Source organism: Callospermophilus lateralis, chromosome 13, assembly GCF_048772815.1.
Source record: "Callospermophilus lateralis isolate mCalLat2 chromosome 13, mCalLat2.hap1, whole genome shotgun sequence".
Classification (NCBI taxonomy): domain Eukaryota; kingdom Metazoa; phylum Chordata; class Mammalia; order Rodentia; family Sciuridae; genus Callospermophilus; species Callospermophilus lateralis.
The window spans coordinates 61,691,254-61,835,432 of record NC_135317.1 but is presented as its reverse complement, the minus strand read 5'-3'; the positions used below and the strand labels follow the sequence as shown (position 1 = coordinate 61,835,432).

Here is a 144,179-nt window from a genome sequence, read left to right as displayed (position 1 = left end):
GTGCCAGCACTACTGGTGGTGACTTTTTAAGTTAATAAATAATAATTGTACGTATTTATATGGTAAAATGTGATACTTTGATACATGCTTACAATGTGAGATGATTAAATCGGGCTATTTACTGAATCCATCCCATCACATCACATTGTTTTTGTGATGAAGACATTTAAAACCCACTCTAGGCGATTCTGAAATATATCTGCATTACTATTTATAATAGTTTCCATTCTGTGCAACAGATCACGAAAGCTCATTCTCCTTAACTGAAACTTGGTTCCCCTCGATCAATATTTCCACTTCCTTGCCTCCCCTGCCACAGTCAGCCTCTGGTAATGACCATTCCACTCCAAATGTCAACTTTTTTAGATTCCATCTGTAAGTGAGATTCTGCAGTATTTTCTTTCTGTGCCTGAGCTTAGGATAATATCCTCCACGTTCATCCAGGTTAATGCAAATGACAGGGTGCCTTGTCTAACCCTGACACTCTTTCAAATTTCCCATCCTGCCTTCTGTCCACCACTGACTCAGACATTCCTTTCCCCGCTGCCTAGAATGTTCTTTCCTTGATTATCCTTCCATAAAGGCAGCCCTACAAGCCCTCCCACCTCATTACCTGTTCCCTGCCTTCATAGTACTTATCCCCATACAAGATGTCCCAGGAAGGAAGGAAATTCCTGAGTATTGTTGATCACTGTCCCCCAGATATCGGCATAAGTGTTTGGCAAATGTTTGCCGAAAGAGTAAATGAATCCTGAGGTGATTTCCAACTTGTGGGCACTGACCCAGTTTCTCTTGAAAAATTGAAAGATTTGGCAACATTGAGCCATTCTCATTCCCATGGAGTCATAACCGCACAGAGGTTCAAAGGAGGAGCTCACTTGTTTATAAGGTAATTAAGATACAGCAGTGTATCGCTCAATGATGGGGATACATTCTGCCCACGTGTGGTCAGTAGACAGTTTTGTTGTTGTGCAATCCTTGTAGTGTGTACTTACACAAACTTAGATGATAGAGCCTACCGCACACCTAAGCTCTGTGGTATAACCTATTGCTCCTACACTACCCGCCTATACAGCATGCTACTCTATGAAATACTGTAGGGGATTCTAACACAGTGATAAGTACTTTTGTATCTGAACATAGAAAAGGTACAGTAAAAGTACTGGGTGACAGGAATTTTTCATCTCCCTTGTCATCTTATAGGATTGCCATTGCCTATGTCCTCCTTCAATGACCAAAACATCTTTACATAATACCCGACGACAGGTTGGTTTAATTCAGGATCCACCCACCCAACTTTGGTCATTTTCAGGCTATCATTTGTTTGCTACCTTTATGTGTTTGTCTGGTTCATCTCCACCCCAACCACACCACCCCAGGGGCAATGCCCAGCACAGGTGTCTTGACAAGTGAGCCTCCTGGTGTCAGCCAGCCCTAAGAGAAAACAAATGAAGTAAAGATAGATGAAAATCAAACCAACAGATATCTAGCAGTATCATGTTAGTGCTGCAGGATGCTTTGGTTGAACAAAAAATGGTGAAAACTGCCTCCAAGCCAAGACTCCTTCAAATATGTTTCTTGTGATCCTTGCCATCACCTTGCCTTGTGGCCATCACCCAAGGGTCAAAAAGGAATAGAAGTGGCAGGAAAGAATGCAGAGTGCAGGTGCCCCTGAAATGCAAGACGTGAGGTCTCTCGTGACTTTTCTCACGTGCATTCTCAGCAGGACATGCTCAGAACCTAGGCCCAAAATCCTGTCTAATTGAGACAGTCATGGTGCATATATCATGGGACATAACCAACCTAGCACAAGTTGAATGTGTTAAACTCTTTCAGCAATTTCCTTTGTCACCTCTTTTTTCAGCTCATGAATTCTTCTCCAGACTGCATTTTGAGGAATGTTGTTCATGTCACTCTACCTCCCTCTCTGTGACCCTTTCTTCTGTCCCTGGAGAAATGAGGGCTTTTGCCACTGAACCTCGAGTCTGTTTGCCTTTGCCTTCAGATTAACATTCTTCTCATTGGCAGTGGCTCTCAATCTGGCTGACTTGGATTGAATTTCCCATCTCTGGACACCCCGGACAACCCAGCTAGGTCCTCTTGGCCTCTCCCCAGCTCAGGCAGTGTATTCTGCTTCCCCATCTCTCTGATTCCACATTTCCCCCTTTGTAATAAATCCCAAATGCCTCCTTCTTATTCCTATGAGGCCTCCATCCCTCCCTACCCTCCGCCTCCCTCTGACACTCACTCCAGCAGCAACATTCCACTCATATTAAAAGGATTCTTTTTCATATTCCAGGGCTTCATTAATAGGGCTTCAGTATCTCCTAAACCTGACTAATCAAACCAGTGATTTCTATGGAGATTCTTTCTTTCATCGTATTCATTTTTTGTTTTTCCTTAATTAATTTTTTGGGGGGAAAAGGCTGCTGTAAGTGTAAGGACGCTTGGTGGACCTCAGTTATCCATATGATTCCTCCACCCCCGATCTCGAGAACTCCAGGGTGGTCTTTGCTCATTAGCGATCCTATGGTCCAGGATAGGATTGCTATCCTCCAGAGTACCTCCTGGCTGACCTTTGCCACTCCTAATCTCACTTGCACCTGTGAGAACTAGAACTAATCAACTGGATTTCTGTCCCTTCATTTGATCATTTCCATGCATCTGTTTTCTGTTTGCGGGTAGTTAGTGAGTTATTGGTTGTTGAGTGAAAGAGTTTTGTTTTCATTCACAGTATTTCAGAAAATTGCTGGAAAGTTAAACTCTGTTCTTCTCCAGGGTTCTTTCTCTTCTGTTTCCTCTGAGCATGACCAAAAAAATACAAAGTGGTGGCTAAGAAAACAAGGTCCAGTGGCTGAATGGTGAGGGGAGCTATTTCAGAATCATACCCCTGCTAATCTCCTTCCCTCTGCTAAGCCAAACCGGGGGGGGGGGGGGGGGGGGGGGGGGGGGACACTTCTGCCCATCACACCCCTTCCTCAGCTCCATTCCCCCAGCAGTTGGATGCCTCCTTGACGTTCCTGAGCATGTCCTTCGTCTTGTGATCTTGACTAGAAATTTAAAGTCCCTTTCTTTTAATGCTGCCACCACAGTCTTCCCCTCTCAGTCACAGAGATATACACAGAGAGCACAGATTTCAGACATAGGCACACATGCTGGCGCACACACCCGGCAGAAATTTATTGCTCTCTAAATGTTGCCACTCTTACAGATTTATTCTTTGAAAAGTAAAATTTTCCCTCCTGGGATAAACCTGGAGGGGGTTAATGGGGAAAGAAAGCCCTGCATATTCAAGCAGCCCACCCAGACCCCAGGAATCTGGCAAAGGAGGAAGGGAATAATGGAAGGAGGAGCAAACATAAATCTCAAAAAGATCAGAGGACTGCAAATACCAACAGTCTCTGAAGGGACCTGAGGCTTTAGAACCACTGCAAAGATTCCGGTGCACCAGAAGATTTATAACAGCATCTGGTCCATCTGCAGGTAGATTAGACGAGGAAAGAAACCTTCCATTCCCAGAAGCAGAAAATCCAGAGCAGTGAATCTCAAGGTGAGGACAAAAGCTTAGTAAATTACCTGGGGAACTTGTATAAACTAGGCATGCCCATGCCTGAGATTCTAAAAGGCATATCAGAGTCCCTTGGGTCAGCTTGCATAGCTTAAAAGCTCCCAGTGATTCCATTAAGTCACCACCACAGAGTCTTCCTGATGCAGATTTTAATTCCCCAACCTGGCTGATACTCACAAGTTCATGAAGGATGGAAGCTGGCTCGGAAAAGTGTCCTATCAGGTTTATAGGCAACTCCAGCTCCCTGGGTAAGGAAACCTTGAGGAAGGAGAGCCCAACGATCTCTGTAGACATCTGGGAAAGAGTCAGGGCAATATTTTAGCATGTGCTGAAGAGTTCTAAATCTTCTTGCTGCTTATAATGGTAGCCTCTAAGTCAAAAAAGTAACCGCCATCTTGGATAGCATTGCTGAAGAGTGTGGTATGTGACCCAAAAAAATCCCTGTCTCAAGCTCTACCTCTAGGAAAGCTTGAAAGTGCTGCTTTCTTAGATTCCACAATCCAAGGAGTCCAAAAGGTGTGAGTTTGCAAGAAGATAAAAAGATGGAATGGGAAATGGATGATAGGGAAAGGAAGGGGAGAAAAGTGCTTGCCCTACAGAGATGTAACCCCCAAACTCCCTGAGAGCTGTGTGAATGAATGAGCCACCACCGTAGGCCTTGAACTTAAGGGATGATTTGTGGTTACAATACAAATTTAATTTCAGGTAACATTTCTATTTAGTATTCAAAGACATTTCCAACTCAGGGGCCAAAAAAGAGGCAAATAAAGGAAGAAACACAAATCAAAGAGAATCAATCCTTGTGAATACCAAAAAGAAACAGTCTCTCTTTCCCTTTCTTCCACTCACACATGGATCAACAAAATTTGCTACTAAGTCAGACTCCATGAACATGGTTGTCTATGGTCTGAATGCGGAAGGGGCCTTGGGTGGATGTGAGGGAATGGGGCCTGGATGTGAGGACATCCCTCTCCATCTTCTTCACTGACAGACCCACTGTCCCAGTTGCTGGAAGTACGTGATAAAAAAGCCTTCGACTGCTAACCTTTAGGGACAGCTTCCACTGCAGAGGGCCACCTCACCCTAGCAGTCATCCACATGGCCCATATCCACAGACTGACCCACACAGGGGCAAAAATGCCTGATCATCTCAGCACAACTCGGGACAACCCTGGTAGTCCCCACCTTCTGGTATTCACGTTCTTCTCCTTGAGTATGTGTTGGAGCTAGGGACTTGTTTCTCATAAATAGAATATGGCCAAAGTGATGGGATGTCATTTCCATAAGTAACTCACCAAAGACAGACCTCCCTCTTGCCCACTATCTGTCATCTGCTCCCTCTGTTGTGAGAGGCTCTATGGAGAGACCCATGACCATTTGAAAATTGTTTTATTTACTGTTTTCTTCACTGCTCCTAACATTACATGAATTATGGTACTCATTTGTTAATTTTTTTAGTTTTATCTATATTTTTCTTTTTTTATTAATTGCTCAAAACATTACAATGATCTTGATATTTGATTCAAATGGGGTATGAATTCTTATTTTTCCCATGTGTACAGATTGCAGGATCCTATTGTTTATACAGTCACGTATATTTTTCATTATATATAAGCTACTTGAGGGTAAGGATTTTGCCTGTCCGTTGTAAGGCATCCAGCACCTAGTAAAACCCCCCACATTGTAAGTGCTTAATGAGGTGAATGAGTGAGTCAAGGAATGAGTGAATGAATGAGTGCACCAGTTCAGTGTCGTTCTCCAGACCCTTATATCCTCTTCCATTTTGCCAGCACAGAAGATCTACAGGAGTGGGGAGAAGGATTCCCCCAGGTAGTAAGTGTTTGGCCTGCAGGAAGGCAGGAGATGTTTAAATGCAAGGCATTTCTATCATATTTTCCTCACAACAAAGCTATGAAGTTATACTACTATGACCCCCCCTTCACAGAGGAGCAAATTGAAGAACACAAACAGATAGTCATTGAGTCAGAATTTGAACTCAGATCTGACTTCAAAGCTTGGGTTCTTTTCACTGCCCTCCCCTACAGGGATGGCTATTATAGAGACATCCCACTCCTACCTGGAACCCTTTGGGGCACAAAGTTGGTACTCAATAGGTATTTGTTGAATAAAACCTGTGCCAGGTACTCAGACTATATAAAACTATCATAATGCTTAGGGAATAGTGGGGCCCCCATCACATGGAACACAGCAGAAATGATGATCATAAAAAGAATTTATTGAGGGCTTGGGCTATGGAAGAGCGCTCACCTAGCACGTGTGAGGCCCTGGGTTTGATCCTCAGAACCACATAAAAATAAACAAATAAAACAAAGATATATTTTTAAAAAAGAATTTATTGAACATTTGCTATGTGTAGGATGCTCTTCTAAACACTACATGAATTCATGTATTTAATCCTTCCAACAAACTTGTTATCTTTATTCTACAGATGAAGAAACAGAAGCCCAGAGAGACTAAGTAACTTATTAAAGATCCCAAAGCTAGTGAGTGGCAGAACCCAAGCAGTCTGGCTTCAGAGCCTCTGCACCAACTAGTGCACACTGTGCCAACATTATATGATAGACAAAAAATATAATAGAATATATGTATACCTGAATGCTAAAAATCCCTAATGGCATTGAAATGCATTAACTGAAAGAGTTGTGAATGACCCTGTTCAAAGTATGGTACCATCAAAGACATTCTAAATCCAAGCCTCACATGTCCCCAGTGAGAGCATCTACAAGCCCTTGTCAGCCCAGGCACCGACAGGCCCTTGTCATGCCTAAGGATATGACTCTGCCCTTATCTGATCCACCTGTTCCTCTAGCTTTATATTGAGACTTTACCACCCAAGAAACTGGCAAGTAAGACCACATGCCTCCTTGACCCTATCCACAGCCTCACCAACAGAGATCATGTCTACCCAGAGCCAGCATACTGTGAAGATGACTACATACAGTCATATGCCACATAATGACATTTTGGTCAATAGCAATACCACCTTGTGATGTTGTAACCAGCTTAGTTTGTGTAAGTACATTCTGATGTTCACACTATCACTAAATCAGCTAACAATGCATTTCTCAAAACATACCCCTGCTATTAAGTGACACCTGGCTATATTGATATTCTGATGAAGCCAGGCCAGGGCAGCTTAACCTCAAGGAGCAGAGATCATCTCTCTAGGCAGAAAGGTTCTGGAGAATACTTTCACTTTAGCAGCATCTGCCTAGAGCTCCATATGGAAGGATACAAGCTCTGTTCATTAGTGTAGGAATTTGGCCTGGGCCTGAAGAGGCATGCCCCTTCAAAAGGGCCTTCTTTTTTGTTTGTTTGTTTGTGGGGTTTCTTTGTGGGAGGTGGGAGGTGCCAGGGATTGAACACAGGGGCACTTGATCACTGAGCCACATTCCCAGCCCTATTTTTGTATTTTATTTAGAGACAGGATCTCACCAAGTTGCTTAGTACCTGGCTTTTGCTCAGGCCGGCTTTGAACTTGTGATCCTCCTGCCTCAGTCTCCCGAGCCACTGGGATTACAAGCGTGCACCCCTGTGCCTGGCAGAAAAACCTTCTTAAATTACTTTTCTGTATAAGTGAAGATCTGATCGTGAACTTCTTCACACATCTCCAAGCTTTAAGTATGAAGGGGAGCCATTTTCAAAGGAAATGAGCTTTGAGAATTAACTCCAGAGTGATGATTTAAAGCTTCCAGAAAAGGAGAGGGAAGCAAAACACATTAAGCAGATTTTGGTCACACATTTCACCCCTCAACCAGCAGTCAGATCAGTCAAATAAATAGAATATCCACTCAAGAGTCACCTGCAAAAGGGTTGGGGATATAACTCAGTTGGTAGAGTGCTTGCCTTGTATGCATGAGGCCCTGGGTTCAATCCCCAGCACCACAAAAAAAAAAAAGACCTGTAAGAAAAGAGTGGTAACCAGATATTTACTTATGAACTAGGGAAAGAGGAAATCATAAGGCCTTTTGTCCTTTATTCAGGTAAGGAGACAGGGGTTATCTAGATTGATTTTGTGAAAATCAGCTTAAAAAGGAGAATGTTCACTGATGCTCCCCATCCCCCATGAAACGACTTTAATTCTGGCTGCAGGAGAGTGTTCAGGGGCATTGTGGAATAAAACGAACACCTCCAAAGAGCCATCAGGGAGCCAGCGCTGCATACAGAGCACAGGAGCAGCGTGACCAGCATATGATATCTCTGCAACGGACATTCATCCAGTGCACTAAGATAACAACCTTGCTTTTCACAGTTTCTTTGTTTCCATAATCTCTAAAAATCAAATCCAATTCAAATGTGAGGTATTGAAGGAGAGAGCTCTTTAATGAGCATGGAAAATGAGTGGCAAAGCTCAATCTTTTTTTTTTTCCTAAAAGCATAAAAGAGAAGTACATAATTAGAAGGATGCATAATTGAAGGTTAATTGAGGAGATAGGAGGACTTTCAATGTGGTATGTCACTTGGGGAGTTCTATGACAGTGAAGGTCCAATGAGAAAGAGGCCTATGACTAGAAAAAATTATTTCCATCAGCAACACGGAGGAAAAAGGACTAAAGCCACTGTCTGCTTCCGAGACATGGTTTATGGAAGGCTTTGTCACAGGCTGGCTGTGTGAAAGCCAGAACTCTATATCTGCCTAATGAGATGGGTAATATCATCTTCCTCATCTTTTATCCTGAGGAAGTTAGAATTCATACAGGTTTTCCGTACTTCCCAAGCTGACTCAGCCAGAACCCACATCTTCTGACTCCCTACTCTGTTCTCTGCACTGTCACTCAGAAAAGTAGAGCGTGGTCTTTACAGATCTTTCCCCACCTCACAGAGAAGGTGCCCACTGGGTAGGCCAGAGGGAGGCAAAGCCAAAGAGGTGCCTTGCTTAGAGTCTGCACTCTTTCCTCCCCACAGCACATCCAAGGTGTGGAGGGAATTTCAATTTCAATACACACAGTGAACCCATCACACACACACATATACACACACACACAGTACACCCACATATACACACACACATACACACACATACACACACACACACACACACACACACACACATACAGTACACAGAGATGAGGAAATTGTTCCCAGTCCTGGCTGACATCTTGTCCTGTGGTTTTCTGATCTCTCCCTTCAAAATTCACAGCCCCAGCAGATGGAACCAAAGTTATACACACACACACACACACACACACACACAAACATGCATGCATGCGTGCACACACACACACACACACACACACACACACACAGACTCCCTAGCTCTCACCCAAACTGCCTTCCAATCCCCCTGGTGAGTTCTCTCAATGGCCCAGCTTCCATACCTATATCACAAATGAATTGAAGCAGAGGAGGTGCCACTCACTTTCTCCACCATCAACCACTGAGAACCAGGCCTTCATAGTGCAGAGACAACATATGCCACAGTGGCTCAGCACAGAATTTAGGGTCAGACTGTGTTGGATTCATATCTCAGCTCTGCCTTTCTTCAGGCAATTGCAACTGCTTCAAAAAGCACATTCACACAGTCACCTCCAGGGAAAATATTCACAGATAACACCCAATGAATGACACCCCCCAGGGTTGTAGCATGCCATGGCCCCACGCCAGTAACCAGACTAATCAGCAGTGAACTAGTAGTGTTACTTGAGAAAAAGCTGATCTCCACTTTCTTTTATTTATGAAGTGTTTACATTAATGTCTACAGCTCTAACTTACTCTAAGGACTAAATTAGATAATATATGTAAAGTGCTCAGCACAGAACCTGGCACACTGGAAACATAATTTCTAACAATTATTATCTTTCAAGTCTCCAAATATGGGGTAATGTCTACACAGGACTGTTAGAGGTATCTGCTCCATGAAAGGAGGTCTACAACCCAGAATTTCCCCCATTCCTATCTGTAAACCTTACTTGATTTTCCAGACAACCTGAAATCTAGGTAACCTAAGTTCTTCATAGAAAGGGGTGAATTTGAGGGGAAATAAAGACAGAGAAGTTTTGGTTAGAATGATATAGAGCAAAGAGCCCATGTCCCCACACCATACCACCCTTAACCCATCCTTGTGGGCTTAGACATGTATCACCTCATTCTTAGAATAATGGGACATCAGACCCTCACTTATACTAACCAGGGCAAGGGATTTGTGTATGGAATTAGCAAAAATAAAATTTGGATATAAAGAAAAGTAATCCTTTATACTTTTGTTATGCTGTGCACATGGTACAGTTTGTCATATGTTTGCACACTAGTCCTTGTCAACTGGGGTTCCAGGAGAGAGTTGGGCCTAACTCTCGAAGTGAGACATCTTCATACACATGTGCATACACATTACACATAATTAACTCTCTTTCATGCATAGTGCTATCTATGTACTATCACTAAGAGAAATGAAAAACCAATCACTCCTTTTCTATGCTCTGTGGCTCAGATGAGGAGCCCAGGGGGTACATAGGCAGACTCATTACTTCTAGTTTAAAAATGAGAAAACACTGAGTATAGAGAAGCAAATTAACCAGGATGACAAGACAAGAGCAAACATGGAACTTGGTCTGTAGACTCCAACACAGGTACTCTCTTGTCACAAACAGGTGAGTCTAAAAAGTGGCTACTTCTAACACCTGAATCCTTAATCACACTAGCAGGATCATCTCCTCAGAGACTTTTAAAGAAGAAGGAATTTAAAGTTTATCTGCTGCAATACTTTCATTTTACAGATGAGAAAACTCATTTTATCAGGTACCATTATAATGTCCACTTCTGTCTAATGAGGTTGTTTCCACATCCCAGTTAATAGTCCATATTAATATAACTTTGCTAATGTAGACTCAATGGATTGTGCTCAATTTAAAAGGTGCAGAGGAAACAGATGAGTTCACAAATCCTGTCCCTTTAGAGTCATATTTTAGTCCTATGCCCTGACTGGCCACAAACTTAGGAGCTGAGGAAAGTCACTTTGTTCTGAAGTTTTATATAATGAAATTAGATTAGAGAATTTTTGTTCCATTAAGTTCTCTTCCAACTCTAAAATCCCTTATCTGAGAAAGTACTTTGAGAGGTCAGGTACTTCAGCCACTGTCCACCTCTCTTAGAACTATTGTTTGCTAAAACCAGTTCTAGTCCCAATTCATCCTTCTGCGTGTCTATCATTCTGAAGATGACTTTAGTGAAGACACATATTTAACTTCTAATTAGTGTCTAAGAAAATTTACCTCGAAACAGTGAGATCAGACCTTTGGACAGGAAGATGAGTTTCCCTTTCTCCAGACTTAGCCTAGAAAGACTTCAAAAGCTTTGGACTGAAAGTGTAGTATCTACATTCCCATGTCCACACTTTGCATGATCATGACCCTCTTCTTAGACTCCCAAGATTTACTGTTCTAACCTAAGATAGCCCTCACTTCTGAGCCTCCCTGTTCCACAGAAAAGATGCTGGATGCAAGGCATTCCCAGGTGCTCAGTCTATGGGGCTGAAGTCTTTCCAATGGCTGAAATCCTCTACAAGAGAAAAAAATTCATTGTCCAAAAGGGGAAATCAAAAGCAAGAATTAAAAGGCAAGATATGAAATCAAGCAGATATAAGAAGAGCTAAGAAGATGACTGCAGTAATAGGTTGGGCAAGACAAAAAATCATGGATTTTTACAAATGCAAAACTTCATCATAACTGAGGATCTTTGATCATTTTTATTTAAGGAAATACAAAATAATTTTTAAAACAACCACAGAACAAACCATTTTTTCATATGTGACTCTCTAAATGGTAAAATGATAACAGAATAAAAGATGAAGTACTTTTACAGGTACTTCATCCACACCTGCACATGGGCATGCTTAGTCACAAGGTCATTCTCAGGAATTTAGACTCTAATCTTTTCATTCCTTTCACAACACAATTTTTCTATACATTTTCATATATCTAGATCAAGTTCATTTAAGAGAGCTTGAAATGCAAAGATAATCTGTAATAACTAATTATAATTTCTGAATTTTTAACTACTTATGATGCCTCATAGGGATTTTTTCACCTAGGTTATCTTTTCTTATTTAAAGTATAGTAGTTTTCATTATGCAAATGTATTGGTAATAAGCATATTTATCCTATTAATGATAAGGCATTTTTAATCAGAGGTTCACTCACAAATGCTTAGGTGCTATGGAAACTTATTCCTACACTATTTCTTTTAACACTTCTTTGGATCCCAGTGTCTGCCACTCAGGATCAAATGAGTAAGACTTTAGTACCTACTCATTTTCAGCCTTCCTCTAGCAGGAAAAGGATGTAGTGCAAGAAGTTCACGGGGAATCTGGTTTTAATTGGAAACTAAATGTACGTAATCTTATTAGCCTTTTGACATTTCCTAAAAATAAGAAATGGACTCATTTTAAGATGGGGCCTCTGAAACTTTGGAGGTCAACGTCATTACTGTCAGAGCAGATAAGGGACAGAGAGGCACCAGGTTCAAAACTCTAAAGGTAATCTGCTCTTGTCCTTGACCACTAGACAGCCTCCTTTCAAAGGCAAATAGTCACCCAGGCTGACCTCTGAGTTCATCCAGGAACTACTTTCAAGTCATGGAGGACTACTTCCACCTGGGTTTTACATAGCAAAACCGAGTCCCAGCACAAACAAGAATAAATCCAGTGCTGACGAGAGGGAGGAAAAAGGGAAATCAAATTCCACATTTGGGGTACTTGAATATTCACACCATGTGGAATCCACACCTGCACGTGGGCATGCTTAGTCACAAGGTCATGCTCAGAAATCTGGGCATGACCAGCTGATTATAGTCATGAGTTCAAAAGGCAGGATCTTGATCTTCAGAAGATGCTCAACAGAGCACAAGGACATCTACCCACGGGCCTCATCAGCAACTAGTGGAAATGAGGGACAGGAAACACTCCAATGGCCCAACTCACATCAAACAAAATGATTGCACCTCTTTCAGAGCTTTTAGAGAAGAAGTATGAGAACCTTTAAATTAAATCATGTGCCCATTCCCCCCATTGGGAAGCTGTAGCGGAAGCTCTGTGCTGAAATATTGATGCTGCTTTCAGGTTCTGCAAGGAAGAATTCTGTGATCAGTTACCAAAGTCTGCCATTGACATGAAGTGGAAATAGAGTGGTGCCATTTGTATGTGAATTATGTATTAAAATAACTACTAAAATTAAAATATTATCTCTATTAGATGATTTCTGAAAGGTATTTGAGAACTTGCATATACCTTTTACTTTTTCAGTTAACATCTAAATATTTTCATATCTTGAAAGGGTCACAGAGGGTGTGACTTATGGTATATTGCAAATTTCAATATTCTAAAATAAATGCATTTCTCTTTTAAATATAGACAATGGAATTTAAGTAACATAATCTTGAACACCATTATCCATTGTTTAAAAATACATATGCAATTTTGATAATAGAAAATGTACATCACTCTTTTTTCTTCTTGATTTTAATTTCATTCCATTTGTCTACCAGATTTTATCCTAATATAATGTTTTCTTCACATAAAAGTTTCTTACTGATCACCCACTTAACTGTCTGCAATAAAATACACATTATTGAAATTATTTTAAAATATTTGGTAACTATAAGACAAAGTATTTAAATTTTTATAGATTAAATTGAATTATAATTATTAACTTATAATTTATCAAAATAACATGACTATATCAAATTTTTTGAAATAATTATTAATTATAAATGTGACCTTAGAAAAAGAAACTACATTTCCTAATGAGATGAAGAGAATCAGGCTGTTTTCTTTTATTCCAGCTCATCTATCTTGATAAAAATTACTTATTGCTAGAATAAGGCAGAGTTCAGGTTGTGAAAGACTTTGACATGGACGGAAGAGCATATTAGGTATCCTTTCAAAGAAAAGCTGAGTGTTATCTTGAAGGACTCTCCCATCCCCTGTGCAAAGGGTTATAAGATTCTATAAGGGTATGTGCTTTTGATTGTCTTTGACAGTTAATTTTACAATTCTGTTAAATCGTGGCAAATTAAAATTCAATTATTTTTATATTTTATAAAAATATAAACTAATTTTGTCTAATAGAGAAACAACTGATTTTTGCTTTTTAGAAAACATGATTCTACACATTAGATTTCATTTTCCTGTAGGCAATTATAATAACCTGTTTTACATCTATTAGAAAATTCACATCAGCATTCATGATTGTCTTTATATGTGTATACATGAGCCAGGACTTCTCTGTAATAATCAATTGTATTTTTACCTTTCATTTTTATAGACAAAAGCCCTAAGAAACTATCCACATATGTATGTTGAAGGAGTTTATTTATAGCAACGGCATTCTATCTTTGAATGTCTGAGGTATAGGTCAAATCATATAAGAATCTATCATCAAAGAATATTTGTAATTATTTTAGAGCTGAAATTTTAATTTCTCCCTTCTTCAGTTTTAGGGTCATTTGTTTTCTCAAAATCATGGCTTTTAAACCTCTCTGAACCCCTGGAGATGTTTATATGGTGAGACAATGTACCACAGTAAGACTCAGAATAGGTGAGAGGTCTTCATTCATTTTGTAAAGTGGGAAGGTTGCTGTGAAAAATGGGAGATTGGAGAGAAGACCATAAGCTTATACTAAGAGCAATTTTGGAAAGAATGTTTATAAATTTAAGAGGTAGATAATGATAATAAAAATACCCTAGACCTGGGCATGGAAGTACATGCCTATAATTCCAGTAACTCAGGAAGCTAAGGCAGGAGTATTAAGGTCAGCCTGGGTAACTTAGCAAAACTTTGTCTTGAAATAAAATAAAAATGGTTAGGGATGCCTCCTAGTGGTACAGCACTTGTGAGGCCCTGGGTTCAATTCCCAGTATCATTTTAAAATAATATCTTGGAAAGTCTTTGTGAACGACTATGAACATGTATGTTCAGTGTGAAAACCACTCCCAAACTCTTAAAGGAGAAAACTACCCCATGCAGAAGCAGTTAATTCAATAGAATCAGCATAAGAGTCCCCACACTTCGACTTTGATTGTTTCCCAGTTCCCAAAGCTTGACTCCTTTCTGACCCCTACTTCTAGCACTGCCTTGCTGGACTCCCAGTTTCTCCCAGCAACCTCCATACAAACTTTGGATGCTTTGCTTCTGGCATACGGACTGACTTGGACTTTGATTCATTGATTCTCTGAGGTCACCCTGACTCTCTTGCTTGGCATTTTGCAAAACCTCCCATTATCCCAGAGAGTGTTTACAAAATGCTTTTTAAGCGTTGCCCTCCAAAGCTTTTAGGAGTAAAACCATGGGAGAATAGAGGTCATAGCTCAAAACGCTCCACAAAGAGAGCAAATTTATTAAGTCTCTTGCTTTAGCTTAAACTTTCATTTGAACTTTGCATTCATAGTTTATCAACATTCATCTTAGCTCTTTACGATATGTAGGATTGCTTGCCACTGAATAAAATTGATCCTGGAAGAAGACGTGTCAGAATTATTTTGTGACTTAGACTGCTCCCTTGCCATTTCACCAGGAAGTTCTGTTTAAGAGGTATATCATGAAATCACTTAAAATGATGACATGATGTTCACTGAGCCATCCTTAGCAGAGAGCTGGCTCTGGAGGAATAAAGCACAAGTTGAGTGAATTTTGAAGTTGAGAAGAAGATGGATAAGAGAGTTGAGAACATGCAATCCTGCCCACTCCAAATGGACATTGTAATGCACTCCTGGAGAGACAGTGGGACATCCTGGAACAGTGGATGCTTTATGACAAAAGGCACTAAAAATATGTAGAGAGAGAAAAAGAAGGGTGCAAAGGAGGCTCACCAAGGGCAAAATTAGATTATTTACTACTGACCAGTCATCCTCCAGATTAACAACTCACATATCATACCAGGAGGAGCCAGAGCTCATGCTTTAATTGAGACTTGAAAGCAGCATAACCCAAAATCCAGCTCTCTTTTGAAATGACAGACTCACTCAGTCCTCAGCCAGCAAAGATCTGGGGCAGGAGAGCTCTTTAGGAGGTGATGAGAGGAACATTGAATCTTGCTCACCAGGAAGGACAATGTCAATCACTCCTTTTTATCCCAGGCAGAGTTAGAATCAAATGTTTGCTGTTTTCACAGTTTTAGAGGGAGAAATAAAAAACAGCTTGTTATTTTCATTCTTCATTTGCACAGTGGGCAAGAAGTGACACAGCCCAAAAGAGGATGGGCCTTGGAATGACATGATCTGCTATGTCCTCACAGCTCCAACAGAGAAGACAGACATGCCCCCAAAGGTGTCACCTACTGTGGACACCAAGTCCTTGGTCTGTTTTTCCAGCCTCTTTTCTAAAGCCACTAAATCATGGGCCATCTAAACAATAATATTCTAAGATGGAACGATCACCTATCGAACAAATTTTTGATTCAGAAAGTACGTCAGGGCAAGAGGGTAGCAGCCACCTATCTGTGGTCCCAAGAAGTCTATTTTTTAATGCTTGTGAGATGGTCAATAGCCATGTTCATTAAATGTGTACACAGTACATATAAACCCATATTATATGCACCCTCTTTTTCTCTTCATCTACTTGCTTCAAGCATCTTGGTAGACACTAGGAGAAACCCAAAGGAGCAAAAGGTTTGGGCCCTGCCTTTCAATCATTCTAAACTAGTTAGGCAAATGGGATTAACTCACTGGTGACTATTATTGAGCAATAAAGATGTTCCAGCCTTAGTACGTTTCGTGGGAAAAGAGACAGTTAGCCAAGCCAGAAAGGTAAACAGTGTTTGGATGGCTCTGAGACACAAGACATACCTTTCAAAGTCTAAGCACAGGCAGTAAAAAAAAAAAAAAAAAAAAAAAAAATGACCAAACTAAGAGGGACAGAAGCAGGGAAGGGCGGGAAAGGGGTGAGCATTAAAGACGGAGCCTGACTGGCAAGGACAGCTGTGTCAGGATCAGTGGAAAATAAGCCAGGTTAAAATAAAGAAGGTGGTTCGACAAGATAATGAAAGAGGATATAATTGATTGTTTTCTTTTTCTTAAGCTCTTTTTTTTTTTTTTTTTTTTTTTTTGGTACCAGGGATTGAACTCAGGGGCACTCAACCACTGAGCCACAACCCCAGCCCTATTTTGTATTTTATTTAGAGACAGGGTCTCACTGAGTTGCTTAGCACCTTGCTGTTGCTGAGGCTGGCTTTGAACTCTCTATCCTCCTGTCTCAGCCTCCCAAGCTGCTGGGATTACAGGTGTGCACAATCACGCCTGGCTAAGCTCTTCTTTTTTAAGGCATGGGTTATGATGTTTTGATACACAAGTAAATTAACATATCCATCATCTCACCTAGTCCCCTTCCTTGGGGGGCAAAGAAGGGGTTTAGTTCAATCTACTCTCTGGAAAAATTTCCCATAAATGACATAATATTATTGACTATAGCCCTCATGCTATATGTTAGATCTCTGTCCTTAGTCAGCCCATATAATTGTGTCATCATATCCCTTGATCTATATTGCCCCATTTCCCCCACCCCTGATAACCACCTTTCTGTTCTGTTTCTATATATTTGATCTTTCTTTTTCTAGATTCCACATGTAAATGAGATCATGCAGTTTGTTTCTCTGACTCATTTCACTTAATCTCCTCTAGGTCCATTCATGTTGTAAATGGCAGGTTTCCTTTTTTATATTTATATTTCACACAACTTCTTTTCCATTCACCCCCATAACAGACACTTAGGTTGTTTCTAAATCTTGGCTCCTATGAATAGTGCTTCAGTGAGAATGGATGTACAAATGTTTTTTGTGTTCTTGATCTTAATTGTTTTGAATATACTCAGATAGTTCTGGCTTTAATTTTTTGAGGAATCTCCATACTGTTTTCCACAATGGCTTTATCAATTTACATTTCCACCAACAATGTGTACACTTGTTCTCTTATCTATCCCAACAGGTATAAGGTAACATCTTCTCATGGTTTTTATTTTCACTTCCCTAATATTAGGCACCTTTTCATATACCCCATTAATATGTACACAGTTTAGCTATTGTGGATTGGGCTGCTATAAACATTGATGTGTCTGTGTCCCTGAAGTAGGCTGTTTTTAAGTCCTTTGGGTATAGTTCAAGAAGAGAAATAGCTGTGTCAAATGGTGGTTCCATTCCCAGATTTCCAAGGAATCTCCATTGTGCTGCACCAATTTGCAGTCCCACCAGCAATGTATGAGTGTACCTTTTTCCCCTATATCCTCGCCAACACTTATTGTTCTTTGTCTTCATAATAGCTGCCATTCTGACTGGAGTGAGATGATATCATAGAGTAGTTTTGATTTGCATTTCTCTGATTGCTAGAGATGATGAACACTTTTTTCATATATTTATTGATTGATTATATATCCTCTTCTGAGAAGTGTCGTTTCAGATCCTTGGCCCATTTTTTATTGGATTATTTGTTTTTATGGTGCTTAGCTTTTTGAGTTCTTTATATACCCTATAAAGCGCCTGTCTGGTATTTTGATTTTTTTTGCTATACATAATACCATCTTGATTCTCAGTAGATTATGCTTCTATTGAGCTTTCTCTATTTGGGAGTTTGGGAATTTGTTTTTGTGTTTCTCTGTGTATAGTTTATCTTTGAGTAGTCATTGTAGTGCTGGCTTGGTTGCCATGAATTCTTTTAGTTTATTCTTGTCATGGAAAGTTTTTATTTCCCCCTCAAATTTGAAACTGAGCTTTGCTGGGTGTAGTAAATTTGGCTGACAGTTGTTTTCTTTTAAAGTTTGGAATAGCTCATTCCAGGCCCTTCTTGATTTTAGGATCTGAATTGAGAAATCAGATGTGTGCCTTATTGGTTTGCCTTTAAGTGTGATCTGATATTTCTCTCTTGCAGCTTGTAATATTCTTTTCTTATTTTCTATGTTAGGCATTTTGATTGTGGGAGGTCTTGGAGAGTTTCTCAATTGAATATTTGGGGGTCCTGAATGCCTCCTTGTATATAAATGTCTGTCTCATCTTTGAAATGGGAAAAATTTTCTCTAACTTATTGAAAATGTTCTTAATGCCTTTAGTTTGTATGTTCATGTTCTCTTCTATCCCAGTGATTCATCTTTTGATATTGTCCAAGAATTCTTAAATATTCTGATCTTGATCTATATATTTTTCCCTTTATTACATTCTGTGTATTTAGTTTATATATACCCTGTATTCAAGGTCTGAAGTTTGTTTTCAGGAGCTGGAGTTATATTTTCTATGTAATCTAATCTGTTAGTAATGCTATCAAGCAAAATTTTTTTAGTTGTAGTTGGACACAATACCTTTATTTTATTTATTTATTTTTGTGTGGTGCTGAGGATCAAACCCAGGGCCTTGCACATACTAGGTAAATGCTTTACAGCTGAGCCACAACCCCAGAACTCAAGCAATTTTTTAATTTGATTGATTGCATCTTTCATTTCCAGGAATTATAATTGATTTCTTTTCACTATTCTATTTCTTTATTGAAGTAGTCTTGCACTTACTATATTAGGTTTCTTAATTCATTCCTTAGATCTTCTTTTAGTTTATTGAAAATTTTTATTATAGTTTTTCGTAATCTTTGTCTGGGATTTGTCCACATCACTATCAGTGGGATCCTTTTTGGGGGGATTGTAAATTTTAGAAGGTAAGATTTGTTTGCCTGTTTCTTCATGTTTTCTGAGGTCTTGAACTTGCACATCAAGATGGGTCCCCCTTTCCCTTTTTTTTGCATGTCCATTTATGTGTAATTTTCTTATTTGTTCTGGAACTTCTCTCTGTTCTGGATATATGAGTAGATGTCAAAAGGTGAGACCTGAGATTCCTCTATGATTGTTTCTCCTTGGGTGTTTGTTTTTGGTTTGGGGTTTTTGTCTTCTCAATTCTTTAAACTGGAGTAACATTAAGACTCAGTTGGGGCTAGACTGTATGTAGGAAGAGATTCACTGTTGCTTGGTTGAGATGTGAATATTTCTCAGCAGCAGAATCTCTATTCTGTGATTTAAAGTGTCCCAAACGCTTCCCAGGTAGTGGAAATCAAGGACTAGAACAAATGTCAGCAACAAATGTATAGCCTTAGGATAAATGCCCAAGGTCTACTTTGACATCTATAACACTAACTGCCACTATATAGGAATGGTGGGTTCAGCACTTAACAACAGTACCAACAATAAAAACCCATGAACTAGATCTAGTATCTGACAGCATGTGTCTGCTGTGTTGTCCACTGTGTTTATAATCACAAAAGCTTGAATGATAAGGAATTACATAACCTATGTAATTTGTATTATTTAGTGGGATTACAGTTTCTTTAGTAAGAAAAAATAGGGTAGGAAGATTAAAGGAAGTTTGAAGTGTTTGAAAAAGTGAACAAACGTGAGGCAGGAGATCGGAAGCATGTATCAGCTGTAAAGAAGAAGGAATAACAAGTTAACTGAAAGTCATTTAAAAAGAGAGGAGGAGGAGGGAAGAGGAAAATTTATCTATTACTGGAGGAAGAGAGTCAAGAAGGGTAGATAGGAGGGCCCAGAACCTAAGTTTAAATGAACCACCAAATTTATGATTGAAACAACTTGAACCCTCATATAATTGTAACCCATATAAATCTAATTTAGGTTAAATAATGAACAAATGCAGAAGAGAGCTATTAATAGGTAAGTTAAATGAATGAATACACACACACACACAGAAACCTATCCACACAGTGAGAGCATAAACAAACACATATACACTCTCCTATACACAAAATCATGGGTAATGAAAAAAGTGAAGAATAACACCATAAAATGTTTGAAAACATGGAAAAATTTAAAAAGCATAAAATGAAAATATGGAGAAAAAAAGAAAAAAAAATCTTAATGAGACATAGAGGGCTTATTTCTATGGTAGTGGTCAAATCTCTTGGCAAGGATGGATTTTCCATCTTCATCTTTATTTTTGGCTCTGTATTTTTGTCCACTGTCCTTATGTTCCTCACCTAGCTGCTAGCTGGGTATAGCAGCCTTTGGCTTCCAATCTCCCAGAATTGGGTAGGATAGACTAGGAACTGATGATGACTTGGGTGATCCCATAGTTAGGATGATGCAGAGTTCTGGAATGGGGTTTTCAGTTGTTAAGTTTTGGACTTTGATGGGTTTCTGGATTTGGGTTTCCAGTTGTTAAGTTTTTGGACTTTTGATGAACTTTGTAGGTGGGATTTGAGATTTGGCCCATTTGTCTATTGATGTGGAGCTTCCTATCTCTGCCAGTCTTCTACATCTCCGGGGATTCCAGAAAAATCCAGTTTTAGGGCATAAGGACTAAGCCTCCACAGATTTAACCTTCACCTCTATGGAGGTGACTTTCCAGTATCCTGCCTAGAGTGCAAATATGCTTGTGTGGCCACAGTGAACATCTTCGCAACAGCTCTCCTAGGGTGCCAGCGATTATGGGATTTTTCTCCCTTAGGATCCAGAGGCTGGGTGGTCCAGGAAAAATGTTCTTTGTGCCTGTTTCAGTCTCTGGTTCAGGGACTCTCTGAGAAATTTTTCATGGACTCCTTTATGAGATCTCAGTGTATATCATCCTCTCATTCTCACACTTAGCTACGCCAGCTGTGCTGGAACAGCTTTGGGCTCCGGGAACATTTTCCTCACCTGCCAGCATGTTGTGCACTTCCAAAGGGCTGCCCAGGAGCAGGCTGGGGTGGAACAGGAGGAGGGGTTTCCTTGCTGCATTCCCAAAGGGATCGCCACCACCACCCCCCAGCTGATACGCTTACCCTACCAACTCTGTGTCCATTAAAATCAGCCTTTCTCTGTAAACCACAGATTGCCCTAGATCAATCTTTCTTTTTATTTTATAATTTCTTTATCCACTAGCCATGCAGTTCCTTTTGTTTGAACTCCCCGCTCAGCTCTGCTGGTGGCAGGAGCTGGCATGTCTCTAAGGTATTATTTATTATGCTCAAGTCTATGATTTTTTTTTCAGTTCAGTATTATGATTGAGTGAAGTTCCTTTGTTACCCAGCTCGCTGAGGAGCAATCTTCCCACTTTATAAGTCTGATGCTAAGGAACTGCTGGGCTGTGCTTCCTTTCTCTACTCTGCCATCTTGCCCCCTACCACTCATCATTTCTTCCTTTGACAACAAATGGTACTTTTAACAGATCTTATGGATGGGATTGATTTCCTTCTGTATTGCACTAAAGCTATTTCTGATGGAGCCACCCACACCAATAGCTATGTGCCATGCACTATATACATAGTAAACAATAAATGCTTTAATTAAGTGGAATTGAGTCTGCCTTGTTAACTTCAAGTCAATAAGTACAAATAATTCTTCCAATGATCGAAATATATTTGGTCCATTGATTCCAGGAAACATAACCTACCAAAGCTTACCTAACTTCTACTTTTTTCATAAACATTGACACAAAATAGCTTTCTGTACCATTGTACTTCACAACAAATAGAAATATGAATGTTGCAGGCTGGGGTGTGGCTCATTGATAGAGCACTTGCCTAGCATGTGTGAGGCATTGAGTTCAAATCTCAGCACTGGATATAAATAAATAAAATCAAGTCCAAAAAAGAAGAAGGAAATATGAATATTGCAACAATACCCAAGAGATACAGAGGCAGAGAAAATAGGTGGCTAATAAAGGATCCAGGGGCACAGTCTCTATTACTAAAGCCTTAATAGAATAGCAGAGTTACCCCACCCTTGACACCATCATGACAACCTCCTTTTGCTATCCCTCTGTGAAAAGTTTACTTCCAGGTCCTTCTAACCACATCATGTTCTCATCAATCACTGTGGCATTACTGAATCTGCTTAGACTCACAGTCTATTGCTACAATGACAACACAAGGGACAATATTGCAAAATCCAATGCATTATTGATGCACTCCATAATGAAGACCCATTCAGTGATTACATTCCCTCCTATTAAAAGTGCAGAAACATGTGTGACAAGAATTAAAACATTTCTTAACAGCAGAAATAAATTTGAGTATTCTCTAATTTGAATGCATTGTTGTTATAATGTTGGGAATATTTACCTAGGATACTTGTAAGCACCATTACTCTAGCATAAATATTGTGATTCTCTGCTTGCATTTATACTCTTCATAACTCCCTCCCTGTGCCTCCACCACAAATCCCTGCTTGTGACCCATCCTCAGCAGAAGACCCCCACTTATAGTCAGAGGCTTAGGACATGCTAAGGTGAATAATGACAAAGTCAAAATCCCAAATGAAATTCAAACAGGGAAGACTTCCAATGTACTGTCTATAATGGAAAATAGCCCATGTAACAACTGGAGGTCTTTATCTATCTGAGAGTGCCCTCCAGAATGTCTATGAAACTCTTTGCTGTATTTTGGCTTTTTCAACAAAATCTGAAGGATTGTCTAGAAGGGGGTTATGGAGAGGATTTGTAAGATCTTTTCAGCTATAAGATTTCTCAATACTATATAGAACTCTATCATATTCTATAGAGTCAGCCATCATCCCTGCCTGACCCCACCCTGCAAGGAAAGTCATATGAACACATATAATTGGAAACCATGCATAATCTGAAAATTTGTACCTATTTGGCCTTGAGGTACTTGTGCATTCAATAATATTTGCTAACGTATTTGCATTTCTTATTTTGTCTCATTATGCTGGCAGTGGAATGGGTCTGCATTTCCTAAGTCCACACCAATTTATTTTGACAAGAGCACATGCTAGAATAGACTGCCTATAATGGGAAATAGTGTCTGGCTTGCCAATGGATAATCAAGTTTTAAAAATTTTTTTTAAATAAACCTCTGCATCAGGACCCAGGGGAGCAATAGTTGATTTCTACCGGACACTGTTTAATCCAGTCACAGTGCTTGTGTGTCTTGCTCTGATAGTAACCTAAAGTCAGTCAAGACAACTCTGGATACTCTTTTCAGTTACTTTACTCGGCTTTGAAATAAAATGCTTTTTGCATTTCTTAAGAATATGAGCAGTGAAGAATAACATGTCTCACAATTAATGAGTGGCATTTCAACGCTGAGCAGCAGTGCTTGCATGAGCTTCCAGTCTGGTAGATTGGAGAGGTCTTATAAATAAAATTTTTATTCAGCAAGGATAAATCCATAGTGGTCTCTAGTTGAGAGTAGACAGTGGGGAAAAAAAGAAAGTGAGGAAAGCCAATTCTTGTCATTTGTACACTAAGAAAGGCTGCATTCAATCTGGGAGTGGAAAAATTCCTGGGTACAAATGAAAAACAACAAAAATGCCATGTAAGTAATTTTGCCATCCTTTTCACTAATGACTTTTCACAAGCATCAAAAGGCAGAGGGTGAGAACAAGTAGGAGAATAATCATATGGTAGCAGCCAGATATTTCCAGCCTCAGCTATTCGGGTTATTTTCTTCAATATTTTCTGTACTAAAATGGGACTTTCTAAATGATAGAAGAAAAAATGTGGTATCTTGCTCATGGTTAGTTAAACCAGGTGACTGTATCCTGTTTCCACCTCAACTAGATACACTGCATGTAACTGATTTCTGATACTAACTAACCAATTAGCAAGTTAGCATCCAACTTCACAGGTTCAGTAGCTCAGTCCCGGACAAGACTGCTCTTACTTCAGATGTCAGCCCCAAGTCCTCAGGATCCCCTAGTTACCCACAGTTCTGATGAACTGGCTTCAAATTTGGGGATTTCTAATTCCTTTGGGTTTGATGAATTGTTAGAATGACTCACAGAACTCAGAAATATGCCCTGCATTTAAAGTTTTACTTCAAAGAATAGATGCAGGGTGAGGTCTAGGGGGACACACAGGGCTTTCTTACTCTTCCCCTGCGGAATCATGGCACATAATCCTCATATATAGATGTACACAGGAATCTCCAATGAGCTGCAGTGTGCAAGAGGTTTTTTTGTTGTTGTTATTTAGTTGATTTTATTTTTTAAATACATGACAGTGGAATGCATTACAATTCTTATTTCACATATAGGGCACAATTTTTCATATCTTTGTATATAAAGTATGTTCACGCCAATTCATGTCTTTATACATGTACTTTATTTTTTTGTATTACAATTCTTCTTACACGTATATATACCACAGTTTTTCATATCTCTGTTTGTATATAAAGTAGTTGACACCCAATTTGTATCTTCATAAATGTACTTTGGATAATGATGTCCATCACATTCCACCATCCTTGCTAATCCCCTGCCCCCTTCCTTTTCCTCCCACCCCTCTGCCCCTATCTAGAATTCATCTAATCCTCCTATGCTCCCACTCCCTACCCTGCTATGAGTCAGTCACCTTATATCAGAGAAAACATTCAGCATTTGTTTTGGGGGGATTGGCTAACTTCACTTGCCATTATCTTCTCCAATGCCATCCATTTACCTGCAAATGCCATGATTTTATTCTCTTTTATTGCTGAGTAATATTCCATTGTATATGTATGCCACATTTTTTTATCCATTCATCTATTGAAGGGCACCTAGATTGGTTCCACAGTTTAACTATTGTGAATCATGCTGCTATAAACATTGATGTGGCTGTGTCCCTGTAGTATGCTGTTTTTAAGTCCTTTTGGTATAGACCATGGAGAGGGATAGCAGGGTCAAATGGTGATTCTATTCCCAATTTTCCAAGAAATCTCCATACTGTCATTTGGGGGGGGTATATTTAAATGCTTAGAGAAAATTTATTTGCAAAAACTAGAAACAAGCAAAATGGCTATCAACAGGTAAATGGAATGATAAATACTACTATATTTGGAATGATAAATAATAAATGGAATGATAAATGCTGTTATATACAATAACTTTCCCAGCAAGAAAACGAAATAAATCAGTAATACACACAACAAAATAGCTACATCCAGTAGACATAATGCTTCACAGGATCTAAATGTTTACCTTAAAGAGAAACCTCCAAATAATCATGCTCACACTTGGCCTTTCTGAGAAAAGAATCCCCATCCTGAAGTTATTTAGAAGGCCACCTTGAGTCACCTCGTTAGCACAATAAAGACACTTGTCTCACTCAGGAAGTTTGGAGTCTTTGAATCTCTATGCCAGGAACCAGGGACAAAGACCAGATAGATTCTTAATTATACCATATTCAGTTTTTCCATAATCTGACATAAACATTTTGAAAATGCCATCCACCTGACCTTCACAACATCTCTGCCTTTCTAAGATACAAAGCAGCTGCCATCTGTAGCAAAGGAGAAAGGATGGGCAGAATCACTGAGCCCAGGTTCTGTCTTCACTTCTTACCTAGGCTCAAATGAGGACAAACCTAGAAGTGAAACCCTGAGTTTATTCTATTTTCAGATATAAGGCTATAGCGTGGTTTCAGTGTAAGTAGTCTTTCTTCTTTGTTAGTGCCTCTTAACATTATTGATATTATTATGTGCTAGTCACCATCCTAAGCACTTTTATGTGTACTGAATCTTCAAACCCCTCAGCTATCCTTTAAGTTATAAACTCATCCTCTCTTAATGGGAATTTAGATTATCTCCAATTTCCTTCTTAATGAAACAAAATTACAATGAAAGATAAGAGCAAATCCAAGGATGTCTTGAACCAACACTCCATTCCCTCCCCGTCTTTTGCTTATGGACATGGTAGAACCACAGATACCATATAATGCTAACCAGGAAATAGCATTAGAGACTCTGCTCTTGGCAGTGTTAATCACGCTGTGCAAAAATCTTCTTGCATCTTGTACCTTATGTTTCTACTCAGTGCAGAGGCCAGAACTCTGGAAGCTATACTTCCTATTAAAAAAAAAAAAGTGGAAAATAAACCTTTTCAATATTGCAAAGCAACAGAGAACACAGAAATAAAACACCCACACGATTAGCCAAAACAGAGTATATAAATTGGAATAAAACCCAAGACCTAACCTGTGCCTTTCATGAGGAGAAAGGAGAAAGCAAGCCTAGGTATCCTAGAGTAAGAAGTCATATGTGGGCTATGGGTATGGTTTAGCATTTGCATGGTCTGTGTGAGGCATTGGGTTTGATTCTCAGCACCATGTAAAAAATAAATAAATAAAGGATATAATTTGATGTTTAACCTAAAAAAAAAAGAAGAAGAAGAAGAAGCCATATGTAACTGTCCCTTTTACCTTTTAATGATATCACCTGAGCAAGAGTGCATTTTCTCAAGTGGAAAATGCAAGAAGGCATAATCGTCTGGGGCATACACAGGAAGACTACATATGCAAATGTTTCCTAAAATAATGTGGAATACCAGCTAGTGATATCTCTCAAATGCATCATCTCACACATCCAAGCAGCCAAAGGTGTTTGTTATCTTCTCTTCTATGTAATACTTCATTCTGGCACTTAGAATCTGCAATCTGGTTCCTCCAGTAATAGAGGATGCAGTTGAAGAAAAATCATCACCATTTTACAGATGGAGAAAGCACAGAAAAATAGAGAAGAGTGTAAGGGACAGGTGGATATAGCTGAAGACACTTGGCTAGGAGAACTAGAATACTGCTGGTTCCCAGCTAATGCCTCTTTTTTGGCCATTTATATATTTGTTTTAAGGTATTATGCACATCAGCAGGATGTTCTATCATCTCTGGTCTGGAGGAAAAGATATAGCAAAATGCATCATCACCATAATTATCAACTACCCATTATTTCTAAACCAATTTCCCCCTTTGCCTGTGGTGACTTAATTTCCTAGAAACACTGTTTTCATTCATTCTATAATAATTAGCTGCAACACAGGTCCATAGAGTATAGACCCATAATTAAGCTGCAAGATAAATAATGGTCCTATATTCTTGCCTCTCCTGGAGGTAGTAGCCCATGGCTTGCCAGGAACCATACTCCAAAGCAGCAGGCTTTACATCAAACAAATGAACCCCTATATCTGAACTGAAGGGCAAGATCAAGGGATGCTCGGTGTTACTCTGCTGGCCTCCCTATCTGGAGAGTCCAAAGACCATGATCAGCAAACTGAAAGATTATAAAGTTGAATTGTTCTAAGGCACTTTGTATGGTCATTTATCAACCTTATAAATCACTCAGCAGGACACTTGCTTTATCACTATAACATTTTCTATGCAGAATGGAATAGCAGCAAAAGGGCAGACTCAGATTTCAAAGTGCTGGTTTCTGGTTCAAGCCATGACATGTTCTGACTATGAGACCCAGCAAGTCTCAACCTCTCTGGGCCACAGTTTACTCATCTGAAAAATGAGGGTAAAAGATACCTAATTTGTCTACTTCTAAGACTGCCAGGAGAATCAAACAAGATCACTCACATAACAGTGTTTGCAAACTCTTAAGATGTGACATAAATCTGGTTTCCATGACATGATGATGACGGTGACTGATTGATTCAATGATTAATGGTATCCTTCACAGATCCAGCACATCTCATTACCATATTCTTTTTCAGCGAGCAGAATAATCGTGCTTTGAAGTTTGTGAAACAGATCTACTTCTCCCAGGATTTTCTTTTCTATTAATGAGATCGTAAGATGTAAGGCATCTCTGTAAAGTGCCTGCAGGGAAATTTCATGGTGGGAAGAGACTGAATTCCAGAATTTCTGCTTCTTCAAGATCAAGTCAAGAGGCAATGACAAGGTTTTATCATGTCTAGTTGCTAAAGATTCATATTCGTGATCAGCTAGTCAAGTTCATGGGTGTGTCTCTCTGTTTGTGTACTCCTCTTAACCAAGCTAAAATTTTCAAGTAAAAGGAGTTATCACTAACACTGTTAATTTTGAAGGTAGTTTTGCTAAGCCTGACTTCCTGGCTTGATAAGTAATATCTTGCAAATTTAAATGTAATTTACAGAATTTCAAGTATAATTTCATTTCTTAAAGCCTATAAAGATGAATGTCCTTGTTTTAGGAAACGATCATAGATACCATGAATTTTCTAATCACTCTTAACAAAGATATTAATCCCAAAAGATCAATGCAACTCTCTCTTCTGACAGAGTAGAGCTTTATGGGACAAGGTGCCAGGTGGTCCCCGTAATTCAGTTCCCTGGGACCCAGAATGGAACTATGAGGAACAGGATAAAGTCACAGTAGTGAGGCCAGTCTTATGGTTTTAGCTATGAGGTGTCACCCCAAAGCTCCTGTGTGAAATAATGCAAGAATTTTCAGAGTGAAAAGATTGGGTTATGAGATGTATAATCCATTCATAATTAATAAGTAATTAATCTGCTGATATGGATTAACTGGACAGTAACTGTAGGCAGGTAAGGTTTACCTGGAGGAAGCAGATCACTGGGGATGTGCCTTTTGGGTTTATACTTTGGGGTTGCCCTGTCCTGAACTGCTTTCCTCCACCATGCCCTTCCGCCATGATGTTCTATCTCACTTTGGGTCCAGAGGTATGGAGCTGTTTGATCATGGACTCAACCTCTGAAACCATGAGCCAAAATATATTTTTCCTCCTCTTATTGTTCTTGTCAGTTCTTTTAGTCACAGCAAAAAAAAAAAAAAAAAAAACCTGACTAAAACAGCCAGTGAGGAGAGTCACATAGCATGTCCTTCTCCAGAGGTTATAGAGCCAAGTTGGAAATGAATGTCAACCCCGGGTGTCGATCCTGAGACTTTGGCCAGCAATGCCATAAAAGTAGTGGGCCAAAAAAGGAATGCCACTCCATCAGGAATAGAGACCTGTAGGAGCATCCTGTCAATTGCCAGTATGCACTTAATAATAGGAGCCAGGTTCACTTTAACAGATTAAAACAATAGGAATACTTTGCTAATTGCAAGTTTCCAGAAATCTGCTCATCTGAATATTTTTTAAAAATTTATTTTAAATCTTCAGCTCTACTTTTTAATACAGAATCAAAAATGTACAGTGTGGGATTAGCAGGTACCTAATCGACCTTCCAGGCTCCTTCTTTCTCTAAGTAAATAAGCGTCTATTCTCAAGGAGTCCAAAGACTATAAGTGCACAGCTTTTCCAGGTGATTTCTGTAGAAACTGGGGGATGGAGTTAGAATTCCTAGCTTTTCTAATACATCAAATTTGGTTTGGTTTGGTTTGGTTTGGTCTGGTTTTTTCCTTTTTAAAGGCACAAACAGGAACCATATATTTTTTAAATTATACATTAGAGGTTGGGCAGTCAAGTCTAAACTTCACTGAATTTGTTTGTCAAACAGGAAGACAGACGCTCCCTAACATCCACTCAGAAGGGATGTGAGAACCAAAAGCCCTAAGGTACACAGTCAGCAAGATGCAACTCATGGCTTAAACCAGGAGGTGGAGATTGGCGCCCCCTTGAGACTGGCAACACACCAGCTCTTACTAGGAGGTTCAGCACCGGATATCCCCTTCCAGAAAGAAGCTCACAGTCTTTAGGCCAACCATTCTAAAATCAACCCTTCTCTGAGCCCTTCCCCAGAGACAGAGTTGGGAGTACTACCAAGAATCATTATCATCCCTTGGAAAAATGAATCCTAGCAGCATTTTTACACTGCTACCAGGATTGGGATTTTTCTCTAAAGTTAGTTTGAGACACATCCTACAGTGCTAGGCTTCTAGAATCTTTGTTTAGATTCCTAATTTCCCAATTATCTTCCCATATCCTTAAGATTGTCAATGGGAATCTTAATAATCATGACTGAACCTCTGAAACCATGAGCCAAAATATATTTTTCCTTCTCTTATTGTTCTTGTCAGTTCTTTTGGTCACAGCAACAAAAAAGCTGACTAAAACAGTGCGTGTGTGCACATACAAACACACACACACACACACACACACACACACACACACAGAGCTCACTGACAAATGTCTCTTACCCTGTCTGCTGCAGTATCATTTGCATAGTGAATTATTTTTTTAGGCAAGAATTTTTTAAGGATTCAGCGTTCACATATCAAATATCCCTTGCAGGCATCCCCTTTATTGTGTGGATTCATTTATTGAACAGTGCTAGTAGTAGTAGCAACAGCAGCTAATAGCTGATGTTTATTGGATGCCTCCTGTATATTAAATATTGTTCTAAAAACTTGCACATAGTGTCCAAGCCTCATTTTGACTCAAGTTTTGCTTTTCCTTCTACAGATGCTAAAACTGGAGACTCAGAGAAGTTTGGGCACATGCTCAAGGTCATACTGCTCACCTACAATGTGACAGAGCCAGGATGTAGGCTCCAGTCCATCTTGGTCCAAAGCCTAGGCTCTTCACACTGCCTCCCACATGTAGCCCTGCTCACAGTGAGAACAAGGTGGAGAAAGGAACATGGGATCCAAGCCTAAGGTATTGGTGAGCTAAATCTTGTCAGAAATAATTTATGACCAAGGGTATTTGGTTGAAATAGAGTTGGCTTCTTTGATGGCTTTTTTTCTGCTTGCAGACATCTCTGGCTCTCTGAGTGCTTTCCTCTTTTCTTAATCCACATTTGAGCATGTGAACATTGCACATATGAATAATATCTCTTCATTTGCATCTCACTAAGGCAGGAGTCAAAATGCTCTGGAGTATATTATTCTTCTGCCACTGTTTGTTCTCTGCTTGGCCAGCTCATGGCTGTTTGCATTTTTGTTTCCAGTTCAGTTGTGTAGAATACAAATGCACTTGTTCTATAATTGAAAATAAATCTGGAGAGGGGTTGAGTTATGCAGTATATGAGGAAAGCATACTGTTCCTGGGGGGACATTTCCTGTGCTAATATACACAGAATGGTTTCATAATCTGTTGTGAATAAGATGTAAATGGCAGCCCCCAATGACCTAAATTAATTTAAAATTTTTTTCAGTACTGGGGCTTGAACCCAGGGCAGTTTTATACTGAGCTACAACCCCAGCTCTTTTTATTTCTTATTTTGAGACAGGGTCTTGCTAAATTGCTGAGGGTGGCTTCGAACTTGTGATCTTCCTACCTCAGCCTCCCGAGTAGCTGGGATTACAGGTATGCAACACTGCGCCCAGCTAGAAAATATTTTTTCAATTAAAAATAACAAAATTGGGAATACTATTAGTGGAGCATTCTAGCTATATAAACTATGTTATTTAGTAATAGGCTCTGCATCTCCAGATTAGCTTTCATTTTATGAACCTAGATATAAATAAACGTTGATCAATTTAACATTCTACTTTCCTCTATCCAGAACAATGCTCCCCTCTCCTCACTTTCTTCCCTACTCTGCTTCTCCCTCCTCTGGCTAACCTCACTCATCTTTGTGGGCTCATGTCAGCTCTCACTTCCCCCAGACATCTGACTCTAGTACGGGCTAAGAACTCACCTAGAAAATAGAATGAATCAGACATAACTTTCCTATGTTCATATATGAATATACCACCAGTGAAACTCCACATCATGTACAACCACAGAATGGGAAGTTACACTCCAATATGTCAAAAGACAGTCTACTGTCATGTATTTTATGTCTAAAAAGAACAAATTAAAAAATTAAAAATAAATTAAAAAAACTTTCACCAACCCCAAAGTCAAAAAAGACCTCACCTATAGGTCCCCAAAGCACTCTAAGTTCCCTGTCATCATCATTCACTGAGAGCCCCCTCACAGTCCTTCTTTCTACTCTTATTTCTAATCAGATCTCAGGAATTATGCTTGTTTATGGACAGAAACCACTTGTGTGATGATATGCCAAGAGTGAAGTCTTGAAAATCACGGCCACCCATCTTCATAGCCATATTCTAGGTTTTTCCATCACCCAAAACTCTGGAACCTTGATATTCTACTTTGCGGGCATGTTTTACTATGCTCTGATTTGCTCGTTTCCTACAGCACTTGTTCCCTGGTCTCATGGAGTATTTCAGTTTCTTGGGTCCCCATTTTTTTTTATATTTTATTTTACTTATTTATTTTGCAACCAGCATCACTTTCCCTTCCTTACCAAGCCTACATTCTCAAATGAGTTCCCCAAAGTTTCCTCCGTCCTCTAACCTTGATTACCTTGCATCTCTATCTCTCACATCACCCAGGAAAATTCCAACCCTGTGTCAGTTCTCTAGCCCCTTCCTCCATCCCAATGCCCAACACCTATACCCTGCTGACAGAAACCTGGCAGCTCACGGGACTGGTTCCCCTGCATACACCTTCACGGCTTCCAAATTCATCTGAGCCTTACCTGACTACTTGTCCTTGGTCAGCACCTACTTCCATTACCCGCAATAATTATTCCAAATGTGTGCTGTTTCCTACCCACACCTTAGATTCCTCTCTTTTGTAGGATGATCCTGCCTCGTTCTTTACCAGTGAAACTGAGATCATGAGGCATACCCATCCTCCCCTTTTCTCATGCCTAACTACTTACTTATGTGCAATATGCTAGTCAGCTAGGGCTGCCACAACCAAATAACACAGGCTCCATGACTTAAATAACACACATTTAGTTTTCCACAGTTCTGGAGTCTGGAAATGCCAAGATCAAGGTTGTGGCAGGGCTCATTTTCTGGAGAGGGCTTGATTGTTGCCTCAGAGACAGCTGTCTTCTCTATGTCTTCACAGGACCGTTCCTCAGAATACGCACCCAGGGGATAGGGGGAGAAGTTCCTTGATTTCACTTCTTAGAAGGACACCAATCTGATTGGATCAGGGCCCCCCATCTTTATGACTTCATTTAACCTTAATTACTTCTCTATTCCAAATGTAGCCACACTGGGGTTAGGGTTACAACATATGAACTGAAGGTGAGAGCAAAGGGACACATAAGTCAACCCAAAGCTACAACCACAGAAACTTTGATTCTTTCACGCTAAATTCAGAATATATGGTATCTTTTCTCTCATTAATAGAGAAATGCAAATCAAAACTACTCTAGGATTCCATCTCACTCCAGTCAGATGGCAGCTATTAAGAATACCAACAACAATAAGTGTTGGCGAGGATGTGGGGGAAAAGGTACACTCATACATTGCTGGTGGGACTGGACATTGGTGCAGCCAATATGGAAAGCAGTATTGAGATTTCTTGGAAAGTTGGGAATGGAACCACCATTTGACCCAGCTCTCACACTCCTCAGTTTTTACCCAAAGGACTTAAAAACAGCATACTATAGGGACACAGCCACATCAATGTTTATAGCAGCACAATTCACAATAATTAAACTGTGGAACCAAATTAGATGCCCTTCAGTAGATGAATGGATAAAGAAAAGTGGCATATATACACAATGGAATATTACTCAGCATTAAAAGAGAATAAAATCATGGCATTTGCAGGTAAATGAATGGAGTTGGAGAATATAATGCTAAGTGAAGTTAGCCAATCCCTAAATACCAAATGCCAAATTTTTTCTCTGATATAAGGAGGCTGATTCATATTAGATTTGGGAAGGGGAGCATGGGAGGAATAGAGGAACTCTAGATAAGGCAGAGGGGTTGGAGGGAAAGGGAGGGGGCATGGAGTTAGAAATGATGGTGGAATAAGATGGGTATCATTACCCTAAGTCCATGTATGAAGACATAAATTGGTGTGAATATACTTTATATACAACCAGAGATATGAATAACTGTGCTCTATATGTGTAATATGAATTTTAATGCATTCTGCTGTCATATATAACTAATTAGAATTAAAAATAAATTAAAAAAAAGGTCAACCTTCTACCTGGGACCTTACCCCATTTTCCTGTACACCATCTCTTCCAGAACCTTATTCCAATAATTATGTTCACCTTCTCTCTCCTCTATGGAGAATAACGAAAGAAGCACAAGGCAGCAGCCCAGACTTCAAAAAACTTAAAATCTGCTCAGAGAAACAAAATGAGAACGACTTTTAAAGTAGATGGCAGCAGGTTAGGTAAAAGCTTCAATCTAACATTGCTTCATGAATCTATCACACAAGTGTAGAAGGCCAGTACTGGACCCTTCCAGAGAACCACAAGGTCATCTGGTACTCCTGTCCCAGGCAGCCATCCAACTAAATGGACGAAGAAAGATAGCTGTCTAGCTTCCCATTAAAAACCTCCAGAGACAAAAATTCCAACAAGTTTCCATCCCAAATTGGCAGTTACACTGCCCTTAGGAGCATTCAGAAGGGATATATTTTGATGGTGAGCCAATCCTTTCAATTTTCTCCTGTTTCTTAAAATGCCTCATTCAAAAAGACCACAAGGCAATCAACTGAAATTACTTTCTGGAAATGAATCATGTGAAACTCTGGGAAAGTACAGTCAGCCCCAGAACTATCAGAGTTCCAATAACTCAATTTCTTCTTGGAGGACTTGATGGCCTCTGGGTTATACCCTAAAAGAGTACAGTGGCTTGGTAGCCAAGGGTAACCAGAGCATGTCTGGAGGGTAAGACATACACCCATGTACAAACATATACCCACAATTCTTGCCCTAACCAAAATCTCTGATGTCTCCTATTCCTCTGCTTTTTCATTTCTCCCTAGGAGGCTTGGTCTGGAACCTTGGAATTTGCCTGGTCTGATTGATGGAAGTCATCCAACCCTGTCTCAGTGGCTGACAGAGGCTTTTCATCAAGGTCATTAACCCTGGACAGTCAAACAAATTCAATTCAGGAATCGCCAGACTGATGTTAAGGGTTGACCATGGAGCAACTCCACTTTTCCTCTTGCCCACAGCATCACAGATAGACCCTGGAGCCCAAGAGCAAGGACCACTGCACAGAGGAAGTCAGAATCCAAAGAAGACCCCTGCCAATGAATGTAGACCATCTGCAATAGTCATTAATAAAGTTTCTCCTTATAAATATTTCCCTATGATATAGCCAAACATTATGTCCAAGATATATAGCCCCTAGATTTTCCACTTCTAAAATAACTTTCCTTCTTGGAAGGATTTAGTCACTAAAATGCATGAAGAAGGCTAGAAGGTATTAGTGTGCTAGTATATTTTAAAGAAAAGGGACCAAGTTAAAGACAGAACTGAAAACCTAGACCTGCCTCCAATACTACTGACAACACAATGAGGAAATCCAAGTCCTCATTAAAACAGAGAAAATGAGTGATTGAGGATCTTGACACAGCTCATCTGAACTGATGATGCATATAATTATGACATCATCACTGTTGCATATTTATAAAATGGATTGTACTTTTAACAAATGAAAAATAATAATCAAATGTCTTAGTTTATTCATTTCAAATCATCATCTTCTCCCATCAACTTTAAGAGACATCATGACATAGGAGACTACTATACAGGGAGTCATTTCACCTCATTTTACCAGGTGGTAAATCCAAAGCCCAGAGAGGTCTCTTGTTTTACTCAAGTTCTTACAGCTTTTATAAATAGCGTAGACCAAATTCCAACCCAGGTCCTCTGATTCCAAAAATAAAGTCTAGACATTTTATAATTTTTATATTCAGACTAAGTCCTAGACACTATAGTCCTAGACACTATAGGTTCTGCAGAGCTTATCTGTGAGACTCTCAAGTTTACTGCTTTCCCTAGAATAGTCTTCCAAATTACAATACTGCATGCCTCTCTCTGAGAAAACTATATCAGATTAAAACCTCCCTGAAGACTTCCAAGCTCTCCCTGTTCTAACAAGGTCCAGTACCTCAAGCACTGAATTTATGTAACTCTGTACAATTATTTGCAAATTGATAACTATTCAGAAAGAACAAGACTCAGGAAAATTGTTGAGTACAACAGGTATAGTTCAGTGATTTTTCTGGTAGCTCAATATCTAATTAGGAATTCAGGACATAGGGTACATACAGATGTACTTTGCATGAGCTATGACTGCCTTGATGTGCTCTGTAAGAAAAATAGCCATTTTCTAGACCATCATAGTCACACAAGAGTTCTCCACATAAAGAGCTTCAAACAAAATACTTTCCTTACAGAAAATAGATTGCTAAATTACTAATATTTACATGAAGTTCTTTGGAACATAACATACCTATTAAAAAGAATGTCTTAGAGTAGTGTTGTCCAATACAAGCATAATACAAGAAACTTAAATCATCTTGTACTTACATTTATTGGTTGAAAGGAAATAGTGAATACATTTTAACAACATATTGTATTTCATGTGATAAATCTAAAATATTATTTCCACCTACAAGCAACAAAAAAAGTATTAATGAGACATTTTAAATTTTTTATATATAGACTAAGTCCTAGAAATCCAGATGAGCCACAGTGTGCAATACCATATGTGATATTGGGCAGAGCAGGGTTAAAGACAACTATTCATTCAGGGAGATGACCATGGTGTACTTTTAGGAAGGGAAAATGCGGAGTAGAGGACATTAGGTAGTAAAACACTCATGCTTATCAGGAAAAACTAATATATGTCATGTATATAACTTTCCTTTAATCTAGTGAAGAAATTGGCAAAGTGTGTTTCTTTTAAATTTACTTTAGAAAAAGCAAAATTCAGTTGATCTAACAATCAGGAAGGGCACAAGTTTTCAAGAATAAGGGAAATAATTTTTATATTTTATTCAACATACATAATAACAACAAATTTGGAAATTATATAGGAAAATAATAAGCTATCATTTGAATCTCAGAATTAAAAAACATCAGAGAATTCAAAGTCACTTCTTCTCTTATTCCCTCCAAGGAATTCTCCACCACTCCTTGTCTGATTATCTTGCCAGATATATCCAGTGTTCAAATGTCCGTCATTTTCCAGGAATCCCATTCCATCCCAACTACATCCCTTCCTGATTCAAGTTTTACTCCACATTTAAATAAGCATATCAGAAATTGAAAAGTCAATTAATAAGAGAGCAGAAGTAAGTAGACCAAGAATCCAGGCTACTCTAGAAAACAGGTAGCAGAGAGTAGGGCATGGATACCGTCCTCCCAAAGGTAAGAACTGGGCCATTCAACCAAGGCAAAGAGCAGCCAGGAGCAGGTGAGGGAAGGTCCTCAAGGTCACCTCAATCACACTCCTAGAAATTCAGATGTTTCTCCCTGCAGTTCAACAAATGATGGCATAATCTTTACGCAGTGCAAAGTATCATGAAAGACCATGTCAACAATCCTAAAAATGTTGATTAATACTCCCTAAAACATATAATCATGTGGATGCTTTGAGAAAAGTAATTGGAAAGAAGACTTGGCTGTATAACTTGTTCTCTGTTCCACAAAAGTTAGAAAAGTAGTCCCCTAACAAACAAGAAGGCATAAGTCAGCTTCCCACTCAGCGAAAATCCTTACCCTAGTTCTTTTCTAGGGAAGTATTCTCCATGCCCTGCTGAAATCAATACAAGACTTCCGTAAATAAATGAATGCATCTGATGGTCCTATCAGATGAGCTAATGCCTTTCATTTTAGCTGACTCTCATACCAACATATGTGAAAGAGACTCCCACTATGATGAGCTCAAGGCTCACATTCAGAGTTCTGAAATTAGTAAATCATCAAGCACTGGTAATTTTTATTTTTAAGTGCTGTAAGTGTGTATGGAATCACAGCCTAAGAAAAGGAAGTGAAAGGAGACATATGGGTAAAGAATGGTAGATAGCAAGGAATAGTTAGGTAATATACCTGTTGATTGCTGTAGTACAATCACTCATAGCTCTCTGTTGCTATTAGCTTTTCTTCAGGAAAGAAGAAAAAAGAGAGAGGAGAGAGGAGACAGAGGAGGGAGAGAGAGAGAGAGAGAGAGAGAGAGAGAGAGACAGAGAGAGACAGAGAGACAGAGACAGAGAGACAGAGATTGTACAAATAAAAACACATATTGTTCAGGACACCTACTATAGGAAAGAGCAAAATTATCTCAATGGGAGACCCATGGCCATGTTTTCCTGTGTCTCCCTCTAGGAGTGTCATTGAGACATTTTGAATCCCATGATGTCAAAACTTGATGACAATGTGATTTATTCCAAATAGCCTTTGATTCCTTTAATAGCCCATTATGAATCCATCATACGTTAATTTGCTCAAGGTCTTGAACTTTTCTATCATTTCAATCTGTGCTACATTTTAGAGAATAAAAGTTCCACAAAATAGATAAAATAAGGAAGGTTTATCTCATATATATTCTTAAACTGCTTAGCTTAGGCCCTGAGGGGTTGCCTCTAATTCTGTTATTGTGAGATTTTATATCAAGTCCATCCAAGTCCTTGTGCCATTCAAGTCCTTCATAATTTTTTGAACTTCTAAAGTACCTCTTTAACCTTTATGTGCAGGACAGCCAGGAAACTGGCCAGACTGGACTTGTCATTGTTTCTGCCTGGGAGGTTTTCTTAATCCATTTGAGCTGCTATAACAAAATACAAAAATAAAGGGGGGCAGCAGGGGAGGTGACTTATAAAAAAAAGAAAAATCTATTACTTACAGTTCTAGAAAGTAGGAAGTCCCAAATCGAGGCACCAATAAATTTGATGTCTTTCTGGTCCAGAGACTGCCACCCTCTTAATGTGTCCTCACATGGTAAAAGGAGCAAATGAGTTCCCTCCAAGATCTTTTATAAAAGCACTAATCCCTTCATGAGGAATCTTCTTCAAGACCTACTCCATTCCCAAAGGCTTCTCCTCCTAATGTTATTACCTCGGAGGTTAAGAACCAACATATGAACTTGGGAGGGACACAAATATTTAACTCATACCAGAGAGTCTCACAATGGTTGTTTTCCACTAGAAATGACATTTAGGGCATTAGCCTCCCATACAGTCTTCAGAAATAACACCCACCCAATAAATTGCTAACTAAACCAAGAACATTAGCCATCCATCTCTAGCTGTTTATCTTTATACGTCCTATTCCTCCTCTGGTTTAAAATGAAGGGAGGATGGTAGGGAAAAGGCAAGATGAAGGAGAAGAGGAGGTAGACTCTGCTGTTTGAAACCTGAATGACAGGGATGCAGCTTCCTAACCAGGTGGGATGTCTGAAGAAAACTATTACAAATCATTATTTGTCTGTCAGCTATTTGGGAAAGCCAAGAGATTCTGGTGTAGTGAACATGATATAAGGCAATACACATGAACCCAGCAGACCCTGGTGTTCTGTCACTACCAAGGAGGAGAAGGAAAAACCTAGTAAACAAATGTAGCAAACAAAATGTGCTCTGTGTTTCTCAAAGTCTAAGTGAAGAACTGAGGTGGAGACCCAGTTTAAGGAGTTTATGCTACATCTTGTTCCTGTGGGAACCTGAGAGTTCTCAGCAAATAATTCCACTCTCTCAGCCAGTGCTTACTGTATGATCTAAAGTGCACCTGGCAAACCATGACTTCCAAGCAATTGTGGAGAATGGTGGGTCCAGGGGAATTCAAGACCGAGGTACAGGGAAGAGTGCAACCTGCTCTCACTTTGAGCTCTGTGGCATGAACAACCAGTGAGAAAGGATTGGGAATGTTGACAGGTGGGGTGATTACATGTGGGACTAAAGAGTGCAACTCAATTTCCTGTGGCACAAATAACCAGCTGAAAAGGATCAGGAGAAATTGATCAGGTGGGCATAGCTACATTCAGGAATTAAACTTAGAAATTTATATTTGGGGAGATCCAAGATGGCGAGCTACAGGAAGGTTGCATTCCTTATTGCTCTGTGACCTGGGATTCAAGCAGTGGGAATACTGTTTCTCTGCGAGTTATTAGAGGAGCCCCGACAGCTGCTCCAGCATAGGACCCAGCCGCTACTCCCGTGTGGACCCCCATCTACCACATGAGGCTCCCCCAGCCACTCCCATCTCAGGACACTGCAACCACTGCCATTGTCGCCTGCACCTGAGGATACTGGACAGGGTCTGGAGACAGCCACCAGCCCCACACTGCATGCCACAGAGCTGCATCTCCAAACATGCCACCCAATGCTATAAGGTCCTTGCTTAGCATCTGGACAGCCATCTTAAGTGACAGCTGCCATTTTAATGAAAAAGTTTCACTTTCCCACCCAAGGGCATTTCTGAGAAAGACTCACCACTCCCTCATACCAACCCCACCTCTAACAGCTCGCCTGGCTCTGATTCCTGAGCCTGTCCCATAAAAGTCCCTGAACCCAAGCCTGTTTTGCCTCTCTCTCCTATAGAGAGATGGTCTTTATTTGTCAGCTCTGACAAATGGACTCTCATGTGTATCTCTGCCTCATCTCCATCTTTCACTTCTCACTTACACGTCTCTCATTCCTCTCTTTCCCTTCATTTTGGTGCCAAAACCCAGGATTGGGTTCCTAAATGTACCTGCTTCACAGATACAAAATCAGCCTGGGTCCTCTATTTCAAGTCCCACCACATATAAGGAGTTTCAATATCTGACTCAATCACATGGCCTTCCACGATGTCCATATGATTGTATCTACCACCCTCCTGCCTGAGGAGCACAGGTGAGTTTGGGAGCAAGATAGAAATTATGCTTCCCATCTGATCGGCACTGAAACAGTCCCCTGATGGGGACCCCAATTGGGATTATAATTCGCCTGGAGGAATAACTGGAAACCAATTCATTACTTGCCTCATGGCAGGACTTAGAAAGGCAGCCCATACGGCTATCAATTATGAAAAGCTCCAGGAAACCATCCAAGAAAAGAATGAAAACCTTTAGGCATTTTTAGATCGCCTGACCAAGGCTTTATGACAATATACTAATCTGGACCCTGAGACTCCAGATGGGAGACAACCCAGAAGCAGAAATATCAGATGTTCACTCAAGCTGTCTGTCCAGCCTTAGCATGTGTCCCTGGTTCCACTGGCCCATGGACCAGTTCCCTAGGACCACCCAGACCCTGTTTTAAATGTAGTCAGATGGGTCCCTGGGCTTGTACATGTCCCAAGCCTCGCAAGTCTCCAGGTCTTGTCCTAAATGCTATCAGGAGAGACATTGGGCCATTGACTGTCCCTGAGCCCATAGCAGTCCCCAGCAATCTGGCCCTTCTGGTTCCCCTTTCCAACTCTTAAGACTGGCTGCAGAGGACTGACGAGACCCAGGTGCCCATTACCCAACCACTACCATCACTCCACAGGAACCCAGGGTAACTACAAATTCCAGATAGGCCTGTCTCCTTCCTCCTAGACACCAGGGCTACATATTCAGTCCTCAAGGAGTTCTGGGGCCTACAACTCGTTCTATGACCTCTATTGCCAGGGTAGAGGGTAAACCTTACCAACCCTCTTAGACACCTAGCCTTGTTTGCGTTTTTGGCTCCCTAATTTTTACCCACTCCTTTTTAGTCATTCCACAGTGCTCTCCTCCCTTTCTGGGAAGGGACATCCTCACAAAGTTGGGGGCTACACTTTCCTTATCCTCTCATATACGCTTCCATCCAGACTTGCCTGTCACTCCCCTGATCCTCACCCGTATCTAAGGACCATCCCCTATTCTGTCTGCCAGGGCCTTCCCATTACCCCCTTCTGAGGTGGAACCCTACTGTCTGGGATGTTTCACCTCACACCACGAGCCCATTCACATCCACCTCAAAAACCCCCTCCATTTCTGGCCCAATCACAACATCCGTTCTCCCAAGAAAAACTCCTAGGCTTACCTTCCTTCACAACCTCTTTCACCCTAACACCACATCTTTAAAACAATTTCTCACGTCCCACCTTAAACTCTCTCCAGAAGACCTACAATTCCTCTCCACCATCTCTGCCTCCTGGGAAATCTGCCAAAAATTCAACCCCATCTCCAATCTCCGCCCACCTGCCTTCCCTTTAACCAGGCAAGAGGACATCTCCCTTGTTCGGATGGACAGCTGGGTTTCACCCGTATGCCCCCAGTCAAGCAGTACAAACACAAATTTATCTTGGTGCTCATTGACACCTTCTCGGGATGGGTCAAGGCTTTTCCTAACACCAATAAATGTGCCCCCATGGTGGCCAGCATCCTCATTGAACACATTCTTCCTCGATTCACCCTCCCCTCCTTGCTCCAGTCTGATAATGGTCCTGAAATTACTTTCCATGATTCATTGTCTGTAGCTAAGGCACTCAACATCTCCTGGCATTTTCATATCCCTTACTATCCCCAGTCCTCTGGAAAGGTGGAATGTACCAACTGGACCTTGAAGAACATTCCCACTAAACTATCCCTTGAATTACATTTACACTGGACTAAACTCCTTCCCTTGGCTCTTCTTAGATTATAGGCCCCCCAAAAAGCCACTTAACATCTCCCCTTTTGAGCTCCTATATGGATGGCCTATCTCCCTGCTCAGCTCACCACCCTCTGATTCTCCACTACCCCTTGCTCCTCATCTTTTCTGGCCCCTTCTTGCATACATTAGGAAACTTCTTTGGCAATACAGTGATGCTGTTCTGGCAAAACCTAGTTCTGCCTCTTCCCTTTCTCCCACTGTGTCTCCTGGCAACCTAGTACTTTTTAAACCCCCCCCCAAAAAAAGCCCCCCTCCTCCTCTCAACTCTCCAAGAAATGGACTTGACCCTATTGAGTCATTCTTACCACTCCCTCAGTGGCCTGCCTTGAGGGCATCCCATATTAGGTTCATAACTCCCATTTAAAACGGTTTTCTTTGCCCTTTTAAACAATGATGCTCACAGACCCTCTGAAGGTATATTTCTCCAAGGCCAGAACCCCACAAGGACACTGCAGCACCGTAAGTATCATTCCAATTTCTAGGAGACTAACAGCAACTTGCTCAAACCATACAATCCCAGCTTGATTCTTTAGCTGCTGTGGTTCTGCAGGACTGAAGGAGCCTTGATCTTCTTACAGCTGACTGTACCTACAGTAGAAATGCTATTTTTATGTCAACCAATCTGGTATAAAGGACAAGATTTAAAAAAAACTTTACAGGACCCTGAATATCAGAAACAATAGCTCTCCTACTGAATGAATAATGGATTGCAGAAGACATCAAAGAGGAGATTAAAAAAATTCTTAGAGGTAAATGAGAATAATGATACAACATATCAAAATCTCTGGGACACTATGAAGGCAGTATTAAGAGGAAACATCATTGCATGGAGTTCATTCCTTAAAAGAAGAAAAAGTCAACAAATAAATGACCTCACATTACATCTCATACATCTCACAGCCCTAGAAAAAGAACAAAAAAAAAAAACACCAAAAGTAGTAGAAGACAGTAAATAATTAAAATCAGAGCTGAAATCAATGAAATTGAAACAAAAGAAACAATTGGAAATATTGACAAAACAAAAAGTTGGTTCTTTGAAAAAATAAATAAAATTGATAAACCCTTAGCCATACTAATGAAGAGAAAGAGAGAGAAAACTCAAATTACTAAAATCATGATGAAAAAGGAAATATCATGAAGGACACTACAGAAATACAGAATATAATTAGAAATTATTTTGAAAATTTGGACTCCAATAAAATAGAAAATATCAAAGACATAGACAAATTTCTAGAGTCATATGATTTGCCCAAACTGAATCAGGATAATATCCACAAGTTAAAAAGGGCAATTTCAAACAATGAAATAAAAGATACCATCAAAAACCAAATTAAGAAAAGCCCAGGACCAGACAGATTCACAGCTGAGTTCTACAAGACGTTTAAAGAAGAACTAATACCAATACTCCTCAAATTATTCCATGAAATAGAAAAAGAGGAAACACTTCCAAACTCTTTCTATGAGGCCAATATCACCCCAATTTCAAAACCAAAGACTCATCAAAAAAAAGAGAAACCTTTAGGCCAATATCACTAATGAACATAGATGCAAAAATTCTCAATAAAATTCTGGCAAATCACATACAAAAACATCTTGAAAAGATAGTGCACCACAATCAAGTGGGGTTCATCCCACAGGTATAAGATTGGTTCAACATACAGAAAGCAATAAAGTAATTCATCACATCAATAGACTTAAAGAACGATATGATCATCTCAACAGATGCAGAAAAAGCATTCAACAAAATATAGCACCCCTTCATGTTCAAAACACTAGGGAAACTAGTGATAATAGGAACATAACAACATTGTAAAAGATATCTATGCTAAGCCCTAGGCCAACATCATTCTAAATGGAGAAAAATTGAAAGCATTCCATCTAAAAACTGGAACAAGACAGGGATGCCCTCTTTCACCACTTCTATTTAACATAGTCCTCAAAATTCTAGCCAGAGCAATTAGACAGACAAAAGAAATTAAACAAATACAGAGAGAAAAAAAAAGAACTCAAATTATCACTATTCGCTGACAACATGATTCTATACTTAGAGGATCTGAAAAATTCTACCAGAAAACTTCTAGAACTAATAAATGAATTTAGCAAAGTAGAAGGATATAAAATCTATACTCATAAATCAAATGCATTTCTGTATACAGTAATGAATTCTCTAAAAGAGAAACTAGGAAAACTACCCCATTTACAATAGCCTCAAAAAAAAAAAATACTTGGGAATCAACTTAAGGAAAGAGGTGAAAGACCTCTACAATGAAAACTATAAAACACCAAAGAAAGAAATTAAAGAAGACCTTAGAAGATGGAAAGATCTACCTTGTTCCTGGATAGGCAGAATTAATATTACCAAAATGACCATACTATCAAAAGCACCATTCAGATTTAATGCAGTTCCAATCAAAATCCCAATGACATTCCTCATAGAAATAGAAAAAGCAATCGTAAAATTCATCTGGAAAAATAAGAGACCCAGAATAGCCAAAACAAGTCGTTAGCAAGAAGAGTGAAGCAGGTGATATCACAACACCAGACCTTAAACTATATTACAGAGCAATAGTAACAAAAATAGCATGGTACTGGCACCAAAATAGACTTGTAGACCAATGGTACAGAATAGAAGACATAGAGACAAACCCACATAAATACAATTATCTTATACTAAGCAAATACATACAATAATCTCATACCAGATCAAGGTAACAAAAATATATATCAGAAAAAAAGATAGCCTCTTTAACAAATTATGCTGGGAAAACTGAAAATCCATATGTAGCAAAATGAAATTAAACCACTATCTCTTACCATGAACAAAACTCAACTCAGAGTGGATCAAGGACTTAGGAAATAGACCAGAAACCCTGAACCTAATAGAAGAAAAAGAAGGCCTAAATCTTTATCATGTTGAATTAGGCCCCTACTTCCTTATCAAGACTCCCAAAGCATAAGAAATAAAATCAAGAATCAAAAAATGGGATAATTTCAAACTGAAAAGCTTCTCCTCAGCAAAAGAAACAATCCATAAAGTGAATAGGGAGCCTACAGAATGGGAGCAAATTTTTACCACATGCACATCAGATAGAGCACTAATCTCCAGGATATATAAAGAACTCAAGAAACTTAACACTAAAAAAAAATAATAATAATGCCATAAATAAATGGGCTAAGGAACTGAACATAGACTTCACAGAAGAAATACAAATGATCAACAAATATATGAAAAAGTGTTCAATATCTCTAGCAATTAGAGAAATGCAAATCAAAACTACTCTAAGATTTCATCTCACTCTAGTCAGAATGGCAGTTATTAAGAGTATAAGCAACAATAAGTGTTGGCAAGAATGTGGGGGAAAGCCACACTCTTACATTGCTGGTGGCACTGCAAATTGGTGCAAGCAATAGGAAAGCAGTGTGGAGATTCCTTAGAAAACTCACCATTTGACCCAGCTATCCCACTTCTCAGTTTATACCCAAAGGGATTTAAAATAGCATACTGCAGTGACGCAGCCACATCAATGTTTATAGCAGCACAATTCACATTAACCAAATTGTGGAACCAACCTAGATGTTCTTCAATAGATGAATGGATAAAAAAAAACTGTGATATATATACACAATGGAATATTACTTAGCATTAAAAGAGAATAAAATCATGGCATTTGCAGGTAAATGGATGGAGTTGGAGAATATCATGCTAAGTGAAGTAAGCCAATCCCACAAAAACCAAATGCCAAATGTTCTCTATGATAAGGGGATGCTGATCCATAATTGGGGTTGGGGGGAGCATGGGAGGAATGGAGGAACTTTGGATTGGGCAAAGGGGTGGGATGGGAAGGGAGGGGGCATGGAGGCAGAAAAGGTGGTGGAATGAGATGGACATCATTACCCTAAGTACATGTATGAAGACATGAATGGTGTAACTCTACTTTGTGTACAACCAGAGAAATGAAAAATTTGCTCCATTTGTGTACTATGAAATGAAATGAATTCCACTGTCATATACAACAAATTAGCACAAATAAATAAATTTTTTTAAAAAAGAAATTTATACTTGGTGGTGGGCAGGCTACAGGAAACCTGCCATGCACCATCCACCCACAGAGATTTGTCACCCTGAGCTATGAGCAGAACTCAGTGTAGACACAATAAACCCAGATGCCCAACCAAGATCTATATCTACTCAGCCCTTGGAGTGCAAGGATTTAATCACTGTGGAGTACATAACCCAAAAAAAGATCCCAAAGTTCTATTTGGAACTCACCTTCAGAAGCCATAACTTTCCAAATAGATCTCTGCAACTTCCAACTGGGAAGAGCATCAGCCTAAAATGTTAAACAAAATCCCAGCAGACAGTACTTCCAGTTCCATTCCCACCACACTCATGAACAGAGAAGCAGAGAGCCATCTAAACCAGCTGTATTTCCAATCTACTCCAGCAGGCAGAGAAATGAGAATCACAAAAGGAAGTTGGGTTTCATATCACCCAGTTCTGGCTCCCTTGGAGAGATACATAGCCCAAGAAGTAAGGAACAGGCTGGTTGCAGTGGCGCATGCCTGTAATCCCAGTAGCTCAGGAGCCTGAGGCAGGAGGATTGAAAGTTCAAATCCACCCTCAGCAAAAGTGAGGTGCTAAAGCAACTCAGTGAGACTCTGTCTCTAAATAAAAATACAAAATAAGGCTTGGAATGTGGCTCAGTGATCAAGTACCCATGAGTTCAATCCCTGGTAGCCCAAAGGGGAAAAAAAAAAGAAGAAGCAAGGGATGGAAATACTCAATTTCAGCTACCTTTAGTAGAAGAATTTATATACTTTTAGTTTAGAGTGGGGTTTTTTATATTTCTTTTTTCTAATTGATATATTTTAGTTTTTATTACTAAAAAATATGTTGATTGGCTCATGTATATACATAGATGCATGTTTCTGGCATGGGGAGAGTGGGTTTTTTTCCTATTTTATCTTTTTTTTCTTTTATTAACCATTTATTATTTTATTCTATTTTTCTAAGAGGTGGTGACTTTCTATTTGGTTGGTTGGTTTTGGTGGTGGACGTTTAGTTTATTTGTTTCTTTTGAGTCCTGTTGTCTGACATGGGGGGTTGGTGTTGTTCTGCTCTACTTGTTTGCTTGTTCTGTTACTCTGACTCTTCTTACCTCTCCCTCTATAGCAAAATATCTTGTTGTCTCTCTTCTACTCCTTCACTTCCTCCTTATGGCCTTCACACATTACCTTGCTTCAACTTTCTCTCCCTTTGGATATGCTAACCTTTCTATACCCTTCAACCCCCAACTTCTTTAATATTAATGAACTATATTTTTAACATCCTTTAAATCCATGTAGTCCATCCTGTTGGGGAATAGAATAAGGTCTTCAGAGGAAACCACACTATCCTAGTAGTTCCCTGGGAGTGAATCAAAACAGCAATTCAGCACCAGCAGATTTAGTCTACAATGATGAGAAAAGTGAAGAATTCTTTCACTTAAAACAGGGACTCTAAGCTCTAGGATGAGGGTCCTGACGGTACTTGGATGCGGTGGGGAAGGGACTGAGACCAATTCACACCAAATCTGGTGATCCCTGAGTCATCTCCTCCAGGCCTAGAAAAGGCTGGAAGATAGACTGATACATTCGACTCTCTTCCCTCCAGCACATGGTGTGAGATTTCAAGAAAGAGGGGTGTATCAGAGCTATCCAGTCAAAAAGAGAGGAAATCTCTGCAGTAAAACTCTGAATAAAGACTCTGCTAACAAGTTTGACTACTTTGGGTCAAAGCTGAGAATAAACAAACTGCACAAGAACTGAAACCTCAGAAAGAAAACACTCCATTTTAAAACCTAACCAAGAAAAGTAAACAAACAAACTGGATCCCAGAAAATGATGGAGGGTAGATAGTAAGTCCTGATTCCTACACAGCCCAGAATTGAAGCAGTGGGAAAACAGCTGGCCAGAGAGGAAATATAGTTTGAAAGCAATTTTGCCTTCCTTATTATCTAATTTTCCAACTAATTCAAGAAAAATCATTCCAATTTACCACTCAGATTAGTGGACTACTAAGAAAATGTTGTTAATAAGTTAGAAGATTTGACAGTATAGGGTATTGTTCTGAAGTGACTATAATTACTGGGGATGTGTATATTTTCTGGAGGTAGTGTTAGAGACTAGACATAGTAGCAAGTTTAAATGAAGTAAAAATATTAACACTGAGACATTTACTCAAGACATGACACATTGTCAAGAAAAAGCAGCTCACTAAAATGTAGAAGAGATAATTATCCAAGAAGATGGGTAAAAATATAGTGATATGAAAAATCAAGGAAACCAGTAACCCCAAATAGCTCACAACACAACTGACCCCATTGACACTATAGTGGAGGATATGCCAGAAAAAGGATTTAGAAAGTTGATAATTAAAATGTTAAGTGAACTAAAATAAAGTATAAGTAATGAACTAAAACAGAATATAGAGTAATTGAAATAACATTTTAATAAGGATATAGAGATTCTGAAAAAGAACCAAACAGAAATCCTGGAAATGAAAGACTCAATAAATTATATTAAAATTTCAATTGAAAGCATCACCAATAGATTAAATGACTTTGAAGACAGAATCTCAGGCCCAGAAGACAAATATTTAATCTTGAAAGCAAAGCTAATAATAAAGTAAAGATGTTAATGGACCATGACCATAATATTCAAGAAACCTGGATAACATTAAAAGAACAAACATAAGAATCTCTGGCATAGAAAAAGGCACCAAAATACAAAATGAAGGAATGTACAACCTTATTAATGAAATAATATCAGAAAATTTTCAAATGTAGAATAAGATAGAAATCCAAATACATAAGGCATTTAAGACCCTAAAAAGACAAAAATCAAAAAAAGTGTCTCTCTGAGATACATTATAATTAAAATGCCTAATATACAGAACAAGAATTCTAAAAGCCATGAGAGAAAAATGGCAAGTTACACTGTGAGATAACCCTACTAAAATTTGTACTGATTTCTCAGCTCAAAATCTAAAAGCCAGGAAGTTTTGGAATAATATGTACCAAGTCCTCAAAGATAACAGGTGCCAACCAAGACTGCTATGTCCAGCCAAACTATCCTTCAGAATTAAAGATGAAATAAAAACTTTCCATGATAAGCAGAAATGAAAAGAATTCATAACCACTAAGACAGCACCACAAAACATACTCAATGAAATAGTTTTCACAGAAGTAATGAAAAATAAATATCAGAGGCATCTTATGAATAAACTCACTAGAAGAATAGTAAGTTAAAGGAGAATGAAGTATGAATTAAGCATTAGAAATAAATCAAAATGGCAGAAAACAAAAAATTATCTGTCTATGGCAGAATGGATTAAAAAACATGGCCCAACCTTATGTTGTTTATAAGAGACTTGCCTTACAAGCAAAGGCATCCACAAGCTGAAGGTGAAAGGGTGGGAAAATATATGCCATGCAAATGGAAACTGAAAGCACCTAGAAGTAGCTATTCTTATATCTGAAAAAGTAGGCTTCAAGCCAAAATTAATCAAAAGATACAAAGAAGGATATTTCATGCTGGTTACAGGAATCATCCAACAATAAGATACAATGATTATAAATACTTATTCCCCTAACATCAGTTCACAGACTTACATAAAACAAATCCAAACCAACGTCATACTGAAGTAGAGAAAGTGAAAGCACTTTCTTGAAAATCGGGAGCAATACAATGATGTCTACTCTCACTACTCTTATTCAGTATAGTTCTTGAAACTAGCCAGAGCAGTCAGGAAAAAGAAGGAAACTAAAGGGATACAAATACAGGAAAATTCAAATTATCTGTTTGCTAATGACATGATCATATATTTAGTCACCCCAAAAACTCCACCAAAAGACTTCTAGAGCTGATTAACAAATTCAGCAAAGTAGCAGTACACATTATCAACAATAGAAAATTCATATAGTAGGATAGAAACCATTTTAAACATGTTTCAAGCACTTTGAAATACCTTCTACCATGTGAACATAAAATACTGTGCATTATAATTGTCTTAAGTCTCAACCAGAGAAATAGAATCAATAGAAAATTCATACAGTAGGATATTATTACAGGAATGACTTGTAGAATCTAGCTAACCAAGTCTAATACTCCTAGGACAGGGAGTCAGAAAAGAAAGATCTTAGTCAGGATGGAACCCAAAGTCAGAGACCAAGGTGGTTGCTAGAGTTTGGATCTGGACTCTCCCCAAATGTCCATGTGTTAAAGAGTGGATCCCACCTTAGTGCTTTGGGGAGTGGTGAGAACTTCAGTAGGTGGGGCCTGATGAGGGGCTAAGTTGTGGGAGCAGGCCCTTGAATGGGATTTCAGAACGCCAGTCTCGGCTTCTTCTTGTTCTTGGTCATGGAGTGAGTGTTTTTACTCCACCACGCACTCCTACCATGAAGTGCTGCCTCACGGCAGGCCCAAAAGCCAAATGTGGACTGAACCTCGAAGACTGTGAGCCATAGTAAGCCTTTCCTCCTCATAAGGTCATTATCTCATGTACAGTAACAGAAAATTGAATAGCACAGTTTTCATCCATGGGCAGAATTCCTCTTTTCACCTAGGAAAGCCCCAGCCCTCTTGTTGAGGCCTCCCAAAAGTTTCAGCTAAACTCACCTGGGATGTTCAGAATAATGGCCCTTTCTTGAAATCACCCGATAAGGGGCACTAATTACAGTTGCAAAATACCTTCGCAGCAGGACTGAGATAAGAGATTGGTTGAAGAATTGGCAACTGCAGCTAGCCAAGTTAACACAGCAAAGGAGCCATCATGCTGAATAAAAACAGCACTCACGGACTTCACAGTCCACTGTCACAATCACCCAGTCTGACATTATTATCTCCATTTTACACAAACTCTTCAGGCTGATTATTAGTTAAGATGCTATTGTAAGGTGGCTGCTTTGTATCTCAATCCATTGCAGTTAGTACCCAACCGCTCTTTATTAGCATCTAGAGGACAAAGAACACAGGAGAGACAATCCTCTTTTCCAACATCCAGCCAGAAGACCTGAGAAACAGCTTCTGACTTGGGCCTCAATATCCCATCCACCACCCATCTCAGGGGGTGTACCTCTCACCTCCTACTGGAAAGGCTTATAAAAGGACCCAGAGGCCCAATATTTAGTGTAGACATTTCATGAAGACCAAGGTTCTCAGCATCAGCATTATTGACATTTGGGGCTGAATGACCCTTTGTTGTGGGAGTTGACCCGTGCATTGTTAGGATGCTCTGCAGCATTCCTGATTTGTACCCACTGGATGCCAGCAGCACCCACCACCCCTCCAGTTGCAATGGCTAGACATTGCCAAATTCCCAGGCAAAGAGTAGAAAGGGGCAGCAAAATTGCCCAAGTTGGGAACCACCAGTGCAAACAGAGCTCAGGTAGATGATGCCTCTAAAGGAGAAGGTAAGGGGTACAGCAGGGGTCCTTGAACCCAAGGACCAGCTCTCTCTCCAGGGAAGCAGCCACCCCTACTGAGGTACAATGCGCTTTCACACCTTCAGAGATGTGAAGCTTCCTCAAACACTCCTCTCCTTTGCTTGGGTATCTGTTCGTCATTTTGACTCCCTGAGCCCCTCAAGTTTGGGAAAGGATCCTGTGGAGGAGTTGAGGCACTTCTTGCAGGTCTCCTTGCTTGTTGCCCCCATAAGACCTAAGTTCCACTCCAGAAGCAACTGGATCTTAATCAGCACTCCATGTCCTCTGCCCACCAAGTGCCTAAGGCTCTTGCCCACTTCAGGCTGTCTTTAAAATAATAAAATTCTAATTTCACTGACTATACAATGTTCCTAGCATTGTGTTAAGAAAAAAATAAAAATAGGTGAGATGTAGCTCAGTGGTAGAGCACTTGCCTAGCATATGTGAGGCCCTGGATTCAATCCTAAGTATGCAAGAAGGAAACATAAAATAAGCTATATAGTTTCCATTAAGGCTAGAATTGTGCTAATTATCACTGAAATTATTCCTAAATTCACAATGTAAAGACTAACAATTTTTAAAGAACTGGTACCCTATGAAATACATTTTATATTAAAACTTTTATTTATTGATTAATTTATTTATTTATACTGATTAAGTATATATGACAGCAGAATGCATTTTAACTCATTGTACACAAATGGAGCACAACTTTTCATTTCTCTGGTTGTACATGATGTAGCGTCACACCATATGTGCAGTCATACTTGTACCTAGAGTAATGATGTCCATCTCATCCCACCATCTTTCCTGCCCTCATACCCCAACCCCTCTTCTCCCTCCCCTTTGCGTAATAAAAGTTCCTCTATTCTTTCCATGCCCCCGCATCGTGGATTGGCAACCACTTATCAGAGAGAACATTCACCCTTTGGTTTTTTGGGATTGGTTGACTTCACTTAGCATGATATTCTCCAACTCCATCCATTTATCTGCAAATGCCACAATTTTTTTCTCTTTTATTGTTGAGTAATATGCCATTGTGTATATATACAACATTTTCTTTTTGTTGTTTTTGTGGGGGTTTTTCTTTTTATTTTATTTTAATTTTTAATTAATTTTTTTATTTATATGTGCCAGCGGAATGCATTACAATTCTTATTACACATATAGAGCACAATTGTTCATATCTCTGGTTGTATACAATGTATATTCACACCAATTCATGTCTTCATACATGTACTTTGGATAATAATGTCCATCACATTCCACCATCATTTCTAACCCCATGCCCCTCCCTTCCTCTCCCACCCCTCTGCCTTATCTACAGTTTGTATATTCCTCCCATGCTCCCTCTCGCTACCCCACTATGAATCAGCCTCCTTATATCAGAGAGAACATTGGGCATTTGGTTTTTTGGGATTGGCTAACTTCACTTAGCATTATCTTCTCTAACTTCATCATTTACCTGCAAATGTCATGATTTTATTCTCTTTTACTAATGAGTAATATTCCATTGTGTATATTTGCCACAAATTTTTTTCCATTCATCTATTGAAGGGCATCTAGGTTGGTTCCACAGATTAGCTATTGTGAATTGTGCTGCTATAAGCATTGATGTGGCTGTGTCCCTGTAGTGTGCTGTTTTTAAGTCTTTTGTGTATAGACCAAGGAGATGGATAGCTGGGTCAAATGGTGGTTCCATTCCCAGATTTTCAAGGAATCTCCATACTGCTTTCCATATTAGCTTCACCAATTTTCAGTCCCACCAGCAATGTATGTACCTTTTTCCCCACATCCTCGCCAACACTTATTGTTGTTTGTATGCATAATAGCTGCCATTCTAACTGGAGATGAGCTCTTAGAGTAGTTTTGATTTGCATTTCTCTAATTGGTAGTGATGATGAAGATTTTTTCATATATTTGTTGACTAGCTGTACATCCTCTTCTGAGAAGTGTCTGTTCAGGTCCTTGGCCCATTTATTGACTGGGTTATTTGTTTTTTTTGGTGCTTAGCTTTTTGAGTTCTTTATATACCCTAGAAATTAGTGCTCTATCTGATGTGTGAGGGGTAAAGATTTTCTCCCAGGATGTAGGCTCTCTGTTCACCTCACAGATTGTTTCTTTTGCTGAGAAAAAACTTTTTAATTTGAATCCATTACATTTATTGATTCTTGGTTTTAATTCTTGCACCAACGGAGTCTTATTAAGGAAGTTGGAGCCTAATCCCACATGATGAAGATTAAGGCCTACTTTTTTCTTCTATTAGATGCAGGGTCTCTGGTTTTATTTCTAAGTCCTTGGTCCATTTTGAGTTGAGTGTTCTGCATGGTGAGAGATAGGGGTTTAATTTCATTTGTTGCATATGGATTTCCCGTTTTCCCAGCACCATTTGTTGAAGAGGCTATCTTTTCTCCAATGCATGTTTTTGGCACCTTTGTCTAATATAAGATAATTGTAGTTTTGTAGGTTTGTCTCTGAGTCCTCTGTTCTATACCATTGGTCTACCAGTCTGTTTTTGAGCCAATACCAGGCTGTTTTTGTTACTATTGCTCTATAGTATAGTGTAAGGTCTGGTATAGTGATGCCTCCTGCTTCATTCTTCCTGCTAAGGATTGCTTTAGCTATTCTGGGTCTCTTATTTTCCCATACGAGTTTTATGACTTCTTTTTCTATTTCTATGAGGAATGTCATTGGGACTTGGGGTTGCATTAAATCTGTATTGTGCTTTCGGTAGTATACTCATTTTGATAATATCAATTCTGCCTAACCAAGAGCAAGGTAGATCTTTTCATCTTCTAAGGTCTTCTTTGACTTCTTCTTTTAGGGTTCTGTAGATTTCATTGTAGAGGTTTTCACCTCTTTCCTTAAGTTGATTCCCAAGTTTCTTTGTTTGTTTGTTTTTTGTTTTGTGTGTGTTTGTTGAGGCTCATTTCCCTTTCTAAAGGATTTGTCACTGATATACAGAAATGCCTTTGATTTATGGGTTTTGATTTTATATGCTGCTACTTTGCTGAATTCATTAACTAGTTCTAGAATTTTGCTGGTGGAACTCTTAGGATATTCTAGGTATAGAACCATATCATCAGCAAATCGTGCTAATTTAAGTTCTTCTTTTCCTATACATATCCCTTTAATTTCTTTTGTCTGTCTAATTGCTCTGGCTAGTGTTTCAAGAACTATATTAAATAGAAGTAGTGAAAGAGGGCATCCCTGTCTTGTTCCAGTTTTTAGAAGGAATGCCTTCAATTTTTCTCTATTTAGAATGATATTGGCCTAGGGCTTAGCATAGATAGCCTTAATGATATTGAGATATGTTCCTGTTATCCTTAATTTTTCTAAAAATTTTTTAAACATAAAGGGGTACTGTATTTTGTCAAATGCTTTTTCTGCGTCTATTGAGATGATCATATGATTCTTATCTTTAAGTCTATTGATGTGGTGAATTACATTTATTGATTTCTATATGTTGAACCAACTTTGCAACCCTGGGATGAACCCCACTTGATCATGGTGCACGATCTTTTTAATGTGTTTTTGTATTTGATTTGCCAGAATTTTATTAAGAATTTTTGCATCTATGTTCATTATAGATATTGGTCTGAAGTTTTCTTTTTTTTTTTTTTTTTTTTTGATGTGTCTTTGCCTGGTTTTGAAATCAGGGTGATATTGGCCTCATAGAATGAGTTTGGAAGTGCTCCCTCTTTTGCTATTTCCTGAAATAAATTGAATAGTATTGGTATTAGTTCTTCTTTATAAAGATCTTGTAGAACTTGGCTATGTATCCATCCAATCCTGGGCTTTTCTTTGTTGGTAGACTTTTGGTGGAGTCTTCTATTTCGTCATTTGAAATTGATCTGTTTAAATTGTGTATATCATCCTGATTCAATTTGGACAAATTATATGACTCTATAAATTTGTTGATACCTTCAAATTTGTTGATGCCTTCAATATTTTCTATTTTGTTGGAGTACAAGTTTTCAAAATAATTTTCTAATTATTTTTTTGTATTTCTGTATTGTCTGTTATGATATTACCTTTTCCATCACATATGTTAGTAATTTGAGTTTTCTCTCTCCTCTTCATTAGCATGGGTCTGTCAAATTCATTTATTTTTTCAAAGAACCAACTTTTTGTTCTGTCAATTTTTTCAATTGTTTCTTTTGTTTGAATTTCATTGATTTCGGCTCTGATTTTAATTATTTTCTGTCTTCTACTGCTTTTGGTTTTGATTTGTTCTTCTTTTCCTAGGGCTTTGAGATGTAATGTTAAGTCATTTATTTGTTGACTTTTTCTTCTTTTAAGGAATGAACTCCATGCAATGAACTTTCCCCTTAGAATTGCTTTCATAGAGCCCCAGAGATTTTGATACGTTGTATCTGTGTTCTCATTCACCTCTAAAATTTTTTAATCTCCTCCTTGATGTTTTCTGCAACCCATTATTCATTCAGTAACATATTATTTAGTCTCCAGGTGTTGGAGCAGCTTTTATTTCTTATTTTATCATTGATTTCTAATTTCATTCCATTATAATCTGATAGAATGCAGGGTAGTATCTCTACTTTTGTATTTGCTAAGTGTTGCTTTGTGGCATAGTATATGGTCTATTTTAGAGAAGGATCCATGTGCTGCTGAGAAGAAAGTGTATGATTTCATTATAGGATGAAATATTCTATATATGTCAGTTAAGTCTGTTATTGATTGTATTATTGAGTTCTTACAGTTTCTTTGTTCAGCTTTTGTTTGTAAGATCTATCTAGTGATTAAAAAGGTGTGTTAAAATCACCCAAAATTATTGTGTTGTTGTCTATTTGACTCTTGAACTTGAGAAGAGTTTGTTTGATAAATGTAGATGCTCCATTGTTTGGGGCATATATATTTATAATTGTTAAGTCTTGTTGGTGTATGGTTCCTTTGAGCAGTATGTAGTGTCCTTCTTTGTCCTTTTTGATTGACTATAACTTGAAGTCTATTTTATTTGATATGAGGATGGAAACCCTTGCTTGCTTCTGCAGTCCATGTGAGTGGTATGATTTTTCCCAACCTTTCACCTTAAGTCTGTGGATGAGTCTCTATGTGGATGAGTCCTATGAGATGAATCTCTTGGAGGCAGCATATTGTTGGATTTTTTTTTTTTATCCAATCTGCTAGTCTGTCTTTTGATTGGTGAGTTTAGGCCATTAACATTCAGGGTTATTATTGAGACATGATTTGTATTCCCAACCATTTTGTTTATTTTGGGTATTTAATGTGACTTGATTTCTCCTCTGATTAGATTTTCCTTTAGTGTAATCCCTCCCTCTGCTGATTTTCATTCCTGTTTTTCATTTCCTATTCTTGGAATACTTTGCTAAGGATGTTCTGTAGTGCAGACTTTCTAGTTGTAAATTCTTTTAACTTTTGTTTATCATGTAAGGTTTTTATTTCATCATCAAATCTAAAGCTTAATTTTGCTGGATATAAGATTCTTTGTTGGCATCCATTTTCTTTCAGAGCTTGGTATATGTTGTTCCATGATCTCCTGGCTTTGAGGGTCTGGGTTAAAAAATCTGCTGAGATACAAATTGGTCTCCCCCTGTATGTGTTCTGATTCCTCTCTTTTGCGGCCTTTACGATTCTATCCTTATTCTGTAAGCTAGTCATTTTCATTATAATGTGATTTGGTGTAGATTTGTTGTAATTTTGTAGATTTGGTGCCCTGTAAGTCTCTTGTATTTGGTTTTCCAATTTCTTCTTCATGCTTGGGAAATTTTCTGATATTATCTCATTGAAGATAGTGTGCATTCCTTTGGTTTGAAAATCTGTGCCTTCCTCTATCCCAATAACTCTGAGTTTTGGTCTTTTGATGCTGTCTCATAATTTTTGTATGTTCTGTCCATGGTTTCTAACTTCTTCACTGTGTGATCAACTTTATTTTCCAGATTGTATAGTTTGTCTTCATTATCTGATGTTCTTTCTTCCAAGTGATCTAGTCTGTTGGTATGCTTTCTTTTGAGTTTTTTATTTGATTTATTGTATCCTTCATTTCAAGGATTTCTGACTGGTTTATTTTCAGAGTCTCTATCTCTCTCGAAGTAATCTTTTGCTACCTATATTTTCTCTCTCATCTCTTTGTTGGAGTGATCAATTTTTCGCCTGTATTTGCTCATTTAGGTCATTCTTTAATTCACAGATTATTTTAATCATGAACCTCTGAACTCCTTCTCTGACATTTTTCAACTTTGCTGTCCCTGGGCTCTTTTACTATACTATCCTGGTTTATTTGGGGCACTTTCCTCCCTGTTTTTTCATGGTGTCTATGTGTCTTCCTTTCTTGCAGTGTGTATCTGAGATATTATAGTTTCTTCCCTATATTCTTTTAGTACCAGTGCAGATTGTCTGTATCTCACCTTGATGTTGGGCTTCCAAACCCTGCTGGTGTCCCTCAATGTATGCTACTGCATCTAAAGGGGTGGCAGCAATAGCCAAGGTGACTCATGATAATAGTTAAGGTGTCCCAAGATGGAAGCAATGTCTTACAGAGATGGGGTGAAAGTGTGGGCCTCACACTCCCTTTGGGATGCCTGGACTGAGATGCAGCTGCTTCTAGGCCCTGTCTGCTGTCAAAAAGTCAGGGGCTACTATGTGGGGAAGGCTATGGTGATGAGTGCAATGTCCCAAGATGGCAGTGGGTGAGGCTTAGGCTTCCAGGTGTGTGTGGGGGTGGGGGGTGCCAAATTCAGACCTGCTCTGGACCTGGGTCCTGTGTAAGTCAGTGTGGATGGATCTGAGCTGGTCCTGGGCTCCTGCAGTAGTCTGGTGTTCAAAGAGGCAGTCCTGTGCAGAAGGCTGGGCTTTGGCAGGTGTCTGCCCCATGGTGGACAGGTGGACCCAGGCCTTCTGTGAGCCTGGGTCCCACACAGGCTGATGTGGGTGGTCTGGTCTGGGCCTGGGCTACTGTGGTATTCTGCTGGTCAGAAGGGGCAGTCCTGCGCCAGAGGCTAGGCCCCTGAGGGTATCTGCCCCACCAGTGGAGAGGTGGACCCGGGCTTACTGTGAGCCTGAGTCCTGCATGGGCTGGTCTATATACCACATTTTCTTTAACCATTCATCTGTTGAAGGACACCTAGGTTGATCCTTCACAATAGTTTAGCTATTGTGAATTGAGCTGCTATAAACATCAATGTGGCTGTGTTACTATAGTATGCTGATTTTAAGTCCTTTGGGTATAGACCAGGGAGTGGGATAGCTGGGTCAAAAACTTTAATGAACCTAATTTGTCCATCTGTGATGGTAAAGGGGGTTATATAAGAATTTCTGTTAATAGGTCACTAGGAGTTTTTGTTGTATTTGTTGTTGCTTGTTCATTTGTTTGTTAGTATTGAGGATTGAACCCAAGGGTGCTTAACACTGAGTCACATCCCCAGTCCATTTTTTACTTTTTATTTTGAGACAAGTTCTCACTATGTTGCTAAAACTGGTCTAGAAGTTGGGATCCTCCTGCCTCAGCCTCCTGAGTCACTATGCATGCACCACCATGCCTGGCTAGTGATATTTCTAAATATCAATAATCACATTTCATGGACAGGATAAAGAGCCATTCAGTATTGAGTATTTGTTGATAGAATGCCAGATACAGTCTTTTCTGTAGCATAGACATAGTTTTAACATAAACTGAGTCATTTCTGAATCCCTAAATCATGGTGAGAGAACACCAAATTTTCTCTCCCCAAAGAGGCAACTATGGTGAACCCAAAGAGACATTTCTGTTCCTTAGCCCAAATTTTACATAAGGGACTAAAATTATATTGTTTGAGCTAGATTCATCAAAACTAATGAGCCCTTTGCACTTCATGGTTCTTCTTTTCCATCACAGACTATTATCAGTGATCCTCTGAGCCCTCCCCTTCCCAGAGCTGCTCAGGAGCTCAGCCACACAACTCATGCTTAACTGCCTCCCGATCCTTCTACAAGCAGCCCTGCATTTTTGTGCAGATGGCCACACTGGAAATCAATTCATGAGATGACTCCAAAGAGTTCAGTACAATTAAAGATACACAATCTGGAGAAATCCCAAACCCTGTCAATCTACCCAGTGCTCCCTGGGTCGACCCTGATCCCACAGTGGTAAAGGAATGACCTAGAAGAAGTGGGACAGGTTTGCTCCTGTTCAATTCTCAGTGGCCATTTTGAAACTACAGAAGGAGAACAGATGGAGAAGTAACCTCAAATGAATATTCATAAAAAGAAAATCAATTATCCACCTTCTGTGCCACCTGCCCTCTCAACCCAACTTAGCCCACAGCTGTGTAGGGCGGGGGTGGGGGTGGAGGGGGGCATAACCCAAATCACCTCAAAGGCATTCACAGAGGCCAGGAGTCCAATGCCAAACCTGGAATGTTGGCACACCTGACCCCCCAAAAATGGAACGTTTTGTATTTGTGACCTTTAAAACAAGAACCAACGCCATAGAAAGGCAGCATGTAGGGATGAAAAGAGCCAAAAATTCCAAATCAGTCAAGCTGGTCTGGGTCTCAAATCTCAGTACCGACCCTTAACTCCTGCCCTTAGCTCTGATTCAACTGGACAGGTGACCCACACTCTGAGCCTTGTTTTTCTCGCCTGCACAGAGGGGATAATACCTCTTTCTATGGGGTGGTGGAGTAGGGGGACTGCAGAGGGAATAAATGAGAAAACAAATACAAAGTTCCATGCATGAAAAACATTCATTTCTCCTCCCCGGAGGATACTGTCCTAGGAGAGAGATCTGATACTCAAGCACCAGAAAACTATTCCAACTGACTGTCTAGCAACGAATGAAGATATGGGAGCCCTGGACGTGTCATGGTTCCAATGTAAAACTTCTAGGTACATGAGACATATTTAAAGGATCTGACGTTAATATGTCTCTTAAATATTTGTCAGTAGTTCTGTTTAATAATGGCACAGATCCTTTATTCCTTCATCCAGATCTATACCATGGACAAGGACACCAGGGAATCTAGAGAGCTCCAAAAGTATAAATCGTGCTTTGAAAAGGATTCTATGAAATCATAGAAATGAATGGAATGATACGTCCAGGACGGGGATCCCCATTTGCCCAAGAAGCTTTTTGAGCTTGGCAATTGCAGCCTATCCCCACCCAAGTCTTACTGGAAAGAAACTTACTGCTCTATCTCCCCTGCTCTGCCTTATTCTCAGGAAGAATCAAAGGAGACAGTTGCAACTCTGCTGTCCCCAAGGACATACACCCTGGCCCATACCAGAACCCTATTCCTAACCCCCGAAGTAGGACCCATCTTCCTACAATGAAAACTCCAGCTGTTAACATACTTCCCTTAATGTGGAAAGGGAGGGGTGGAGTCCATGGGGGACACAACAGTCTAAAGAGTGGAATCCAGGTGAAAGAAAACCATTTTTATTCTTTAGAGCTCCTGATTGCATCCAGTTGTTCTCCTTTTATTTCTTCATTTTTCCCAGTTTGTTAATCTGAATGTGTGTTTGAAAAAGCAGAAGGTGGAAGGGAGATGAGGAAAAGCACGTGTGACTGATCACTCCACCAGATGAACACTCTGGCCTCTGGATTCAATTCTGCAGAGTTGAATTATTCTAATCAAAGGCTGCAGAACAGCTTTCCTTAGTCAACCCATAATAGGCAGCAGCGAGTTGTTTGGACGCACCAGGGTCCCTCCCTGGATTTCAGACAGTCCGACAGTCACTTCTCTCCAAAACCCCTCCAAATATGGACCAGAAACCACCCAGAGCCCTCTGGACATCATAAGGTCTCACCCTCGTCACAGGAAGTGGGACCAAGCCTGACTCGATGTGGCATGCCACATCCCCACCAGCCTAAGACTTCACCACCATCCCCAATGGCCATGGCTGCCTCTCAGCTCCCAGACTCTCCCAGTCTTCCATAAATAGAGACTGACCCTTGGAAGAGGAGGGGCAGGAAAGAGAACCTCTAATCCATTCTTACTGACCCTCTTCACCAGAGAGGAGTAGCAGACTCTTGCAGCCCATAAGCAGAAACCTTAAGATATCTACAACAGAATATCAGCTTCAAAATCGCCAAGCCATGTGTTTGAGGTGGAAACAAAGTGCAATTTTTTTTTTCTCAAACATGGAGTTTTTTGGAGTTCCAGGTAGGAGGCAGGGGGGGGAAACTTAGAAGAAGAAGAAGAGGAAAGCAGGAGAAGAAATGGAAAGGTTAAGAAATAAAACTCTACTGTTTCCCATGGAGCCCCCAGCCAGGTCTTTGTAGAAGTTCACAGACATCCTCCTGCACTACAGCATGACTCCTACAGGCTCTGAAAAGAGCCCTACAAAGAAGACACACCTTCTGCCCTGCACCTGGCTCTCTGAAAGCCCCCCTTCATCTCACCCCTCTGCACACACAGTCTGGTCTCTGGGCCTCACCAGTAATGTGTATCCACACCCTTCTTCCTACCTCCTTTCAAGTTGGCTCACATGCTGTATCACCTAGCCTCAATCAATCTGTCACTGCCCTATTCCACCCATCAAAATTCCTTATGACCCAAAAGATTCAAAATTCCCTTCTGTGGGGCTCTGAGAAAGGGCTGTTTTAAAAAGCACCAGGAGAAGTCCTTTGAACTGCAAAGCTGGTATTTGCCAACACTGTCCCCTGGTTCTCTTCCATAACATTATCCTGCTTTATTATCCTGCAGCGAGTTGTTTGGACGCACCAGGGTCCCTCCCTGGATTTCAGACAGTCCGACAGTCACTATTATTCCACAAAAACCCTGATGAAAGTCACTGGGGGGTGACTAAAGCAAAGAGGGGAAAGCTAAGTCCTCACGCGTCCTCCTCGGGAGATACAGGGTCCTTGGATGGTGGGCAGAGCTTTTGGGTGATCCTCAGGCTCAGCCCTGGTGCTTATCAGTAGAGCCTGATCCAGCTGGAACACCAGTGAGAGGCTGGAGGATTATATAAGGGGAAGATGGATGTGCCCCCTGTGAGTAGTATGGAGGTCAACAAGTCACTTTGTTCAGCTTTGAATCTATGAGGTGTGACATCTTGGCAGGCATGGAGATTGCCCTTATTTTCTTTTTGATAGTGACTCTGGATGTATTACAGCCTGGCTCACTGTATATATTCAGACCTTGTCTGCCCCCCACCCCCCAAAATGCCTTTCCCCACACAACTGTGGCATTCTCCATTGGAGCCTGCAGCCCAAAGCTAGGATCAGAGCCACTATTCAGGCCCTTCAGGAAGGCCACTCAACTGCAGCGGAGAAAAGGGTTCACTTGTCTGTTCAGAAGGTTCAGGAAGAAGTGAGGATCCATGCTGGCTGGTTGGGATGGTGAGAAACCACATTAATGTTCAGCTTCAGAGAGGCCCACACCTGGCTTTCCAAAAAGCTGACCAGAGACCCTGTCATCCCCTCCCTCACTGTCATGCAGGGAAAAGAGATTAAGGCTAAAATTCTACATCCTTTGTCACACACTCGCACACATACTAAGTAACTCGGGGTAGCATGGACTACACTAACAGTAATTGGACCTACTTAGATGTGCTTCTCGACCCCATACCATGGACCTCTCTCTTTCTCCTTTCCACCTCCAGTCTCCAGCCTGTATTTAAAAATGTAGGATTCCCACTTAGTGAAATCTCCTCCCCAACTCTCACTAGCTATGGAAGTCTCATAACTGCTTTTGCATGCACTATTACCTCCGCCTGGAATGTCCTTCTCTCCCTCCATGCCCTTTTGCCCAATAAGAAATTCCCACTTCCAAACTCAGTTGCAAGGCCTTCTCAGATTTCTGCCTCTTGCTGACCACCGCCTGCCTCCCGACCCACGTAAGTTCCTCTCATAAAACAGTTACTGCATTGCTTTGCAAGTACATGTTCACACATGTCCTCCTGGGAGACTAATCTCCCTGAGTACAGGAGTATTTTAAGTCCAGGAGTATTTTATTTTATCGGACTTTATTTTATTGGTCTCTGAGCCCCAGCCAGCACAGTGTTTTAGATGAACTGAATATATGCCCCAAGGCCGTGGTCTCTCTATTGAATTTTCAAGACTCTCCCATAACCAGCATCTTTTAGCCAGCGGTACATTTCTGCCCTGTTTTTCAGAGCAGAAAGGGAACTAAGAAAGGCTGCCTATCACCCCTGACTGGTTTCTGTCAAATCTCTCATTCTAGATAAATTTCTTAAATGAGCCACATAAAGGATTCCGACTTCTTACTAGTGGTGATATTCTTAGTTCTCTGGACACCAATCTGAAGACCCCAACCCTACAATTAGCTCCACAGGCCCCAGCCCAGCCCCTTTCCCCTGAGGGCCCCTAGGCAGAAGCACTTCTCATTTGGGGTACCTGAGGATGGGTGACCAGGGGAGCAGGATGCTTCACCAGTCACCTTTACCCTGCTGGCTTCTGCTGGCAAATTACTCTCTAAGGACACTGGGGTACATTTCTTAACCCTCTGGGACTTTAACAGATGGAAAAGAGAGACAACTAGATGGAATTAACATGGGGGGGTCATAAAGGCTGTAGGGCCTCTGATCATCCATCTAAACATCACTGCTCTCCAGGCCCAAGGACAGCCAGCTCATCATCACAATCATCCTTGAATTTATGGGCCCTGGCCACCTTTCAAGCACTTCTCTTGGCAGAGATAGATTCCTACAAGGTGGATGATCTTGACTGTATCGACAGGGAAGAAAAAGAATATAAAACGTGTACCTGATAGGGCCCTCAAACTAAGTCCCTTAGTGTTTCCCCACCATCACCCCTTCCCGCCTCCTTGGTTAAAAATGGGAGAGGTGTTTTAAAGTGTGGTACAAAGAGGATGTGCTCCAGGCAGCACAGAGTGAGGTTCAAATCTCAGCTGCACCATTAACTAGCTGTGCAACCTTGAGCAAATGCCTTGACCTTGCTAAACCTCAGTCTCTTCTTCTATAAACTGGAAAGGAAAATATGTAATTCAGAAAGCATATATAAAAAATTATTACGATAATATCTGTAAAGCACCCAACAAACAAGTTTCCTACAATGAAAGAATCTCAGTAAAGGCTGGGCATAGTAGTACAGGCCTGTAATCGCAGCAGCTTGGGAGACTGAGACAAGAGGATCGAGAGTTCAAAGCCAGCCTCAGCAAAAGCAAGGCGATAAGCAACTCTGTGAAACCTGTCTCTAAATAAAATACAAAATAGGGATGGGGATGTGGCTCAATAGTTGAGTGCCCCTAAGTTCAATCCCCAGTACTTCCCCCAACCACCAAAAAAGAAAAAGAAAAAGAATCTCAATGAATGCTACTTCCCATCATTTTAACCCAGAATCCTATAGTTATTATATATGTAAAAATGGTTTCATGGTCAAATAAGCTTACAAAACTTTTTAACAAATTTTAACAGATTTTTTTTAAACAAATTTAAACCAGGTTCTTCTGTGCAGACTTCTCAGAGCCTTTAACCTGCTACCCTGAGCTATAAATCTCCAAGAGCTTCTAGCATCTTTAGGATTCCCCCAGGCCACTGGGACCAGTTTCTTACTATGGAACATCACTAAGGGGCAATGTTCCTTGGTTTATCCTTTAAGAAATAATGTTTTAAATGAAAGAGAATGTAGCAATTAAATGTCACAGCTTCTCAGATGACCCCTTTTTTCTAGAGTCTGTAAAAGACCATTATTTCCCTTTAGAAAAGCCATCACCAAAGAAAATTCAAAATCAACTTCCTTCCCCAATTCTACTGCATAAAAGGACTGCTTATCCTAACATTCACTTTTTCTTAGACATGTACCATCCAGCACCACCCACTGCCTCAGATTTTGCTACTCTTCTGCCTGTGAAATTTCCCAGCACTTGCCTCCCTGGTGCAGGTAGGGGAACCAAAGACAAAAACAAATATAGTGGGTTGAATTGCTAAACACTTTTTTTGGTTCTGGGTCTGATTTTATGCACCACTTACAAATTTACACTAACCAGGGATTTCTGGGCCAATTTGTAGCTGCAGAGAAATTTCCAGGTACCTTATTAACTTTGCCGACCCCTGTAAAGAAAGCAGGCTGAAGACTTCGGTTGCCAGTTGGCAAAGAAAGGAAGAGAGAATAAGAACAGTTGAGCCAGAGACCAAACTACCATCAGAAAAGCCTTGGGCTCCCCAAGGATATAATTTAGCCCCCCAAAATGAATTCTAGTATCATCACTTCTATTCATCAATTATGGATCCTAGCCTGTTGTGAACCAGTCAATACTTCTGCAAGAGGATTTTCATTTGTAGAAGCAAGGAATTAATATGCACATCAGTCCTTCCAAAACTATCTATTGTGTATGAAGAGACACTATACTCACTTTCGTCCAATAAAGTCCTGCCTGGAGTCCTGCCGAATAGCTTTTCACTTTAGTTTGCGGATTAGACTCAAGGACAGTTTATCCCTTCATGCAGATAAGAATGTCAGATGGCTCACCTGCACCATCACGGTCCCCTGAACCCAGCAGCACACTTAATCCTGCCACTAAGTCAGATGCAAAGCACCAGAATGTGAACTTGGAGAGGTGGATGAACTGGAGAAAAGGAACCTTGAAAAGAAGGGTTAATGTTAGCAAGGTTGGGTTTCAAAATCCTCTTCTACTCCCACTCCCACTTCTTCATTGCTCCCTAGAACTCCCTCCAGATTTTACCTTAGTAACATCCACCCCAGCCTGGGACAAGAAACCCCACTGAGAAACCCCATGTGGGATCTTATCTCCACACCAGCCCTGTAAATAGAAGCTTCCCAAATGATAAAATTAAAGCATAAAAAACACCTAAGAATGCCCAGGCAGCATCTGTATCCCAGGTGAGGCCAGAGGTGACTGAGAAAATAGATAGGTCACCTGCCTGCATCTGCCTAGTCATTGTTGTGTTGCCATCCCAGGGTCTTTTAATATCACTGGACTTGAAAACTATAGAAGTGCTCCTATTGCAATCTTGCAAGATATCTCATTCATCAAGTGCTTCCTATTTGCAGTGTACTATTCCACATAATTTACATTATTTTTATCTATTCTGGGTAATTTGCAAATTTCATCCTCACAACAACCCAGTGAACCAGGTACATCTCTTATCCCTGTTTTGCAGAGGAGAAAGCTAAGTTATGTGAAGGTCAAATGCCTTTTCAAAAGTTTAAGAACAGGACAAGAACTGAACATACTTTTCAAAAGAAGAAATACAAATGGTCTCTAAATACATGAAAAAAATGTTCAATATCTCTAGCAATTTGGAAAATGCAAATCAAAACTACATTGAGATTTCGACTTATTCCAGTCAGAATGGCAATCATCAAGAATACAAATAATAAGTGTAGGTGAGGATATGGGGGGGAAAGTAAGCACTTAATAAATGGTTAATTCTTACATTAATTAACTCCACATCTTTTTCTTTTGGTACAATCCTGTTTTACAGGTAAGACACTATGTTTTCTTTTTGCCCTGGTTTATAGTCAAGAGGTTACTTCACCTTTGCAACAAGCTTTAGAATTCACCAAAACATAAAAGGAGACGAATGGTATAAGCCATATCCCAGCCAAAAAGCTCTCCCAACCAGACACTAAAACTCATGAGGGGATTCAGGAAACTCTCTGGCAAATCAGTGTGAGACACTTTCAGCAATGATCCCCCATTAGGTGCCAAAGCACAAATAATGTTGGAGAGCCTCTTTCCCACCAGGCTTTTGACAAGAGCCTCTTTTCACCCTGACGGCCATTAGAACCCCCTGGGGAGCACTCAAAATATAAAGGATGCTCAGGCCCCACCCATGCCCCAGATGCTGGTTCTGTCCAGCCAGTGAAGGACTCCAGCAAGTGAGCGCACCTTCTCAGAGCTCCCAGGTGGTTGTAACGGGCAGCCAGGCTGAGCTGGAGGGTTGGGCCCTGATGTACTGCAGTCTCTCAAAGCTTCCCTACAACGACAGTCCCAAGGATGAGCCTCACTGGGGAATGCTTCTGTTAAGTTTCTCAGGGAGCCTTCCAACAGAGGGTCACCGACTTCTGCCCACAGAAAAGGCAGATAATTGAGGTAAGTCCACAGTAGATAGAGTGCAGCCAGAGTGAAGAGTCCCAGAAAGACCACCATTTCACCAGCAGGGGGTCAGGTAGGTACTCAGGAGCCAGGCCACCTGAAACAGCTGCCTCCCCCCCACACACACACATATATAGATAGTCCAATGCATAGTCCACAGCCGCCTGCTCAGCCTAAAGTGGGACCCTTAGGGTAGGATCACATGGCAGCCACAGCCCTCCCATCTGTGTTCCCCAGTGTTCTACACTATACAGTGTTCTCAGGCACACAGCAATGAGCCATTCACTGGTGTATCTATCTCTTCTGAGGCAGGGGCCAGCGCTCAAGCATGGTTATCTCTCCAACATCTGGCCCTGTTCCTGCTGTGTGATTGGTTCCCACATTGATGTCATTGTTAAAGTTCATCCATAAAACCAACCAAATCAAGCAGCATCACCCAACATCATCTTAGTTGTGAGAAAACCATCATAACTTTAAATGGGTTCAACATAGGCTTTTAAATATATATATTGAAATATGTGGGATTCTCCCTGGCCCCTTGTCTCCCCAGACACAAATCCCCAGACACACTTTCTCCTGACTTCTGTCTTAAGTTTTCCTTTGTTCATTTCCAACTTATCTATTGACCTCACATTCTGGGTGAGAGAATATGATGTTGTGGGAAGCGAACCTCAGTGTTGTCCCTGCCCCTCCAGCACCCCAGGTTCTGACCTGCAGGAGGGCAATGAAGCACTTCACCATTGTGCTGACTCTTATTAACACAGACCCACAGAGTGGAAAAACCTGATCCCGGTTCCCGGATTTTGCAGGGCTCATCTCTATCCTAATTATTTTGGCATAGATAGCTCACCTGCCTGCATCTGTCTAGTCTACAAAACCAAACTGCAAAACTCGAGGAAGGGGCACCATTAAACCAAGACCAGGTGCTGTAGGCAGTTGTGATTACCACTCACAACCTGAATCTACGCTTGAGAAATAACCTGTGCTTCCCCCGGGGATTCATCATGAGATTCCTGGTGCCACTTGCTGACTCCAGATATCATCTCCAACCTCAGGAAGGAGAAGGTGAATATAGGAATGGGAAGTGGGAGCCAAGAGAGGGTACACATGACAAGAAGATGAAAACAGAGGTGAGGGCTTGTGTGCTCAGGTGTGTGTGACCCCAGCTGATTAAGTATATGAAGGATCCTATTTCTTTGCCTGGCACTCAGTCTTCCAGCAAGACAGCCTGTGGTCAAATCTCAGCTCACCACTTACACGCTGTAAAACTTTGAGCAGGTAATTTTTCCTCTCTGAGCCTCTGTTTCTTCATGTGTAAACTGGGAAATCCTGGGCTGTGTCATAGTGCTGTCATGAGGTTTAAATACACACACACACACACACACACACACACACACACACACACACGTTGGAAAATAGCTTGGTACACAGTAAGTGTTATCCATTTATTATAATTATCTAGACTTTTGTCCTTTCTGGTCACCTTACTAGATGACATCACACTCCCTAATCCTAATCTATTCAACTTTCATCAATTCATTCAATAACTATCTACTAAGAGCATCTAGACTGTGTCTGCATAGCCAACCTCAAATTCTTCCAAAGCAAAGCCACCTCCTCCCCAAAGCCTTCCTGGTTATCCTCTGTAGACATAGTCCCTACTGCCTCAATTCATGGAGCATTTCATTTTTCCTCTTTTATAGCATTTTTAAAAATTTAATTCAAATCAGAGCTTAAAGCTCCCTGAGGACAGAATCAGTGTCTGACTCATCTTTATGTTTTCCACAGCTTAATCTCTCATATAGAATGTGAAGTCAATAAAAAAAAGTATGAGATAAATAAAGGAAAACTTTGGATGAAAACTAGGAGAAAGCAGCTCCCTGATCCTCCTAGCAGAGCCTGTTTTTAAAAAGGTAGACAGGAAACCATCAATTCAATCCCCCCGACCAAAAGAAAGAAAATACTAACTACCTATTACATGCAAGGCATCATGCAAAACAACACAGAAATGTTTTTTGAAAAATGAGGAAAACCCAATTCCTTCACTATAAGATCTAATAATTGAGGAAAGGGGAAAGGCCCAGTGTCCATCCTCAGCCCGGAACATCTGTTCTCCCATCCCTGCTCCAGAAGTTACTAAGTTTCCTAAGACTTTCCCAGCACTAAACTGCTCCCAGACCCTCCTCACAACCCTGCTAGGGCCTTCCCAACTGCCCAGAGCACTGAGATCAAACCTTCCTTGCCCCCTAAAATTCCTAAATTTCTCACACTTCACCATGATCTTGGTGAATATTCCCATTTCCCCCAATTTATCCCAATCTCTGCCTCTCTACCACATTAGTAGAAGATACAACCCTCTACCTTTCAAAAGCCACTTTACCTGGGCTCAGAACCCTTGGTCCTGGTTTTGACTTTCTTTCTCCCTCTCTCTGAACTTCCATAAGTTATTTCTCCTACACTTACCAGAACCAGTTCTGTCCCTGGACAACTCTGGACAGTTCACTTAACTTCATCTATAAGAAGTAAAATAATAAGCCTGGAGTTGTGGCTCAGTGGTAGAGTGTTTGCCTAGCATGCATGAGACACTGGGTTTGCTCCCCAGCACCACACAAAAAAAATGAACAAATAAAATAAAGGTATTGTGTCCACCTACAACTAAAAAAATATTTTAAAAGAAAGAAGTAAAATAATAAAAATGCCCCTCGGTGATCTGTCACATATCTGAAAGCATTTGTAAAGCAAAGGACCTACAAAAACATCAGCTATCTGCCGGTCTTCCTGAGGATGAGATCCTACTTTTATTCTTCTTTGGATTTTCTCAATATCCTGCAATGGACCTCGTTTGCAATAGGTATTCAACAGATAAGACGACTATCTGATTAATGAATAAGTCGCAGGATGAGTGAATCAAATCTCCTACACTAATTTGACCTATCAGTTTATCTCTAAATGAGAGCGTTTTTACCTTAACACCTTCTCATTCTCAATCAAATAAGAAAATTCCTGCTGGGCCTCATCACTCAGAATACAATCTTTCAGGTTCCACTGAAACAGAATCTCACCCTTGAGCTCCTAAAATCTCTAGGTGGGAGCTAAGTTGTTGGGTATGTCTGAGGTTCATGAAGGACATCAGCTTGTTATGGACTTTGATTATGATCAATCATAAAGCTTCGTGTCACTGTAAAACATTATTTTTAAGCTGTTGTGTGGTATAAAATTTGGCTAATTTCTTTATGCAAGTATATAAATATTATTCAATGATATAAATAATTTGTTACATTGACTTGTTAAGTTTGGTTTGTCTGTGAACGTTGGATCTTCAGAAACCCCAATGAACATAATGTGGCTTATACCCAGAGTTCTCCAACTTTGAGGAACAAAAACACTTTCCTATATCATTCCACTATCCTCTTACACTGCCATCCTCTGCCTTAAATTGTCAAATCCCTGTCACACTAGTCTGCATCAGTCCCAGTGCTTGAATCTGCCAAAATATTGTTGCTTCTATCTCAACTCAGCTGCATCCTCCAATGATGTAATAGCCAAAGTTGGTGGCCTTTTTTTTTTACAATATTTATAACTCTATCCAGCCTTTCTTTCTTGAACCTCTGGGTCAATGCACAGGACAAGATAGAAACTCCTCATTGCCTATTGCTCCTCAACCCTAATCCACACATTTTTCCCCCCAGTTCAAGCTTCCGCCTCGGATCTCCTCAGCCCTCTGGGCTCACTCACTCCTTGGCTTCAGCAAGACCTTGATGAGGACACACATCATCTCTAGGGCCTCTTCCTGGGCACAGGCTGCAATTTCCAGCAGCATCTTACACACCTCCAGCCAGGTTTTCTGCAGTTGAACAGGCCTTAAACTAGATTAGCTATCAATTTCCCCAACCAGGTTCTCTCCCAATTCACATTCCCAATCACAGGTGCCATGTCTCTGTTCTCAAGTACAGACTGAGCTCCTACCTAGTCTGTGCAGGTCCAGTCCAAGGGCAGGGAGCACATAAGAAAGCAAGAAAAAGTCCATGCACTCCTAAAGACAATGAGCAAAAATAAATAAATATACAATATAGTCAGCCTTCTGTCTCTGTGGTTTCTGCATGGACCAATCCAACCACAGATCAAAACTATTTGGGGGAAAAAGCAAAGAATGATTCTTTACTAAACACATACAACACATACAGACTTTTTTTCTTATCATTATTTCCTAGACAAGGCAGTATAACACCTATTTTTTTTGTAATATTTATTTTTTAGTTGTAGTTGGACACAATACCTTTATTTATTTATTTTTATGTAGTGCTGAGGATTGAACCCAGGGCCTCGCATGTGCTAGGAAAGCGCTCTACCACTGAGCCACAACCCCAGCCCAGTATCACAACTATTTACATAGTGTGTACATTGTAGGAGGTATTTTTGATGTAGGACGGAGAGGCTGGAGAGCTGTGGAAATTTCAGGAAGCAGGTTTATTGACTACAGGGTCCAAAGAGGTTATGGACCAAATCATTCTCTGGACCAAAAATCTGGAAATTCTTTAAACTTTACACCTATTGGAATGAGGGGCTTGAAGATTTACATTTTTGTAGGGGTCTACATAACAGTATTACATATACATTGTGTGTGTGTGTGTGTGTGTGTGTGTGTGTGTGTGTTCACAGAAAGTACTTTTTGTCCCATCTTTTCATAGACTAGTCAGAGGTTTTATAAGTTTTACCACCAAAGCAGAAGTGACATCATCAAGTCTGTGGCCAAGAGATAATTGCAGAAGCCAAGCACATGGTTGAAGAGAAGAATAAGGAATCAGCCCACAGGAGGAGTTTGGATGAAGACAGGGACAGGAAACATTCTCCCGGACTCCTTCTTCCATATATCCCTAACCTCTTATCTCTAGTCTATCATCTTGTTGTCTTAAATCTTGAATCAATCAGTAAATGTGTGATTTATTCATCTCATAATGTTGATCATTTTTATTGCCATTTTTTTTCATTCTCATCACATCACTCCCAACCAAATTATTGCAAATCTTCTGCTCTATAAAATATGATCGAAATATGTGCTTTAGCCAGGCGCAGTGTACATGCCTGTAATCACAGCACCTCAGGAAACTGAGGCAGGAAGATCTCAAATTCAAGGCCAGCCTCAGCAATTTAGCCAGGGTCCTCAGCAATTTAGGAAGACTCTGTCTCAAAATGAAAAACTTTTTTAAAAGGGCTGAAGCTGTGGTGAGCACCACTGGGTTTACCAAAAAACAATAATAATAATAAGTATGCTTTAATGTTCATACTCAATCAGGCTGACCCCCTTCCCCATGCAGATTATTAGGAGGACCAGCATTTTTCCTTAATTCCCCTCTGCAAACACTCTGAGTACAGTGTTTGCACAGCTGATCCGTCAATCAGCCCAGGCAGAAAATCCAATGCTCCCCTGGAGGTCGGCTGTCACGACCACTGGAGTCCAGACTGTGTCCCCTGCTGCCTGCTGTCCTTTCACTCTCTTGCTACAGTAGAGGCCTGAATCACTGCTGAAGCAAGAAAATGAGGCAGTGCAAAGATAAGCCCCCAATATCCCCCAGAGTCATGTTGATCCTCAACATGGAGCTGCAGACAAGGGAAAAGAGTAGAAGATGGCCCAGAATATTTCATAAGCAAACCTGGAAGCAACATCCATCCACACATAACTGCAAAAGAACCTGGAATACTGGACCTAGCAGCATTTCCAAGAAGAGAAAACAGATCTGGGGACAGGGGATGGTAATGACACATAAAATTCTATTAACTTGGGGCAATAATATTTGACTCATAGCAATAGGCTGAGGATGGGAAATTATAGATCGTACAAGGTTTCATAGCCTTTTACTTGAGACATCTGCAGTGGGCGAATGATCAGATTTCCCTTCCTGCCTCCTCTGTGGTCTCTCTTCTCCCCAACCCTTTTGACCCTTTGTTTCCTCTTCAATGTGTCTGAAAGTTCCACTTTTCTTAAGTCACTGTCAACTTTCCCCTTCATTGGTAGGAGTTCCCCATTGCCTCCAGGACAAAGTCTGAACTAAGGCTTCCACTCCTAAGGCTTCCACTCCATTGCCCTTGTGCAACTGCTCTGCTCTGGGAAGTCACCCCATGGGACTGTATCCACTGTGATCTGACTCAGCCCACATGCACATCTGACTCATGTTTCAACAACTAACTCGGTTTCCCACCTTCTCTGGGAGCCTCCACTTACCACTCAGCTCTCCCTTCCTCACCTGGAGTCTTGTGGCAACATTATTTCTTCTTACTGGACATGTGACCCTTCTTCATGTCATTCATTAACTGGCATCTGGGTAGGTCTTCCACGCTGTTGTAATTCCCTGAGGGCAAGGATCATGGCCTATTCTTCTTGAATTCCTTTTCATTACCTATACTTCTACTGTCTGCAGAAAAAGTCAAATGACTACTATGTGTTGATTAAGGCGTGAACTACAATAGTGAGATGTACTAGGAAGAGCTCAGGTGGGAGCTTACAATCCAAGCACACAAGCTGCATGACTAGGGACAAAGTCATCCTCGAAGATGTCGCTAAATCGGAGCTAACTACAGCTACCTGACAGGGTGGGTGATAGCAGTGAGATAACTATAGAAAGCACCTAGTAAGTACCTAGAAAATAGGGTTCCCTTGACAAATACCAGTTCCCTTTCCCAGTCACCCTACTTGAAACTGATGACATAGAATGACAAGGAACAAACCTCTTAAGACATAAGCAAAGTTGACCAATGTACTTTACATTCCAAAGCTCAGGGGCCCTGTTCCAGGAAGCTTTGCTCTTGGCAATGGATGGTGATCTAGGAGGGACTGGGACAAGGATCATCAGATGGCAAGATGACACCAAGCTGGAAACCAGAGGTGTTTCAAGAACCATGAAAATCCAAGAAGTTTGACCTCAGACGACGCAGGAGATTGATGGCCCACTCCTTTGTCACTACAGAAAAGGGAGCATTCAGCCCTGAATAGTCACCAGTCCAGAAAGACCTGGTTGAGTGACCCGTGGTTAGGGTTCTGTTCTTTTCTAAACCAAATGAGGAAAGTTGGAGGTTCAGTCAGGGATGGACCAGCAGGCTTGCATCCCCTGTATGTGTTGGCACAGTTCATAACTGGCCAGTAGGAGAGCGTCCTGTGAGACACCCAGTCCAGCCCCAGCTATTTCTAACATGATGAACCTGTGAGGCCCAGGATAAAAACATGGCTTTCCACGCTGGGACTTCTGGCTGCGATTTGCCTTTGTGTCCTCACATCTCTCCCAATGTCATAACATTTACCTTACCAAGGGTTCTAAGCACCAAGTGCAGGTTGCTAATGTTCCCAGAGTGTTGGTACCATGCTTGCTGCTCCGTCCCTGATAGCCATCATTACATTATCCCAAGCCACTAAACTGAAGAGCAGGACCATATGTTGTAACAATGTATTAAGCATGGATAGGGCTCAAGTTAGGGAAGCCATGAACAAACAAACAAACAAAAGTGAAAGGATTTAGAGTACTGGGAATGGAATTTGCCCATCTCTGCTTCTGAACAGAGAACCCAACCCTCCTTGGGTTCAGCAGCTCTTCTTAGGTCAGGCATGACTGTCTGTCCTCTTTATTTTCAAGTCTTCCCCCATTTCCCAGAGCTGTGGACTCATTTTGGAGCAGCTCATATGCAACTTTCCTGCCCACCTTCTCCAAATTTTACAGGTGTGAACACAGGAAAAGTGAAATGAGATTTCCAATGTCACAGAGTTTGAAGAGTTGGTATGCAGGACTATTGACTCCAATGTCACCCTTCCACTCCATTCCTCCCCACCCTCTCTAAAACAACCCTTCATCCAGGACTTCACAATGGTGGCTACAGAATGGAGAAAAGTGGCCAGATATGACTGAACTTGCATTGGGTTCAGTGATTCCAAAACCCACACAGTTGGGTCAGAGAGCCCCCACGGAGGCTACCATGGCAAAGGCACCAGTGAGTGAGCTGACCAGACCCATCACCACAGAAGATGCTCCCTGTCCCTGTGTTCATTGACTCAGGCCATTTCCATGTTGCTACCTTAAAGTGATCAATGCTACTGGTGAAAAGTAGATGCTTGGAAAGGTGATGTTGCCTCTTAAATGTGTGGTCAGCCTCCCACAACTGAGAAGAGCCCAACCAGATCACCAAAAAATGCCCTCACGTTACAAATTCATGCCTAAGCCTAGTGAACATCGTGCCTGGGTGACAGGACTGTTCAGTCTGCACACATCATGGTCAGAGCCATATCCCAGACCTAGGACTGAGTCCCAGCTGGTTCTCATTTGCTCTCAGGCCAGGCCTGCTGCCCGGTTTCATTTAATTCATGTATTTTCATCATTTGATATCTGTAGCCCAAAGCCTGTGGGCAGTAAATGCCCTTTTCCATCAGTTCAAGCAAGAAAATGTACCTGCCATGGTCCTATTTGCCTCACTGGGCTGCTGACTTATTTTAAGAACTGAATCTTTCCTGTTACTCTATTTTTCACTGTGGGGCGTTTGCACTCCCCAGACAGACATGAATAACTTGGGTCTAGGGCAGGAGCGTCCTCTCGTGTGGTGACCTAGCGCCACCTAGTGACCACTCGCTCAACAACAGCCAAATGAAATAACGGAGGTAACAAAGAACCATCATGTTTTGTGTTCCCATGAAGTTTTATACACATTCTTCTCTAGTCACGTAATAGAGTATCCCTAACAGTATTATATCCATATTATTTTTAAAATAAAATTCAAGGCAACAGCAAGAAAGCTGAGTAAGTTTTTCCCTTGCCAACTCTGTTTCATGCTTTCCTGCTTTGGTGGCTGTCATTTATAAATGATGAGCTCATGAGAGGCAGGCTAATGCAAACTCCAGGTGCCCAGAGCACAGCCAGGGAAAGAGACAGCCTCCATGGGACCTGATGCAATCGTCTTGTCTTTATTTAACAGTTGAGACCAGTGTTTCTAAACTTTGGATGCAAGATTATCCCGGCAGAACCTCTAAGGGGCATAAATACCAGTGTTATTATTATCTGCAGACTGCCACCGCCAATCATATGGAAGAGGTGCAAAGTCCTTCTTCTGGAGCAACTGGGATTGGAGATGGGTTGCTCATGGCTCCCTCAAGTCATTGCTCCTTGCCTCACCAGTGGAATTATCCTATTACCAAAGAGGCCTTCGTGTTCCCAACTCATTGCAAACATCTAAGCCAGGATTTCTTCTTGACCTTGGCACCATTGGGTGAGATAAGTATTTGTTGCTTGGGGGACTGTGAATATTTAGTTAGTATCCCTGACCTATCCAGATACCAGGAGCACCCACGGCTGTCCCCACCCGACCCCTTTTAAAACAATCAAAATATCTTTAGACATTGCCACATGTTCTCCGGGAGTGCAATCTCATTCCTGGTTGAGAACTGCATATCTAGAACTGCATATCAAATATACAGGAAAGAAGAAGATAATGAGGAAGAACTCTTACTACCATTTAAAACACATGAATTGCCCCCAGAAATCTTAACAGATAAGGCACTTGTCCCCTAAAAGGCACAGATTGTGTGCTAAGACCTTGGTAGCCTCATCTTATTTAATCTTCACAACCAAGAAACTGGTCTGTGGATGCTCAGAGGAAACATGAAGAAACTTAAGTTCCCAGATGTTAAGTCACTTGGCCAAGGTCACAGAGCTGGTAGTGGAAGAACTACCATAGGAAACTGGGTTTTCCTAACTCCAGAGCCAGAGTTCATCTTCACCTCTGGATGCTGAGACCACAGATGAAGAAGAATTCTGGAACAGACTTAATTGTCAACAGACCTGCTACAGTGTGCTAATAATAGATTCAGATTTAGACTTAAAGACATAAAGACTGTAGCTATTTAAGAAATTTGAACCTAAGAATTGGTACTAAAGGGGAACTACTGTAAGCTAATGGAGGAGCCCTGGGTCTGAGTTCAGACCCTGAGGGTAATATGTGACTGGATGGCCTTTATTATGGCTCAGTTATTCATACTTTTAAAGCCTCTGCTCATTCCTTTACAAGATAAAAGCTTTGTTAGACCAGTGAGTCTCAGCCCCGGCTGCAAATAAAATCACTTTGGGGAGGTTTTAAAAAGAAATGCTTAAGCCCTACCCCAAGCAATTAGACCAAAATCTCTGGGGCCCCAAAGACATTTTTTTTAAAGCACCAGGTAAGCCTAAAGTGCAGACAGAACTGAGGCCTATGGAGCTATATGAGCTGTAAGGTGCTCAAGGGCTACATTTCTATCTTAGACGCCCACACCCCTTGGACAAGAGGCCATCTCCTCTCCCACATCCTTGTGCTCTTAGGACGCATAAGAGTTGGGGGTTTTGTTGGTTGGTTTGTTTGTTGTCACTGGAGATTGAATCCAGGAGCACTTTACCACTGAGCTACATCCCCAGCCCTTTGTGTGTTTTTTGTTTGTTTTTGGATTTTTATTGTTGTTTTGTTTTGAGACAGGGGTTCATTGTTTCACTAAGTTGCTTAGGGCCTCACTAAATTGCTGTGGCTGCCCTTGAACTTGAGATCCTCCTGCCTCAGCCTTCGAAATGTCTTGGATTACAGGCGTGCACCACAGAGCCTGGCATAAGAGATGTTTTGAGAGGTGGCTAGTTTCCCTGTCTCTTAGGACGGTCCCAAAAGTCTTGAAGAACTTCCTGGACCTCCCTCACTGCCTCAACAGCCCTCCTGTCTGTGAACCATTTTCAACATCTCATTCTACCACCAAAAGCCCCAGAGCCCAGCTCAGTCACTGTGGAACATGGGGGTTAGAAACCCATTCCAAAGGCTGCAAAGAACAGGGAACATGACAGGAAACTGCTGCGTCCACTGAAAGATGATCTTCTTCTTGGCCCCGTTGAACACTTGCCTGTTTGACTTTGATAAGTTTCATTCTAATCTGTGATCTTTCGGGACATGAGGGAACCACCCCTTTCTGAACATGACTCACTGACCCCTGGATCAGCACCCAACGAGGGTGATAATGTCTCAATCAACAGGTGCCTGGGAGCAGTTTTGGTTACACCCGAGAAGCTCTAGAGCAAGTCCCCTGGTCCTCCTCCTTCCCTTTACCTCCTGCCACCCCTCTTTCTGCAAGTGACCTCCTGCAACAGCTGCGCACAACACTCTCAGATACAACTAATAATGCAAGTAGTTGACATGGATGTAGTACTCCCCAGATATGGGAAAAGAACTTACAAGCACCATTTCATTTATCCTTCACAGATACACACATACAAGATAGTATTGTTGTCATTATCGTCACTGGCACTCCCATATTGAAAAGGAGAAAAGTGAGCCATCTGGATTTGCTGTTCCTCTTCCTCAGCTTTAGTCTCCATGATTCCACCAATTCTCTAAAGAATGTCCATTCCCCCACTAGTCGATGAGCCCTGCAGGGGCAGGACCACACCTGGTTTGGCTCACCACACTGACACTAAACTGGCAAGAAAGCCAGGTGCCACCCCAGGTGCTGTGTGCCTGACACCTGCTTGGTGGAGGGTGAGAATCAGGCTCCTGGGAGAGGACTGGATCCTGGGGAGTGTGGGCCTAAGGGCGGCAGGAGGGGGATGAAGCGGGGAGTACTTAATGGTGTCACACCAAGGTTTATCCAGGTCACCTTTGACCTGGACCAATGACCAGTGAGGATCTTTTCAGTGCACCTGTGGGGGCAGATGTATCAAGTATTTTTGTTCCTGTGACCAGAACAACTTAAGAGGAGGAAACGTTTATTTTGACTCATGGTTTCAAAGGTCTGGATCCTTAGTTGTCTGGCTCCATTGTTCTGGGCCTAAGTGAGGCAGAACATCATGGCAGGGAGGCTGAGAGAGAGCAAAGCTGCTCAGCTTATGGTAACCAGGAAGGAGAGAGAGAGAGAGAGAGAGAGAGAGAGAGAGAGACAGACAGACAGACAGACAGACCAAGAAGGAGACAGAGCAACAGAGAGGCAGAGGAAGAGTTCGGGAACAAGATAAAAGTTCCCAAGGGCACAACCCCAGTGACCTAGTTCCTCCAACCATCCTCCACCCGCCTACAGTTGCCACCACCTCTGAGCAGTCCATTCAAATTATGAATCCATCAACTGGATTAATCCACTGATGAGGATAGAGCCCTTATGATCCAATCACTTCCCAAAAGCCCAGCCTCTGAACACTGCTGCCTTAGGGACCAGCCTCAAAGCATGAGCCTTTGGGGGACCTTCCAGATCCAAATGGTAACAGAAGGTAGATGAGGTGAGTATAAAGAGGGGGAGGCAAGGGGCAGAAGCAACGTGTGCAGACAAGTGTTTGGAGTCAAGGGAAAGTTTTGATCATTTTAGGTTATCATGTTTTCTGAGGCAGTCTGTCCAGGGGATAAAGAGAAGAGTACGTGCTATAGGGTTCCTGAGAGGACAGAAAGGTGGAAGGACTGGCTATTTTGGGGAAGGCAGGAAATGGACCTGACCATACAGGTCCAGGTAGGCAGAACAGGAAAGGGAGGCAAGGCCAGCCCTCTTCTGATCTCTTCACAAACAGCATCATATTTACAGACACACCTCAGAGACACTGCAGGTTCCGTTCCAGATCATGGCAATAAAGGAAATATCACAATAAAGGAAGTCACACAATTTTTTTTTTGTTTCTCCGTATGAATGTTTTGTTCACCTTATACAGTAGTCTATTTGGTGTGCAATAACCACATGATGCCTAAATTATATACATATCTTAATTAAGCAACATGTTATGGAGCTGGGGTTGTGGCTCAGTGGTAGAGTGCTTGCCTAGCATGTGTGAGGTACTGGATATGAGTCTCAGCATTGCATATAAATAAATAAAATAAAGGTCCATCAACAACTAATAAAAATATTTCTTTAAAAAAGAAACATGTTAATGCTTTAAAAAATGCTAATAATCATTTGACGTATTAGAAAAATGACTCCGACAAACTTGCCCAATGTACGGTTCATCGCAGGCTTGCACATGCTCCCGATTACTCTGCTCTTGCAAACTTTCTTAGACCCACCTCCCAGATGAAGAACAAGAGCTTCAAATGTTAGGTAACTTGCAGGACCAGCAAGGGGCAGAGCTGATCTGGGAACCAGGACCCTCTCACATTGAAGCCTCAACTCTGACAATTGCACAGCAAAAAATGAGCTGGAACCGAAAAGTGTTTTTTATGGACTCTGATTTTGTTTGGTTGTTGTTTGTGTGTGTGTGTGTGTATGTGTGTGTGTGTGTGTGTATGTGTGTTTGTTTGTGGCTAATGGCTTTGGTTTTTGTTTGTTTGTTTTGTTTTATTTTTGTTTTTTAACTTTCTTTGACCAACTCTCAAAAGACAAAACCCATAGAAAAGTGCAGAAAGCCAGGTCTTTGATGTGGCTTCTGCTGAGTACATGCATAATGTGACCCCAGTCCTTTCCCTTCCTGAGTTGTAGCTCCCTTGTCTCCAAATTGAAGGCCACTAGATGAGCTCAGAGGTCCCTTCCGGCCCTTACACTCTCACATCTTCTGACCTTGAGCCTGACCTTGGACTAGCTGGCCATGGTCTGCTCCCAGGAAGAGAGGACTCAGGACATCCAGCTCTCAAGGAAGAGCTGGAGCTTCAACACCAAGGAGGAAGGGACATCATCATGGGCTCTGTCTGCTTCTGCCCCACCTCGGGACTGTGGGAGCTTCCACCAGGTGAACAGGAGCAGCTGACAGAAAGGAGACAGTGTGGGCAGATGAGGAAGCAAAGAAAACGTTCACCTGGAAGCAAAAGAAGATCCTTTAACACAGAAAACAGCCAAGGGAAGTGGTTTGGACTCAATTATTTTCCATGTCCTTTCTACTGTTATGGATAAAAACCAAAGTGGAATAGCACTGGTTCAGGACACTTAAACTGGAGCCAGGAGACCTTGTTAAGCAGACTTTGGCACATCCATAACTGAACTTCTGAACTAAGCTGTCTGTCACACATACCCACTTGGGTACATGCTGACCTTGGGAACTGGGCTGAACAGAAACTTCTGGAATGAAATTCACTAGGCCTTGGGTACAGCTGCTAGGGAACAGACAGACTTGAGTGGTGGGAACACAAGGTTAAGGAAATAATTCCATAATATGGGCCCACATGCTTTCTCTTTTAAAAAGCAATTTACCTGCAGTCCTACCTGGCTTAAGTAGACAGGATATATTACATTCCTCAGCAAACTACCTGGTATGTGCAGGAGAAATGCAGGCCCTAAATGCCAATGAGAAGAACACAAGTCACTCTGAAAAACGGGACTTTTGTGACAGGCCAGATCCCAGAACTCAAGGACATAAGACTAATACCCCCTACCCATAAAATCTGTAAGAATAGGAGGTTCCAATCAGAACCAGTCAGCCTGGGCCAAAGTGACCTAGAGTTGTCATGGTAATGGGCACTTGAAAGCCTGATGTGATCCTGCTGTCAGTCAAAAGTCAAGAGGTAGGACTGGGGTTGTGGCTCAGCGGTAGAGCGCTTGCCTAGCTCATGCGAAGCACTGGGTTCAATCCTCAGCACCACATAAAAATAAATAAAATGAAGATATTGTGCCAACTACAACTAAAAATATATATTTTTAAAAAAATTATTTAAAAAGTCAAGAGGTAGGGGCTAAGGTTGTGGCTCAGTGGTAGAGCACTTGCCTTGCACATGTGAAGCACTGGGTTCTATCCTCAGCACCACTTAAAAATAAATAAAATAAAGACATTATGTCTATCTGTAACTAAGAGAGAGAGAGAGAGAGAGAGAGAGAGAGAGAGAAATCAAGAGGTGGACCTGGGGAGGAATTGTCTGGAAAGTTCCCTGGAACTCAGTACCCACCCAATAAAACTGAAGTACAACAGAGATGTACCATCTCTCTCCTTTCTGAGAGGACCCAGTCTCCCCTGAGGCCCTTTTTTCCCTTTCCCAAGCCTTGGAATAAACTCATGCCTGTTACTCTGAGCAACATGTCTGAAATCTTTCTGGCATGATTGCAAGAATTTGGATTTGAAGGGGGTCCTCCACGCTGCCTCCGTTTTTCATTAGGCCTCGGCCCTGTAACAAAACCCCAGCCCCCACCCCTTCTTCCTGAGACTGTGACCAATCGCTTTCATATAACACAGTTTGACCTTTGCCACACCAATCACAATTCCCAACCAACAAAAGATGTAATTAACAAACCCTTGCAATTTAATCTAGAAAAGCCGTCACACTAGGGAGTGTGGTCTTTATCCTGCCTAGAATAAGGCCCTGTAGGTTCCTGAAGCAGAGGAGGGAGCAAAGCCTTGCACTGGGCAATAAATGTCAAGAGCAAAGTCAGGGGAAAGAGGACAAAGGAAAATCCAGACAAACTGAAGAAGCTAAAGATGTTGCAAAATTCCAACGGGGGAGAAGAAGCAGAGGGAGTGGAAATGAGGGAGAAGACATATCCCAAAACACATCCTGATTTCTCCTGTCTTAGTAAATTAATATGATCAGAGATGTCATTCATTCAACATTTATGGAGCATCTACTATGTGCCAAACACTGTTCTTGGTGCTAGAAATACAGATTAAAAACCCCTGTCCTTAAAGACCTGACAAGGAGAGCTAAATGAAGAGTCATAAACTATATACACATTACCTAGTAGGAAGAAGGTTAAGCCTTCCGGGGTGAAAAAGAGCTTGATAAGGAGGGTGGTGCAGCTTTAAGCTCAGCAAGATCTCACTGAGAGACTCAGCAGATAGGTGGAGAAGAGGGAGGGACCCACTGAACATTGAGAGAGCATGATATTCACTCTCTTTTCATTCCTTATGAATGGATGTGCAGGGGCCATACCTTTGTTCCTTAATAAATGGCTTATTAAGCAAAAGGGAATGAGGCATGGTTCCCAATCCCAATCATTAAAAAAAAGAGCAGGGACAGAACTTTCCTTATTCGATCCAGTTCATCTGGTATTACATGAGAACTCGACAAATGAGTTGCATCAATTTATTCATTCATGATCAGTAATTCACTGAGAGAAAGACACCCCCTCCATAAGCCTCCCTTTAAATGTCAAACTTTTTTTGACAATTTTTCATAGAAACAATATCAGAAGGTTTTTAAAGAACATTTCATTTTTGATTTTAAAGAACATTTTAAAGAACATTTCATTTTTGATTTTAAAAAACATTTACTTTTTGATTTTAAAGAACATTTCATTTTTGATTTTCCCTTCCAGTCTTTGTGTGCATGACATATGTACAATTTCATGTGTTGTAACCACAAACATATGATTTTGAGTGGTTTTTTCCCCCGTTTACCATCATGTTGTAAGAATTAGTCTTTAGCATTTCCTAGCCCTTGTAATGGATAATGAATGCCGGGGGTCATTCACTGCCTGCCAGCTAAAGCAATGTTATTTTCAACATTTTTGAATTCTACAATGGCCAGGGTCTAGTGGGCTCCGTAGCTCAGTTGTCAGAACACTGGCCTTGTAAACCAGGGCTCACAAGTTCAATCCTCCCAGGGGTCTTATACTCAACGTGCTTTTTCAAATATCAGACCTGAAAATACACACACACACACACACACACACACACACACACACTCTCTCACATACACGAGTAAAAATGCCAAAACAGACAAAGTGATTCCTGGCAATTTACTTTGACAATATTATTCCTACTGAAATTGATGTTATGTATCCCTAATGTGATTACAGGTTAGAAAAGGCTTGAATGCAACCAAAAGCAGGAAAAAGGGAAACCACAAAAAGGAAAAGAAAAAGAAAAAAAAAAGCTTACACTGCAGCCTGAACTGCAGTTCACAACACCGTAAATGATGTGTGAGGTTTCGCCGGCTTGTTTTCAACCCCTATCTCCAGGAACCATCCACCGAATTAACCGAGGTGTCCGACTTAGCCAGGCAAGCGGTGAACTTGGCCGCGCGCGAACGGAGCGGGCCAGGCGCTGCAGTAACGCCGCGCAGTCAGCGGGCGGCGCTGTGGCACCGCTCTCCATCGCCTGTCCCCACTGCCGCGGGTGTGTCCCCCACGCCCTTCCCTGGCCCGAGCGGTGGCCAGCTTGGCCTGGATGCCGGCCGGCGCTGTGGCTGACACGTGGCAACCGGGCCTGCAAGTCCAGCCTGGGTCCAAGGTCCTGCCCTTTTGAAGGGCGGGGAGCAACTCCCCAAAATAGAGCCCTGGCTGCTTGGAGAGTCCGTCGTGTGCTCAGCCTTTCTCTTTTCTTCGTTTTTCTCCCGAATTCCAGAAAGCCGCGTGACTCCAGAGTCACCAGAGGAGGATGCCAAGAATCTTTTATGAACACACGAATTTTCCCGACTCGAGATTCCGTTTCCCAGATCTAAGGACCGAAACTCGATGAAGGTCGCCAGGAGTCACTTGTGCTCCTGAGTATTTGTAATGTGGCAAACTTGAATTGAGATGGGTGAGGAGTGAAGTACACATCGGATTTAGAAAACTCATAACAAAAACTGTTGTGATTTTTTTTAAGTATAAACTATGTCATTGGTAAATTGTAATTGATTACAGAAACAATAATAATTTTTAACATGCTGGGTGAAATGAATATTTAAATTTACCTAATTTTTAAAGGTGGCCACTAGAAATTTTCGAGTTACATCTGTGGCTCCCTTTAAGATCTCAGGTTATCTTTCTGTTGAATGGTGCAGGTTTAGTGTGTCAGAATCCTGTAACTTTATCTTCAAGTTAATTCTTAACCTGTGCTCACACTAGACAAACAATTGTAGGTGAACTCTTTTCACCTGTGGGTCTCCAGGAGTTCTGCACCTGGCAAGAAGTAAGCATCAAATTCTCTGAGATGAAATCAAATATCTCCCCAACATAATCTTAAAACTCTGCAAAGAGCAAAGAAACTTGCTCTTTAAATTGAGTTAACTAAGAGTTCTACAACTGTAAGACTTTGTATCTTGGCTGGCAAGTTTTGAGCTCTGAAAAAACACACTCAACACATTCATATTTTGTTGGTTATTTTGTTCTTCTGTGGTTGAACAATCTACTGCTAGGAATGCTGTGGAGGTGATGTGTTCTGAGTGCCTAAGGGAAATAGGACATAGTGGTGCCAAAAAATTATCCATAATTATGGAAAGTGTGTCAGAACTTCACTAACACCAGATGCTTTTTTGAAAAGTCACTTCAGATTCTCAAATACCTTAATACCAGATCTGCCATCAAAGAAACAGAATTATTAAAAAGGAGATCTTTGAAGCATTCTAATTCTATCTGCCTGCAACCAAGATGTCACCTCTTGTTCCTCCCCTTACTGGTCTCTGAAAAGAGCAAGCACCTGTGTATATGTGTGTTTTGACTTTCTGAACTTTTCAACACCCTAGACTAGGCTATACGAAAGCTGAAAGCTGAATACATTTTGACTTTGCTACCCCATAGAGATTTTCCTTTTTTTTTTTTTTTTTTTTTTTTTTTTTTCTGGTACTGGGAATTGAACCCAGAGGTACTTTAACACTTAATCACATCACCAGCCCGTTATTTTGAGACGGGATCTCACAAAGTTGTTTAAGGCCTTGCTACATCGTAAGTGCATAAGGCCTCCTCCTGCCTCAACCTCCTTAGCCCCTGGGATTACATACAGGCTTGTGCCACCAAGCCTGGCCCTCTCTTAAGTTCTTAATTTCTCCAGTACTTCATTCAAAAGCCACAACCCCTTCATTGGAGGCCCTCCAGAGAGGCTAGACACACAGCAGTTGGTTCAAGTCCAACTGTAATCAATTTGTTTTCTGTTCCCTCCTCACCATGGTCAGGTCAGGTCAGGTAAGCCGCACCTTCCTCCTCTTCAGCAGAGGTCCATGGCAACACATAAGAAGCAAGGTGTGGGGATTTCAAGATGAAATATATAAATCTGGCACGTAAGAAGTATTCAGGTAGAATAATAGAATGTAGTATGTTTATTGTGCCCTTCACTAAGGTCAAACAGGAGGGGCTGGATGTTTAGAAGTAAGTCTACTTTTAACCAGTTCGGCCTTGGGGAAAGGAGAACACCATTAGAGGGGCTTTCCTGAGAAGCCTGTCACTAATAGGCCTTCTCCTGATCCCTGGATGTGAGAGGAGAACACAGTATGATTCTTGGCCAAGCCTGGTGAGGCATGCTAGATTTCCTAATGCCCAACAAACATCCAGGAGATCAAAGGACATATGTTAGTTTAAGTAAATATTGATTTATTATCTCAGGTTGAAGGCATTAACAAAATAAGATTGGGTCATCCAATGGGATTGCAAGCAGGTTGACAGACTGGTGCACGGATAGCCCAGGTGAGGTGGGATATGTTCTCTTGTTAGAAGCACTACATAGGGGCAAGGTGCATTCCTTCATTCAGTTGATGGTGAGATTTCCCAGAGAGAAAAAAAATCACATGGGCTCTGCCCCCAAATCCACACAGACTTCCCAGACTTCTAAGACCCACGTTCAGCAGCAGTTTCCACTTGTCTCCGTGGGGTGGTTCTCCTCTCTCGAGTCTCCGTCAGCTACCTTGACCACAGCGTCAAGGGAGACTTCTGCCTGATGGCCTCTGCTTTGGCGATGGCTTTATCCCACCACGGTGGGTTTGCAGGTTCTTCTTCCTCTTCCCCTGGGGGCCTGGGGACCACACTCTGGCTTTCTTCTTTGCACCAGGCCTTCGTGACATCTTCTTACTGCTTGTGGGAGAAGCAGGCTTCTTGGAGAAGCCTCTCCGAGATGAAGCCTGGTGTGAGCTAGAAGCTAAGGTGGCATTGGAAGATTGTCTAGTAGCTTTCTTCGACTGCTCCTTTAGCAAGTCCAAGACTGTCACTGGGAGACAAGCATTTATTGAGTGAGAAATCTAAATCCTAAAAATAACTATAAAAGAAGCACCAACCAGAAAACTTACAACTGCATGAGGATTTTTTAATTAACTTTTTTTTTTTTTTTTTTTTAAGAGAAAGGGTATCACTATGTTACCCAGGCTGGCCTTGAATTTCCAGGCCCACGCAATCCTCCTGCCACAGCCTCCTGAGTAGCTAGGATTATAGGTACATACCTCCATACCTGACTTGCATAAAGATTCTTTAACCCTAATTCTTTTTATTAATGTTTTTTTGTAGTATTGGGGATTTAATCCAGGGCTGGTCTCCCACTGAACTCCCACTGAACCAACCCATTTTTATTTTTATTTTGAGAAAAATTCTCGCTAAGTTGCTGAGGCTGACCTCCAACTTGCAATCCTCCTTCCTCAGCCCTCCAAACCCCTGTGAATACAAAAATCCCCTTCAATGCCCTTGATCTACATATCCTCCTTTTTTGATAGGGTCACTCCAGAGATATATGGCTCTGGAATATTTCCCTTAAGATGGTATCCATCTTCTGTAAGTCTTTCCTGTCTACCCACTTTGTCTGGAGGAAGAATTCCTCAAGTTAACTAGGGTACTTTCTCAGTGCCCTGGACTTATATAAGGGAACCTCAGGGCTATATTTACTTATTTGTCATCCCACTTGACTCTGACATCCTATAGGTCTATTACTGTATCTCCAGGGCTTACCACAGTGCCCATCACAAAGTAAGCACTAAATAACTGATGCCAGATGAATTAATATATGGCCATATAAATAAATGAAAGAAAAAAAACCAAATGAATGACTAGAGGGCAATTAGTCACAGTAGAGGCAGGTGTCTCTCCCACTCTGATTTTTCGAAGGGAGATACAGACTGAGCAACAAGTGACAATCCTCTTAGAGAAACCAAGTCCCTCCACCCTGTGGTTATAGTGTCTTTGCTGAGGGCTCTGCCTGCAGCTCAAGATCAAGATTGGTACCTAAGACTCAAAGAGGAACTCACCAGCAAGTGGCCTGAATTGGATTCGCTTACTGGTGATCTTCACCGGCAATGGCTTGTATTTGCACTTGCCTGGGGGTGCTCGCCTAAAAACACAGACAGAAAGGGTGAGGATGGAAAACTGTGAAGATGTAACCAGGAGATCAAGATCACTGAAAAGCCTATGTTGGCAAGAATTGGAGTCATCCTTCTCTTATCCCGGGGATTGGGTAGAAGGAACAGGAATACCCCACAGGCTCAGAGGGAGAGGAGAAAGGCATGGGCATCACAGGGCTTGGGACCTGGAAGACAGTGCAATGTGGGGTTAGGAATATGGACCTGGGGACAGACAGAATCAGGTTCACATCCTGGTGACCAGCCTTGCTAATTTCTCACCTATAAAATGCAAACTATGATACTACTCATCTCACATGGATATGGCAAAGATTAAATAAGAGCTGTGTGCCTGGTGTACTATAAGTGATCAACAAAGAATGAGATTTAAAAAAAAAAAAAAAAAAAGGCACTCGGAACAAGGCCTAGCACGGGACATGTGCTCACCAGATGATGGTGGTGGTGGTGGTTCCCCTTTAAGGAAAAATCCCTCCCAAAATGCATGGCAGAGCCCTAGGTAATGCAAGCCTCTCTGTCCATCAGCACACTCCTTAAACTGCTCATCCCTGGGTGCATCTTCTGAAATAGAATGGACTTTGGGCAATGAGAGAACTCCCATTATGCAGAGCAGAGCTGAGACTCCCCCCCCCAGCAATCCCCATTTTTTCTCTATCTGACTCCAAATCTCCCTTTTGCTAACATCATCCTTAGCCCAGGTGGGGGAAAAAAAGGTAATTTGAATTATTTAGGAAGTATTTCTGTAGTGCTTGGGCACTATTCTAAATATTTAATAAATATTAACTCACTGGATGCTCATAATAACCCTGTGAGATAGGTACTATCATTAGCCCTATTTATTTAGTTTTGATTTATTTTTGTTCCCAGGGATTGAACCCAGGGGTGCTTAACCACTGAACCACATCCCCAGCCCATTTTTTTTTTTTTTTTTTACTTTGAGGCAGGGTCTTGTCAAGTTGCATACAGCCTCGCTAAGTTGCTGAAGCTGGCTTTGAATTTGCAATTCTCCTGCTCAGCCTCCCAAATTTTGGGGATTACAGGCATGTACCACATCACCCAGCTATCCCCATTTAAAAAAAAAAAAAAAAACTAACTAAGGTACTTAAAAGGCTAAGAATCAGGCTCAAGGTCACAAGATTAGTCAAAGGCAAAGCCAAGATTCAAAACCAGGCTCTAGGGTCCTTGTTCTCAAGCACAGTATTTGGCTACCTCTAAAGGAAGGGCAGGAGGAAAAGTCAGAAAGAAAGGAAGGATACAGAAATCCATCCATGCCACCCCGAATGCCAGGACAGGTGCACGAAGTGCAAAGACAGGCTGAACGAGCAAGCAGAGCTGAGTCTGGCCCATTGCAGCTTTAGAAGTCTGTGTGATTCAATGTAATGATAACTGAGCCAAGTAAGCAGAGCTGAAATAACTGATCCCAACGGAGAACTGAGTTCCTATCTTGGGGCACGTCTTCCTAGCCACCTTAAGGGAGTGATTTAACTTGCCTAGGCTTAGGTCTCCTTAGGCCTAGACTGAGCTGCTAACCTGCTTCACTGGGATGCTGCTACCATTCCAGGAGAACGTGCACGCACAGCACTGAGGGTAGCCCGCCACACTGTAATAACTCAATAAATGCCACTGCGGAAAAAGGCGAATGAGTGAGGAGATGTCTTCGGTGGTGGGAGAGGCCTTACTACTACCTTCTGTCTGGCCTCTTACAGCTGCTCTTCTGTAAGAGTTGAATTACCTCCAAACCAAATAAGGAAACTACCAAAGGAAAGAAAAAGTGATTCACACAGGAAACCTTTGTGTGGAAAGACCGGAACCCTCCACCCTAGGCATTATCAACTCACATGAGCACTTCAAAGACCCGGGGTCTCTCCCTCCCCTGAGTACAGGGGATGTATGCACAGAAGCAGATACATCCCAGTACCGAGTTCACCTCTTGGCATTTGCTCTCCATTCTCAGCAGAGCCCCACAGGCACAACCTAGGGGACTGAGCCTCTTCTAGGAACTTCTGGGAACACACAATCCCAGAGCCCAGTTAAATAGAAGCTGAACTGGGCAGGGCCCCTAAGCCCTGCACATAGGCCTAATGGCTACTGAACACCAATCACATCTGGGAGACTTGAGCCTCAGAAGGTCATATTACAAGTCGATCTGTCAGGTGATTAATTCCTGGGTGCACTGCAATTTGAACAAGAATCCTGAGATAATTGCAGTGCACTGCCCAGACTGCTCAGCATGGACATACTGCCTCACCCTACAGGAGCAGAAACACTGACCAGACTCAACAACCTCACCAATGAGAAACTGGATTGTGGCTCTGACCTGTTCTGCTGGAAGATGGTTAGCCTCTGAGAGAAGTGAGTAAAGCAGCAGCAGTAAACAAAAAAAAAAAAAAAAAAAAGAATCCACCAAGTGATCAGATACTACCACTGATTCCAGAGAAGATCAGATGGAAATAGAAAGAAAGCTGACTGCTGAAGGTATTGGCCAAATACCTTGAGACCTCAACCAAGCCCAGTAGACAGGGCAGCAATACTTGCTCAGGTGGTTGGGGGTATATTCTTGTTGTCTTATTGCCCCCAGACAGAAATCTCCAGAAGACTATCTTTTAAAAAAAATAGGCGCCACGGGGATAGACCAGTCACCATGTAATGGCTCAAGGTCCTGGTTTCCAACTGCAACAAGACCATTTCCCAAGGAGCCCATAATTCCTAGGGACACATTGTCCTACACACTTGTTTGCCCAAACTGCTCTCTTCTAGAGCATAGATGTACTTTGTGATCATTTTTGGTAATTCTTGGGAAGTAAACACTGTTTTTAGGTCACTGTCAAGGAGAAAAGGGTTAATAAAAATTAATAAAAATGCGCCTGAGAAGAAATGACACCAAATCTTACCTTGAAGGATCAACGAATTTGTAAATAGATCCATGTGGCGCATAGGCACTTGGGTAAGAGGTGGCCAGGAAATACAGCTCCCCTGAGTAGACAAGCAATAACCGGTCATCAGCAGGGCTCAAACAGGGATGCAGGCACAGAAAATGAAATGAGGTAACGGCCCTCAAATGCAGGGAGCCCCAAGAACGGAACTCTGTAATCCTGATTCAGCCTTCACTGGACTGTGAGCTCCTGGAGGATTAAATCCGCCTTTGAATCCTAAGACCAGTTCAGAGCCCGACTGGGCAGCGCACACCTGTAATACCAGCAACTAAGAAGGCTGAGGCAGGAAGACCACAAGTTCAAGGTCAGTCTCAGCAACCTAGAATGATCCTTTCTCAAAATAAAAAAATAGAAAGAACTGGGGATGTAGTGAAAGGATGCCCTTGGGTTAAATCCACAGTAAAACCAACACCCACACAAACACACACAAAGACCAGCTCAGAGGGTGGTCCATGAGAACCAGACAGCCTTCTCCTTTATCATCTCTTGCACTGTGAAACTTCACCTCAGTGAATCTCCATTTCCCCCTGACCCAGCCCTCCATACTGATGAGATTCTCTGAGACCTTGGAAATCCAGTCTATAGACCAAGGACCATTACTGGTTGCTTGTCTTCTGTTTTGTTTCCTCTCAGCCTCAATCTCTCGTCCCCCACACCTCCTTCCTTCACTCCCTGGGCTGTTTATATCCTTGTGATCTTCCCTGCTCTTCAGCCTTTCCTCTGGCTCTTCTCAATGCCCTCCAAAAATCACCTCCATGCCAGGCGCGGTGGCGCACGCCTGTAATCCCAGCTGCTCGGGAGGCTGAGACAGGAGGATCCAGAGTTCAAAGCCAGAAACTTAGAAACTCAATGAGACTCTAAGTAAAATACAACATAGGGCTGGAGATGTGACTCAGTAGTTGAGTGCCCCTGAGTTCAATCCCCAGTACCAAAAAAAAAAAAAAAAAAAAAAAATCACCTCCATCCACCTTCTCATATATCACTTAGAAAGTGCCCCACTTCTCCCTATTTCCTTCTGTTTAAATTTCAGAAAACATCATCAATTCCATTCCCACAGTACCTACCTCATTCCACCTGACTTTGTAGTTATCTGTGAGGGACAGTACAGATGAGCCCCACAGTTAGATAGATCTGGGTGTAAATTCTGTGGATTCTGATGACATCAGTTACCAGCTTGTTAGCCTGGGTGACCTCCTAATCTGAATAAACCTCCAGATAGTTATTCATTCATAAAATGGGGATCACAATTGTGAGGCATTCAATTAGGAAGTGTCTGATGATAATCAGTAGAAAGCATTACTTTCTTATTTCTCTATTTCTTAAGTCCACATGTAACCTGGGTCACTCTCCAGCAGGAGCCCCTCCAAACCATACAAAGACTTCCAGGTCTCAAAGGAGAATCGAAAACACTGTCCTGCTGCATATTCCCTTCACACAACTACCATCAGTGTAAATTATACATCTTCAACTTGCCGTAGACTTCTCATGTATAGTTAAGGGGAAACAGAACTAGAGGCAATTTTCTTCGTCTTTTTTTTTTCTTCTTTTTCTAGGGATCAAACCCAGGGCCTTGCACTCTAGAAGCAAATCCCAGCCCAACAGAGGTGAATTTTAACTCTAGTTTCCAATTGATATTTTTAGTATCTATTTTTCTAATTTTTTATTTGTTTTAACTAGTTATATATGACAGCAGAATGCATTTATGCATTTTGGTATATCATACATAAATATAATTTCTCATTTTTCTATTGTACATGCTGTAGAAGAATCACATCAGTCATGCAATCATACATGTACATAAGGTACTAATGTTTCATTCTACTATGCTTATTGTCACCATATCCTCTCCCCTCCCTTCACTCACCTCTACCTATCAAAAGTAACTCAATTTTCCACAGCCTCCCCCCATTATGAATTAGCATCCACATATCAGAGAAATCATTCAGCCTTTGATATGGGGGGATTGGCTTATTTCACTTAGCAAGATATTCTCCAACTCCATTCATTTACCAGCAAATGCCATAATTTCATTCTTCTTTAAAGCTGAGTAATATTCTATCACACACACACACACACACACACACACACACACACACATACATATCATATTTTCTTTATCCATTCATCTATTGAAGGGAACTTAGGTTGGTTCTATAGTTTAGCTATTGTGAATTGAGCTGTTATAAACATTGATTTGGCTGCAGCACTGTAGTATGCTGATTTTAAGTCCTAGATATAAACTGAAGAGTAGGATAGCTGGGTCAAATGATGGGTCCATTCCAAGTTTTCTAAGAAATCTCCATACTGATTTCCATAGTGTTTGCACCAATTTTCAGTCTCACCAGCAATGTGTGAGTGTTCCTTTTTCCCCCCACATCCTCGCCAACATTTGTTGTTGTTTGATGATTGCCGTTCTGACTGGAGTGAGATAAAATGATAGAGTAGTTTTGATTTGCATTTCTCTAATTGCTCTCTAGCAATTTGTTGATTGATTGTATTCTTCTGGAACAAGACAAGGATGCCCTCTTTTATTCAATATTGTCCTCAAAACTCTAGCCAGAGCAATTAGAAGAAAGAAATGGCTACAAATAGGTAAAGAAAAACTCAAACTATCATTATTTACTGATGACATGATTCTGTATTTAGAAGATCCAAAAAATTCCACCAGGAAACTTCTAAAATGAATAAATGAATTCAGCAAAGTAGCAGGATATAAAAAATCAACACCCATAAATCAAACGTGTTCTTATACATCAGTGTTGAATCCACTGAAAGAGAAATTAGGAAAACTATCCCATTCAAAATAGCCTCAAAAAATAAAACAAAATACTTGGGAACCAATCTAATAAGAGGTAAAAGACCTCTACAATGAAAACTAAAGAAAGAAATTGAAGAAGATCTTAGAAGATGGAAAGTCTGCCCATGTTCCTGGATAGGCAGAATTAATATTGTCAAAATGGCCATACTATCAAAAGCATTATACAGATTCAACACAATTCCTATTAAAATCTCAATGAATTCTTCATAGAAATAGGAAAAGCAATCATGAAATTCATTTGGAAAAATAAGAGACCCAGAATAGCCAAAACAATCCTTGGCAAGAAAAGTAAAGCAGGAAGCATCACAAGACCAGACCTTAAACTATACTACAGAGCTATAGTAACAAAAACAGCATGGTTTTGACACCAAAACAGACACATAGACCAGTGAAACAGTGTGGGAGGCCAACTAGCACGTGACTGAGTCTGTCTCCCCTTCTGATTGGTGTGGCATCGTGGTTACGTTGGTCACTCTATGATCTGGTTGCCTAGGTAACCAAGGATATAGCCCCAATCTTTAGGGTACAAGGGACTGTGTCTTCATGCATGGGTGTGCCTTCTTACATCCCCATGGGTGGAGCTATGCTCACCTGTTCCTTTGTGATATTACCCCTTGCCCTGTTTGGGATAGAATGTTCCATGGAAACACCATTTGTGTGTCCCCTTCTCTTACTGTGCCCTTGGGTTTGGCCTTCCTAGATGTCAGACAACCTGCTGACAGCAGACATCATGAAGCTAGACTCAGCCCCTTGAAACCTGACCCCTTGCCTCACTTGAATAGCTTCTCCTCAATAAAAGGGGTCAACACATGTGGGCTCTGTCTCTCTCTTTCTGTAGATCCTTAAGGTCAGAAGAGCCATCACAGCACCCCCAAAGAGAAAGGTATTTCTGTCTCTTGTGTGGTTATTTCGCACAGCCCAGTTCCCCTGGGGTGACCCCTGAGTGTTTTAGTCAAGAGCAACCCGGCAAAACAAAATAGAAGACACAAAGGCAGACCCACACAAATACAGCTGTCTCATACTAGACAACGGTGCCAAAAACATTTACTGGAGAAAAAGACAGCCTATTCAACAAATGGTACTAGGAAAAATAGAAAGCCACATGTAACAAAATGAAATTTAACCTTTATCTCTTGCCCTGCACAAAACTCAACCCAAAGTAGAGTAAAGACTTAGGCACTAGAATAGAGACTCTGTACCTATTAAAAGAAAAAGCAGACCCAAATCTTCACCATGCGGGCTAGGATCTCACTTCCTTAACAAGACCCCTATAGCACAAGAAGTGAAATCAAGAATCAATAAATGGGATGGATTCAAACTAAAAAGTTTCTTCTCAGCAAAAGAAACAATCCATAATGTGAAGAGAGAACCTACAGAGTGGGAGAAAACCTTTACCACATGCACCTCCAATAAAGCATTTATCTCTAGGATATATAAAGAATTCAATAAACTTAACAGCAGAAAAAAAAACCACAAATAACCCAATCAATAAATGGGCTAAGGAACAGAACAGACACTTCACAGAAGAAAATAATCGACCAAAAAATATACGAAAAATTGTTCAACATCTCTAGCAATTTAGTATCTATTTTAAGGAGAAAAAAACTACCATATATCATTTGAAACAAAATACATGCAATATGAATTTACTGCAAACATCATTACTTTGGCCAGCCCTCTTGGAAATGAGCTTAGGTGACTGACATTCAGAAATCCAATCAATCAAAACGGCAAGGGGTGGTCCCACACCAACCATTCACTCAGCAATTATTTATTTATATCAGCTGTCAACTCTGAGCTCAGTAAGTAAACTGTGGCATTAGTTGAGGGAGAGTTCTGGTTCCACTAAAAAATAATTCACCTAATGCTGGTGACTGATAACATAAAATAATGAAAAATTTAAAAAAAGATTTTTAAAAAGTCTCCAAGTGGAAAGAATATGCTAATAGCAAAAAATACAAATTCATTTATGCAACAACAAAAAAAACCACCAGCTCTGGGAGAAATTTATTTGCCTGGGGAAGATTCTCACTGGCTTCAGGGCTGCCCTTGGGCAAACACCTGGCAAGTCCACTTCCTAGAATTCAGCCAAGGACACTTAGTTTTGTTTGCCAGGTGTACTGACTAGTTTTCCAAAACTACCTGCTTTCTCCTGAGTCACCTGCAGGCTCAAGAAACCAAACTACCAAACCACCAAACCGAGGGGTCTATGGCCTCCTGTAAGATAGTCACAGAAGATGGCTGCCCAGTGTTCCTGGGCGGCCCTGCCTCTGGGGCTCCACCCTCCAGGGGGCTCATCCACAATCATCCACTTTCCATCCTCCTGCCTGCCCATCGATCCTCTCCTTTCTTATATGTTTGGACTTCTAATTTGGAACTCACACTGGTGTTTTTCTGTTAAAAAGGCTTGAACTTTCCAAAATGCCTTCTTCTTCTATAAAACCTTCACCTCAAACTATCTATCTCCCTATCTGCTAGCTGAGAAGAAAGAATCCAGGAGCTAACAGATCTCTTTATATTCTACTCAAGTAAAGATCCTATACAGTCACCCCGTGGCTCAGAGTAGAAAAAAACCAAACACTCAGGAACTCTTCAAGGCTCTGATGTCCACCTACAGAGATTCCCAGGTCTGGAAGAGACTCTAAAAGAGAACTTTATTATCTTCTTTGCCTCTAAGCATGTCTAGATCCAGTGCCAAATACTAAAAAGATCACTATACACACCTGTATAAAACAAAACAGAATTTATTTAAAATTTGGAAGTGTAATCTCTCAAAATGAAACATAATATGAGGAAAATTTTTAGAGTTGAGTCTCTTCTCCCCTCCCCTATGTGAGCCCATGCCTAGCTTCAATGATGCCATTAACATGTACCTAGCCACTTCCTATCTACCTAGTTGTCTACTCTTTTTTCAGATTTCTCAGGAAATAAATTCTCCCTTCCTCACAAATTCTTGGCAGGGTCAGGCCAACTGGCAAGCCAATCATAAGAGGTCCCTTCTGCTAGGCCATCCCAGGAAGGTAAGCGTTCACAATCCCTTTAGTCTGCCCCCCTGGCCTGCACATGGCCCTGTAACTGTGATTAAGAATAAAGAGGGAGGGGCTGGAGATATAGCTCAGTTGGTAGGGTGCTTGCCTTGCATGCACAAGGCCCTAGGTTCAATCCCCAGCACGGCAAAAAAATAAAATAAATAAAAATAAAAATAAAGAGGGAACCATTTGTGAATCTCTTCATAGTCAAAGGATCAAAAAGACCAAAATTCAAACTTGATATGCCCCTCACAATGAGATGTGCAGGTCAAACAAGATAAGTAGGCTGGCATAGAAGCCTATTTATTTGTTGGTTTGTTTGTTTGCAGTACTGGGAATTGAACCCACAACCTTGCACATGATAGGCAAGCACTTTACCACTAAGCCTGTTTCTTTGTTGGTGAAATGAACCTAATAATTATGTCACAGAGGTGTTGTGGTTACTAGTTGAGGTGGAAAACATGAAGTGTTTTGAAGAGTACCCAGTATGTTAAAAGAGATGATTAAATGATAATAATAGTAGAAGCAGTATTTACTGTATAAATAATGACAACAATAATAAATGTTCAGTTGATGCTTGTGATAATCTAAGTAAAGTAAGCAGACATCAAACCGCTCTGCACATGTATTACCTGCTTCATCTTCAGCAAAGGAGATGATGAACTTGCTATAGGTGCTGATCAACCCTGGGAAAGCACAGGACGAGGTGCTCCCCAGGCAAATGTCTCTCTTCTTCCATTTCTGGGTTTTTCTATCTTCCTGCAAAGCCATAAGTCGACTAGATGAAAAATAAAACCTTGTATTTTAGGAATCCATATTTCCACTCTGCAGAATGTTTTTCCACCTAGAATCAGCAATAATTGAGTGCCAAGGCTAGGTCTCCCACAAAGAGATCAATAACAAGCCTCCCTCAAAGAAGAACCAAAAAGCTGCTTCAGTGATACTTCAGACCCACTGATCCTCCATGGGGAAGCACATTTTCTATTATAAGTTTAATGCCCTGAGAAGACTGCACACTACAAAAGACTCATCTTGGGCTGGGGTTGTGGCTCAGTGGCAGAGCACTTGCCTTGCACATGTGGGGCACTGGGTTTGATCTTCAGCACCACATAAAAATAAATAAACAAAATAAAAATATTGTGTCCATCTAAAAAAAACCTCACTTTTTATTGGTTCTATGACCTTTGGCTAGTTGTCCAACATCTCTAAACCTCAGTTTCCTAATCTATATAATGAAAAAAAAAAATCATGAAGTGAACCAGGCACAGTAGTGCACATCTGTAATCCCAGTGAATGGGGAGGCAGAGGCAGATGGATTGCAAGTTTTAGGCCAGCCTCTGCAACTTAGTGAAGCTCTAGGCAATTTAGTTGAGAACTTGTCTCAAAATAAAAAAAAATAAAAATAAAAAGGGCTGGGGCTGGGGGTGTGAAGCACTAGGTTTGATTACCAGCACCACATATAAATAAATGAATAAAACAAAGATCTATCAACAACTAAAAAAAATTTTTTTTAAAGGGCTGGGGATGTAGATCAGCAGTAAAGTGCCCTAAGTTCAATCCCCAATACCCAAAAATATATATAAAAGGAGGGTAATGATAATATAGTTTACCGTGTAGAAAACTGCAAATATTAAGTAAAATAAGCTATGTAAAGATCTCAACAATGTTGTGACACATAAAAAGGATTCAAAAATTGCCAGCTGTTATTATGAAGTTATCTGCATGCATGAATATGTCACAATGAATTTTACTATTATTCATAATCATAATGCACCAATAAAAAAAAGAAAAACTCAACTAGCTGTTTTATTATTATTATTATTATTATTATTTCTATACAGTAGCAAGTAGATGCTCCATATATCTCTAGCATCTGTCTGAAGAAGAAAAGGAAGCTGGGTAAGCCCAGGGTGCTCAGTGAATTGCCTGAACAGTTTTATAAAGACCAAGATGCCCAACACCAGGTGATTCTGAGGCATATACTTAATTAAGAATCACTGTGGGGCTGGGGCTGGGGCTCAGCGGTAACACACTTGCCTGGCATGTGTGAGGCATTGGGTTAGATTCTCAGCACCACATATGAATAAATAAAATAAGTGTCTATCAACAACTAAAAATATATTTTTAAAAAAGAATCACTGCATATCATCCAGGCGTGGTGGCACATCCCTGTAATCCCCCAGCAGATCAGGAATCGGAAGCAGCAGAATCGAGAGTTCAAAGCTAGCCTTAAGCAACTCAGTGAGACTCTTTTCTCTAAATAACATATGAAAAAGGCTAGGGATGTGGTTCAGTGGTTAAGCTCACTTGGTTCAATACTCAGTATCAAAAAAAAATCACTGCATATCAAAAAGTGATTTGTGAAGGGGCGATGAGTTTGGGAGGTGGATAAAGATAAATGAAGTCCCAACGATCTAATAAGTAATGATGAAGAACCTAACCAATTAGTAACTATACCATCTCTACAACTAAGAATTGAAGCATCAAAATAATTACATCTTTCCTAAATAAGATGAAGTAATGGGGACTAGATTTACCATCCCACCTTAATGAGTCAAAACCTGTACAAAATAGAATAAGAGTGGTTTAAAAGACATTGACAAGGGCTGGGGCTGGGGCTGGGGCTGGGGCTCAGTAGTAGAGCACTTGTCTAGCACATGTGATGTACTGGGTTCGATCCTCAGCACCACATAAAAATAAATAAATAAAATAAAGGTATTGTGTCCATCTACAACTAAAAAAAAAAAAATGCTAAAAAAAAAAGACATTGACTATCAGGCAGCATAGGTGTGTCTTCCCTGAGAGATAGAAAACAGATGAGATGATCCTTGAGATTGTTCTAGATTCTTCCTTGAGAAAATTCCCAGCACAGAGAGGGAATACATAGGCAGAGCCCAGTAGACTCCCTGAGTTGAAAAGATAGATCTAAGAGTCCAGGAAGATCAAAGCAGTAAAAGTTTGCAGGTCAGAAAATGGAGAGAAGAAAATTACATAAAGAATGACCTTCAGAGATCTTCAAATACTCATCAGTGGGCTCAACAGCAGGCACGAGAGGGGACTACCTGAAGCAAGGGACAGAATTGGAAGGGAAAGTGCCTGATACTTGTTTGGGGTCAGGAATGGTGCGTGCATCATTCAAAGGACATTGGCAAAGCCTCAGGAAGGTTTGCCTTAATACTAAGGAATTGAGAGCTCTAGAAAAAGCACCACTTTGGTCAAATATTAACAGCAAGAAAGGATCAAACTATTGTTGAGGAACTTGACTGTGACCCAGAACAAAACTCAAAAATATTTATAGGAACACAAAAATATGCAGCACCTACAAACTTATATTGATACTTTCTGGTATTAAATAAAAAATTACCATGAAAGTTAAGGAGGAGGAAAATATAACCCATAATAAAGAAAGATCAATTAAAATTGACACACAGCTGACACAGGCATTAATATTAGCAGATAAAAACATTACAATAGCTGGATATGGTAGCAGTCATGTAAGTTACACCCAATTAAATTTTCAAATAAAAAAGGCAAAGGCAACATCAACACTTCTTACCCACTCATGAAGTCTCCAAAGATATAGAGGCCATTGAGATTTGGAGATTCACATCCACGATAGACATAGCCCCCAGTGACTGACTTCCCCACTGCGTGGCCATAAGCATAGATTGGCAGAATGTCATCTATCCAGGAACAAGGAAAGACAGTAAGTTTCATCACCAAAAATTAAAAGGAAAGAGGGGGCTTTTTTTCTTAGATGTTGATGGACCTTTATTTTATTCATTTATTTATAGATGGTGCTGAGAATCAAACCCAGTGCCTCACACATGCTAGGCAAGCACTCTACCACTGAGCCACAACCCCAGCCCCAAAAAGAGGCTTTATAATTCAGTTACCTGATTCAGTGCAAGTCATCAGTAGGACAGGTAGACAAATGGATTGTGTTTATTTTTTTTTTTTCAACAGGCCAGCCACAATATTTGTGAGCTTCCCAATTGACTGTTATCTAAGCCCAACCCTCCCCCCATCTATAAAGCTGTGTCGTGGAAGATTCAGACACATAAATTTCTCCCCAAGGTTGACATAGTAGTCAAGTTTAAGAATATGGAAAGTATTGTGAGGGTCTGTAAGACTGCTTTGTAACTTAAAGAATCAAAAAGACCAAGAAACAGTGATAGATTCAGCACACTGGAATTTTGATCCAGATGTGGTTTTTTAAACTCTTCTTGATTATTGATGCTCAAGGATTATATTCTCCCTTGAGTATAGGTGGAATATCATTTCATTGGGCTGTTACCATTTGGGAAATAAAGAGAAACATGCAGCCACCAATTCTGCTCTGTTTGTGGATCTGAAAATAGTTTGCCCAAACATCAAATGGGTAACTTATTTAAAATACAGATTCTTAGTCCATCCCACTCCCCCACCCACCCAAGATGCAAACCCATCAGGTCTGACCTAGAGCATCAAAATCTATTTAAAAAAGTAGAGTCTTAACTGGCTTTATTATTTTATCCTAGAATTGGGCAACATTCCATTTCATAATAGAACAAGGGTTCCTATGGTCTGAGCAAGAGTTTGGTTTTACAGAAAGAGAATAGCTTCAAGAAATCAGAAAAACAAAAGCTGGTCTTTCAAAGTTACTTTTTTTCTAGGACTGGGACAGGGAGACAGAATAATAGGAAAATGACTGATGAGTTAACAGCAAAAATCCACTTTTTAACAAGCACCACTAAGGTGTCTAGGGCTAGTAGCAGGAGAACCACTCAGGGAAGCAGAGTCCCAAAGGACACAAGTAAGGATTTTAAGGACCTGCAGGACATTAGGATTCTTCCTCCACTCCTCCTCCTACCCACTCAACTCATTCAAGAAAGCACCCAGACAGTTTCTTACTTACCCAAAGAGGCATTGTGACAAAGATTTTTGTCGTAACACTCAAACCCTTCCTTTGCCCTCCATCCATAGTTCCCGCCTTTAACAATGAGGTCAACTTCTTCAAACCTGTTCTGGCCCACATCCCCACAGAACATCCGGCCTCGGCCCTGGCGTGTAATGGGGTCCCCTCGGTCCACAGCACAGCGCCACATGTTTCTGATCCCATAGGCGTAGATGGCGGGGTGGGCCCCTGGCTCAGAAACAAAGGGATTGTCCAAGGGCACTCGGTAGCGCTTGCCGTCAGAGTCTGCCCCATTCACATCAATCCTTAACACTTTCCCAAGCAGGGAACTTCTGAAAGACAGAAGGCCAAGAATCAGGCTCAGGTAAGCATGGACACAAGACCAGAGGTGACCATCGAGGAGGGCTGATTGGCAGTGATGACAGGAAATGGCTGGGAATCACATAAGGATAAGTACCTTTAAAAAAAAAAAAAAAAAAAAAAAAAAAAAATATATATATATATATATATATATATATATATATATATATATATATATACACACACACACACACACACACACACACAGGATGTTAAGACTTTCCTATTTTTGACCCAAGGAGAACTATTAAGCAAAAGGGTTCACGTAATCCTGAAAAGGTTGCAGCTTTAATTGTTTATTTTAATGATGAGAACTTTTCTCTACAATTTGGTCTAATACTATGAATTGTTCTTAAAGCTGTTTTTTTTATTACTATTTTTTAGTTGTAGATGAACAGAATGCCTTTATTTTATTTGTTTATTTTTATGTGGTGCTGAGGATCGAATCCAGTGCCTTACACATGTGAGGCAAGTGCTCTGCCACTGAGCTACAGGCCCAGGCCTAAAGCTGGTTTTATTACTTTTCAGATAGCAAAGGGGTCAGTAAATAGAACAGAGACTTTTTTGGAGTGGGGGAAACCAGGGATTGAACTCAGGGGCACTCGACCACTGAGCCACATCCCCAGCCCTATTTTGTATCTTATTTAGAGACAGGGTCTCACTGAGTTGCTTAGTACCTCACTATTGCTGAGGCTGGCTTTGAACTTGCAATCTCCCTGCCTTAGTCTCCTAATTACAGACATTAGCCACTGCACCCAGCCTTAGAACAGACTTTTAAGAGGCTTTGTCAATGACTTTGATCTCTGGGCTTTGGTGTCCTCAATTGTAAAGCAGAGGAGAGTGACATTACTTAACAGTGTGATTGGGTTCAATGAGTTATTGTGCATATAGTACTTAATGCAATTCCTGAATCATAGCATTCAATAAATGTTAGCTTTTATTACTATTAATTTTAATATTTATAATACTAGGAATAATGGGAGCCAAGTGCTGACTGGGTGCAAAGGAGAGAAAAACCACTGACCTTTATAGGCAGCAGAGCATCAGTGAACTCTGGCACTAGATCATTCAAGCTATAATTCTAGTTCTTCCACTTACTTGCTGTGTGACTTCTGTGCCTCTATTTTCTTGTCTGTAAAATGGCTCTCATAATACCTACACATCATAAGATTCATTCATTCCACAATATTTACAGAGTTAAGGGTGTGCTGAAGATAGACCAATTAACAAAATAGATAAAATTTCTTAACCTCAAAGGTTATTAAAATTATAATTCTCAAATACACATTATGTATTTGGAACCATCTCTGACACACAGTTAGCACCCTATATGCACTAGTTCTCTTTAACTCACTTTTTTTTGGGGGGGAGGGGCTTACCAGGGATTGAACCCGGGGGCACTTAAACCTCTGAGCCACATCCCCAGCCCCTTTTTTATACTTTATTTGGAGACAGGTTCACACTAAGTTGCTTAAGGTCTCACTAAGTTGCCAAGGCTGACTTTGAACTCTCAGTCCTCCTGCCTCAGCCTCCTAAGCTGCTAGGATTACAGGAATGCACCACCACTCATGGCCACATTGGTTCACCACGCACATTAACTTTTTAGTGTCCCCAGGGCCTACCACTCCTGAAACACTGAGCTTGGTAACATAATTGGATTAAAGTTAATTGAATGATTGATTTCATGGATAGTGTCCTATTAACATATATTTAAAATACTGATTTTTCTTTACATAGTATCTGAAACTTACACTAGGCATCCATAATATTAACTACCAAAGTATATGATGTATATTATTTATAGGACAGAAAATCAAATGTTCCTCTCATTTGCCTAAATGGGACTATATATTGCAGAAAGCATTCTGGGTTTGACTCCATCTCAACAAAAACACTATACCAAGGGTTCACTCTAAGGAGGCAGGGACCTTGCTACCATCCATCTTACTTGTTCTGAGCATTTCCAAATTTGCCAAAGGGATCCCCAGCCTGCCCTCCATCCCCAGTGAATATGTACATGTAGCCATCCAGGCCAAAAAGAAGTTGTCCACCATTATGATTTGAGGCTGGTTCTTCTATCTCCAAGATGACCCTGGAAAAGAAAAGGAAACTTCACACTTTGACACAGCTAAAGCTACATCCTCTAGAGACACCCCAAATAGACTGGTCCAAGTCACCAAGATCTGCCAAGTCAGCCAAGACCTGCTTCAGGAATCCCAAAGCAAGTAGCGTGGGGTTCTGAGATGATCCCTCTTTCCTTCTCTAACTCCTTCATGGGTCATTTTTATTCGAGACCATGACTTCACAAGCGGAGACCCAGTCAGGAGAACACCCTCCCTTTCTAGCTCTTGCCTATTAGTCTCTGGCTCTATATGAACATTCAATTTCTTTGTTTGAGCAAGTTAGCAGGGATGGATCTATCCATTCCTCATGCTTTCTCCAATCTTTCAATCTGTCTGTGATGGAAAAGGAGGCAAGGTAGAAAGAAGAGGAGAAATGGGCAGGGTGGTAGAGTGAAAAGAACATGAACTGGGGTCAGCTAGAACTGGGATCACCTGATCTTGTATCACTAGTGTTATGGCCTTATGCCATAGCTTCTTGCAAGATCCCACATTCAAGCTAAAGGGCCTGGAATCTAAGGGCCACACAATAATTAGAAGCTGTAATTATTGAAGCAGTGATTGAACTCAGGGGCACTGGACCACTGAGCCCCATCCCCAGCCCTATTTTGTATTTTATTTATAGACAGGGTCTCACTGAGTTGCTTAGTACCTCGCCATTGCTGAGGCTGGCTTTGAACTCACGATCCTCCTGTCTCAGCCTCCCGAGCTGCTGGGATTACAGGCGAGTGCTGCTGTGCCCGGCTCACTGTATTTTTTATAATCACTTCTCAATCCCTCTGGCTGCTAGTTCTTACTTATCCTCTGTAAAGACAATCAAGTCAGGCTCTAATTCGGATTGTCACATCCCATAAAAACCCTTGCCTAAAGAGTCTAACTTGGGCTGTCCTCATTAATTGAGGATTCCTTTAACATTTTAAGCTAGCGTTCTAAAACCAGCAAGGTTCCACCTCTGTCATTTCAAAGGGCTGATCCGCATTATTTCAGAACACAGTAGAGGTGCATTTGCATGAGTCCATCTCACCTCTCCGATTTGGGGTCAGCTTTATTGGGATCAGCCTGAGAGACCTTCATCTCACTAATCCGGATCTTTTCTACCTTCTTCTTGCCCAGGCATGAATAATAAATATAGAACTTTCTGTTGCGACGGAATTGGGGGTGAAAAGCCAATCCCAAGAAGCCCCTCTCATCCCCGATCCATGGAGTGGTCAGGACGATGCTCTTGAGATCCAGGAAAGGTTGCTCCAGGCGACTCCCGTCAGGCAGGTACACCCACACCACTCCCACCTGCTCGGCCACAAAGAAGCGATGGGTGCCGTCCCCGGCGTGCACCATGGAGACCGGGTTCCTGAGCCCATTGGCCACCTCGGCCAGGCAGAGCTGCAGGCAGCCCTGATGGTCCTCGGCCACCACCCCCAGGTTGCGATTGAGATGGTCATTCCTCAGGACGTTGGGGAAGCAGTAATCCTTGTCCGGAAGATTGAGGAGGTGGCAGAAGTGGGCACCGTCCTTTTTGTGGGACTCTCGGAGACCTGGGTCATTGGTTAGGAGGGAGATGGCAGAGTGACAGTCAGAATGGAATGCCGAGCAGTAGTCAAAGCACAGCCCAGGAAGGTTCCGGAGGGGTGTGTGAGGGTTCTCGGCATCGTAGAGGTGGGCTGCATAGGGAGAGCACTCCTGGAAGACAGCTGAAGGTCAGTCTCAATTTGAGCAAGCAGAGAAATGGCCCAGGGGAAGAAGAAAATAGGATTCTGTCAGCAGTAGTGGTGCACGCCTGTCATCTCAGTGACTCAGGAGGCTGAGGCAGGATGATCGCCAGTTCAAAACCAGCCTCAGCAATTTAGTGAGGCCCTAAGCAACTTAATGAGACCCTGTCTCAAAATAAAAAATAAAAGGGCTGGAGATGTGGCTCAGTGGTTAAGTGCCCCTGGGTTTAATGCCTGGTACCAAAAAAAAAAAAAAAAAAAAAAAAGGACTCTGGAGGGGATTTATTTTGTTTTGTTTGGTACTGGGGATTGAATCCCAGGGTGCACTACACTCAGCTATAAGCCTTTCTTTCTTTTTTTTTTTTTTTTTTTTTTTTTTTTGAGACGAAGTCTCACTAAGTTGCCCAGGCTGCCTCAAACTTGAGATCCTCCTGCCTCAGCTTCTTACTGGAATTACAGTTGTGCACCACTACCCTGGCTGGATTCCAGACTCTGGAGTTTTTATTACCAACTACTAATAAATCACTTCTTGGACCAACATTTTTTATCCGTTAATGCTCCTGGAAGGCAGAAAGAAAAGGGGATCCAGGTGTGGTGGTGCCTGTCTGTAATCCCAAGTGGCTCAGGAGGCTGAGGCAGGAGAATCACAAGTTCAAAACCAGCCTCAGCAACTTAGCAAGTCTCTCAGCAACTCAGTGAGACCCCATTTCTAAATAAAATATAAAAACGGGCTGGTGATGTGGCTCAGTGATGCAGCACCCCTGGGTTTGATTCCTGGTACCAAAAAAGGGGGGGGGTGTTAAGGTCTGTAAACAAGTCAGATTGGCACCTGTTATTTTGCCAGAGAAATGTTAGAGTCTGTAAACAAGTCTGGATGGCGCCTGGCAAAATGCCAGAGGGAGTGGTTTGTGAAGTAACAAAAGCAAGCCATTAAGTGTGGAGATTCCTTATTGGTTGACTGCTGTATCTATTTTATGCTAATTAGATAAGCTGTGTAAAATGTATAAATATTGCTCAGATCCTACAATAAAGGGCTCCTATTCCTGCTGCATCAACTTACACAAGTTATTCGTCACCCCCCGCTTATTTTGCTGAAGCCGGACTGCAGCAGCGGGGGACACACTTTGTACTCACTATTTTTAGCATTTCATCTTTGTTCTTGATACTTGATGTTACCAGATGAACATTTTAAAGAGAAAATGGTATCATAAGTTCTCAGTTTTCCTTTCTTATAAATGCTGTATCTGCAAGATTTTCTTTCTTTATCAGTTCTTAAGCAATTTGGCAAAAGTTTCACATTTATTAAATCTGGGTGTTGGAGACATGAGACATTATTTCATTCTCTGGTTCTCCATGTTTGAAATATTTTACAGTTAAAAGGTAAATGATCAAAATGGACATTAGATGTACCACTCCCAGAGACTGGGTGTCTAGTAATTTCTTCAGGTATTTGTAAAACTATTTGTGTCTGATGTGTTCAAAGCACTGTGCTGGAAACTGTATGAATTTGAATTGTGACGTTTGGGCAATATGACTACTCTTTACACAAACACATATGAACAGTGTGTCCAAAAAAGTATCTGCTACTTGGTCTTCCCTAGATTTACAGAAATTTTAAGGTGAAAATACAATTTTGTGGACAATCAGCTCCCAATGGTGATGAAAGAGAGTCAACTGAGCCTTGGAAAGTAAGAAAGACAGATTACCTGTGGAGTTTGGAGAGGCAGAGTAAAGGAGAGTCCATTAGCCAAACCCCACTGATTACTAATCTCTCTCCCAAGCCCACCTGTGGGCTGACTCAGTTGCCTGCACTCTCTCAACACTTCACAAAGGGAGCAGCATCACTTTTTATGCATGATTGTGTCCCTGTCTTCTCTTTTTTCCTCTGGACTGTAGATTGCAGAACAAATTCTTGCTTATTGGGCAAAGAAAAAGAACCCAGAGTTTCACACACAGTGTCTCTCCTGGGACTGTCTGGGTCAGCTGAGAATAATTATCAGAGTAACAATAAGCAAAATGACCTGCTCCTGAGTGTCACCTCACTGACTCCATCCAACTCTGGGAGGTGGAATAAAGGGAGAAGGGACACAAAAATAAGAACAAAATACTAAAGGGCAGAAAGGACAATGGAAATGTCACCACTGCAGCTGTTTATAGAGTTTGCAGAGTTGCTTATAACTAAACAAACATTTTTCCAGTTCATGGGTAAGAAAACCCATGCCCAGGCAGCATCTCTACTGCACACCTTAACTCTTGAGTCTCTCCTGCACGCCACGCCCTGCTTTCGGCACCGGGCACCAGCAGCGAGTGCACAAATTCTCTAATGAAGCTCACGCTTCCAGGAGTTTAGAAAAGCAATTAATTGACCAGTGCTGTTGCTACTATACTTTAATGTGATGTGATCACAGGGTCACAAGATCTGGCATCTGAACATCTAGATTTGTGCCCCAGGACTGTTTAACCTTGGACAAATGATTCTGGTAAAGGTGGAACTCGTAATACCTACAAAATCATTGCCAAGAACACACTACATGTCTGGGGGAAGAAAGAGAGCCTTGTAAATTTTAACAGACATGAGTCGAGTTGTTTGGCTGAAATTACTCTTGTTCCTCAAATCTCTGAAACAAAAGAGATGTTGCATGTGACTTTTTAAAACATCACCAAAGAGAGAAGTTGGAAGGAAGAGACATTTTCACCAGAGGAGCTCTCAGAAATAAACAACCTGAGGACTGCTCATAAAAGCCAGGTTTCTGCAGGGTGCCAATGCACACGCCTGCAATCCCAGCATCTGGGGAGGCTGAGGCAAGAGGATTGCAAGTTCAAAGACAGCTTCAGCAATTTATTGAGGCCCTGAATTTAGCAAGACTCTGTCTCAAAATAAAAAATAAAAAGGGCTGGGGATGTGGCTCAGTGGTCAAGAGCCCCTGGATTCAATCCTTGGTCCAAAAAAGAAAAGCCCAACTTCTGACACCACATGGCTATCCCAGAGTTAATTCTAGAGGAAACAACAAGAGGTGGTGCTTTAGGTGAAAGAGTACAGCTCTGGGGCAGTGCCACCCAAGTGGCTGACTTCTGCGCCAGGCTCAGTGGTAATTCCTGCCTGGACTCTGAGGAGCTCAGATAATCGCTCTTCGCAGCATGCAGGGAGTTGGGGTGGCCAGTGCACTTCTGAATAGTGGCAGCAGCAAGGGACATGAATGCCCAGCAGGGTCTCAGATAAAAGGCCAGTCTGGACTTTTGTCACATCGTTAGAGTACACCTTCCTCATGGCCACTTCTTTCATCAGCTCTCTCCCTGCACTCCTAAACACCTTCTTCCCATAAAGTCTGTTTGCAGCCTGTACACATCAGGTTTCCAGACTGAACTCAACTCAGGCGATGCCTCCCAGAAATGTGGATTTTGGCTACTGATGAGCCTGGAGAAGCAGAAACTCTGAGTCATTGCTTGTCAGCAGCTTGAAGCTCTCTCAGTCCAGTTCTGGAGTGTTGGGCAGCCAGTACCCCACAGAGAGCCCCATAATCTCTGCCACCGTTACCATCACACCAGAGACCCCCTTGGCACAAAGTACCCAGCTAAGCAAGGGCTGGACCCCAGCAGATGCCAATGCTTCCCTCTCTCACATACTCTGGAAGTGTCACAGGTGTGCTGTGCCCAGCTCTCTGATCATTGCAGAGAGGACATGGACAGCAGCGGTTCTGAGAGCTCCATGAAAAATACCTCTCTTATTCTTTTGGCTCCTGGGGAAGAGCCCCAGAGGGAGAGCTCTGAGGAACCTGTGCAAGTCAAACTCAGCACACCTGTGCCTCAGTGTACAGAGCACATTGCTGTCTGGCAAGGCACCTAGCAGGCAGGTAAGCTCTAAAAGGCTGAGTGTCCAAAGCACCCTTCCACTAGGACTCGCCAGCAGCCCAGCACCCTTCACCGCTGGGGTTGGAAGGCACATTGCCAAGCTGGCTCTATCGTTTCCCCGCGGGTTTACACTCAGGCCTACCTGGCAAAGGATGTCTTTAATGTAACCTCCGCACAGCTCATGGCCCTTCAGATCGAAATAGTTCATGATGTCCCAGTACCGAGCGGCGATGCGGTTGTCCTTGCGCTGGTCACAGCAGCCAAAGGACTCATAGTCGGAGCAAAACTCAAGATGCAGGGGAGGCCGAAAGGGAGGCCCATAATCCAGGCACTGGGGGTGTCCCTGCAGCAAGCCCATCTGGCCCACGAATGTGAGACAGAGACAGACAGTGCCGGGAGAGAGCCTGGGGACCCAGGAACACCGACCATCACGCAGATCGGGCTTGGGCTTTCTCAGCATTTTGGCCTTGGGAACACTCGGGCTGCTGTTTGCTCAGGTTGGCTTCCCTGCTCTGCCCACATTCCCTCCCTCTCTTCCTCCCTGCTCCTCAACCCCCTTTCTCTTTCTTCCTTCTACCCCCATCCCCGCCCCTAGTTCCAAGAAGTGGTTTCTGAGCAGTGTCCCTCCTGTGGGCTGGTGGCCAAGCGTCCCTTGTGGAAGGAAAAGGAAGTTGTCCCTACCTCCTCCGTCCCATCTAAACATGAAGCTTGTGCTACTCTCGATGCCAGCGCTGAGTCGTTGGGGCACACGATTTCTTAGCCAAAAGGTGCAACAGTGTCAACAGCAGAGGGGCCTGATTCTTTAAAACTGCACAGAGCAGGCCGGAAAATCCACACTTGTTTACTATTTCTTCACAGGCCGAGTGGCCCAGAGTCGCTGTGAGAACACCACATTACTGAGTCCCAGACAGCAGACTCTGAAGGCAGGCTTCCAGGGCTCCTGTGGTGCTGAAGGGCACTGTGGGGACTCAAGTGTAGGTGGGGGAAGACGGAGGGGAGCTTTGTGGAAGCCAGGGTGCCCTATGGCCCCTGGGGTCTGATAAGGTGTGTATGTGGATGGGAAGAAGGAAGGACATGTCATGAGTCTTGCATCTGCAGCAAGGAGTGAGGAAAGAGAAGACAGTAAAGGAAGAGGAGGGTGTCTTAGTCAAATCAAGCTGCTGTACCAAATATCACAGGGTAATTTATAAATGACATTTTTATCTCATGGTTCAGGAGACTAGGAAGTTTAAGATGGAGGACAAGTTTTGGTGTTTGAGGAGGGCCTTATTCCTTGTTGATGGCACTGTTTGCTGCATCTTCATGACATCACATGGCAGAAGGGTCAGAGTGAAACAAACCAACTCTCAAGCCCCCTTACAGAAGCCCTAATTGAATCCTAAAGGCATCACCTTTGTGTGTGTGTGTATGTTGGAGATTGAGCCCAAGGCCTTAGCATGCTAGGCACTCACTCTAACAGAGCTACACCCTTGGCTGCTATAGTTTGTTTGTTTGTTTTTCCTCCCAGGTACCAGGGATAGAACCCAGGGATGCTCTGAGCTACATGCCCAGCACCCTGCCCTCCCCATCTTTTGAGACAGTCTCACTATGTTGCCAAGTCTCACTTCAAAATTTCCATTCTCCTGCTTCAGTCTCCCAAGTTGCTGGAAGTTATAGGTGTGCATTACCAAGCCCATCTTATAGTTTAGACCCTGAATGTCCTCTTAAGGTCCATGTGTTAAAGTCTTGGTTCTTGACTCATGGTGCCACTGGAAGATAGTAGAACCTCTTGGAGGTGGAGGAAGTTAGGTCACTGAGAACGTGTCCTTGAAAGGGATAGTGGACCCAGGCTCCCCAACCAACCATGGATTGAAACCTCTACAACTGTGAACCAAAATAAACCTTTCCTCTTCATTAAACTGATTACCTCAGGTGATTGTGACAGTAACGGAAAGCTAAATAACACACCAGCCCAAGGCCCTGCCTCTGAATATTAACACACTGGCAAATTAGTTTCAGTATATTAATTTTGAGAGACACATTAAGACACAGGAGTGTGACCCAACAAGGACTGTTTGGGATAATTTTACCAGGAAGCACAGGATGTTTGGGTTATTTTTGCCAAGTCTATACCAGCTTTAGGGGTACTCCTCCTCACTTAGTGTAAGTTCCAACACCACTTAAGAATGTGTTTTGCTCTGTACATGTCCCTTACACATAACAGGCCTTTGGAAATTCTTCTTGAATGAGTAGACAAATAGCCACAAAACCAAACAGAGGCACAAATAAGGACACAGGTCCATGGGGACATCTGGTTCCCTGAGCTTACTCTTTATTTTCCATGTTTCCAGTTCACTTTGCAATTTCCTTTCTTGCAAAAGCTTACCTTTGAAATGCAAGTTTTTTAAATTTTGTATTTCTTACATACATGACAATAGTGGAATGCATTACAATCATAATTATCCATTCAAAGCACAATTTTTCGTAACTCTGTATATAAAGTATGTTCACGCCAAATTATGCCATTATATATGAACTCTTATTTTTTTGCATTACAATTCTTAATACACCTTTATACTACAATTTATCATATCTCTGTATGTATATAAGGTATGTTGACACCAAACTCACATATTCATACATGTATTTTGTATAATGATGACCCTCTCCTTCCAGCATCCATGCTATTCCCCTTCTCCCTCCCCTTCCCTCCCACCCCTATTCCCTATCTAGAGGTAATCTTCCTTCCTTGCTCTCCCTCCCAACCTCATTTTGAGTCACCCTTCTTATATCAGAGAAGACATTCGGCATTTGTTTTTTTGGGGGGGATTGGCTAACTTCACTTAGCATAATCTGCTCTAATGCGATCCATTTCCCTGCAAATGCCATGATCTTATTCTTATTTTTAGTGCTGAGTAATATTCCATTGTGTATAAATGCCACATTTTTTTTTTTTATCCACTCATCCACTGAAGGACATCTAGGTTGGCACCACAGTTTAGCTATTGTGAATTGTGCTGCTATAAACATTGATGTGACTGTGTCCCTGTAGGATGCTGTTTTTAGGTCCTTTGGGTATAGTGCAAGAAAAGGAATAGCTGGGTCAAATGGTGGTTCCATTCCCAGCTTTCCAAGGAATCTCCATACTGCTTTCCAAATTGGCTGCCCTAATTTGCAGTCCCACCAGCAGTGTATGAGTATACCTTTCCCAGCGCATCCTCGCCAGCACTTCTTGTTGTTTGTCTTGGTTCCAATGTGTTGCTACAGAGGGTACCCCACCTGGCTTCCACTCACACGCAGCCTTTGCCAGGATGTCAAGAGGGGAGCATGAGCCTCAACCTAGCCAAGTCTACATTACAGTGCTCTCAATTATGACAGCCCAAGCAGCATTTAAAATCCAAATCTTTATAACCAAGGAAAAAGTCAGGAGGGATACTCAGAATGATTGTCAATACAGCTCTGTACTGTTCAATATCAGACCTAGTTGAGTGTTCCTTCTTATTTGTGGTGCTAAGGATGGCACTCAGGCCTCATGCACACTAGGCATGTGCTTTACCTAAGCTACATCCCAAGTCCCTGCTTTTTAAAATATAATAAGGCACATGATTCACTAGTGACGGTGCAGTTTCCACTGGGTTGTTTGCCCAAAGGTCAGATAATTCATTGCTTTGTAAACCTTAGCACGAAGAGTAAGCTGGACTAAGTCAAGTGAGTTCACAGCCACTGTGACCTTCTGAGAAAGGAGGCAACACCTAACCCAGAATTATGTAAGAATGAATGAATGCATTCTTTCCTTCCATAAAGAACTGAGAGTATCTTTGACATTTGTCTCAGTTTTCTTTTTGCCACGAAAATATGGATATCACATTGATTGGGGCAAAAACTCCCTGCAAGACTAGCAAGTGAAGGTCAGCTGGCAGGAGCTCATGGGATGTAATGACAGTATGAGCTTCTAAAACATCGTATTTCATATGGAGCTACATTTCAGATAGAGCTACATTTCAGATAGAATTACATAATGCATATGATTGTAACATAATTACACAATAACTAATTTTGCAGTAGATATTGTGTCAATTTAACAAATATATATTCTTGTGTGCAAAGTTATTATACTAGAAGAGGAATGTTTAATGGAAAATTGATAAGCAACTTTTATGCTGAGAAGGCTAAAAGTGACCCTACCCCCAAATAAAAACAGATTATACTAAGATAACAGTAAGGAAGGAACAAATTGCTATTCAGAATTCAAGGAAAGAGATGACAACAGGCTGGAAGGGAACAAGAAAATCTTTTACCTGAAGGTGAAGTACAGGTAGAAAAAAACAGAAAACGTTTTTAACTTGAGTGTTAGGTGAACTTACTCTAAGTCTGGAACTAAAAACTAGAACCAGACTGAATCACCTCAGATCTCACTCTGAAGCAAACTTTAAAAAAAAAAAAAAAAAATCATTATTTTTAATTGCTAGGGCTGCCCTAACGAAGAACCACAAATTGGGTGGCCTAAACAATAGAAATTATCTCTCAGTTCTGGAGACTCAATGTCTGAGATGAAGGTGTCAGAAAGGTCGGTTCCAGACCTTTCTCCAAGCTTCTGATGGTTTGTGTTGCATTTCATGACTTGGAGATACCCAATCTGTGGCTTCATGTTGGGATGGTATTCTCCCAGTGCGTGTGTCAATCCCCTTCCCTTTTTTCCCCCCCTTTAGTTGTAGTTGGACACAATACCTTTATTTTATTTATATTTATGTAGTGCTGAGGATGGAATCCAGCGCCTCACACATCCTAGGCCAACTCTGAGCTAAAACCCAAGCCCCAATTTTTAACTTTTGATAAGGATACCAGTCATCCTGGATTAAGGCCCACCATAATATCTGCATTTTAACTTCCATTATTCCTGTAAAGACTGTCTCCAAATAAGTCATATTCTAAGATTCAGGCTAAGGTTGCAGGGGGAGTGGTGATCTGATATAGGAGCATGTGGGGACACAAAATGGGAAGCCTACCAATCGCTTGGGAGAGTAAGAATAGTTTTTGCTTGAGCCAATGGCCTCTGGGTTATGAATCCCTTTCTATTCTTTTTCTGGCTACACAGCTGTGCAGGTAGTAAAAAGTGACTTACCTGGGAGGTGATACAGATAGCACCAGTGTGATCTTCAGAATCATACTAATTAGGTTATCAACCTTGCGCTAACACCTATTAGCTGTGACCTTGGCAAAGTTACTGGCATCTCCAAGGGCTCCATTCACCTCCTTGGTAAAATAGGAATAACTCATAGAAATGTGGTGGTGTTATGATGAAATGTAAAGTCCATAGTGCTTCATAAATTCTGGCCATTGTTATTATTCATGGTACTGGCTTTACCTTCAGTGGACCTAAATAATTTCCACAAGGGTTGACTCATACTGCTTTTATCAAAAAGTCAGATATGAACATGCTAAAAAAATTCTAGGAAAGCTTTGTGTGAAAACCAAGAACTATATCTACTCACCTCACATTCTGAACCTCCATTCTGTAGCCATTTTACAGCTTTTGATAAAGGTTTCAGGGAGTAGATAGATGCTCTGCCTATCTTGGCCTTTGTTTTGAGATTTTGAACACATTATCTGGGAATTTCATTCCTCTAGTGGTAGTCTTTCATATACAGAACTCCTACACAACCCAATCACCCACTCCCAGCAGTAAAGTTAGACCTATTTATGTGGTGGCTTTAGCTTGATTTGTTCTGGCTCTTTTGGAATACCTACTTGTTTTGTGTATACCTTGTAAGGCTGGATATTTATCGATAGAAGTGTTTTTATTAAGTGCAAAATAATACTGAACTATAAATTGACAAAGCATAATTTATCCCTCAATTTTCTTGCAGATGCTTTAGAGTGAGATAAAGTACAGATAGAAAAGATCAGAAAACGTTTTTAACTTGAGTATTAAGTAACCTTCGGAAAAAAGTACAATGGGAAAAATGTGTGGCTTGTCATCTAAATATTAGGCTTACTGTAAAGTTAGTGAGCTTTCATGGAACTCAGTTACTGGTTATCTGAACACAAAATACATAAAAGGCAGACATTTATGAAGCACTTCCTTGAACACCCGAACAACTATCACAACATGCTATCAGGCCCAGTTTGTGTTCTCAAAAAATTGCCCCTGGGCTGAACTGTGTGATGCTGGGTTACTATTTCACTGGTAAGGAGTCTTCCACCAGGCAAATGCTTACTGCTGCATTCTAGTTTCCAAGAAAGGAGAGAGGACACCTGTGTTCTAAAACATCTAAGACTGATGTGCTAGGCAATAACAAAACCTAACAGCCTTTTTAAATTATGCAAGTGCCAGTTGAAACAGCCAATTCCCACTACCTCTTTGATCCAAATTACTCCTTCATGGTAGAAGGTTCTTTTTCTATCTGGCAGAAAAATTCTCAACCCTAAATTTCCATGTCTTAATACAAAAAAAAAAAAAAAAAAAAAAGAGTCACTTCCTAAAATCCATCTCTCTTTCCAAAATTCAACAGAACTCATCACTGATATTTTTCTTCATCGTGGTAAATCTAACATGGGTAAATTTAGAGTCTAAAAAAACAAAAATTCATTTTGCACCACTAGTTGTATTTTATTACATAACAGCAAGAGGCAAGTTATCTGCAAATAATAACTGCTACAGAGCTATATTCTAATTAAACATATTTATTTTTTCACTTGGAGAATCATTCCATAAAAAACATTTTATTTTACATTACAAAAAAAATATGTGTTTGTATATATATTTACATGGAACAAAGGCAGCAGCATTATTTTTCTAGTTATAACTTACAGTAAAAGGAAATACAAAAATACTTTCTAGAGTCATAAATACTTTCTATAGTCATACTTTCTTAACTATCAAATAAATACATTTAGTAACAATCTACTGCTACTACAGTGTGGCTACAACTGTGAAATAACTAAAATTTAATATCAGACTCCTGGATTTACAATACTGTATTTTTTCACTGATTTCTTCATCCGTTTAATTTTCTTCTTTAACACTTGATGATCTTGTTTTAAAATATACCGAAAATATCTACAACCTAAAAAATAAAATGAGCAAAAAATTTTAATACTTATCATCCAAATTTTTAAAGTACATGTGTATAGTTTGAAATTTTTGCTTCTACTCTATATATACCAGTATGGCCCACACATATTCTAAGAGCTGCCACCAATAAAATGTATTACTTCACAAAGATGTTTTTGATCCATTATAATTAAGGCATATATTTTAGCTTTTTTCCTTCTCTTTCCCCAAACCCTATAGTGATATACACATTATTATGTATATTCGTACATTAAAGGAATATTCTCCAAGATCAAATTAGTACTACTTCCCTCTCAACTTTAGCTTCTAAGTCAGCAAAAGAGGCATTATCACAGTCAGAAAAAGGTAAACAAACTACAAAATACACCTCCTTTGTAAATCCACTAGAGAGCTTAACTAGCAAAGCAACCAAATAGCTGAATTTCAACCAGAAAAGGTCCCTCCACAGAGCAAGGGGCCCATCTTGTTTCTCATACAGAATGGGGAGAAAGCTAACATACCCCATTCTAAGCACAAAGCAAAAGCAGACCACAACCAGAATTTGAGTACTGTGGTGTAATGATGATAACCAGAACAAGAGGGAAAAAAAGGCTCAGCTTTTGAATAGATTCACTCTCTCCACACTAACACCCAGACAGGAGAGATGTGCCCATTTTCAGGCATAACAACACCTGATATTCCTGGACAACTTCAGAATTCATAAAGCCCTTTGATGTGATGTTCACTTGATATTTCACAAAGGACAATCCCAGTGTCCAAATCCCTTTGGACAATCCCAAAGGTTAATTGCTTGACCCAAGTCACAAGACGAGTAGAGAATGAGAAATTTAGTCCAGGTCTTTGGACCCCAAATTCATAAAGTAGAAGAAGATAACAAGTGAACTGAAGAATCTCTTTAGGACACCTTAAACTCCCTAGCAAAATATATCTTACTAGTTGTCATCATACACATCATTTCTGTACATTTTGTAGCAGTTTCATTTCAGTACTGGCTAACTTTAATATTTCAGTGGTATAAAGCCGGTACGAGTTTTATTGGCCAAAATATTCCATAAAGAAACAATCAATTTCTCATTCCTTTTAAGAGGACTATTTGACAAATTAATGGGAGGCATTCTTAAGGAGAATTTTTCTCCTTACAGGAACATTTAAGTGTATATAATACAGATCTATTAAAGAACAATGAGGTATGAAAGAACATTCTTGATTAGTAGACAGTTTCAATAAACCTATGCAAAAAGGCCAAGCAGTCAGTGATTGTGAAACAGTCTTGCATAGTGCATCTTAATGCCCCCAAAAACACCCAAGTCAGAGCATGAGAAATAATCACAATCAACAACATGAAAGCACTGTTTCTAACCCTAGGGGATTCCTTATAAGCACATTACCAGTTCCCAACTCATGATCCACTCTTTATTTTTGTTGTTGTTGTTTAGGGGGGTACTGTTGATTGAATGCAGGAATACTCAACCACTGAGCCACATACTCATCACTCATCCCTATTTTTGTATTTTATTTAGAGACAAGGCCTCACTGAGTTGCTTAGTGTCTCGCTTTTGCCGAGGAGGGCTTTGAACTTGCAATCCTCCTGTCTCAGCCTCCAGAGCCATTGGGACTACAGGCATGCACGCCCAGCTCAACAATTATTTCTTGAGCATCCAGAATCCTTATGGACCACATTAGATAAGTTCTACAATCAAAGAATGGTCATATTCAAAAGATAAAATTAAAAGAAATAAAAAATGTACCTTTTCCTAATAGTATTCCAGCTACAAAAGCTTTCTCACAGGTCAAATCTGTATCTTCCTTCCAATCACTTTTTGCCCAAAAGTAGCTGAAGTGAAAGGTTGGCCACCAGCTTTTCCTGGAATTCCATTCTTCTTGAACCCATGCAAGACGATTCCTAAAAACAAAAATGTCAAAAGGGAAGGTCAGTGATGGGGACAAATATGTACATTAGAATTTGATTTTAGCTATAGGAAGCTATTTCCAGACTAACATCAGCAATAACATAAAATCAAATACTTTTTAATTCTCTTTGATCTCCACATTCTAATTTCCTCTTAACTAAATAGCCAGTTCATCACAGTAAAGTGATGCAGTGATTCTGAAGTAAAAATCCTTTAAATTTCAGATATTCCATTTACTATTAATCTTGAGCAGGTTGCTTAACCTCTCTGATTCTCAATTTCCTTGAGGATAAAAATGATACTTATTTCATGGCATTGTTATTAGGACTAAACTAGTCCAGAAGCAGGTTTCACATAAAGCTCCTTTTACAGTATCTGGTACACAGCAAATGTTCAATAAATGCTATCATAATTATTTAAAATTTACTTTAAAACCTTAAATTATATGCTACCAAAATTTAATTAAAATGACATTATTATAAAATACACAAATACATGGATCTCACAACTGAAGAGCAATGCTAAATGTTCATCAATAATTTGAGGATATACTTATTTAGCACCTGTATGTCTCCTGTGGCAAAACTTCCTAGAAATTTAAAAAGCAAACATTATGTTTCTTGGCTTTCAAAAGCCCTATGGTAGCTGGGTGTGGTGACGCACCCCTGTAATCCCAGCGGCTCAGAGGCTGAGGCAGGAGAATAGCAATAAGCAACTGGATGAGAAACTTTGTCTCTAAATAATATACAGAATAGGACTGAGGATGTGGTTCAGTGGTCAAGTGCCCCCTGAGTTCAATGTCTGGCAAACCCCTCCCCTGCAAAAAAAAAAAGCCCTATGGTTTAGCAGGGGTTTAAACAGTCCTTTATATTTGAAAGGAATTTACATTGAGTGTACGATCTGAATGCTTGCCCACCCTCCACAAAAATTCATGTTAAAACCTAATCACGGGCTGGGGTTGGGCTCAGAGGTAGAGCGTTTGCCTAGCATGCATGGAGCACTGGGTTCGATCCTTAGCACCACATAAAAATAAAGATATTGTGTACACCTATAACTAAAAAAAATAATAAATATAAAAAAAAAACCTAATCACCACTGGAAATAATTAGGACATGAGGAGATGAATCATGACCTAAATTAGTGATCTTTTAAGAGAAGCCCCAGGCAATTGCCTTGCTCCCTTCCACCATAGAAGGAACCCTCTATGAACTGAGAATCTTGTTCTTTATCAGACAATGAATCTGCTGGTACCTTCACTTTGGACTTCCTAGCCAACAGAACTTGTGAAAATAAATTTGTTATATAAAAGCACCCAAATTATGATATTTTGTTACAGAAACCCAAACAGACTAAGATATACATTTTTTCCCCCAAGATCAGTTTAAGTCTGAAACAAGTTTCCACTTACCCTGGGTACCTTATACAACTAAAATTAATATATAAACAATTTTGTGATATCCTTTATTCTGCCAAAAAATAGGTAAAGTTTTATATATCCAGCTCACAATGGACTTACAAGATGTAGTATTTGATAGTACACAGTACCTGGAGAGAATTGTTGTATGTTAAGTTTGTGACTTTGCATTTTCTAGCTTCTGACACTCAGAAGAAAAGAGCTGAAGAAATCCAAAAATACAAGCAAATAAATGCTGTGTTTATTACTCACTCCATTAAGAGCTGTCTCAGATATCTAGCCAAATATTTCCATGCAGTTATGTTCTTAGTGCATCCAGCAAAATCCAGGACTCCAAACAATACTTTCAACCCCAATTTACGGAGTTCTTCTTTTTCTGCAACATTCATAACAGTTCAGGTTTAAATAAGGTATTGATTGAAGAAGTGCATAAAGCTAAAAAGGTATATATAGCTGATGAAAATGAATTATGTAAGCCTTCTAGTTTGGTTAATGGTTTAAAACAATTCATTATGCTCATATGCCTGAAATAAAACAGAAGAACGCTCAACAGTATCAAACATGCTAATGAGGTCCAAGTGTTCAGTTTGATCCCTATATTGATTATATGCACTAATTCATATACTATGGAGAACATGAGTTAAAGTCCCTGCCCTATTTTCCCATCTTTGGAACATTCTCTTCCCTTAGGTAAAAAACCGATGCAATCTTTGGACCGATTTATTTGGATTAGTGGACTGATTTTCATTTAAGAAGCATGTTATTTTCTATACTGAAGCCCAGGAGGCATTAAAACAAAGTGAAATTACATAAATTGAAGGCAATTTTCTTTTTCCAATTGGGAACTTATGTTCTATAGCAGGAGTAGTCAAACTTCTGTAAAGGGTTAGATAATAAATATTCTAGCTATACTAGTCTCTATTACAATCACTAGTTCTGCCATTATAGTGCAAAAGCAGCTATAGAAAATACATAAATAAATAAGTTCTAATGGAACTTGATTTATAAATACAGGCATGGGGTCAATTTGGCCACTGGGACATAGTTGGTTAATTCCTTGACTATAGCTTATCTGTACAAAGAGGCATAAAACAAAAACTTGTTTACCTGATTTTCTAAGTAACATATGGAATTCTAACATCAGTCTATGCGAGGGTACAATCTGATACAAATTCTGGAAAAAAAATAATCTTGTAATATATACAAAGAAATTTCTCAAATTTCAGCTTACATTCAAATAAAGCTCTCATTGGTTAATATACTCTCAGTAAGTTAATCAAGGATTTAAAAGATATTTTGCTTTTATCCAATTTTAACTTGGGTATAAAAAGTATTCTCTGTAAAGAATTTTTTAAAATAAAAATCCTGCTAACATGATAGACAAGATTATCGGAGGAAACAGATGGGGAGAATTCTTAATTTGCATCTTATACATAGCTACAATATTTACCACACTTAAAATAATTTATTTTCAGAAGCAAGGACTGGGGGCCGGGGGGAGGGGGGGAGGGGGGGAGAATTCACACAGAAAATACCAATCAGAAGAGATCACAGATTACAAAGTTTTATATACACATTACATATAAGATATTGTGAAATGCCTTTATTTAATACATAAAACAAAAATTCAAAAAGGGGCAACAATTTTGGAGACTGGATTTAGGAACACAGTACCCTAAAGTTATTTGGGTAAACAATTTAACAATTTTTTAAAGTATTTATTTTTTGTTTTAGGTGGATACAATATCTTTTTTTTATGTGGTGCTGAGGACTGAACCCAGTGCCTCACACATGCTAGGCAAGCACTCTATCACTTGAGCCACAACCCCAGCCCACAATTTAACAATTCTTCTACACAACAGGAACAAATTTAAAGGTTTTCCTCTCTGAAAACAAGGACTATTTTTATGAATATACAAAACCCCAAAATTTTAAATTATTTCTCATTTCAATACACATAATACTAAACAAATTCACTGTCTACTTTCCAAAGTACTTTGAACTTAAAATGAAATAATTCCCAACAAAACAAAAAATAGTTTAACTTCTCTTAATAATTTGTAAAAAATCAATCAACCAGGTTCAATAATAAAGATCAACATATCAGTATCAGAGAATATTATTAAAACTTGGTTCCTACCAAAATCACATTGTATACGGCTCAAGTCACTTACTTTTAACTTTTTATTGAAATATATGTACTAGAAAGATATAAGTCCTATGACATTGAATAAATCATCACAAAATTTAACACACCCAGGTGACCAGTATCCAGATCAAATAAAAGACCATCAGAATTATAAAATTTCTCCATCAGAAAGATTCCTAGGAAAACTGGGAATGGAACCACCATTTGACCCAGCTATATCCCACTCTGGTTTATACCCTGCCTTTTCCAAGACTCCGATTACAGTATACTATAGAGACACAGTCACATCAATGTTTATAGTAGCACAATTCACAATTAGCTACATTGTGGAACCAAGCTAAATGCCCTTCAGTAGATGAATGGATAAAGAAAATGTGGTATACACACACACACACACACAATGGAATATCACTCAGCATTAAGAGAGAATAAAATCATGGCATTTTCAGGGAAATGGATGGAGTTGGAGAACATCATGCTAAGTGAAGTAAGCCAATCTCAAAAAAACAAATGCCAAATGTTTTCTTTGATATGAGGATGTTGATCCATAATAGGGAGGGGTGGAGGGAGCATGAGAGGAATGGAGGAACTTTAGATAGGGCAAGGGGAGGGGAAGGGAAGGGAGGGAGTATGGGGGTAAGAAAGGCAGAGGAATGAGATGGACATCATTACCCTAAGTACATGTATGAAGACACAAATGGTGTGACTCTACTTTGTGTACAACCAGAGACATGAAAATCCTGCTTTATATGTGTAATATGAATTAAAATGCATTCTGCTGTCATATATAACAAAATAAATACATATATTTTTTAAAAAAATTTCTCCATCAACTTTAGAAAATTCTTAGCCATTAACTGTTCAAATACATATATATTTTTATTATTATTTGTTTTTGTCCCATTTTCTGCCTCCTCCAAAACTCCAATTAAAGGTATCAGACGTTTTCACCAAGTCCCCAATACAATCTTTTTTTTTATTTTTTTAGTATTTTTAGTTTTAGGTTTATTTTATATTATATTATTTTATATTTATGTGGTGCTGAGGATTGAACCCAGTGCCTCATATATGCTAGGCAAGCGCTCTACCACAGAGCCACAAACCCAGCCCCCAATACAATCTTTTTTGCACTCTCCACCCTTTTTGCTCTGTCCTTTAGGCTGCTTTTTCTACACATTACACTAACCCTCTCTTTTGTCATACCCAATCTGCTATTAAACCCAACAATTTGAGCTCTTAGATCCCAATACTGTACTTCTCAAAAGGAAAACAGCATTTCTCCCTAAGTCTATCTTGTCTTAAGAATAAATGTCCACCCTATTGATTTCCTAATCGACTTTTAAAAGAAGACTAACAGATAAGAATTTCTGTTAGTCATCTGTATAGGCTGAAAAGAACCTTTCTTCTTTCTCCTCTAAAACAGCAGATTAAAAACTGACCACTAAATATATAAAGGACTACTATAGGAGATGGGGGTGCAGTTTACAGCACCCGTAGTATATCTGAGGCCCTGTGCTTAATCCTGACACACAAATTTCTACGATTCAATACTCCAAAACCAAACAATCTAATTCAAAAAAGGGCAAAGGACTTGAATACTTGGAATAGACATCTCTACAAAGATGATAAATGGCCATAAAAAGATGTCCTAGCATCACAAGCCATTATTATGAGACACCACACTACTGGAATACAATACTACTAGAATAGCTACTATCAAAATGAAAAAAAGTTAAGAGTTGGCAACAATGTAGAAAAACCGAAAACCTCATGCATTGCTGGTAGAAATGTAAAACAGACATAACTAAAATGACTATAGCCCCCCCAAAATATAGAATATAAAACAATATCAAATGTTGGACAGGATGTAGAGAAGCTGAACTCTGAAACATAGATGGTGGGAATGTTAATGGTACAATCAATCACTTCAAAAAAACAGCTGTTGGTTTCTTAAGAAGTTAAATATCTATTTTCCTTACTCAGCAATTACACAGCTACCCAAGAAAAACAAAAACATATGTGCACTCACAGAAATACACGAATGTTCTTAGCAACATTAGTCATAACAGTCAAAAAGCCAAATATTCATCAAAAATTTAATGTATAAAAATGAAGTATTACTCAGCATTAATAAATTGCTAAAACAACATCATGGCAAAAACTCAACAACATGCTGAGTAAGAGAAGCCAGACACCCCCCACAAACAAAAAAAAAGTATAAAACTAAGATTACATTCACATGAAAATCCAGAAAAGATAAAATTAATCCATGATTTCAAAAAGCAGACCAGTGACTGCCTGAAGGCAGGAATATGTGGGTAATGGGTGGTGAAATAAAAAACTTTTGGGAGTGACAGCAATGCTTTATATCATATTATTATGAAAGTGACATGGATATATGTTAAAACATATCCAAGCATATGCTTGCAATAAGTACACTTACTATATTAATAAATTAAATTTCAATCGTTGATTAAAAAAAAAAAAAAATGCAGAATTCTCCAGAGTCACAGATCCTCTCTCCTCAGTAGAAGTAGAGTGTCTTCCTAGAGCCTACAGAGGGAGCAACTTTCTCTGTATACCTCAGCATACTATTCATACAATGTCATTTTCTATGAGTGCTATAATATAAAAAGTTAGAAAACAATAACCCCGAAATGTTTGAACATAAACCTCCAAAACTGTTCAAATAGTGAAATAAAAAATCTATACCTTAAGCACACTTAACAGTTTCGCTCTTGGTGCCTTTTCCTTCTTTAGAAAATTGTATAAGTATATATGGGCATTCGGATTTGATGGGAACTTTTCATCATAAGCATAATTAGTAAGTATCTTTCGGGCTTCATCTTGATCACCATAGAATTCCAACATCTATATAAAATAAGTTATAATATCTTAGTTGAATTTTATAAGATACAAAAGATAATACACAACTTCATTGCTGAGTACAAAATTGACAAATAGTACCACAGAAGGAACATGCTTCCACTAGTATATATGTTACATCATCTATGAAAAAAAAAATAGAGGACTATAAAGTTCATTTTTCCTTATGCTATTTTGTTACTGAAAAAAAAATATAGTAATTTCAACATAAGAACTATTCCTATAAGAAATTCATGTCCTCAAAGCAAGAATATATATAATTTGAGGGTGGGGGAACAGGGATCAAACTCAGGAGAACTCGACCACTGAGACACATCCCCGTCCCTATTTTGTATTTTATTTAGAGACAGGGTCTCACCTGTTTCTGCTTCACACCTCGCTTTGGCTGAGGCTGCTTTGAACTTTCGATCCTCCTGCCTCAGCCTCCCCAGCTGCTGGAATTACAGGAGTGTAATCCCACCTCACCCAGCTTCATAGCAAAAATATTAATGACTAAAATATGATGCTTACTAACCTCAGTGCCCCATTTATAACTTCAGTCACAAAAGAGTGCATAACAATTATAGCTTCTTCCATTTTGTTTCCATCTTTTCATGTTCAGCACTTTAAGTACTCAAACTTTCAAAGAATGATTTATTTTGAAAATTTATTCCTATTGTTCAGTATCAAAGTCTTCTGACAAATGATTTTTTTAAAAAATATATTTTTTAAAAAAATATTTTACACAATACCATTATTTTATATATATTTTTTTTTTAAATGTGGTGCTGAGGATCGAACCCAGTACTTCACACATGCTGATCAAGTACTCTACCACGGAGCTATAACCACTGCCCACAAATGGCCTTTTTACCATGACTGTGAGATGATAGAGAATCTTCATAAACTTTCTAAAAGCCATTATTCTTCATCTCATATATTGTGACCTAGTTTCAGATTTTTTTGTTCACTTCTTTTTATATCCCACCAAATCATAAAAGATCTTTCAGCTTTTAAGCTCAACAAGAATAATTCAGAATAGACACTTACAATTATATTGTTATTTACTTTGTAGATATCTGGCTATCTTTCAGGCTTCATCTTGATCACCATTTGGTGATCAGTCATTTGGTGAAGGCCCAGACAGTTTATCCAGTAATGAAAAAAAAAAGTAACATCAACAGCTTATTAATAAACAAAATGCCAGGTGCAGTGATGCACACCAGCAATCCCAGCAGCTTGGGAGGCTGAGGCAGGACAGAGTTCAAAGCCAGCCTCAGCAAAAGCGAGATGTTAGCAATTCAGTGAGACCCTGTCTCTAAATACAAAAAAGAACTGGGGATGTGGCTCAGTGGTTGAGTGTCCCTGAGTACAATCCCTGGTACCTGCCACCACCTCCTCCCCACAAAAAAAAAACAAATTATTTAGACCAAGAAAGAAATATGCCATACTCTTTTTCTATTTATTTAGTTAGATTTACAATTTTTTCCATTAAATTTCCTCCTGATCAATAAAGATAATTAGGCATGCAATCTCTGCATAGGCTTAAGACAAAAATAAAACCAATACAATTTTATGAAAAGTCTACTTACCTCTACATAACTCTTCACAAAAGGGTCCCAAACTCCAGGAGTTTTAATCAATCCACAAATATTTACAGATGTCTTCCAGCTGTCACTGAGCATACTTTGGGTTGCTGAACTGTATGCATAATCATTTTCATCTGCCCGAAGATAAAATATTTTTTAAAGTCATTTGGTGAAGGCCCAGAGTTCAATCCCCAGCATCACAAAAAAACAAAAAAAGAAAAGTCATTTAGTATTGAGAACTTTTGTTAAGACAATAGTAAACTGACTATTGTTAAAAGAATAATACATCATGCTCAAGTGGGATCTATTCTAGGAATGCAAGGTTGGCTTAACAACTGAAAATCTATTAATGTAAATAAAGATCTACTGATCTAAACCAAATCAGTAGACCAAAGAACAAAAACCACATGATCATCTTGTGACCATCGACAATCTAGGAACTTTCCACAATCTGATTAAACAGTATCTATGAAAAACCCACAGTAAACATGAAATTTAATAGTGAAAGATTGGATGCTTTTTTCCCTAAAATCAAGAACAAGATAAGAATGTCCTCTCTCACTATTTCTATTCATTATACTGGAGGTTTTAGCTAGGGCTTACAGCAAATTATAGAAAAGACATCTAGACTGAAAAGGAAAACTATATTTTCTGTCAAGAAAATTCTAAAATTCCATTAAAAATTTATTAGAATTAATAAATGAATTCATCAATGTTGCCAGGTACAAGATAAATACAATAAATGAATTTACAATGAAGAAGCAAACAATAAAATTAGGAAAACAATGCCATTTGTAAAAGCATCAAAAACTAAAAATAAAAGGTGTAAGTTTTAAAAAAGAGATGAAAAGTTCCATCTGAAAAGTAATATTGTTGCAACAAATTTCAAAAGACCCAAATAAATATAAAGACACCTCAGATACATAGGTTGGAAGACTACTATTGTTAAACTAGTCTACAGAGTCTTATAATTCCTATCAAAAGCGCAGGTAATCTTTTTGTATAAATGGACAAGCTATCTATAATTTATATGAAAATCCCAGGGACTGAGAATAGAATAAAAAATTTTTAAAAAGAACAAAGTTGGAAGATTCATACCATGACTTTACAAATTCATTACAAAGCTACAGTAAGCAAGACAGTATGATATAGGTGTAAGGACGAAAATACATAGATCAATGACAGAAAATTGAGTGTACAGGAAGAACACCTTCATGTTTATGGTATCTGATTTTCAAGAAGGGTACCGAGACAATTCAGTAAGAAAATACTTGTTTTCAACAACTATGTTGACAAACATGTGACATCAAAAGATGGCTTAATCTAAATAAGATACAGCATAAAATATACCTGAAAAAACTCAGAACAATTAAAAAGCAAGAGATGAAAAGCCAAATGACATAGGCTGAACAGGCAGCTGATATAGAAGGTTTAAAGCATTATGAATCAGGTGCCAGGGAAGGTTTCGAAGAGTCTTAAAGGACAGAGGGTATGATAGATGAAGAAACTGCAAAAATGTCACAAGATTAACATTAGGGCCTTCCAGAAGAATCTTGGGAGACAAGAAGAGGTAACACAAGAAGAAGGATGGGAACTGAGATTGGTGAAATCTACATGCCTAGGGACAAAGGAAATATTACTTACTACATAAGGATAATAAGGAAATAGTGTTTATCACCTATAAGGTGATAAATACCAGGGCTAAAATTGGGATGAAGGATGTGAAAATAGAAAAGACTTAATTCTAGAGAAGCTATGGAGGAAAACTACACAAGGGAAAGAAAAGTGCAGAGAATCATGTAGCTTCAAAGAATGTATATCTGGGAGTAGGAGAGGATGATATCACCAAAGAAGGTTAAGAGAAGGGGAACTCAGCTTGAGAACTCAGTGCTCAATTTTTGGTATGGCCAGTAAATTAAAAAAATTACATTACAATCTTTGTACAGAAATTACTTTTTATCTTGCCCTATTCTTTAAACGTTATTCTGGGGAACAATAATATGGAACAAACTAAACTCTATTCTAAACACACAAGAAGAAGAGTTTATTACATGCAATAATGGCTGCTAAAGAAAATTTATAACCTTTCTCATAAATTCAAAGACTCTCTCCTAGATCAAACTCCAACCAGCTCCTCTAAGCCTAGTCCCTCTTTGGACTATGCCCCAATCCTGGTCTATCTATAAAGACTTTAAGAAACACTAAGATAATTTCTTTTCTTTTTTTTTTTTTTTTTAATATTTTTTAGTTAGACATGGATACAATATCTTTATTTCATTTTATTTATTTTTATGTGGTACTGAGGATTGAACCCAGTGTCTCACATGTGCGAGGCAAGTGCTCTGCCACTGAGCCACAAACCCAGCCCCAAGAAACACTAAGATAATTTCTAATGTGAGGCTATATCTCTAGGATGACCTTAGCGCTCCTTAAAGGGTATACTCAAGGCTGCCTAAAGAATTTAGTTTGTTCTAGCCAACACTCCTAAAGATAGGGCTCCTGACTCTTAACCTCTGTGGGAGAGTAGGTGCCTCACTTGCATAAACCCAGTTAGTAAATCCAGATGGGTTTCACATGGACTATTTCCCCCTTCTTTAGAATTTTTTACTTTTCTTACTCAAGGCACTGTCATCCCCCGCTTTTCTATTTAAGATACTGAATCGCCTCTATACCAACTGCAATGGAGCTTAGCTCTTAACTTACTGAATAAAATGTGTTTTCACCACAGAGGTCCAGCTGTTTACCTCTGACCAAAATTCTAAAAATCATTAAATTTAGCAATGAAGCATCTAATTTATGACCAAGAAGTTTTATGATATATCAGAAATACCACAAAGGATGATCAAGAATTTATCTGAATGAAGTCAGTAGATGGATTACTAGATTATTCCTTAAGATCCCTTCTGCTCTTCAGTCTCTTCACTATAAGAAAATAATTTATTCATATTCACTCACCAAGCTTTGACAATTCAGCTTTCTTTTTGGACCATGTATAATACTGCAAAAGCCCTTTGTAGGCCTGAACAAGGTTGATTAATATTTCCTGAGAAGACGATTTTTCACCATATCTCCATGTCTCTGCCTGACTTAGATTTCTGTTTGCATCCTCAAGCATTCCATGATGCATAAGGTACAATGCATGTTGTAAGGAGATCTGCACCAGTAATAAGAAAAAGCCCACTGTCACTGAAGTCATTAAGATAACCATTACTCAAAAAACACAGTAAATATATGATGGACTAAGTCCTTGATTGGATACGAAACATATGACACTGTCCCTGTCATCAACAATTTCAACCTAACAAAGAAGAAAGACACATGAAATGACACTATGTAAATGAAAGCTAAATTATGTAAACTTACAAAGAGAAGACAGTACAATAGTGAAAAAAACAAAACACAAAAAACAGGGGTTTTGAAGACAGTGTCCTGGCTCATATGCCAATTAAATGCTAAATAAATCTGAATAACTTATTCGTCCTTTTGTCTCACCTGTTTTATGAGGCAATTCTTAATCCTTCAGAAGGGTGTTGTTAGGATTAAATGAGATTTAATTTTAATTTAAAAAATTAAATGAGATTTAACTTTTGCATACTACTAATTCCTAGTTTGGGCTACAGTAGACAACCAATAATATAACTATTTTAAATATATTAAAATGAGAGTTAACTTTTGCATACTACTAATTCCTAGTTTGGGCTACAGTAGACAACCAATAATGTAACTATTTTAAATATATTAAATCAGCTCAAAAGAAAACATCTTAACAGGGAGTGTTGGAGAATGATGTCAATTCCAATGGAAAGGAAAGTGCATGCTTCCACTTATCTAAAACATCTAGAATGGGCATATTCATAAAAACAGAAAAGATATTAGAGACTGTCAGTAGCATGGGGAGGAGGAGAAAATGGAGAACTATTGCTTAATAAATATACAGATTCTGTTTGGAGTGATGGAAATGTTTTAGAAATAGTGGTGAAAGTTTACAACATGGTGAATATAGTTAATACCACAGAACTGTATACTTAAAATAGTTAAGACAGCATGTTCCATTATAAACAATCACAATTTAAAATTCCAGAAAACAGGAAAAGTAAAAACGAAACAAAATTTAAAACTAGCTACAAAGTAAATATTTTAGGCTTTGCATGGCACATGACTTCTTCATAATTACTCATTTTCATTAAAAAACAGCTATTGACAATATGGAAATGAATGTGTGTGGCTGTATTCCAGTAAAACCTTATGGCCTTGAAAAATAATTAAAAGCAAATTATAAAATTTTATTGAAAAGTGCTCTGTTAAAAAAAAAAAAAAAGAGAGAGAGATAATCTTGGAAATGTCTCAGCCCTTTTGGTAATATTTTTAATAAAACATATTAACTTGGAGAGAAATTTCCATGCAAATAGGAATTAAAATGTTTTTACACATTCAAATTCCCACTTGTTTTGCTTTTTCCAAAAATACCAACTCAGCACAAATAATTTGGGCAAACAGTAGAAGCACAACTTCAACATCTGATGGACTGGTTTTGGCAGCCAGATAAACAAAGAGGAGGTATTTCCCATCAGACAACATGGAAGGTGATCAGAAACTAAGGAATGGCTGGCACAACACTGCTTTCTTTCTTATTTATCCCAGTATCTTACCCTTTCTTCATTATTGTTTACTTTACACTGATACAAACAATTCAGAAAACAATATGAACACTGTAAATATAAGTTCACAAAGTCTATATTCTTACCTTCACATAATTCAGGACACCAATATTTTTCATCCGGTCAGCAAAGGTACTGAAAGTCTCCACATTGCTTTTGGGGTGATAAAAGAGAATTTCACTTCCAAGCCTCCAAATAACCTGTCAAAACAGAAATTATTACCCAATGTAAAGTCTAACCCTGCCTTTATTCTATTTTTCCTGTAAGTTTTGTTTTTCTGATTACATATAAAAACAACCTAAAATTCCTTTCCTTAGATACCATATTGTCTATGTTATCGTACTTTACCCAGTAAAACTAACGTTAGATCTCACATGACAAAATCTTTTTAATACTAGTTTTTGAATTCTAGGTAAGTATAACAGTGCCATTATTAGATCAGCAGTCTAAAAGAGGAAGAGGCAGTTAAGATATTATTAAGTATAAAACTTAATTGGTATAGGAAGAGTAAGTCAGAAACTAGGTTTTGGTAATATTGGTTTCTTAACTGGTCTCAACCGCATCTTTATTCTCAGCAGAGTGAGTGCAACAGACTAGTTTCTTAAGATCTTATCAATATTGAGTATATTTATTCCAATATTTACAACACAAATTTAAGAACTATCATTAAATATAAACAAATTTTAATAAAAAATATTTTCTCTTCAGATCACCAATCCTTGTGAAAGAACTTGGGAGTTCTTTTTTCATGGAAGCAAATGTCTATTTCTCTTAACCCCATTTAAAGTACTTCAACCACACCAACTTTAAAGTGAACTTCAAAGTCAATTATTTCTAGAAGGCACACATTGGTTGTTTGGTACAATAACTTCATATTCCCAATTAAAAAAAACAGGGCTGGGGCTACAGCTCAGTGGTAGAGCGCTTGCCTTCCATGCATGAGGCACAGGGTTCAATCCTCAGCACCACATAAAAAATAAACAAATAAAGGCATTCTGTCCATCTGCAACTATAAAAAAAAAAATAAATTAAAAAAAAAAAAAACAGATCAAGACTTCATTGTAGAATATCAAAAGTAGTACTGAGGAGCTTAAAGAAACTTGCAGAGGGCTGAGGAGTAGCACAGTGATAAAAGCACTGCCTACCAAGGCAGGTACTAGGTTTCATTCCCAGCACCACCAAAACAAAAACAAAACAAAAACTTAAAGATTATCCATTATCTATAGTTATCTACAGTTGTTCTTAAACCCAAATTCTTTCTGCTAAAGAAAGAATTACCTGGGACACCTATTAAAAATAAATATTCTAAGCCACCATGCCCATAATCCCAGCAGCTTGGGAGGCTGAGGTAGGAGATCATGAGTTCAAAGCCAGCCTCAGCCATTCAGCAAGGCCCTAAGCAACTTAGTGAGACCTTGTCTCAAAATAAAACATAAAAATGGCTAAGCCAGTGGTTAAAAGCCCCAGGGGTAGGGTACCAAAAATAAACATACATACGTGTATGTGTGTGTGTGTGTGTGTGTGTGTGTGTGGAGGGAGAGAGAGGGGGGGGAGAGGGAGAGAGAGAGAGAGAGAGAGAGAGCGAGCGAGCACATGCGCGATAGATAGATATTTATTTATTATTGGGTTTTTCTTGAGGAAGTATTGGGGATTTAACCCAGGGTGCTTAATCTAAGTCCCCAGTCCTTTTTATTTAGAGACAGGTTTCACTAAGTTGCTGAGGTTGGTCTTGAACTTGCAATCCTCCTGTCTCAGCCTCGAGCTGCTTGGGATTTCAGCTGTACTCCACAGTGACTGATGGAATCTGTATTTTCAACACATGCCCTAGGTAGTTCAAAAGGATTCAAACAAGTATCTGGAAGCCACTCATTTAATTTCTTCATTTTATAAAACAAAATCTGAACAAAAGAGAGGTATATAATGCCTCTCTGTAATGTAAATCATTACTAATGATTTACAGATATGTGTAACTTTAGTCCCTAAATTAAAATTTGTCAATAATTACATTTTCTTTTTACACACATACACACACACACACACACACACACACACACACACACCAAGTAGCATGTATTTACTATTTGGTATTTTTGGTTTTGGCTCCATTAGATTGATGCACTGGTTACTATATTAGTAAAAGCACCTGAAATAGTCAAAAAGTTATTTGGAGATCAAGAGTGCCAGTACAAAGTAGGAATAAGAAAGCAAGAAATGCAGTTGTAATTTTAAATAATCAAGGTAGATCTCATAGAGGTCACAGAAAAGCGGTCATACAGAAAGGCAGACATAATGATAGCTGAAGAAAGATCTTTCCAAGTAAAATAAATAAGGTAAAGATTGAGGCAAAATATGCCTGGCTTATTCTAATAAGAGCAAGGCTAGTAAGACTGGAAAAGAAAATACAGGTGAGCAAGTAACAGGAAATGAGATTAAGAAAAGAAAAGGTCAAATGGGAATGGGTGAGCACATCACACAGGAACCCTGATTACAGTGTTTTCAGCAGAGGAGTGAATGAGGACTTAAGGTTTTAAAAGGTTCACTCTACATCATTAGACATTAGGAAAACAAAAATCATTTTAAAACCACGATAAGATATCACTTTAAAACCACCAGGATGACTAAAATCAAAAAGAGACAACAAGGCATGGGTGTAGAGAAGCTGGAACTCTCAAATATTACCAATGGAAATATAAAATGGTAGAGTCACTTTTGAAAATAGTCTGATAGTTTCTTGAGAAGTTAAATACAATTACCACATGAACTAAAATTCTACTCTAGGAATATACCCAAGAAAAATCAAAACAATCATCCACATACAAACACTTGTGCATGAATATTTATAGAAGCATTATTCACAATAACCAAAAAGTATAATCAACCCAAATGTCTAACAAACTGATGAATGGATATATAAAATGTGGTATGTCCATATAAAAGAATATTTGCCAATAAAAAGGAAAAAGCAAGATACTTTTACTACAACATAAATGAACCTTGAAAACATTTTACAAAGTAAAAGAAATCATTCACAAATGACCATTACATTATAAGATTCCATTTATATGAAATGTCCACCATAGAAAATAGTAGATTAGTAGCTTCCATGGGCTACAAGTCAGTGGAGAAGCAATGAGGAAAGACTGCAAATAGGTTCAGGTTTTCTTTTTGTAGAAGATAAAACTATCCTAAATTGCACAACTCTGTGAAAATATTTAAAATATTAAATTGTACAAGTCAGTGAATTGTATGGTGTGCTAATGTCTCCATAAAGCTATTTAAAAAACAGACAAAAAGAACACTCTGGTGGGAGAAAAAAACTTTCAAGTTTTGTTGAACGAGAGTACAAAACAGGTGCACAACCTGTGGAGTAAGTGGGAATAAAAGTGATTTCTAATTAAAAAAAAGAATTAACACCTTTGTAAATGAAAGGTGTTGAGGGTTCCAGCTTTTCTACACCCTTGCCTTGCTGTCTCTTTGATTTTAGTCATCCTGGTGGTTTTAAAGTGATATCTTATCGTGGTTTTAAAATGATTTTTGTTTTCCTAATGTCTAATGATGTAGAGTGAACCTTTTAAAACCTTAAGTCCTCATTCACTCCTCTGCTAAAAAAACACTGTAATCAGGGTTCCTGTGTGATGTGCTCACCCATTCCCATTTGATCTTTTCTTTTCTTAATCTCATCTACAAAGGTGTTAATTTTACCCTATACAGAGGGTAAAATAATACAAGGTAAGAAGGAATTGTTATTGGAATGAATGACTACTGGGAAATTTGAGAATGCACAACTCAAAAGACTATTTTTAGTCTTGATATAAATTCTACATCCAACATTACTTTTAGCAACTTTTAGTAAATTCAGTTTGAAATTCCCCTAAAGCTATTGTGAATGGAGCTAGAGGCAAAATCTTTCAGGAATCTGCTGTTTCTTTCAGCAGACTCACACTTTGTTTACCTCTGGTGCAGCCTGCTTTTTGTAGGTGTCTGAATCTTCCAAGGTCTGCAAATAGCTGTACATATACTCTGCAGCTTGCTGCCACTCGTGCTTCAGAAGGGCTTCTTGGATAAAATTTAAACAAGCACTTGTTGTCTGAGCAAAATCTTTCTTCTTTTTCCCTCCAGTCACTGTAAAGATGAAGGATAAGGGTCACCCAGTGACTCCAATTCAACTATTACAAAAACTTAATTTCTGATAAATAGAACAGTAGGTATTACTTGACCCAGTCCATCCCCAAGTATCAAAGTCAACTTCACTTGAAACAAACTCTTCCACAGATACTGTTTTTTAGCAAATTTCTAAAAATCAATATTACATTCTTGGGCTACTACAGTCACCAGATCCTTCAAATCTCATTCAATCATCCTTTCATCTTGGCATTAAGCAATTTGTTGAACAAGAGAGTAGAAAACAAGTGCACAACCCATGGAGAAAATGGGGAGAATCTCTCAATAAGATCCCCAAAAGCACAAGCCCTGGTAATTAGAATGGGTAAAAATCAACAGTCACCCTATGCAAGCACAGTCTTTATTATCCACCAACATTCTGAAAATTCCAAATAAACTTGTTTATTTTTATAGTACTAGGGATTGAACCAGGAGTATTCTACCACTGCTGAGCAGTTATAGTCTTTCTTTCTTTCTTTCTTTCTTTCTTCTTTTTTTTTTTTTTGTTAGACAGGTCTTGCTAATTTAGTTGCCTAGGCTGAATCTCAAACTTGCCATCCTCCTGCCTCAGCCTCCTAAGTATCTGAGAATACAGGCATGTGCCACCTCACCTAGCTGGGCTTTTATATTTTAAGTACCAATTTCCCAGTAACACAATGATATTAAATGCAAATGAAATTAAAACAGCTATAGACATTAGCATTTATATCCCTTAAGTATTAGCAATTCCTTTAAGGATATCTGGACTTAGTTAACAACCTCATTATATAAGTGACTGGTTACTATGCTTTCCTTCCTATACAACTACCAGACCCCTCTAGGCCAGCAGTCTCCTAGCTGGGTACCCTTACCCCTGCAAATACAATAGACCAATAGATCCTCTTAAAGCAAAGATCCTCTTAAAGCAATCAATTTACAGATTCTAACTCCTTGTATATTGTTTCCTGAAATTAATCTCCTAGAGTGCTATGCCCATAATCAAGGTTTCACAATCAAAATCATTACATATTACCTGAAGGTATTTTCAACACATGATGAAAACTGAATGATTCTAATATTTACTTTTGCAAGTCAAGTGATTCCCAATTCTTTTATCAAAACTGTAGAATGTTCTAATCATTTTAAATACACCATGTAATTTTTTGTAACTCATGAGTTGAAGATTGATACTTGCTTAACTAAACTCCATTCTACTTCCTTATGTGACTAAAGTTTCTCAGAGTTTACATTCATTAAAAATATAGAATTAATGCCAGATGTTTTCTCATTCTAAAGTTAACATTCCTAATGATACATGAAGTAACTGGGGTAAGATTAAAAAATTAAAATTTACTTGAATACTTAAAACTAACACATATCTCAACCCACAAGAAATTTTAAAACTTAAAAACTTACAGGACGTTAAAAATAAGTGCAAATACAGACATACTTTTACTGCAAAATGTACTACAAAAACAGGAACAATACAAAATTTCCATTTATAAAAATTTTTTCATTGAATGTTTTAAGGTTGGCAATGGAAGGACATTACATCTCTGCTATTTAGATTCTACCAGATCTACTTTTTAAAGTAATATAATTTAATGTAATTAAAACACCATCATGTGCTGGAAATCTGTCTCTTGCAACTGATAAACTTTTTAGAAGAAAATTTTAGAATTTTTAAATGGTGCAAAGTAGGACACAGTTAAAAAAAAAGAAAGAAATATGACAGTGCAAAGACTATATTGATCTAGGTACATATAAATCACTAATAAGGTACATATAAATCATCTTGGGATCCTGAGCCTGGCTACTGGATGTGGTTCTGAAACTAGCAACATTAGAATCACCTAGAAGCTAATTAGAAATGCAGAATACAATGCCCCATCCAGATCTCCAAATCAGAGGCTGCATTTAACAACACCTATACTCAAGCTGTTTAATCAGCAACAATCCCTGGCAACTAGCCCAGAAAACTAACAAAACACACTTTCCTTGAGATATTCTTTGTTCATCTAAAGGAATATTATGCTCAGGCTATCTCAGTGGTTAGAAGTGAATGCTCTAAAATCAGATAGACATGATTCCTGATAGCAATACTTAGGAGTATAAATTTGTGAAACTCAATTTCTTCATATTAAAATGCCTAGCACATAAATTTACTGAGGATCATCAAATAAAAAGACAGAGTAAAAATTTTTTTAAATGGGAGCTAAACTCTAGGATTCTTCATTGAAATAATTCATACCTATTCCAAACTGAGAATATTAGTTACTTTTGGTATATCTTTTTTTTTGTTTTGTTTTGAACCTTTAATAAAAGTAAAAAATGAATGCAAAAGGAACACAATGTTGAAAACAGTATGAATGTGAATCTCACTAGATGTTCAAATATGGCATAGTGCAAGTTGTGTTCATACTATTTTACATTTTTACAAATTCAAATCATTTTTGTTCAATATATCTGCTATAAACTATTGGCAAAAAAATCTTCAGATTCACATTTTTTGGCTACATCATTTCTAAGAGATTTATTTCCAGTTGAAGAGAAAAAATACTTATTGTTCATACATGATGAAGTATATTTTTAAAGATTCACTTATTGCTTTCATCTAGTAACTCTGGTTTGCATAAAATGCTGACAACTTCATTGAAAAATGTTTTCATATAACTAATCATTTGTTTTCAATTTCATAAAATGTATAAGGGATCATTCCAAAGTTCAGAATGGTCCATTTGCTTTTAAACAAAATTCCTCTAAAACAAACTAGCTTCAGAAACCTAGAATTTACTCCAAGATATTTTCCTCAAAACAAAATAAACAGAAGGAGCCCCTGAGGATCAGCACATGAATGAAACCAACCGTGCCTGTCCTGTGCCTGTCCTGGGCCGTGAGCCCACGCCCCTCCTGCTGTGGCTTCTCTTCTAAAGGGGTCTTGCAGCCACTCACTACCACAGAACTCAAACCAAACACTTAGGTTGCAAAATACAAAAAAGGTAAATTGGTAAGTAAAAATTACTAAACCCACAAAACCGAAGTATGTCAGAGGATGAGGGCTCAGTGAAGGGTCTAGTGAAGAGACTTCACGCTGGGAAGTGCGGCTGAGCTCGGCCGCGGTGCGCACCAAAATGCATGGAGAACCCTTCTCTCGAACATCCCACATTAAAAAAAATAAATAAATATTTAAGAGGATACAAGGCTCAGATTGGTTTTCATATACATTGCACTTGAAGTTTGAGACCCAATACTTGCAAATCAGGTCTGATATGGTCTATGCCATTACACGAATACACTGTGCTCCCAGCCGTCACCCAGCATTCAGAACACCACGCGTGCAGTGCGGTGACGTGCTCTTCTACAAGGCAATCACAGATTGCAAGTTCCATAGGGCTGCAGAAAAACAGTTCTCGCTACTCTGGAGTAACAAAGATGCAAACAATTTTGGCTAAGACTGAAATACGTGGCAGACAGGTATTCACTCTTAGAGGATTCTGGTTTTTGGATAAAACTTGGTGAGCTGAGGTGAAACCTCCCACGTCACAGTGGAATCAGGACCTCTTACTGCCATTGCTCTCAGGAAGACTGTCTACACAGGATTCTGCTGGCAGAATGAAAAGCGCAGTCCGCTCTCTGGTGACAGGCAGAGGTGTGTGACCGCATGGTGGGTCACTGAAGCACTGAACATGAGCCAGGCCAGGTGCCACCAGTGACAGCCACTCGGGCAGCCACCTCCCTACACATGCTGCTTTTTTTTTTAACACAACCCTATTTTTAAAATCTTTTGGATAAATATTCCTATTACACCATACTTCATCTGTCAAGCACCATCAACCTGTTTCCTTTGGGCATGGATACGAAACTGACAGTTGGTAATCAAGTTGTAGTTCAAGGCTTCGAAATATGGCAACTTGTTTTTTAAAACATGAATGATATCTAATACTTGGGACAATGCCCCTGCCTGGACTCCCGCCCACTGTCTGCCATGGATGTTCCAGAGCAGACAGGTGTGGGTGTGGTGGGTCAAGGTAAGACTTCAAGGTAAGTAGTTACTGTCTCCACTTTGCTATGCTAGACTAGGTGAACATTTCTTCCAGGAGTCATTTGTCCTCAGCCCAATCTAAATAGAGCATTTAGGAAAAAAATCTTCATCACAATCCACTAAAACAGTTTTCTTTCCAAATCTTGCTTATTTTTCGGAATCAGTGAGTTTGAAGGCTCAATCATTATGTGGCTTTTCAGGAACACCCATGGCCAGCTGCCGTCCTATGTTTCCCACTGTGATGCCTCCTGAGAAAAATATACACGGGAGCCAGGAGCGGATGTAGAGGAAATCTGGGGATGTGTACTGGTAGACTCCAGTGTACACGAGAAGCTGGGTGATCAGAGTCGCTAGGAAGGCTATAGTGATCCCAAGTCCCAGGCCACTTCTGGAACGGTCAAATGTCCACCAGAGGCCCAGGGACAGAGCTGCCAAGGTCAGAGACAGCTGGACATTATTGGCAAAATCCAACTTGGCGCTGGCATGGTTGATGCCAACGAAGACGGCAATGCAGCGCATGACGCTTGCCCACTCCCTCTTTAACTTGTGGGGCTCCCCAAGGTGACTGTCAATACATGGGTAGAGCAAGCCAACAACCGCCGCCGCCATCCCGCAACACGGGGGCACCCACCAGGCGGAGGAGAAGATGGTGGCGATGACTTCGTCGGGGAAGAGCGTGACATTCCTCTGGATCTGCAGCAGGTTGAGCACCAGGGCCAGAACGACCCCGACGAGGACAAGGCTCCTTTGCACCAGATCATGGTGTCAGCTGTTGGCGCGGCCGCTCGCCCCGGCCAGCGGGCCCCTAGGCAAGGGGTCTGCGCCCGCGGCCTGGGCCACGGGGCGCTCATGTCTCCCAGCTCGGCCACCAGCTTCGCTGCGCGGGCTCTCTGGGGGCTCGGGCGCCTCGCAGCGCCGGCACAGGAGCAGCTCCAGAAGTGGTCGTGCAGCCTGGGCATCGGTGCCCCACCGCGCGGAGGGCTCCTGCGAGCGGCAAGAGGAGGCGGGGCAGCGGCAGAGGAGGCGGGGCGCCCAGGACGGCCCAGGTGCGGCTGCGGCGCCGGTAGGGCGCGAGGCTTATAAGGCCACTTTTGGTATATCTTAATCCAAAAATTTCTGGATTGTACAGAAAAACAGCCACCTTTTCATCTGATAAATATCACTTGACCAGCAAGATTTATTGCAGTGATATCTCGGGTGGCAAACTAAACAAGAAAGACAAATGCCAAAGTGAGTTTGGAATTAATTCTAGGAGCCAAGGAATCACTGCCAAAGGGGAAAGAAGGCTGGGATAAGAAAGACATTTTGACGCAATAAAGAAAGTGTTGATTCAAACGTATTCCTGGGGTTATACCACCCAACATGGCAATGTACAAATAACTGATTCTTGTATATATATCTTTAAGGAATTTATCCTATAGAAAATTTTGCTTGATTTACATTAGATAAGAATGAAGGAAAATATTATTTTTTTGAAAGCTATGTGCTTCTCAAAAGAAGAGACTATATCTTCTTCATGTATAAGTCCCCAATATTTAGACTTATATATCAGATATTAGTGCTCAGAAAGCACTGCTGAAAAAAAATGTGGCTGCAACATAATATAGACTACATATTAATTCAAAAGAAAAGGATTCTAAAAGAAAAAAGAATATTTCTTATGATTCCCTTTCTGCTTACAGTCAAAACAAGAAAACAACTTATATATTCTTAAAAACTAAACCAGCATGGTTCATTTTGTATACATACTGAATCTACTTCCTTGCACTAAAGTTAAAATGGTTCTGTTATTTTACTTACCTACAGTTTCTAAATGCTTCTGAAGCCAAGGAAAATACATTCCTGTACCAGTGAGCACAGATGTTTCCACCTGGTCATCCTCTGAAATGGTCTTTGTCAATTCTTCACTGAAATCACTCATACCTATTCCAAACTGAGAATATCAGTTACTTTTGGTATATCTTAATCCACAAGTTTCTGGATTGTACAGAAAAACAGCCAATAATAAATATCACTTGAGCAGCAAGATCCATTGCATTGTAGGTTTTTTAAATTATATATATTTTTAGTTGTAGATGGACACAATACCTTTATTTATTTATTTATTTTTATGTGATGCTAAGGATTGAACCCAGTGCCTCACACATGCTAGGCAAGCACTCTACCCATTTAACAACAACTCCAACCTGTATCTGGCAGTTCTTTTAAAGTAAAGAATGAATTTGTCAAGGCCTGTAATCCCAGCAGCTCTGTTCAGCTCAGTAGGCTAAAGCCAGGTGGATCACAGTTCAGAGCTAGCCTCAGCAACTTAGCAGGGCCCTAAGCAACTCAGTAAGACCCTGTCTCTAAATAAAATACAAAATAAGGCTGGGGAAGTGGCTCAGTGGTTAAGTGCCCCTGGGTTCAACACCTGGTACCCCCCCACACACCCAAAAAGCATTTAATTATGTCAGAAACAGCCAAAATAAATAATCCATTACTCAACTATTACTATGTTCCAAGCACAAAAAGATATTTCCCGTTAATTTTAAAAAATTCAAGCCTAGAGAAAGAAACAACAAAATGCAAATAACAAATACAGTACAAATAGTAGCTAATATTTATTGGATCTTTACTACATACCTGGTCTATTATTTAATTTGGGGCTAGGGATGTAACTCAGTGGTAAAGTGCATGAGGAGTGTGCATGAGGCCCTGGGTTCTATCCCTCCCACACAGCACAACACACACTCACACTACATACTAATCCCCACAACAACCCAGAGGGGGGGCACTATTGTTTTCTTCCATATTATGTTGAAAAAAACTAAGGGAGTGAAATTATGAAACTTGTCACATACACACACACAAAATGAGGACAAGGAAATTCAGAGAACACAAAACTACTAGGCATGACTAGAACTAGGACAAGGGATAAGTAGGAGGCAATGATATCTCAGGTGGCAAACGAAAGTAGAAATACAAATGCCAAAGCGAGTTTGGAATTAATCCTCAAGAGGCTCAGTGTCTCTCTCCCTCATTTCCCACATCGACCCAAGCAAAGCATTAAAGCTTCTGATCCTACCTCCTAGAATTTCTACAATATTTCCTCTTCTCTGGAATTCTACAACATCCTGAAATTGTGTTAATCACTGCATTAGCTTTCTAACTAGTTACCCTGCCTAAAATACTGCTTTTCCACATTACTACCAGAATTAAGTCCTTTAAAGTCAATTTCCGTGGTTAAACACCTGAGTTTGAAATAATATGTGACTCTGAATGCGACCCAGCATGTACTTTGAGGAGTTATAACACAATTTCTCTCTTTTCAAATCCTCAAAAACCGGAATCGGTAACACATGGTTGCCACAGTAACCAAAGCTTCTCCACCTTGCTCTCATTTCCCAGAACCCAAGGTTTTAGAGCATTAGGGAAAAAAACTCGGAAGGAAAACACGGGTAAATACAAGCACACCCTTTCTGTCTTCTTCTAAAAACAGAAGCTCGCAATCATACCCGCAGCACTTACCCACCTACCGGCGGGGCTCCGCAGTAAACCGCCTCCCACTCCAGAAGAAAGCTCTCACCGGAAATTGTTAGCTGTGCGCTTGCTCTGAGCATGCCCAAAAAACCTGCCTTCGGAGCATGCGCAAAACCTAACTCCGCCCCAATTCCTCCTTTGATGGTGAAAATTGAGTTGCCCGCCCCTTGAGCCGGTACCGGCTAACGGAAGTGAACCAGGAACTAACTATAGGCTGCTGCCTTCCCATTTGTTTGGCCAGAG

At 40.2% G+C, this 144,179-nt stretch overlaps 2 protein-coding genes, 1 non-coding gene and 1 pseudogene across 4 annotated transcripts; 1 reads left to right on the top strand and 3 right to left on the bottom strand.

The window, feature by feature from the left end:
• Positions 1 to 7,403: 7,403 nt before the first annotated feature.
• Trnat-ugu (transfer RNA threonine (anticodon UGU)) lies at positions 7,404 to 7,477 on the top strand. The gene has a single exon. It is a non-coding gene; the product is annotated as a tRNA-Thr (tRNA).
• Positions 7,478 to 87,465: 79,988 nt separating this feature from the next.
• Hhipl2 (HHIP like 2) lies at positions 87,466 to 120,550 on the bottom strand. Its single transcript, XM_076873153.1, has 11 exons — positions 120,510 to 120,550; positions 111,608 to 111,625; positions 110,739 to 111,000; positions 106,066 to 106,718; positions 104,870 to 105,013; positions 102,562 to 102,893; positions 101,221 to 101,347; positions 98,297 to 98,442; positions 91,776 to 91,857; positions 88,777 to 88,859; positions 87,466 to 87,752 (listed from the first exon to the last, which is right to left on the bottom strand). Exons 1-11 carry the CDS (start codon positions 120,548 to 120,550, stop codon positions 87,466 to 87,468), a joined length of 2,175 nt encoding a protein of 724 aa, XP_076729268.1.
• Taf1a (TATA-box binding protein associated factor, RNA polymerase I subunit A) lies at positions 117,179 to 143,977 on the bottom strand. Of its 2 annotated transcripts, none has more exons than XM_076873155.1 (11): positions 143,933 to 143,977; positions 142,218 to 142,350; positions 136,188 to 136,357; positions 132,322 to 132,435; positions 130,533 to 130,731; positions 127,581 to 127,711; positions 125,836 to 125,994; positions 122,082 to 122,148; positions 121,227 to 121,350; positions 119,399 to 119,553; positions 117,179 to 117,642 (listed from the first exon to the last, which is right to left on the bottom strand). In XM_076873155.1, the coding sequence occupies exons 2-11, from the start codon at positions 142,336 to 142,338 to the stop codon at positions 117,530 to 117,532; spliced, it is 1,353 nt and encodes a 450-aa protein (XP_076729270.1). In that variant the 5' UTR covers positions 142,339 to 142,350; positions 143,933 to 143,977; the 3' UTR covers positions 117,179 to 117,529. The 2 variants fall into 2 exon arrangements, with proteins under 2 accessions (XP_076729270.1, XP_076729269.1); XM_076873154.1 differs by having other exon boundaries at positions 143,925 to 143,972.
• LOC143379207 (insulin-induced gene 1 protein pseudogene) lies at positions 140,047 to 141,376 on the bottom strand (annotated as a pseudogene).
• Positions 143,978 to 144,179: the final 202 nt, after the last annotated feature.

What these genes read in the sequence shown, in the direction of transcription:
- Hhipl2 (XM_076873153.1), bottom strand. Translation starts at nt 120,550, where the DNA reads ATGCTAGGCAAACGCTCTACCTCTGAGCCCAACCCCAGCCC. An exon ending in GCTGACCCCAAATCGGAGAG is followed by an intron (nt 105,014 to 106,065) that starts GTGAGATGGACT and finishes TTTCTTTTCCAG; the next exon opens with GGTCATCTTGGAGATAGAAG. An exon ending in TTTGGAAATGCTCAGAACAA is followed by an intron (nt 102,894 to 104,869) that starts GTAAGATGGATG and finishes TCTGTCTTTCAG; the next exon opens with AAGTTCCCTGCTTGGGAAAG.
- Taf1a (XM_076873155.1), bottom strand. Translation starts at nt 142,338, where the DNA reads ATGAGTGATTTCAGTGAAGAATTGACAAAGACCATTTCAGAGGATGAC. An exon ending in GAAGCATTTAGAAACTGTAG is followed by an intron (nt 136,358 to 142,217) that starts GTAAGTAAAATA and finishes TCATCTTTACAG; the next exon opens with TGACTGGAGGGAAAAAGAAG. An exon ending in AACTGTTAAGTGTGCTTAAG is followed by an intron (nt 122,149 to 125,835) that starts GTATAGATTTTT and finishes TTTTTTTTCCAG; the next exon opens with AATTTGTATCAGATTGTACC.